The sequence below is a fragment of the Pararge aegeria genome, chromosome Z, assembly GCF_905163445.1.
Source record: "Pararge aegeria chromosome Z, ilParAegt1.1, whole genome shotgun sequence".
NCBI lineage: Eukaryota > Metazoa > Arthropoda > Insecta > Lepidoptera > Nymphalidae > Pararge > Pararge aegeria.
The window spans coordinates 2,793,186-2,915,081 of NC_053208.1; the positions used below are offsets into that span (position 1 = coordinate 2,793,186).

Consider the following 121,896-nt stretch of genomic DNA (forward strand, 5'->3'; position numbering starts at 1 on the left):
ATGAATGAAAGATGGTGATGAAAGTAACAAATAGCTTTTTTTTCAAGATTACATTTTGTTTATGTTACTAACATATTGCATATTTATTTTCAAATCCTTAAGTAAAATTGTTTATTGCAAATATTAGGGGTGACCTTAGAGCAATCAACTTACTATTACGGGGTTCTTAGTTACATGTGATAGCTAAAAACATACAACCATGTAATGGTGAGGCGTATAACAATGTCTACTTGTAAGAGTCGGACTTTGATGTAACATTATTCTTTTATTAACAAGCTTTAGCTTGCGGCTACGTTATTTAATACAAAAATACGTACGTTCTTTAATTCTGTAAAAAGGTATTAATTACACTTTTGTTTAATGCGATGAAACTTTAAAAAAAAAACTTTTTAAAAGAAAAATTATTACACTAGTAATAACGTTTCTAGCTGTGCTAATATGACATTTTAGTTCTCTATTAACTCATATAACGCAGCGTTGCGCGCTGGTGGGATATGGAACGACCATCCCCGAATCAGTAAACTAGCGAATGACTGCGTTTACTTTTGTGGAGAGGCCAAATTTTACTGGCACTAAGACGATAAAGTTTGATAACCCTGTTGCTGTCTACGACATGCCTAATAAAGTGCCTTTCAAAAACGGATATGACGTGTCATTACTTTGTTTAGTGCACACAGTAAAATTTACCAAATCACATACAGTGCAGGAAACTTTAGTAACTTTTATTTTTACTTATGAACAATAACGCTTTTTACTAATAATAAATATTAGGAATTTTATCTGTTTGCACGCGGAGTTGAAAAACTTTCTTTGATTTTTTGTAAGGCTATTTCAGACTACGACATTTGGTAGTTGACTAAAAAGACAATAAAAACTATCAGAGGGAAAGCTAAGTGAAAACGTATTGGTACTTGCATGCAGACGAAGTCGTGGGGAATCGATGTGTTTGATTGTATCACACCGCGTCATCGCCTCTTATCAACGAGTGGGATAAAAATAGTTTCGAGTTCAACACACTTTGATATTTATGGATATTAACTTAAGTTTTATTGTACCCTGATTTTCAATGTCGTTCAAATCATTAAACACTCGTTAATGCAATTTTGCACCACTGACGTGAAATGCATTTATCGCGTGGTACTATTTCTATGTCATAGATAATAAATAATTAATCAGTGCCCTCCATTATTTTTAGTATGTTTTGGGTGATTTATTGTAGTCTTGATGTCTCGTTAAACGTTGATCCGTTTATATAGGAATTTGATTAGCAAATTGCTTGAGATAATTCTTTTTCAAAAGGTAATTACTTATTTAAACGTCGATGTAGAATGAACAAGGATAAATATCTTTACGGATTTCTTACACAAATTGACTATAGTTCTATCGCTTTTCTATTTCATAGTGCTTTTAAAATTAACAACAGATTACATATAATTTGTGTTGATTAAAGAAAATATGGTTGAATGATTCTACTATTTCATACTAACTCCATTGCTATACAATTATCGCATGTAAATAAAGCATTATTTTAATAATCCGGTTTCATTTGACATGATAACTAAATCGCGTATACACTAGCAACTAATGCCTTTTATTTCCAGACGAGACTATTAACCGCGGTTGAAATCTTTGCAGCGACAGAAGAACTCTTTGCGGCGACAGAAGTTGCTCGTGTGCAACCTATTTCAAACGTGCCTTATAACTTATCCAACCCACGTGACTTATCCAACATCGAAATATATTCACAATATTAACCGATACGCACGTAAACTGATTCTGCGTTCGTTTTTAATATTTATAAAATAATATAATATAATAATATTCAGAATAAGTTTATTTACAGTATACTTCTAATAATACTTTTTAAACAATATATTTATAATCGACGCGTTCCATGGTTGGAAAAGTAATATTTTTCATTAATTAGTATTTAATTACTTTGTACACTCGATGTGAAACTAAATAATAGAAAATCTACAAATCTCCGCCTATTTACAATGACAACAACAATAACTGATGGAAGAGTACTATTTAGATAGCTTTACCGAATACTTTATCGAATAAAAATATTTATATGATAAAGGCTGAACAAATAAAACGTTGGGGCCAAGACGGGTCACGTGCCAGGGACGCGGGCGAGACCTTAGCACTCCAGTCTTCCGCTACGGATATTTCCCACCTTGCATTGCGATTTTTACTATTGTCCGTGGATGGATGGTTTGCTGAACTCGTGGCGTCCAGTGTTCGATACAAATAAGACAGTAAGGTATCATAGTTGAAATAACATCAAGGTGAATAAGTCTCAGCAAGTGAAAATTCAACATTTCGACCCTTTACCGCCGAATTAACGTAACCAACGAATCGAAAAATTTAAATGTAAAAGTTTATTTAATATGCTTTTAAAACTCCTTTCTGAAAATTATCGATTTGTCGGTTACGCCAATTCGGCGGTAAAAGATTGATTTAACCACCCTCTCCAATTGACGTCCCCTTTAGGTATTAAATACACGATCGGTAATTAAGAAGATATATCGAACAAATACGCACTCTAACAATGATTCGAAGTGTTTTAACATCGTGATAACCTCTTGAGAATGACGGTGCAAAAATGACATAACTGAATAGAAATTTGCTATCAACGATGAATGAGATGAGAAATCTATAATTGCGTAAAAAACTTAATACTGTTACTGCACATTGCGGACTCCTATAAATGATATATATTTATATAAATCTCGTACTTGTAGGTACATATTTCATCGAATGATAAGATCTTTTTTTTATCGAAAGTATCATTTATGTTATTACACTTCGATTTTGCTTGGAAGAACAAAGTGCACCTCAGTAGATTAATTATTATAATAAAAAAAAATCCGTTTATTATTATATAAATTAGATTAACAATAAATTCACTACAACCGATGGCTAGTTTAATTGTTTAATTTAACACATAATTAATTATTTTTTATTTGCGTTTCGGTCGTAATAATTAAATAATATGGGTAATTAATTATTTACCCAATATTCTTATTAGCTATAAAAATACTGAGCAACTTTTTCCATACATGATTTAAGTACTAGGACAACATCATTGTCTATAAATCACATGATACTAATTTCTTTAAGTACAAATTAACGAATCACCTTGTTTCATTATATTACAAATTTTAGTCTGTGCATTTAAATTTAGGAATTTTAAATTATTCTAAATAACCAAAAAGTTTACGAAGGTAATGTTTTACACACTATATTATAACAATAGTGGGCAGTGGTGGAACACGAAGGCACTCATTCTTTTTGACATTTAAATCGCTTTTTGGAACATGTCCATACCACAACTGTTGAACTCTACGTCACGATATAATACGATTTCAATGTCAAAAAAACCAGGGCCAAGGCTCTAAGATCGTTGCAACGTGCGTTACTAAAGTTGAAACAGTGAAACAGTGGTTGCGCAGTTTCCGTCCGTCCATAGCGTAACGGAAAGAACAACCCTGCGCCGCTGTGGTCTCTCAGTGAAGTCTCTAGGAGTGTCTAGTCGAAGGTGCCGCGACCCAGGTGCCACATGCTTTACCTGCAACAATTAAATATTATTGAGTATAAATGGTTTTTTACGCTAATTTAAATTTGACAGGTTTCGTCACGTTGAAATCGACATGGCGATATTTATTTAAATGTAAAAATATGACGCGGAAATTGACAGTATTTCTTCGCATTGAAGTGTGACTTTATTCTCTGAAGTTTCATGTACATTTTTCAATTCAAAAATATGTACTGAAATTTAAGAACGGATAATCAAAAGCCAATAAAAATTTTAATAACGCTTCTGAACGATGCCACATATTAAACAGAGTAGGGTCCCTTAAAAAGAATAGCGGTATTTAAATTACCGAAAAAACAAGGTCCGTCCCGATTCGATTCTATCGCAGTGTCGCCCGCCGCGCGCCCCTCTCCGTGCCCCGCGCCCCTCGCCGTCCGCCGCGCCGCGTTCACACACAACGGCCCAAAAAGGTACAAAACACAAACCAATCGAGACGAGGTGACGAAACGTTCAGTCTCATTATCTGAGAATTTATTAACGAATCGCCCGGACCGGAAAACCGAAATGTGAAAGAAATAAAAATTTGACCTCGCCCGCGGTCATCTAAACTTTGTACACGGCGTCAATGAAAAAAGAAGTCCAACTGGTTCGCCGACTGAATGAAACGGAGAAGGACCCGAGGACCGCGAGATAAGAGGAAAGATTAGGGCGCTGGGAAATAAAAAGAGTATTAAAGCGGCTTTAATGTGGAGGCAGTGTAATATTGTGAATGAAGAGGGCCCATTGAGCCAGCGCCTACGCACGCCAGCGAGTTATCTCGGGCGACTGCCGTGCGCCAGCGCGACGCGACGCCAACAATACTATTGTACATTCATAAATTAACGTTTTTTGTCATAAGAACAATTCCCGCTTTGTATTATTCAAATGAACCCGTGAATGGTATTAGAGCTAGGTGTGCCCGGATTACGACCTAATCGAAGGTCCACAATGCGCCGATCGCTCATGAATAAGGCTTTGTAATAATACCAGCTGACAGTGTGGCATCAGACTGCGCCGTAACGATACTGGTGCACTTCGCTTTTGTCAGCCGTATCGACCGTGACAGCTCATGACACAATCTATTTAATGTAAAATCTGTAACGTTTGATACGAACATACTATTGTAGTCCGTCCATTTTACTGCGCTATTTTAAATTTGACAGATTTTAGTGCAGATTAGTTATCTATTAATATAAATCGCTTGTCTACTATGTTTAAAACATAATAAAGGCAAAGATCACAGATTTGTGTCCGTTTGAATGAGTGAATATATCCGTTTGTGACCAGCATGAACAGTTATTTTATTAGGAATATTATATTTCGGTATTTATAAAAAGTTGACAACGACCATTCTTAGAAAATTGATTTATCTCATTCTTAATTTACCAATATGATAATACAATAAAGTCGTAGTGGTTTCATGGATTCCTCCTACTTTTCTGAGAGACTTATCAATCGATCAATGTGGTTTTGTTTGTGTATTCTTCTTTTTGTGTGATAACATATCTATGCAGATCTATTGTTGCTGCGATCTGACTATAGTGTTACCTATTTTTAATATCTATCAATAAAGGTTTTTAACGTGAAAAGTGTTAAGCTAATTTTAAGATTAATGTTATAACCCCCTCTTTTTCAGCTACGAATAATAATTGTTCACTAGACATTGATAATTTATCTACCTAGAATACTTATATAAGGATATTCACGGGTGGATTTGATTTGGTAGCAATATTACTCGGTTTAATAAAAACCGATACGGGTAAGGTATTTAAGTCAAAAACGAGGAGTGCCCATCTCGGGCTATTCTTTTTGGGGCTCCTTTAAAAGAATGCCGCGATAAGCGAGTTATTTTCGCATCAAGGAATTCGTGGCAAAAAGGCGTGAAAACGAAAATAATACAAAAGGTTTGGTGGATGTGAATTTGTGAGCGTTCGGCTAAAACAGAATTCTTCGCGGGGCCTCCGTGTGCGGCGACGTCGCGGGCCGGATTTATTGTAACGAGAGTGGATGCCGCTGGTGGCGTTCGCAGAAATCCTTCCACGGCTCTTGGAAGAATGCGCGACACGTCGCCGGCGTGATGGCAGCTCGGTAGTATTCCTAGTCACACTTTTTTAAACCAATCTAGGATGACAACGGTCCCGTCAGCCTATTAACGAACCACGGTGGTCTCAGCCCTCATACAGAAAAGGTTTAAGTGCATAACCCTACCACGCTACTCTAATACGGATTGGTGGGATTAAACGATTATCATTACATTTTGATGTCTTAACTTCTATATTAGAAGATACATCACTGTATTTTAAAATATTTGTAAAAATAATCGTAAAACACTATTAAACCTTTAAAACATAACACGTCTTTTAATCTATTCCACGATCTATTTTGTCACTATGCGTAAAAATTGGGGACGCTAAATTGAAATATTCATATTAACCTGTTTTAGTGAATATAACTTAAGTGGCATAAAGTAATAAAACTAGATTAACTAAAGTACTAACTATACTGTAAGCCTTATAATACATAACCGATAGTTTAATAAGAATAGACACACGCACCTATCAAATATTGAGATTGGTGATGTGAGTAGGCAGCTACCAATGTTATTAGTAAATTTCTTTAGCAATATAGGTACGAGTGGTAAACGTATTGTGGCTTACGATAAATTTACACAGTTATATTATTAAATACGTTGTAAATTTAAGTAAATAAATATTCAATGACTTATCAATTAATAAACGTTTTAAAGCTGTTGATTAGTTAATCTGTCATCAGCTATTTGACGCTCGAAAGAAAGAGATCACAACATTGGGTAACCATGTATCTGCTTAACAACGTTTACTGCTAAAGGCGTAAATATATAAAATTGCATGAATCGCAAATTACAGCTACAGATATCATACGTTGTAAATGTCACACGGGCTCAGTTAAAAAAGAGACCTACCGCTTAAACGTCCATGAAATTTAAGCACTGTGTAATTTGACTTATTGATGAATGATGACTGATGTCAGAGCTGATCTCGGTCCAGACAGTAACCCATAATAGCGATCCGTAACTGTACTATTTGGCATGGCAATCGTAACAGTCGTGTAGGTAGTATGATTATTAAATATACGGATTTGGACGGAAAATAATGATTTTTGTGTCTCTCCACAGTGTCAGGTTGTTTTTTAGTGTCATCAGGAGTCTTGAGGTAAATTAACCTTGTCAAATACCTAAAGCACTTTTTGATTAACTCGCTTGTGGAGATGCAATCTTAGCTTAGCCACGAGTAATAATATTACTTACTACCTTCGCATTAACTATTTCCGCATCGATGTTTAAGCTCATTGTTCAGAACTAAGTTCTAGATATCATTACCCTATGTAGACATTTTGCTATCTGGACATATTGGTGATTACACTATCTACGTAGACGTTTAGCTTCTAAAACTATCTGATCGGGTGGCGAAATTACAAATAATAAAAGTGTTTTAATATTAATTAATTAATGCTTCTTTTTTAACGACACCGTAAGTACTATAAACTAGTAATGGTATTACTTGTTTCTATTAGATATAAACGTAGAGTCTACTGATACTACAGATATAGTATCTAAATATATGGTTGCATGATTAATAAAAGGTTCGGAAGGGGATTTTATCACAATTTTTGGAGGCGAAAGCAATTCCAGCGGTATGATCGATCTACGCGAGATTTCCAATTTGGGCAGGTCATCGTGTAGGTGCGTTGCTGACTCTGGCTGACACTGACTAATGACACGAGATTGCAATCTCTCTCCCCCCTTACCCGCTCCCTACCCCCACCTCTTCGACACTCGACGTTCCATTGTTTTCAATTACCAACATGACACCCAAGCCCTCGCTTCTAAAATTGGTCGCACATTGCCGCAAGGTCATCCGCATTTCTTAGACCAACTCCGATATTATAACTCCTGTAGGGCTTATATTCGCACTACGACATGGATATGTCTACCCATTTTCTCGTCTAATATCAGACAAATAGATCGAGAAACTGGTAGACCAAATTATCTCATTTTCGTCCCACTGGTTTGTAGTTTCAATAGCGAAAAGTTTGTTGGAGCATAATTTATGTGCAATGAACTTAAAACTAGAACATATCTCTATTGAAGCTGTTGAAATAAAGCTTATCATTACCTTGGTCAAATACCTAAGTTACCGACTCTAACTTTTGGGTTACGATTATTATAATGTATTAGTGATGGTGTTCTTAATAAGCTTGGCACGAAGGAAACGTAAAAACAAAGTTCAGAACTCTAAAGATTATTAGGTTTATTCAACGCCTGTGACTGATCTGTGTGCTAAAAAAAGGCCACTATTGACATATTGCTAAAGAGTTTGCAAGAGTTTCATACTTGTTCTGCAACTGCAATGGGAGCTACCTACGTGTATAACTCATTTTTATACACGTCTTTCCGTTACCGGTTTCCGAAAAAACTATTATATGCAATTAGAGCTTCTTCTGGAGATGCAGGAAAACCTTGAAACTCTATGTTGACAAAATATCAAAAATCACACACCCAATGCCACAAAGGCGCCTCGAGCTAATTGATTCCGTACGCGTACGGCGCGGACAAATGTGCTACGAGCCTTACCCGCGGGTCTGTTTATGGTCCTATCGATATCTTTACTACGATCGTCCATTTACGATTTCCCCTCATTTGCATATGTTTCATGTTTCATCTCTCGCTCGGATTACGGGGGTAAGAGGGATCCTCGTTATTGTTTTAGCCGGCTGCGTGTTGGTATGGCGAACACGGGGCGTTACCATTACCTATACCGTACCGAATATATTAAGCCTAATATGTATTCCTAAACATACTCTATATAACGTGTAAATGAAAACCGAAATAATTCGTCAGAGGCTTTAGAGGTACATTATTTACTGTCTCTGAGAACTATCTGTGGAACCGAAACGCTAATAGTTTTTGAGTAAACCATTGCCATAGTTTTTACTAAAATAAATCAGAATCAGCCTTAACATTTATTTATTTATTTATTAAATTTAGCTTGAACATGGTAAGAAACAAATAGATGTTATGCATAATTCATGATCTTCATATTCAGCCAAAATTGGCGTGCAAAATCATTAACATTATTTTAAAACTAATAATAACTATAACATTACGATGATAACGCAATTATACAATTTGGTTCCCAAAGTTATTACTAAATTTAATAGTATCATGTCCTCAAATGTCAGCAAATACCAAAATGTTTAGTCAAGTTGATTCCTCTTCTTAATGTTATATAATTTTTAAAATTAACCTAAATATTCATTCACATCATAATAACATTGATTCAGAAGATGCTCTTTCAATTTATTTTTAAATATATTAAAATTATTTGTCTTAATGAGATTTAACGGTAGTTTATTGTATAGCTTAGGTAACATAATGTATGAGCTCATGCCTTATTTAACTGTTTTCGATGGAGGCATAAGAAGCATCACATGCAAAATTAAAATTAAGTGTGTAGGTACTTTATAAGATACGCGTCGTACGTAGCGTAGGTATTATGCATGTGACGGTCTTTTATCTTCAATAGGGTCGTCATAAGTAAACATTTCGAATGTTTTGAATTAGTTTGTATGGAAAAATAAATATGCTTTCTTTGATTTAATATGTGATGATGAGTACTTATGTACCTTTCAACAGTATTTCGTATACCGTTACACGTTGTATATAGGTATATACAAAATTTCGGATAGTGATAGTATAATCCACAATCGGGTACGACTTTGGAGTTTCACAACTGTGAACTGTTTATCTATATATATAGATAACACATTGGCACTTTGACTTTACTTTCGGGGGGCTGAGTTGAAATCACAGCACGCACTAACTTGTCTAAGTTATTTGCGTTTTAAGGAATTCAAATCGGGTCTCCTCACAGAAAAAGGGCTTAAAGCCGTCGTCCACCAGGCTGGCCCAGTGCGGATTGGTGGACTCCACACACCTTTGAGAATATTATAAAGACTCACTTAGATTGCAGCTTTACTCACGATGTTTTCCTTCACCGTTGAAGCAAGTGGCGTGCATACAGGGTATGCACAAGGTATGCAGATGATATAAAATTAAGAAAATCTCCTGTACGAGTTATAAAAAACCTGCCCTTAAGTTTTTATAACTCGTACTGGAGATTTTCTTCATTTTATACCACCTGCATACCCTGTGCATACCCTCTATGCACACCACTGAGTGATACCTATATTAATTGCTTAAAACGTACATAACTTAGAAAAGTTAGAGGAACGTGCTGGGAACGTGTTTGCCAGTGTCTGGGTGTTTATATGTATGTTCTAATTATTTATGTATACCTATTATTCATAAAGATATTCCACAGTCATCTTAGTACCCATAACACAAGCTACGCTTACTTTGGGGCTAGGTGGCGATGTGTGTATTGTCGTAGTATTTTTATTTATTTATATTTATTAGGAAGTGAAGTCGAAGTCCTACCCACTTGACTACCACCGCTTCACCACTATCAATACGTCTTCGCTAATAAGAAAAGTTGGAATATAAAAGTTACCTTAAGAGATAAAAAGGAATGTATAGATATTCACCTTTTGTAGAATGGTTTAAAGGCAGCTGAGCCCTCATTGTGATGCGGATTGGGCTGATGGTTGTTCGCATGGTGAGGGTTGTGGTAAGGGTCGCGCTGGGGAGACTGCTGGTGCCGCGGAAAGCAGTAGCCAGATCCTCCTCCGCTGCCCAGCGGGTTGGCCACACTTGGCACTTTCATGTTAGGCGGTGTTTGAGGCGGGGTGTCGGTTTGCACGTCGGGAAACGCTGCCGGATGCACGCACGGATGCTGATTCCCATATTGTCCGGGGAAACCACCGTATCTTCCATACGACCCACTTGCGGGACTTGCTGCAGCCGTCGCGGGCAAGGCGAAGCCATTCGAACTGCCATCGGCCACAGAACGCTCCGGTCCTGGCCCGTACCCGTGCTGGGGCCACGGCTGCGCGGCGGGCGGGGGAGTTTTACACGCCGCGGTATCCGCGAGAGACCAAATTTTCGGTTTTGACGCTGGTATGGGCACGCCGCAGTCCGAAGTCCCTCGCTTGGATTCTTCCTTTATTCCGTACCCGAGCAACTGGCTGTGCATGCCCTGGAGAAGCTCGTCCCCCTTTCTTTCCTCATCTGTAAAGATAATCGTATTCCAGGTCACAATCCAAGTTTCAAATAACACGCGGAGTCATAAAATCACAGTGTAGATAAGTTGTGGGAAATTTTGAGGACACAAAGTACCTCCTTAGGCTAATTGGCTATGGCTGAGAAGTTGCAGGCGTTGCGAAAGTTGCTTAAGTCAGTAAATATTTTAGAACAAGTATTAACTCAAAATTGGGTAACTTCTCTTTAAACATATTAGGCAGTAAACGTAAAATAAGGTTAAATTGGTATTATTAGAGGTTGGTTTTCTTTGGTTGAAATATAATATATGTAACTTAATTTTAAACAAATTATTTATAAAAAAGACCAAAATGTTTCCAACAGCGCTTTCCACAAAAAAGCTATTAAAACTTCATTTTCCATTAACTGCCAAAGTTTCAATCAATCAAATTTACTAAACTTTACTTATCAAAACGGTTCACAGCACATTTTATGTATTTTACTTCAACCAAAGCGATTTGGAAAACGCTTCAGGTAAAGCAAACCTCAGATACCTATCGTAGCACCTCAGCTAATTACGTGTTAGGTCTCTGGTTTACACTCAGGGCCCTGATTTTTAATTAAGCTGTAATTCGTAATTTTCTAAACTGTTTGGCAATGCGTCATTATTCAGAATAGCCGGTACGATTTAATTATAATTGGAAATAAGGGCCCAATCAAAATGTCTACAAACTTTCAGCTTATGTGGTGTTGGCACCTCAAGATTTCCCAGCAGGATAAGAAGTAATACTTATAATAACAAGATGACACTCGCACAGCTGTAACGCCAATAAAAAGAAGCTTAAAACGGGCTTACTCCTCAACACCGAAACGCAATACCACACGAGCCCTGACCGTTACACAGTGGCCGTAAGTTTTCGCTCGTAAGATGCGGTATCTGCGCTACCCTTCGGGAAAGTCGTGTGAAAATACGTTCGACGCGCATTGACCCATTCGTTAAGTGGTTATCCGATTAGCGAAGTGAAAATACCACTTTGGGGCGCCTCCCCCGCCGCGGGCGTCGAGATCCCTCTCGTAGGTACGAGTATTTAAGCCGGGCATTTATTTCGCATTTCCCGACTCCCCCGTGGCTCCGCCGCGCTCTTCTCGCCGGAATGCGAGACCCACGCAATTAATGGTCAACCTCGCTCGACTCCTTTCTATTTGCCATGTTTTACTCCGTAGTTGAGTAACGATATAGCTTACTTGACTAAGGATTTTTTTCCGCGTCTTGACGGTAGATCAGAATACTCTTACCGCGGGTGACGGAGCGGTCTCCGTTATATTCGATCAACAAATGACCGCCCAGCGTGGCGATTATGGACAAAACCTCCCAATGGTAGAGGACTGTAATAGGCTATTCATGATACCTTACTCTGTATGTAGGTTCATTTATGTCAGAAAGATGCGTGTCTGTAGACACGTGATATAGTCTACTATATCACGTGTTTTTGGTTGATTGTAACCTTCCTTGTGTCATATTATGAAGTCATATCGGATATAACAGTTAAAACGCCTGTCAAATGTGCACACCTTCCTACCAAAATGTATGGCGTCTATCGGTCCTTTCACAATTCAGCACGACACTAATAAGACGAAGTTCAGTTTTATAATGTTACTGGTACACCTGACAGCTATCCAATAAACAAACTGTAGTATAAGTCACATGCATTTTGCGTTATTACAACCTCAACGAACCAGCGTTTCGAAAAATATAAACCGTTGAATGATGGTGGTATAATTTTACGTAATTTTATAACTGTGATTAAATTAAACCGACCGCAGATCCTCGATTTGAGAAAAAAAAATGGGTGTTATTGTGCAATTTCACAGAAAATGTTTATTCAGCAAAATTTTATAAGGCTCTAAGTATTATCATAATACCATTTTCCGTTGTAAAGTGGCTTTCGGGCTCGGAGGGTTCGCGTAATGAGATTCAGAGGCGCTCGCGGGAGGCGCGACCGCTCCACTTCATTCCGTTTAATGCTGACTGCTCCTAGCTTTTATTATCCGATTCACGGCTGTCGGGCACTGTGAGTTTATCCACGACTCGGTTACATTACGATCGACTCTTGATCAGTTTGCCTAGAGTGAGATTTTTATCTACGTCTACCTAAACGACCGCGTAAATGATAATTATGATTTGTATGGAGACTGTAGAGCAACCACACCATCTTGTGACAATACTTTTCAATCCATACCAATCGGTAAAGAGAAACACATAAGATAAAAATAATAATAAACTAGTTTGCAAAGGCAGTCTCATCGCTAAAGCAATCTCTCCCAGCCACACTCTCGCGTTAAAGATGCGTCTGCGATGTGTCTAAATTAGCGTGAGCAAGAGTTTCTTCATTGGTTGTACGCAGGACGCAAATGGGCGATTATTTGGCCGTAGCAGTAGGTACTAACCGAAAGATGTGAAACATTAATTTATTTTTGTATTCTCGTATGCTTTATTGTGTGACCAGCTAGCGCGCGAAAAAAATTTTCTGTCTCTAAATCGAGAATTTAATAAAGTGTCTATCCAGCCACCATTGATAAAAGGAATTTCATGCCCCTATTCTTAAGCTGAGAAACTACTGTACTATTCTTCCGCAGGCTGTAGTCTTTAAAGTTTTTTGGAATGATTGGAGATAAAAACCTTAGTATAGTTGTTTCTCTGTTTTGACGTTCTGCAAAAATCAATATTGTAGCTTTTTTTTTGGATACCACTAGTGCCAGGATATTCTTTTTTTATCTACAGCCATCACTGGCTGGCTATAGACACTAAGGGTCTTGTAATTTATTGCTTTGAAATTACATATATAAGAAATATGCTGCAAACTCAATATATGTAGTTACTTACTCATTTCACTATATCAGCTGAAGCAGCGATAAGACCATTCATGCGTCCTAGCCAATGGATGAGTGGAGTCGATTCGGGAGCATTGGACTTAGCCCAATACGTTTATCGGAAGATAACGTGATAGAAGTATCACGTGATCTGTCAATAAACTGATCGTCTTGAGGTCTAGAGGAAGTGAGGCGACCTCTTCGAGTAGTTACTGTTCCAATACAAATAATCCTGTGAGATCCATCGATGATTCGTTATCTTCTTTGAACAGTGCGTATTGCCAGTGATGAACTATGGCTCCGAAACATGGTCGCTAACTATGGGCCTCATAAGAAGGTTCAGAGTCAATCAGCGGGCGATGGAGAGAGCAATGCTCGGAGTATCTCTACGGGATCAAATCAGAAATTTGGAGATCCGTAGAAGAACAAGAGCTACCGACGTAGCTCAACGAGTCGCGAAGCTAAAGTGGCAATGGGCGGGGCACAAAGTTCGGAGAAGGGATGGACGTTGGGGTCTCGAGGTGCTGGAATGGCAGCCCCGCACTGGTAAACGCAGCGTTGGTCGACCCCCGACGATGCGGACGGACTAAATGCCGCTGGATTAAAGTTGCACAAAACCGTGGAATTTGAAACTCCCTACAAACTGGAGCTATGTCCAGCAGTTGACGTCTATCGGTTGATATATTGATGATCCGCTTTTACACAGATTGAGTTCCACAGTCTCTATAGTGTCACATCTTAGGTGTTACTTCTCTAAGTAGTGTACGCCACAGTACCCCTCAGTCGTGAAGCGACGTTTAAGAGGGGTTATCCGCCTGCCCTTCGGTATGGATGAATAGGGACGCCACTGATACTCGGCGCGAAGATATTTATCCGGCAAATTGTTTTAATTTTCATTGTATTAATCTAATAAAGGCCCGTAACGGGAGATAAGCGGGTATTGGATGATTACGTAATGTATTTATACTGCGCAATACATTCAACGTGTTCATTACTTTAATTCCCGTACAAATTGTTGCGGGCAGTTTGTTAGCTTGATAACAATTTGGCACAATTCCTACAAATGTTAGTTGTTGAATGTTGATGTAGTTTTTCAAATTTACATGGAACGTTAGGTAAAAAGTAACATCCAATCAAATAAACTGACGAACTTGAGGAAAAAGTAAAGGCTGGAGATGCCATCAAACATTCCCTCGTTTCGAAATGAATAAATAAAGACTATAAAAATACAGTTATTGTTATTTAAATATAACCTAAAATAAACTATGTAAAACTAAATAAAATCTAACACGTCTTCGCAACCACCGCAGCGAGGCACAGTTCGTAAGAAGCTGGCAGCATTATTATTGTTATTGTGATGAAGAGTGAGGTGAGTCAGTTTATGTTTATATATACATACATGCATAAATATAAATAAATTCCACTGTGTCCTTTGTAGAATACGAAAATTATAATAAATATATTCATTTCTCATGTGTTTGTTACAAGCACTTGATAAATAAAAATATACCTCATAATCGTCTATTATTACGTAATAATAATGGTTTTAACAAATATGGTTTACATTGTGAGGTTAGTGTGTGTAGTTAGCTGTTTACCGTGCTATTATTATATATTGCAAAAAGATTGTAAACATTAAAAATTAAAGTGGACAGGCCATTATTTACAAAATTTTACAGACTATTTGAGGTCCTACAATTCGAACTTAGAACCTCGTGATCCGTAGTTTAACACGCTAGCTCCTGGCTAGCTACTCTGAAAAATATAAATGCTACTAAAATGTCTGCTACGTATTAATAAAATTGTGCTCGATAAGTACGCAAGAAGGAAGTTGTTAGTTACCCACTTTTTGCAAACTCTATGCCCCGGGGAGGCCGCACTTAAAAGCTTTTGAATTTGGATCTGGGATACATTGCACCCGGGCAGTTGGCGCCAATCAAATGCGTATCAACTCACCGTCCCCTGATATGCAAAAGAGCATCCCGCGGCTGGCGTGGAAATCGCAAGCTCGGCATCGAGTGGTTTTCCCCTTTAGTCACTGATGGGGGCGGCGAGGGGCATAAATAAAAAAAATCATAATGCAAACTACGCTGCTGAGGGTTCCGCACACTTTTATGTAAACCGCGTTAAGGTGTTGAGCGTTGCTAGATAAGATTGAAGGATTTTTTAATAATCTATGTGTAGCGAAAAAAATATATTCTTGACAATATTTCTCACTTAATTGTTGTCAGCTTAACACGATTCAGTTAACTTTAACGAAACTGTTTGCTATTTATTCGAGAAAAACGACTGACCACCTGAGCTTTTATATTTTTATTGAGTGTCTACTAAATTAGGTGTCCAAATATCAAATGTTTAGCAAAGTTGAACTAAAGAATATTGCCTCGACAAAAAAAAAAAAAAAATCTAAAAGAATAATATAATATAAGAATAATAAAAAGAATAATATAAGAATAATATTCTATGCCAAAGTCGCAGATGTAGTTCGATCAAGTATTAAAAACTATATAAAGAGACAATCAAATGCAATGTTGAATTTTGTGCAAAAAATTAAAGTCAAGTCAATCCATTATCTGCTTTCGAATTTCACATTCACTAATATACGAAAACTAAATCTGTGTTAGTCCGGATTATATATTACACCCTTGGGTGTAATATATAATGAGAAATGATATTTTGCATTATCCATGCAGTTAAATATTGACGTCATCTCATACAAAAGTTTACGTTTAGTTTGGTTTACATTTTGTGGTTTTATGTTACGATTATAATTTAAACGTAATTTAGAGTGGTGATTGTACTAATTTTTTGGACTATTAATTAAATAAAATAGTGAAGGAACTTTATGTAGAACATAATAAACATGAGTAATATATTTATATTTACCAGAGGTAGCAATTTCTTAACAATTATTCATTGTTAAGTGTTGACTTCAACGGTTGTGGAGAGAAACGTGCGTAGAGAGTACATTGCTGAAGATCTGTTTGGTGTGGAGCATAAATATTGAAGAAAAGATAAACAAATTTTAATGCTTTTTGCGGAGTATAGCAAATTAAGCTTCATTTTCATAATCTACCTAATCTTTTAAACTTTCGTGTAAAAGCTTATTCTGTAGTAGAGAATCAGGGCCGTGATACTAATATTCGGATTTCTTGTATTTAACTTCTAGACTTTATTAGTATGATACAGTAAGCACTGATACAAAAAGTAGAGTGACAAGCGAGTCATTTTTTAATCATTAATATTTACCTAGGATACAAATCTCAATAATATGAAGAAAAAGTTTTATGGTATGTCCAAAAGTGAAGCGACAAAATTTTAAGTAATTGATCGCCAATAAAAGCCTGATTACTTTGATATTTTTTTGTCTAGTTCATTAAATATAATAATATGTTACTTTAGGCACAAGAGTTCAAAATTGATGGAATACGGCGACAACTCAATGCATCAGCTATAAGAAAAAACCGTTGTTACCAGGGCCACATGTATCCTGGTCAGACTCTGCGTTTTGTTTTTGAGGACTTCCGTTCATAAAATTGTGTACCAACAATTCATTTTCAAGCTTTAGGATGAAATTAATGTTATCAATACGCTTGCGTTTAATGAAAACATAGAACTGAGAGTTTAATTCATTGGAGTCGATATCAAAATTGGGACCCTAAAAGTCGTGTCAGCGGAGGACTTATCCCTCGCTGCGCACTCAACTGCACTACAGGCGACGTTGCAATTTATTGCTCCTCGAGCAGCGGCCAAGCGACACTCCGTCGCCAGTTTGTCTGTACGCACTCGATTTCCATTAAGGCCGCCCGGATTAATATTTTTGTTTGCGGAGTGCGTGCGCGCGACAAAAATTAACATTTATTGGATGGGGACGTAGCTAGGGTGGCCACAGAGGCGTTCGATTCGCGATCACACAAGAATAAAAAAGGAGTTTTTATTGCAAGCGTGCAATTAATTACCACAACACCCCCTAATGGAACATTCGTTCAAAAGCACTTGCGATGAAAAATACAAATAAATGTTATTATCAGATCTGCACGCTAGTGATTGCTCACGTGAAATTATGGCTTTTACTCAGTCTCACCATAAGCATGTTATATACGTGTGGCATTTAAGTTTTATTTCAATCGGTTGTATTGGTGTACACCACCTCGTGGTTTTACCTTCAAATATTTGAAAAAACGATTTTTTTGTTGTTTCATCGACTCAATTCTGGTTAATTTCATGAGACTTATTTTTTTAATCAAGCTAAAGATAAAATTACATTTCAAAATTAAACGACGTACGGATGTTACCTACCTATAAGTATAGAAATCGCCAAATGTTTCTCTACTCTTTAGATTCAAATCGAACTTGCTATTATATGTCTAAAAGGCTTTTTTTTAATAGCAAATAATTTACAAAAAAATAATATTTGCGCTCTTTGTGGCTTTTGCGAAAAATTAAACAAAACAAGCAATGTGGATGGGTAATAGAAGTCCTGCCCTGTACACTGATGACTGCGACACTGTTTATTGGTGGGGTCGTACGCTTTTATTCATGAGTGGCTTAGAGCGGAGCGGAGCCACAGTTTGTTTGTTTACAAACGCCGCGCGAGGTTGCGCGTGTGAAAGCTTTTATTCTCTCCGTATTTGCGAGTTGGGACTTAAAATGAAATATTACGTGTCGGTAACATTGACGTTTTTGTTAAGAGCCCCCGCAAACTACCCGACTAGCGCGCACATATGAGTCAAGTTAGCTTAAAATTCTCTTTATTTTAATCAGCCTGTAAAAGTCACTTCGATGAGAAATGGCTACTTAAATCTTTACATGAATGATATCAACTTTGTAAAACCATTGTTAGTTTATGTAGGTACATGTAATAAAGTTTAAACTAAACCACAATACAACAACCGCAAGATATTAAGAGAGGTCTTTTAAGAAGAGTCGCCCGATCCATCCGTCTTCTTCAAATCTAAAATATAAATATTTACCTATCTTGACATATAAACAATAAATATTAATATTCAATAAAAATTGACAAACATATTCGTATATTACTATATTAATTATACTTATCTACAATATTTTATAAATCATTAAATCTTAACGAATTCTAAGATTAATATGAATCTGAGTTCTGGCAGCTTGGTTTGGGCAAATTGAATTCTTGGCTGTCCAAAGAGGTTATGCTGCCAGCACTTTGGGCACGATGCCTAGCTCTGCTGGCGTAAGATTCTATTTAGTAAAACAATTTAGTACTTTCTTATTTATACCGATTAACTTGTACATTTTTGACTTATATGCCAATTCGTTATGGCTTTTAATACTTTTGCACTGAGTTTGACTTATAACTCAACCCTGGTGACCTAAACTTAACACTCACTACTGATAAGTTCAACTTAACAAGAAAGTAATGTCACTAAACTTCCCGAATTAAAGCCTTTAAAATGTTTACCACCGGATCTGATAAATTATTTGCCGATCAAGTGCACGGTGTACGGGGACCCTTATTTGCGACTTAGAATGATATATGAGTTGTCGCGGACATTGATAGTTAAAAGAATTGTTACGGTCTTGTTTGGTTAGGCGTTAACTCAGTTAAGTCGGTGGGAACCTCGGTAATGTTGCAGGATTAAGATTAGCTTGTGTTGTGTGCTCCGGAGTTATGAGCATGCGATAAGTTTAATGATATTTATTTATTAGCATATTGTGGGGGGTTTTCTTATTGTGTCTGTTTGTGTTTATTTGGTGGGGCTCTATTGATTTGACCCGGCTCAGTTGTTTGTAGACTTCTTAGACTAATGAGATAATTATGTTTATCATTTTCGTATCCTAATATGATGAGATAATTGAAGAGTAGTTATCTCGTGGCGAGCATCTTAGTCCTTAGTAATTCGTAAGAAATACAGGCTTCGTTGTTAACACGAGACAAAGCTATTCCATAGTCCAATCTAGTACCTATTCACCTATGTAAAACACAAGCTCAAGCACTTATCAATAATCATATCCATCAGCTTAAAAGCTCCGGGTTAATTTTAATGTTTTGATTGTGTAATTACCTACAGCTATATAAACTACGGTGTAGCAGTGTAGCGGTGATAGCCCAGTGGGTAGGAGCTCAACTTTACTTTCGTGGGGCCGTGTTCGAACCCCAGCACTCACCTCTAACTTTTCTAAGTTATGTGCATTTTAGGTAATTAAAATATCACTTGCTTCAACGGTAAAGGAAAACATCGTGAGGAAACCTGTATGCCTGAGATTTCCATAATGTTCTAAGTGGTGTGTTGAGTCCACCAACTGGGTCAGCTTGGTGGACTGCAGCCTTAAACCCTTCTCATTGCCCGTGCCCTGTAGTGGGCCGGTAAGGGTTTTTTTTTAGTAAATATAAATATAGTAAATATACTACGAAAATACACACATCGCCGTAGCTGGTGTGATGGGTGCAAAGATGACTGATGAATATTATTTTTTTATGAATAAACGTTGCAGGAAAACATCGTAAGGATACCTACATGGCTAAGAGTTCTCCATAACGTCTTTAAAGGCACCTAAAGTATACCAGTCTGCATTTTTAAAAAGGTTGTAGGTATTATAGTTGGTATAAGGTTTTAAATAACGGCCTCAATACCAATGTTTACATTGATTTATTATGTTACGATTATTTATCTCTTTATTTGTACACCACAATGAAGTTAGGATAATAAAAAAACAACAGAAATACAAAGACAGAAGTAGAATACAAAAGGCGGCCTTATCGCTTAGTAGCGATCTCTGCCAGGCAACCTTTGTATTAGGACAAGATGAGAGAGAGCGGACAGGTGGTGTAAAATTATTATAAACGTACATTCAAATAGCTGAATACAAATACATAAACATATACATAAATAAATATAAAATAATAAACTAATATATACTCAATCATACATAAATACTTATGAACATATAGATAATAAAAATAAACATAATCAAGGTATAATAAAGTCGTCATTATTGTGCAAGATAATATGCTTTCACCGCGTTTTTAAATGTTACGATGTATTTGTAAGCTCACTGAATGTTAATTGCAATTTATTCCCTCTGGGACGACGTTGTCACTTATTTTATGACATTATGTTGTTTCGTAAACTAGTTGTGTCCAAGTTTCAATCAATTTATAGTTATGAATTTAATGTATTTGCTGTTAGAGAATGAATAAGTGAAACAAGTTTATGTACATGGCCCTTTTATTAGAAACTCCTTAACCGTATGTTAAGCAGTCCCAACCGACCATGTCTTACGCGCTTTATTGCTGCAGTCTTTGCTTAATTACGACCAAGATTCATAAATGCATTAATTGAATATTAATACTCAGCGGGACACATATTGTTCATTTTTTATTGCTCCTTGTCTACGCTAGATCTGATAACCTTGTTTAAATAAATCTTGTATTATAAAGTATAAGACACGTATGCATTAAGTGTAGGTTGTATAGGTTGTTTATATGTAAGAATTAAGGCGAGATACGTTTATATGATCGCCATATATACAATGGTATTCAGTTGGTGTGCAATTTTTTTATCATTTTCATGTTCGAGTAGTGGATTTAACATGATCTACGTAATTAAAAGTGTTCTACAAAAAGGTTCACAAGTGCTTTTGTTTTTTTTTTAATGCTGATTTCAAACGCACTTTATGTGTGGAATATGCGTATGAATAATATGTGTGTAAATTCTTGTTTTCATATAGTCTAGATCGGATTTTTTTTTATCAGCTGCTATAGTTATCCCATTTTATTACAATACAGTATTAGTGCTATGGTTGTCACTGCGTATTTTTTGCAAGAAACTACGCTAAGATATTTCTCTAAAAATATTCTCAAAAAAGTTTTAGGATAAAATTTTTTAATTATTTAAATTCTTGTAATACCTTTTCTAAATAGTTGAACATGTATCAACTCATTTCCAGCCCACAGAAGGGCAAAGGTCTACTCTCAGGCCGAGAAGAGTTTACGCCGTAGTTGACGTGCCTTTCAATAGACTTTACGTGCCTTTGTGAACTTTAGATATGCAGGTTACCTAACTTTGCACATAACTCCGAAAACTTAAAGCTACGTGCGATTGAACGAAAACCGAAAGGATCAGAGGTTTTAACCACTAGACTATCACCGGTTAATATTATAACTGGCTGTTTTGACTATATTGCACGTCTAGTAAGGATTGCGGCTTCTCCCTCAAAATCGACACTCGCGTTTTAATGGACGTTTCATAACCCCAGGGCGGGTGTGAGGGCCCTTCCGCGCAACAACAGTGGCCTTCATTACCCGGCGCATGGCGGCTTTTGACCGTGACGCCCCTGGCGTCCAGCCTCCCGATGCAAACACTCGCTAACAAATAACAATGCCTCCTTGCATGCCCTCGACAACCGAATCTGAATCCGGGCCCCCACATCTGCATTTTAGTGCTCCAGCATCTACTAATGAAGCATCGGCGTGCGGCGTGCGGCACGCGCCAGTTTACGCATAACGATTTAACCTCTGATCCGCCAAGTTAAATTATTAGAATCTGCTTTCCGATCCGGTGGTAGAGTCCCTACAAACATACATACTTTACGTTTCAAAAGTGTTTATAAAGTAGGTCTACTTTAAATAATTGAATTTCGAATTTTGAATTTTATTTGTCCTTTACGACGTTTCTCACGTAAAGTCGAATCTCGAGTGAGCGGAACGAATGGTTTTTCAACGTCATCTTCCCGCTATTAGGTTAATCTATTGCACATTTTCGCTGTTACTTGGGTACGCTAACTAGATCATTATACCAACCCATTACCGGTCTGCTACAGAGCATGGGTCTCCTCCCATAATGACAAGGGGTTAAGGCCGTAGTTCACCACGCGGGCGGTCGGTGGAGTCCACCGACCGCCCGCGTGGTGAACTACACCTTTGAGAAAATTATGGAGAACTCTCAGGCATGCAGGTTTCCTCACGATGTTTTCCTTCACCGTTGAAGCAAGAGATATTTTCATTGTTTAAAATGCACATAACTTAGAAAAGTTAGCGGTGCGTGCTGGGATTTGAATTCGACGCATCGAAAGTGAAACCGAAGTCCTACCCCCTGGGCTATGACCGCTTCGCTAACCTCAAACCGCTAATTATTAGCAAGTCATTAATTAACTGTGAGATGGTGATATCAAAAACGAATCCCGGCTAAGTTTGTTGTAGGCTCTTCTTAGAACAGGGTGCCTTACAGTTATGGAAACATAATATGTATGAACGCTTCATAAGTGTTTGTTATAGGCTTAGATAAAGAAAAAGCTTTTGAATTTTAATTTATTGTCTTCGTTTCACTTACGCCCTAATATAAATAATTTTAATCCAAAATCACCAAATCGCATATCGAATTTATTAGTTTTATCCTTATCTACTGGGAAGCGAGTAGGCCTTCTTTCTATATTACTTACCTTTATTACTATACTTCAAAATTAGATTTGCTATTTCCTGAGGTCTAGTCCTTCCTTTTTGCAATTTCTTAAAATAATTTTTGTTTTAAAACATCTCACTCGACAGATTGCACCAATGGTAGGTGTAAAGTAAATACTTATGGTTCCGTCAATTTAATTATCCTAAAACTAAAAAGAAAAAAAAAACAAGAATCTGAATTTTCCAAATTCAAAACTTACAAACATTCAAAACTATCCATAAAGGATGAATACAAAACAGTTCTTAAAGGTATTCTAAGAAGTTAGAAGTAGAGGTTTTTTTTTATTATTTAACTGAATTAATGTCTGAAAGCCTACATGAAAAAATTGTAGATAAACACTAAGTGCTGAGCCAGAGCGTCTCGCCACCTACCTGTGGGTGCTCGTACGTGTCAAACCGAGCGCTACATCCAATCGTTACACATTATATAAACTCTTAAGCCGTTACTTACGCTCCGGATCCTCGTAAAAGGCGCCCGACAAATCCTTTGGCAAGAACATGGAATGGGGCAGGTCGTCACACTCGTTAAGGGGGCATCTACACAGAAACGTGGTGAGAAAGGCACGTAATCGGGCCGTGATCTGAGCGTCCAAGAAGCAACGCAGAAAAGTGACTACACAATAGTTCACATGTATAGCTGCGTTTATCGATCTAACAAAAAAACAAAGGAATTACATACCCTCAGCGGGACCTGTGTGAAAGAATAGAGCTGAATGCAATTTTAAAAACAAATTGACTAAGGATATGCGACAGACGTAATATGTACGCATTTCCAGTGCTTTATGTGACAAATCCGTTGATTTCAGCTCATCAAAGTACGATCAGTTGAAAGTTCCTTTCGCCGTTGGTCCAGATTAAACGATACTTTGTGGGCCCAACGAGGCTGTGCCTACGGAAGATGCGCTATATGAAATGTGAGCGAGCGCCGCCCACTTTACTACAAATAGGAAATCCGGGAGCGAGGAGCGGTTACGCACAGTTAAACGCCTGAGACCACCCCCCCGTTCCCGCCGCCGTCACACGCCTTCTGCCCCCCCCCCGCAGCCCGCGCCCTCCCCTGCGGCCTCTCAGAACCCGCACTCCCTCCGGCCCTCAACCGGGTTATGCCAATTCACATGACGATTTATGCACCGACAAAATTAAACCCATTTCCAAGCGTTCAGCTAGCTCTGTCTCTACGAACAGAATACAACTACAGGCGTTACAATGTTATGAGTCAGTAGCACATCGGAATTCGCAGTGGCATCATCGGAACCAATGTGATAATACATACAAGTTCGCATAGCCATATAAGGGTTACATTATAGAGGTGCGCGCAAAGTGGAAGCATCAAAACAGTATCAACATCCGGCAGTCAATCCGCCGGTACCCCTCGAATGGTCGGTCGGTGCATTAGCATAACCGCTCGGTGAAATTGACTATCGGATGTTGGGTAAGATGGAACTCAACGAACCTTTGTTTGGTTTTATTTTATCCTCTTCCTTCTCCTCGTCGGAGAGCATGGTGTCGTCGTCGTCATCCGTCTTGTTCTTGGGCTCCCAAGTCATCTTGTTCTCCTTTTTGAGACGCCGACGTGCGTTCGCAAACCACGTGGACACCTGCGTAAGCGTCATCTTGGTGATGATGGCCAGCATTATCTTCTCCCCTTTAGTGGGGTAAGGGTTCTTCTTGTGTTCGTTGAGCCAGGCCTTCAGCGTCGCGGTGGACTCCCGCGTCGCATTTTTCCGCCTTGCGGCTAGATCGTACCCCGCTCCGTATCTGTTGACAAACAGAACTTTATCCATATACCTACTGGATATCTCGCTTCTGGCCTCCAAAACATTCGCATACGCAAACGATAGCTCGCACACAAATAGCTATATGAATCGAGCCGCATCTTTCGAATCGATATTGATGTAGATACATGGGTAGCTTTCGAGTCAACATTGATGATACCGTCAAATTTTTGCACCGTGAAAAGCGATCAAATAAAAATACCGAAGCCAGCAAACAAACCCTTTCTAAATTTAGCAAACATTTAGCTTCGGCGAAAAATACGAGCGTTCCAATTCAATAAAACGCCCCGATTGGAAACAGGCGTTTTATTCGAGGCAATAGATAACCGGTGGTGGAGAGTAAACGCGCATCGGGAGCCGTTTCGAAGGCGCACGGCCCCATTTGCATCCGCATTCTAAGCGTAATTGTGGCGAAACCGCTCCCCTAGGCAGAGCTTACCTGAGTTCGATTTTCTCGGCGACATGACAAAGGCGCGGCCTGAAGGGCCCAATAAATAGGTTCCGCGTGAAAATAGTTAAAAAATGGTCCCCGGTTGAGTTGTACCGTGTACACACGCAATTTGATACCGTGTGGAGCGGTTACAGGGTTTACTATCGGGTGACGAAGACACGGCGTCAGGACGTGATGCGAATGAAATTTGCGACGGTGAAACCATTTGTTGGCGCGGTGTTGTGACGCTTTGATTTAGTATTAGTAATACAATAAAGATGTATAAGGTATTCTGCACTTACAAAAACCTCCTTGAAATATAAGAAACAATATCCTTTAGTCATAAAGTGTTTCTACTTAGATACCTGAGTGTAAGTTTTTAAATAATTATGATCAAATAAATAAATATACTACGACAATACACAGATCGCCATCTAGCCCCAAAGTAAGCGCAGCTTGTGTTATTGGTACTAAGATGACTGATGAATATTTTAGCGTAGCTTGTGTTATGGGTATTAAGATGACTGATTAATATTTTCTATAAATAATACACATAAATACTTTTAATACACACCCAGACACAACCCAAAAAACGTTGACGATCATCACACAATCGGCCGTACATATTGAAATAAATAAGGTTAGCTTTTCTAAGATTTTAATTTGAATTTTAATGGTAAAAATAAACACCCATAAAGCATATTTTTTAAATGCATTGTCGGTGGCAAATAAGATTTATGTCTGGATGGTTGACAATAAGGATCTGAAATAACCAGAGATTCCATTTTAGAATAACCGCGACCTATGACTAAACGGGGAATGGAAACAAACCACTGTCGATGCAAAACTGCAACGTAGGGTACATCCTACTAGATATTATACACTTGAAAGTGTGGATGTTTGTTACTCAATCACACAAAAACGGCTGAATGGATTTGTATGAAATTTAACATGCATGTAGCCTTTGACATGGAAAAGAACATGGGCTACCCTTTTATCCCGATTCGTTGAGACGTTTTCGAGGGAAAATTGAAAAATCTTTACGAGCTAAGCCGCAAGCAGTCAGCTTTGAAATTTGGTATGCATGTCACCTATGTTACGGAAAAGGACATGCACTTTCTATACTGATCTCTCAAATAGGCTCCGTGGAAATATTGAAAGTTGTTAACGAAGCTTTACTGAAGTCTAATTCTGAAGTCCATGCAGACGATAGTTAATTCATAAATGTATGTTTAATTCTACAGGTCGGTAGTATCTGCGGTGTTTCAGTGTTGGTATCAACGTATAAACCCGTAAGTGGATTGCGCTTGTTAGTTCGCTGTTGTTTCACCAGAGGGCGTACCCCGCAGCGAGCCATGCACGGGCGTTGCAGCGCGTGGGCGAAGGGGCGTAAGTGCCCGCCGCGCGCAATCGATCGCGACGCCATTTTGCCGGTGCACGGACACGGTGACGCGGCGAATCGAACGATCGAATTTCAAAAAAAAATTACGATATTAAACATGGCGACCTAAATTGCCCGTTAATTCCACAGATTAACGATTAATTCATTGGAGATGTATCCTGATTAATAACGTGATTGTCTATTTCAAAAACATTTTTATCGACGATTTAAATTTAAATATATTCTCTTTTTAGATCGCTTGATTTATACTAGAAACCTGAAACTTTACTTTCATTGTTTACGTATTAGTGTGAAATGAATATTCATTTTAAAAAATGTTATTCCACATTTTTTTATTTTTATTAAATTAAATTCTATGCAGAATTATGGTCTAAAATAATATAACATATTGTTATATTATTTTAGACCATAATTCTGACTAAATCCGGTTATAAATATATAAAAGTTAGTTAGTTAAAAGATTAAGGTTATCCGCTCGTTAAAAATAAAAAGAGAAATTACCTTTATATAAAATGTTCAATAAGGCTTAGTCATTTTTTATTAAAATTTTGGAATAAAATACTAAATGATCCGGTTTTTGGTTATTTTTTATTTTATCTTGGAAACTAAAAAGGTGGAAATAGAAAAGTTCACGAAGCACTTGAGGTCGAATTTTAATTTACAACGTTCAGAAATCGGATCCGGTCATGTGACGCTCTTAAGTTAATGTAAAAGCTTATAAACACGAATATGGCATTAGATAATGGCGTGCCCACACACAAAGAGCCGCTGAAAACCGACCGCATTAGTTTTACACGAATAAGCTCTTCAGAAGTCTACGCGGCGGAGACCGTGGTTGAAGCGTAAATTGTAGCGCTTAACGCTGAACCCGCTCCATTCTCTAAATTTGCTCACCAGCAATTCAACCGCTTTAGGGGTTTATTAAAGCTGTTTAATTAATTTGAAACAGTCCACTCTCTTACTATGACAGAAGAGTAATGGTATTTCTAACATTCAAAATAAAGGAAAAATGAACGACCGGATTTTACACGTCGTCTTTATTCGCTAAAAACTTAATAAGGGTAAATAAAAAACATTCTACTGCAACTTTCTGTCTGTAAAAGTACCGATTAAAATTTGGTCTATTATATACGCAAATTGAGAACACACAGAAACCGTGTACACGACTAATATTGTAGCATAAAATACCACTCCAGTTTAGTAGTCTTTCACGATAAGGTGGTTAGTCACTTACGTCGTTATTATTTTGTCTCTAATGTTCTAAAAGTTTACCATAAAATATGAAAAAGTTTGTGAGGTAGCAACATTCCGCGGGTGTGAAGTGAGACTGTTTTGGACATAATGCACTGCAATAATGGCTAATTAAAGGTTCTGTATTTTATTGAAGGCCCAAAGAACCCCTTAATGCTTTTTATAGCGGTTGCATATGTACGCAATGTTTTGTGTACTTCTTTCAAATATTAAATTACTAATACTTTTTAAAATAACAGATAGAGGAAAAAATAATTTTCAGCTAATAATCACATGTACAACTTTCATTAGAAAGTTGTGAATCAAAAGAGCTTTCAAATTAAATATTTTTTATTGCTTCACGAACTTTGTACATAGGTATATTGACTTTGTGAATTTGCATTAAAAATTACGTTGGTTTAGTATTAAGATATAGCCGTGATAAGTAATCAGATAATACTATAAATCCGTACTACTATAAATCTTTTACGATATAATTTTAGCACCAGACTATGCCTTGTACGCTTTATAAAATGGGTCATGGTGAGAGTCATTAAGGAATAAATTGAAAGAAAATAATGACGGTGCATGGCCAGTACATATTTGAAAATTTAATTTAAGTCCAAGAAAATAGAACAAAATTTAAAAAGAAAATGGACTAACAATATAAATATTGGACGCAAAAATTAACTCGTTGTGCATTTTACTAGTCTACATAAAATTGCTATTTCATTCAAGGACAATTGTATATTATTTTATTACAAATTACCAAATGAAATCTCTGAGATGCCTCTCTATAAGTTCAAAGTTTATATAAAATGTAAGCTTACAGAAAAAACCTATTATAATGTTAAGGATTACTTAAACGAAAAAAAAATCTTGGGTGTGAATTGCTCTAACTTCATAGCTTAATATTAATTTACTGTGAGATGGTGATAACAAAAAAAATGTACACGGCTAAGTTTGGAACCCTCTTCGCCTTTGGAACCCTAGTAGCTTTAGGTTTAAGTTGGAGAACGACGTTATTACCATCCCCTTACAATTATGTAAACAAATATGTATGAACGCTTCATAATTGCCTGTGATAGGCCTACATAAATAAAGAAATTTAGAAATTTTGGATTTTGAATTTTGTTAATTTAGACGGAAGTTGGAAGCGCACGTCTAACTTACAAAACTTGTGAAAAGGGGGGCAGTAAACTGATGTGATGTAACTATATTTGTTGTTAATAAAATAATTTACCTCCACAATGTATTCCTGAAATCAATACTTTCGGAGACTTCGATAGGTTGTTATAAAATCTACGCAGTGACAACCACAAAATTTACCTTAAGTTTATTTGGCAACAGCAAATAGGTTACCCTTCTTTGTTGTTTTTTACAAGGCTAGGTCTTAGATAATATTAAAAAAAGCGAGCTGGGCGCTTCTTTTTATGTGCTATATGCCCGTTTTCACTAACGCAATGCCTAAATAACTAACGAATTGAATTTTGTTTTTTTTTAATTGATATTGAATTGCCGAAAACTAAGGAGATTTATAGTATACAATAACCGTTTACCAATAGTTAGTCGCCTAAGAGTTGGTGAAACGTTATTTTCCTTTAGATAACGCCTAAATTAGTGGATGTTCGATATAGGCTAGGTTTATTGAAAACGGGCATTAGGAATTACTTTTTTTAATTGGTAGAAAAATAAATTTCCCTACTTCAAATTTATTTCAAGGTTTATAGTAGTTATTGGATAAAAACACAGACACACAGACGCCCTGAATGTGTTCTAAGTGGGAATATAATTTATAACAACGATAATCTTTTGATAAATAATGTATTTTTCACTTTGACTGAACTGTCAAATTGATAGAGCTAATAAGATTTTTTATTTGGATTACTACAAAGGATTTACCTACTTTTCGTGACATTGGTACGAAAAGATTAAGGAAATGCGATTTTCATTGAAATAAAACTACCGTACCTGCTATCTATGTTCTATCTACTTATCTTATATTCAATGTATGAATAGCAAGTTAATTAAAAATTAAATGAAAACCCCAAAGAAATCTTTCAATACAGCGTACATTATTCTACTAGTCAAGCCTTTTCATTCGATGTCCATATTGAGGAAGTGAAGCGTTGATAGCGCATTGGGTAGGAGCTCGACCGTCGGGGAACCGAGTTCGAATCCCAGCACGCAACTCTAACTTTTCTAAGTTATGTGCGTTTTACGTACTTAAAATATCACTTGCTTCAACGGTGAAGGAAAACATCGTGAGGAAACCTCCATGCCTGAGAGTTCTAAATAATGTGATCAAAGGTGTGTGGATTCCACCAATCCGCACTGGCCCAGCGTGGTTGACCACGGCCTTAAACCCTTCTCATTGTGGGGGGAGAGCCGTGCTCTGTAGTGGGCCGGTAATAGGTTTCCACCTGTCCGTTTTCCATATTTACCTTATCCTAAGCATGCATGGCAGAGATCTCTACTCAGCGATAAGGTCGCCTTTAGTTGTCTGCTTCTGTCTGTGTTTTTAGCTATTCCTCCTTATTACTTACACTTGTAGAGCGAATACAGAGTTAAAACAAATAAAGCCATTACTTATATTCACCCGAACTTTATTTTGGGTAACCGCAAGCGAATGTAGCAAACACAAAACGGTATGCATTAAATGCTAATGACATAGCGTACCGTTTCATCATGCCGTTTGTAGATACGATTGGGAGTAATCGATGTAAAGTGTTCGGATGTGTACCTAATTCTAATCTGCGGCGAGCCTCCCCCAGAGGGAGGTATAGCGGAGGCAGCACGGGCTATTATGTACGCACTCGTACATAGTTGCGCCGGGGGGGTTGCCCGCAATTCCCCTAGATCGGAAAGCCTCGATACCGCGTTCGAATGTGCACCTCACGAACAGCCATGTTACAGATGTGTACCGCAACAGAGCACAATACAATTGATCTATTCACGATTATACGAGTTCTTCATTATTCCGCCGCATCTAATCTGGATTTATTTTAATTAATTTAACGTTTCATTATTTATTCATATTGAGCTTTAATTAATTTAACGTTTCATTTATTAACATGAGCGACCGTTAACTAACTTGCCGTTCTAAACACATTCAAAATCAATGTACGATATATCTATGTGAATAAGTTATTAATATATTATTTAGATAAGTTAATAAAAATAATAATAAAGACTCTTTAGTAAAATCTCATTAATACAACAATTTATTATTAAAAGAAAAATAAAAAAATAACATTAAGTGTAAAGCTTTAAGTTGAAGTTCTTTAATAATATATTGTAGGAAGTGCTGAGATTTTTTTCTTTATTTAAGCTTTCTTGGTACTTGGTAACTTAACCTATTAGATCCTACGTATTAGATGGATTTAATGATTTATTTATCCCATCTTAACCTTTTTTAGGTACACCCACTGGTGGGAATGTGCCTGTCTACAAACCTGAGAGCATAGTATTAATAACGTACAGAATCCTCATTCAGTCATTATTTATCAGCTGTGCATTGTGCCCAGAAACAGTGAAACGTCACGCGCACGTGTCTCACTTTGCACCCTCAGAATGTTGCTAACTTACAAACTTTTTACCATTTCCTCGTTTTACGGAAAACGCTTAGAACATTAACGGTAAAAACTACTAAAGTGGTTTGGTTTTTGATCCTTCAAAATTAGTCGTGTACACGGTTTCTGTATTTTCTTATTTCTGAGCCTGAGTTACGAGAGAGGAGGCCTGTGGCGAGGAGCTGTTTGATGTTGACAGGCTGACGCTGATGATGACGATGAAATAAATATTTTTATTATTAAAACGGGTCTCCTAATATAATGCAAATGATACTCCTCATTATGCTGTAATCCTGGTAGCAGTTTGCTGACAGCCCAACCTCGGAATACCTTACATGTTTCGCGTAGTCCAGTTACATTGTAATCTTATCGTTATATACCAAAGATAAGATTTCTATCAGGTAGACTATTATTAATTAGTCTATACTAAAGTTTGTCTCGACTGATGATGATAAACATTGATTCGGCCTTTATACACGTGGTACTAGGGTACCAGAGGGCGTACTTTTTAGGGGTTAATTATCTAAAACTTATAATTGGAGTTCGACATAGCGTGGTACATAGTTTGACAAAAAAACGCTCCCTTTTCCCGAGCTCATGTAAAAGCACTCCGAAATCGCGTCATTTACGCGGCGTCTCGTTAACTGCCCTATTTGGTTTATTTAAAAAGTAACAACCCGAATCCTTGGCTCACAAATAATTCCCTCTGCGAGCCGCGAGCGGTGTAATTTCCTGCGTATTTTGATCTCAATGGTGCGGCACAAGTGCCTCCTCTTTTCTCTAATTTTTGTACGTTTTACTGTGCTGTTTCATTGATATGCAGCGCAAAGATACACATTTTCTTAGTGATAAATGTTGCATCAAGTTATTAGTATTCTTTCTTCAAGTTTCTTAACTTGGACAAAACTTTGACGAAACTGTTATATGATTTTTAACGCTATGAATTTTATATGTTTAAAGGTGATACAATAAAGAAAAAGAGTTTTTCAATTTCAACACCATACGAATCGTAAGCTTCCGTACAAATCCTGATGAACCAAGTGTTTGACAAGTAGATTTACTAAAAAATTTAAAGTTTAACTACAAAGTACCTTAATTTTTACTATACTTATGTTTACTTTGATTTGGAGTCTTTGAAGTTTTTCGTTTTGTACCTTCGTCTCGTTCTCCAGCATCAAGAATCTTTAACAAATATTCATCTTATTAAAGCAACTGAAAAGATTTCTTGAAATAAGGAATAATATTGTCCATGTTCATCTTATTTTCATTGCTTGTTTAGTTGTAACGTAATAGTTTTTAGAAAAATCAACGGCAGGGTGATCACATAGCTCGCGACAGGCGTAAACCTTGCTTGTTAGATTGATTGTTAATTTCAGGCGTATGTTCGAAGTAGTATCTTTCAGATGTGTATATCAGTGTCGCTTGTTAAAAATAGCGGGATAATTTTTCATTTCGGCGCTTGGGCGTGGCAGAGCGGCCTGTAGCCTCTACGATACGACCACTCTACTCCGCTGAAACTCGGCTCGCCTCGTGTTGCTCGTGCACGCTGTTCATACTCCTACACGCTTCTTTGTTCCGTTTATACGGCGGCTAACTTGCGTTCCACGTATTTTACGGTTACGTTAAACCCTCATGAAGTTTTCCATTGAAATGAATATACAACAATTTTATTTGATTACATTTGCATATGAAAGCCGCGTGCAATTTGTTTGTGTTACGATGCTTGCGTTGCTGTTCGCATTTTATTCATTTCCATAGCGTATTCATTCGAACAGTTTATTGCCTAGCATGTTTGACGGATTGTGGGAACGTGTTCGAGCGGTTTTCCGCCGTTCCATCTTTCAATTAGTGGAGTTATTGCTATTTTTATGAATGTTATTTACATGAGTGGTGTCAATGCATTTTGCGACTTTGGCATGTTTTAATTTAAACTTTTTTTCTAATTTGTTTTTTTCCACTACTAGCCCTTGACTGAAATCTCACCTGGTGGTAAGTGATAATGCAGTCTAAGATCGTAGCGGGCTAACCTGTAAGGGCGTATTGTAGTCATACCCCTAATCGTTTTCTACGCGACATCGCACCGGAACACCAGATCGCTTAGAGGCACTTCTTTGTCGGTACGAGTTACTAGCCAGGGCCAAAGCCTCCAACCAGAACAGGGAGAATTTAGACATTATAAATTCCCACATTGGGACAATTTTCGAATTGAAAATGCTAGGAATCGAACTCGGGACCGCATAATTAAATTCACAGCGCTCACCGTTGCGCCAAGGAGCTCGTCAATTTAAACGTAACTGCATTTTTTTATTACATTTTAATATTATACTCTGCTTAATAATGTACTTAGCAATTTGATGCACCAGTATGAATAGGAATAACTAGTAACAAGTAAGGTTCAGTAACAGCCGTTTCAGTAACAGCCGATTTGGTCAGTGGGCAGCGACCCTTCCTGAGTACAAGGCGGTGGGTTCGATTCCCACTACTGGAAAATGTTTGTGTGATGAAAAAAAATGTTTTTCAGTATCTGGGTGTTTATCTGTATATTATAAGTATATATGTATATTATTTATAAAAATATTCAACAGTCAACTTAGTACCCCTAACACAAGCTACGATTACTTTGGGGCTAGATGGAGGTGTGTGTAATATCGTAGAAAAAAAGAAAAAGAAAAGAAAATGGCAGTGTTTTGTGCGTCGGAAAACTTCAAGTTTTCTGTTCTGATTATTGTCACTAACATGTGATAACCGTAGACAACATTGTAGCGTGGTGGGTCAAAGCTTTAAAATCTCACTCCCTGACAGGCCCGTTCCCAGCAGCCGAACGTTAATAGGCTGGAGATGATAATGTTGTTTAAAGTAGCAGCTATTAGCCGAGTATTGGTGGTACTTTCCTAATACTGTCTCAATAATACAAAATCTCACTTAAAAGTGAACGTAAACTAAAAGGAACTAAGTGGTTAAGACACACTTCCTTTCAGATTCTGTATGAAAGAACATGCCGTTATAATACGTCTTCTCGTAAACTTCTAACAAACGTAAAATTCAACTCAATAATCCAAAACATTGTCTTTTTAATATCAACATAAATTTGAAAAAATAGTTTCTTCACTAAGATTTATTTTATGAAATCCAGATAATATTATCATCCTGAACGCGGGAATGTCACAAACAATTGTAAGCGGCTCATAGCAATATATCACAGTATATTTCCGTCCCCTCTCGGAGATACACGTCTTTTTTACGCATAAAAACTAACGCGCCTAATTATTTTTAGATTACGAGACGAAAAGATGTAAAAGAAAAGGTTTTTTGACATCATTCTCTTTCTCTTTTTACGTTGATTTATATTTTTCATATTTGTTATTATTAGATAGTAGGAAGAATTAGATCCGATATCAACATGGCATTATAATATCTTTCTAATTACTTTGAAATCTACGATATTATGTATGTATAAAATTACCAATTTGTTATACAAACTAGACATAAATGGCCTACAGGATACTACTACCTACACCTTCGTCGGTTGATGTGGTGATATTAAATTAAAATACCTCAATTACATTTCTTAGACCTACATCTTCCATGCCTATGATTGTGTGATGACAATAAAGAGTTCTTATATTGTTTTATGAAATTAAGAACCGTACAAATATAAATTAGTAATTACCGGTAGACGTCAGTTTAGGCATCGCGTAAATGTTAAACATTCATTAGTCGATGTTTATAGGAAAAAAACGTTTCACCAACTCTTATGTGATACCTATTGATGAAAAGGTGATAACTATTGGTAAAAGTTAGGATGGAATTTCCTTTGATTATTTGGGCATTGGTTCACCGTTAGTGAAAATGGGCTAAAGAATTATAAAAAGGCTTGGTAAGGTTATCAAAACTTTTAACTGTCACGTGGCGATATAGCTTCTTTTATCTTTTATACCTAGAAATAAGTACCTATTTGACAATTAGTACCCTGACTAACTAACTGGCAGACGTTATAAACTAAATAAATTATTAATACCCCGAAAAATACCTACCTAAGGGCGAGAATCATGAAATAAGGTTAAATTGATTTAACAGGAAAAGAAACACTAAGAAACTGCACATAAATAAATGTTGATTAATTTGAGAGCTAGAAGAAGATTTAGTTTAGTTGTGAGCGGGAGAACCTCTCTTATTGTGGACGAAGTCGCGAGAATCAGTTAGTAACTGTATATTTCTGTCACGTCTTTTTTACACATAAAAACGAACGCGGCTAATTATTTTTAGATTACAACGGACCGCCCGCTATATATTAAGTCGAGCGGAGCCGGATTGTCAGCATAACTTCGCTTTGATGTGCCATGATTTGTTTTTATTTGAAGCCACTTCCACGGTGATTCATTGGTGTATAAATTGCTTAGGCCGCCCCGGAGTCTGACCGAGTTGATGTATCTCTGGTGAAACTGCTGCAGTCTGAGACCCAAGTCTGTATATACATATACATATATATACATATATATATATATATATATATATATATATATATATATATATATATATATATATATATATATATATATGGATCCCATTGGGGTCTTAAGGTGCTGGAATGGCGACCCCGAACACAGCGTAGGTCGGCCCCCAAAAAGGTGGATAGATGACATCAGGCGAGTAGCTTGGAGCCGCTGGAGGCAAGCGGTCCAGGACTGTGTATTGTGGAACTCCCTACAAAAGACGTATGTACGTACGTGCTCGGCGTACGTTCAGCAGTGGACGCCGATTGGTTGAAAAGATGATATATCAGTGATATATCTGTGATATATCAGTATATCAGTGGCGTGCATAGAGGGTATACACAGGGTATGCAGATGATACATAAAATGAAGAAAATGCCCAGTAATATATTTAAATAAATTTAATTTTCTAAATCTGAGTTTCTTTTTTGTATAGAAAAATCTAACACCGATTATCTATTTATTTATTGTTAATTTTTCTAAAACTTGAGCTCATTAAAGATCGATACATATTCTAAACACTCCTGTTTAGCTTGTAGGTAAACAGAAGTACAGTTTATTTTATTTTATTTACGAGATGTATTTATCTTACGATAAAAAAATAATAAATACACACATGACCATCTAGCCCCAAAGTAAACGTAGCTTGTGTTATACTGGTTTGTGTGTCTGCTTTTTTTTATGGCTACTGAGATCACTGGTGGATATCAGTTATGAATAATATACTTATGAAATACAGATAAACACCCAGATACTGCTACATGAATGCTCATCACATAAACATTTTCCAGTTGCAGGAACCGAACCTACAGCCTTGGACACAAAGTAGGGTCGCTGCCCAATCGGCCGTCAAATAAAATAATAGCTAATTTATATATTAAACTGTTTTACTTAAGATAAATCCGGTATGAAAAGATTTACAATAATAACTTCTAACAACGTAAGAACTGGATAGGAAATATGTAACGTGTAGTAAGTACGCCTACTAAATCGAATGTATTAGAAACTTATATGGCCGCAAGCGTCAACAAAACAAACGCTTTTCGCAGAAAAAGCAATGCGATTCAATTAACTAGCTAAACGCGAAACCTATGTGGCAGCACCTGTCTTCCTCACACGCGCCAGTACAGGAGCGAGATGGAGAGAGTTGAGAAAACCGGGAGTGGTTAGTTGGTTACAGGGATTTGACCCGGGGCTGGCATGATACGGCGCGGCGGCGCAGACGGGTGTGTACCTACTCAGCATCCGTCCGAGATAGGGTTAAGATTTTAACGACCTCCCTAGTGCAACAGTGAACGCTGTGTTCTTAAGTTCAAGGTCCTGGGTATGATTTCCGTTTGGCAATTTGGGAATTTATAATGTCTCTCTGCGCTGGTCTGATGGGAGGCTTCGGCCGTGGCTAGTTACCACTCTATTTACAAAGACGTGACGCTAAGATATATAGCGTTCCGATAATATGTCGCCTGGAAACCGACTACCATTTTAGAAATGCCTCCCTAACACGTTAGCCCACTCTACTAAATAAGACTATCACCATCACATGCCATTAGAAATTGCAGTCAAGCGCTAACTTGTAAAAGAAAAAAAAAACTTCTATAGAGTTAAGCTGTTATAGAATTATCCTGGCCTTTAAAAGATCACTTTTAGTGATAAGGCCGCCTTTCCACCGTAGCACTAAGTACTATTACTGTTTACTTTGAGTGTTTCCTTTGTTGTTTTGTTGCAATACAGTTTGTTTATTCTATTATATTCTAACCCGAGCAAACTGGTGGGTATAAAGAACCATATCCCTTTTATGAAAAAGGCATGCACTGGAAACATGCGCCCTTGACTGAATTTGTGAATGAACTATGTTGGTCTGAATTAAAATATCGAAAATAAAAATAATGACAGTGTATAGTTACTACATATCTAAAATTTATGTTCATATAAACATTTCTAAATTTAAATAAAAATGCGACTGCAACAATTTAAACATTAGAAGTAAGAATAAACTTAGAGTGCAATATACTGGGTTACATAAAATTAAAAAAAAAACATCTGGTGTCTCAGGTTGCCTTAAAAAGATCACTTTTAGTGCAAGCCCGCTTTTGCACCCTAGCACTAAGTACTATTACTGTTTTCTTTGTATTTTTCCTATTGTGTTGTGTTGCAATAAAGTTTTTCTATTCTATTCTATTCTGGCTAAGTTTGTTGTTGGCCTATAGGAGGATAATGACACATAGGAGAATCTGTGTGGTGTAATTTATAATTTCTTCAATCCTTATACTCCACGCCAAACAGATCTTCGGCGATGTACCCTCTACGCACGTTTCGCTCCGAAACCGGAGCATCCTGAGGAGGATGTTGATTTTAAAATTTGATTCAAAAAATTTATGGTGGCAAACTTATCAGTTTAAACTTTACTTCTATCACGTTTCAGGAAGTTTTTGTAGATAAGATAAAAGATTTCTCCGTCTGACGATCAGGTATTGGCGTAATTAGAGTAACTTTTTTTCTTATTGCACCTGTTCGGTGTATTGCATAGAGTAAGAAGCCGTTAAAAACTACGAGTATAGAGGATACGAAGTTTGGTTTCATTACGCTTTATTTTAGAATGATTATACATTCTGGTAACACTATTCGTAAAGTAGGTCTTTCTAGTTTATGGTAGGGGAATCAAACCTAAACCTTAAAATCTTAAATCATCAAACTACATCAAAATGGTGGAATCAATAAAGGTACTATCAAACATTGGATGAACTTTCTTAACAATTATTCATTGTAAATATCATTTTTTGCCAAATTAAGTTAACATGACGCTTTGTCAATGGTACATTTGTAATTGACGTTCTTATTAGTGCATCTTACTGTGACTGTGCTTTATTTGAAAACGTGTAATATGTATCTATATCTTTAGAGCTTTAAATAAAAACTTACACTTTACATACATTAAGTTGATCTTCTAAACTGTATAATGAATCTGGATAGTTTTTTTTTCGTTAGATTGTTTTTTTTTTATTTGAAAGCGCGTCTCTGGGGTTCAACCTACAGTCGGATTTGATTCCCATCTTGAGGTAGGCAATAGGTTATTTAACATCACGCAACAATACTTAGGAGTAAACGAAGTAAAAGCGTGGGCGGGCGATGCGACTCGGTCGATCGGATGATATGTGGAATAGCATACGAAAGTTTTAAAGGGATAGCTTAACATATCAGGACTTTTACCTGGTGATATTACATTGGATATCTTAAATATACAATAAACTCCGCGTCACGTCTGGAGTGCTAACAAGTCCACCCAAAACGTCAACAGAATGGGGCGATCGCTGTTCGAAGAAAAACTGTGAATTAATCAGCGTTCAGCGCCAAATGCGGCCATCCATCTCTGTCACACTTTGACGAGGGAGTGAGATGAAACCAAGTGTACCTATCGGAGACTTTCCTAAACATTACGAGCTTATTTTCAACGCTGACGCAACGACAAAATCAACGCCACCAAAACAGACAGCACCAGAAATCACTGTTAGAATACTAATTTGAGGGCCTGAGAGCCGACTGGGCTATCACTGTCGGGGGAGCGAGTTCGAATCCCAGCACGCACCTCTAACTTTTTTACTCTCACATTACATTTAATTTTTGATTTTAGATTTTTAGGTTTTTCTTTTTTTTTTTCTTCTTTTTTTTTTTTAGTTTTTCATGTTTATTGATTTCATAATTTTTGATTTTGTTTATTATTTACCTCTTTGATGATTTTGTATTTCTCGATGTAAATAAGTTTCTTTTAATGAAAAATATCTTTTGTTTGTTTATATATTATATTCTATGTTATTGTTCTTTTTTATGATTATTTTGTTATTGTTTAGTTGCGAGGATTCAGTGACGACGAAGATAATGGGGCTGGCTGAAAACCAGTGCTGCGCGTTTTAGTTTGCAGCTATACTGAGCCAGCTCCTTTGTCACACATTTTTTTTTTAATTTTTATACTTTAACAATTATTTTATTTCACAAATGTAACATTTTACACAAATGTGTGACAATAAATACGATTTTTCTTTCTTTCTTTCTTTCTTTTCTTTGTTATGTGCATTTTAAGCAATTCAAATATCACCTGTAAAACGGTATCAACGGTAAAAGACAACATCGTGAGGCAACCTGAATACCTGAGAGCTCTCCATAATGTTCTCAAAGGTGTGTGGAGCCCACCAATTCGCACTGGGCCAGCGTTGTGGGCTACTGCTTTAACCCCCTCTCATTGTATACTGTGTCCTGTAGTAGGCTGGTAGGAGTTTGATATGATGGTGATGATACTAATTTATTAAACTAATAATGATTGTTTGTGTTATTTATGTTACTCAGAAAAAGTTGCGTGTAAATGTTGTAATTTATAAGAACTATTAATTTCGTGACGTCTTAACTTAAATACTAGTTTCCTACACTAGACTATGAACATTTTTTTTTATTTTTGACATAAAAGTTGTTTTGTATATATAACCTAAAATAAACTATTTAAAACTAAATAAAATCTAAAACGTCTTGGAAACCACCGCAGCGAGGTACAAGGTCCTAAGATGCTGGCAGCATTGCCCCTTTGAATGGCCAAACTAATTCGTTTGCCAAGCTAACTACCCGCTTTAGGATCACCGGTAGACTCGATAACCCTTTTCGATAGTTCTTTGAAAAGAGCTCGTGCCTCCGGACTCCACGGTCCCAAAGTCTCTACTCCAAAAGGCACAAAAATGAACCTGCTATCCAGATTTTCATATTTACGCCTCTTGGCCTGCTCGGCACTAGTAATGATTTATATTGCACTCAGAACTCTGTGCACGCCACAGTTTTGAACCTCAAAATAAATAATCCACTACGGTTTTTAATTTGTTGAAGATACAATAGTGCACTAAGTATAAAATCTCCCGGAAAATTGTTCATCACCTCAGCCCTAATCGGCCAGGGATAAAAGTAGCTGAAATTTGTGCACTTTGAAAATATATGGCAAACTGACTTTTTTTTATTCCACTACCAGTTAGCCCTTGACTGTAATCTCACCTTCTGCTAGTGATGGTGCTAAGACCGTAATGGGTTCACCTGTGAGGGGTATGGCATATCTATTAGAACCACTGCCCTAATCGGTTTTTACGCGACCTCATACGGGAGAGTTGATTAACTTAGCGGCTTGCATTGCTGGCAGGGTGGTACGACAAAAAAACAAAGCAACGGCCGAAGCCGAAAATACAGAAACTATAAATTCCCAAATTGCCCAATTAGACCCACTGCGCTCACCTCTAGCCAAGGAGGAGATCATTGAGTTTTTCGGAATCAAAGGTGACCAGTTTTAAAAGACTACAGAAGGTATTATAGAGATTTGACCTGAGGCAAACACGCACGGCAGCGAATGTGCGTGCGTTTCGCGCCCGTTTTACATTGGGTTCATTTGAAAAGGATTAAGAAGGCACATTATTACAAGTTTCGACTGGCTTCCCAAGGACGTAGAAGCTTCTTCAACAAACTTGAGACATTGGAGACGTAACCAGGCACGAAATCCCTTTTTGTGACGTCAGTTTTGACATTTCTTTCATATACTATCAAGTTTGTCGAAGTTACGATTAAAGTATTACCTAATGGTCGTTTTTTTTTTTAAATCATCACCAACCCATTACCGGCCCACAACAGAGCACGGGCCTCCTCTCAGAATAAAAAAAAATATATATATACTACGACAATACACACATCGCCATCTAGCCCCAAAGTAAGCGTAGCTTTGTTATGGGTACTAAGATGACTGATGAATATTTCTATAAATAATATACATAAATACTTATACAGATAAACACCCAGACACTGAAAAACATTCATGTTCATCACATAAATATTGTGGGAATCAAACCCACGGCCTTGGACTCAGAAAGCAGGATTGCTGCCCACTGCGCCAGTCGGCCGTCAAAAGAATGAGAAGGGTTCAGGCCGTAGTCTACCATGCCAAGTGCGGATTGGTAGACTCGACACGCCCTTGAGAACATTATGGAGAACTATCAGGCATGCTTTCCTCACCGTGTTCGTTCTTCACCGTTAAAAGCAAGTGATAAAATTGCTTAAATTAAAACGCTCATAACTCCGAAAAGTCAGTGCGTGCCGGGGCTCGAATTTGGTCTCCACGAAAAGAAAACCGAAGCCTTACCCACTAAGCTATTACCACTTTTTTTTAATACCAACGTTGAATTTAGATAAGGCAATGTCAGCGGTTACAAATCCCTGAGACATGGAAATAAGATAATTAATGGTTTGCAAAACCAAGTTCTTCGGTAACTCTTCCACTTTTAAGGCTGTTGTTCTTTGGAATAATTTGCCTGCTGACATCCGTAAAAGTCAATCCCTTCCCATATTTAAATGTCGTCTTAAAGACTACTATCTGTCTTTGAGTGAAGTAATTTGAACAAATATCGTAATTAATGTGTTTTTTTTTGTATTTTTCTTTTTTCATTATTTAATTATGTATGTATTTATATATATATTTATTATATATGTATTTATATATTTATTTATATTATATGTATGTCTATTTATTGCCGAATATATATGTATATTATATGTAGTATAATTGCACTATCCCGCTCTCTTGCAGCTTTTCCTTCTGTCAGAGGTTGCCTGTAAGAGATTGCTTGCAGCAATAAGGCCGCCTTTGCATGCCTACAATTCTTGTTGTTGTTTATTCTATATTTTATGTATACTCTGATGTTTGTGTGCAATAAAGTATTTCTTCTTCTTCTTCTTCTTAATTTTAAATAATGTAAATAGATGTTATTAACCTAATTTATTGCAAGAAAATAGACTTCATAATCCGCGTAGATAATATTTGGTTATTTTAAATTAAACTTAATATATAATAAGAACTGTATTTCTATTTATCTAGCATGTTTTAAATAAATAATGTTTTAATTCGTATTTATAAATTCTCTCAAGATACATAGAAATAAGGAAGATAATAAGACATATCTATATTTGAACAACTATATTATTGAAACTGTATTTCCCATATAAAATAATATTTCTTAATGTGCTCAATTAGCATTTTAAGTTTTAAGTTTTTTTCCCTTTTACATGTATTGGGATTTGCATTTATGTTTCAATAACATATACGAGTACATATGACTTATTTTAATAATCGACCTACTATATTTTGACTAGAAATATAATCTCATTTCTAATGGCAATAATGAAACCTATGTAATAATGTTGCTATGATCCAAAAGTTATCACCTTTAGATCGCAACGTGGCTCACTCGGCTGCTAGCTGTACAGTCTGTCTCTCCTAATCTAAAATAAACTGATCGCGCTAAAAGCAATGTCATTCTCCCATCAACGGGAAGTAGTGGGGAGAGTACGGCAATACTATTATACCTGTCAGTTTAGTTTTAGAATTGTGGACCAGGGCTTTGATTATTTATGTCATGAAACAATAAATAAATTTTGTGACGTAAATTTAAAGTCTAAGTCACAAACTTTGTGTAACCATATCAAAATAAAAGAGATTCAATTGTAGCGTAGTTTTGTATATATTTTTGTATGCTGAAGACATAGAGATAGGTACCCTATTTATTTGTTATTTATAACAAGGGTTTCTAGTCTTACAATTGTAACTGCAATTTGTGCATTACAAAATAAGGACGAGCCCTGAAAAGTTAAATTTGTCATTATAGTTTGCGCGTTTTTACAATATCTATGTCGTGAGTGATCTTATATATTTTGTCCATCAAATCTTATGATGCAAGGTATTGTAATTTGCAGCGTAAATAATTACAGTTCTTGTAAAAACTTAGTTAAAATAGGACATCACAACATTTATTCCGAGTAGAAGTACGAATTCAATGTCGTAGGCATCAAATCCCGCGGCTAAGTAGATGATTGTAAGTAGAATTTTAGTATAAATTTCTTTAAAATGTACTCGAAAGTTATGTATCATCAAAGCCCGGGGCGAAGTAAGTGATTGTAAGTAGAATTTTAGTATAAATATCTTTAAAATGTACTCGAAAGTTATGCATCAAAGCCCGGGGCCTAAGTAGATGATTGTAAGTGGAACTTTAGTATAAATATCTTTAAAATGTACTCGAAAGTTATGAAATTTGCGGCTCGATTTGCACACACCTATAAACAACATGTACACGCACACGCACACAAATGAATATTAATTACACCTAACACTAAAATGCGATTGCCAAAAGCCCTTCGCATAGCGTTGTACGATAATAGCTTAATACCGAGTTAATACGCAAGTATTCGCGGGGTTATTGTGCGGGGTCCAAGAGGCCCTTGGGACTTACCCGTAGGCCGCGAGCGTGGGGTCGTAGGGGTAGTAGCCACCGGAGGGTTGGAGGCCCGCTGAGGTCCACGCCGACATCTCGCCGCTTCCCTCTTTCAAAGCGTACGGGTTACTCTGGAAAGCAAAACATATTTTTTCACATTTTCAATAACTTAAACTATATATCCACCCAAGGTGTGTAATCTAGTCTTGATACCTATAAAAAAACAACGAGGTTTGTCTACTTGAAACGGTTAAGTATTTCTGTAAGTGGGTCAAAGCTTGGAGAATATCTGGTGAACAACGCGTCGCTGACATCTAAACGCAGTATGACAAAGAATAAAATGTAATATATGTATATTCAAAACTTACTAAAGGCGATCAAAACCCATATTGTAAGTTATCTACGTGATATCAGTGACATTATGTAGTAATACAATTTTGTAATTCGATAACTTCATACTAAAATAGAAAAATAACGTAACAATTTTGATAACTTAAAAATTATAATAGGTCTTTAGACTAGTGAATCCAAAATATTCTTAGAATACCAGCTTAACTCCTTCCAGCCTTCCTTATTAGGTAGCTTGTCAGTGGCTTACAGGTAGTTACTCCATGTGGTGTAAACAGTTAGTGAACAATCAACAGTGCACAACCGTTGCTGTCATATGTGAAACTGTTCAGCTGTAAGGTTGGCGCAAGTCGCAACGATAAGAATCTCTAAGCTGATTGCTTTTACAAAATGGGAATTTGTATTAAACATTGCACTAATGGCAATAGAATCCAATTAAAATGTCGAAAAGAGTAATCGCGGGCAAAACAGAACACACTCTTAAACGAGTGAACAGAGAACGCGTGTCACTCGCCTAAATAGATTGTAATACTCTCAGTCAATCGCGCCGACAAATACGCTGGCTCAAATTTAATTAAAGTTAACTCAATAAAGGAATAAACTCACGAACAACAATAAACGTCCCGAGTGTACGGCCTGACATATCACTAACGTATTTGCATAATGTATAGAGGGGTTAAACTATTAAGTTCTGCGCACCCTATACGTGATAGTTGTTTAACTGTGAGGGTAAAGCCTACCCTCTTACTAAGTTATTCGCATACATTAGGAGCAACTAAATTAAAAGTGTGAATGATTTGCCCTGGGATCCCTCGCCCCCTTTCTGCTCCTGATAATAAAATGAAAAGCATTAGGATACATATGGAACAGTGTTTGGGACGCGATAACGGTACACAGCTTATTTGTTCCCCTCTCGGTAAGAAAACGCGGCGGATACATTGTTAGCCGTCTCACCCCACTCTCCTCTCTTAATACTTTCTCGCCTATATCAATTCATGTCTACGGTTTGTTTGGAATGAGAATTCTGTGTTATGGAAGTCGTAGGGCGCATACACAACCGTGACGTGCCATGACATCACAGAGAGAACAATGTATTTTTATTCTTCGACTATCAGTAACATTAGTTTTGTTCTCAAAGGTAAGTGGAGTCCACCAATCCGCACTGGGCTAGTGTGGTGGACTACGGCGTTAATCCTTTTTCTTTGTGGGAGACCTGGGCGCTGTGGTCGGTCCTTAATAGGTTGATGTGATGATTAATAACACTAGCTGTTGCTTGCGGTTTCACCCGCACTAACTAAAAGTGGCCAAATTATATTTTACGCAGATTGAAGTGAAAGTTGACAGTTTTTAAAGTGAAACTTCTAATGTGACTTCCAACAAGGTTGCGTTAAACGTTTAACGCCACCACTCATGGCTATTTATATTAACTAACAGATTGGCATATTCTGATTGTGTAATTTAATTATGTCATAAAGAAGTTACACTTCTTACGTGTGTACACCTATACACACACATGTTTTTCTACAAATTAAATACGAATTAGTCGATTACTTCTTGAGTTTTGCGAACACTGGCACCGGTTTTTTTTTAATACGAAAGTTTTTAAATATCTAAGTAAAGTAAGTGCGAATAAATGTTGAACGGTTTTTAAAGAATTGCCACACATATATGGTTACATATATAAAGGTTATACCGCGACCGGATCTGGCACGCACGGGTGCAACGTAGATAACAATTTGGGGCAGTTGGAGTGATTAAAAATACAATTCAGTAGTACATTGGGTTAATCTAACTCGTAAGGTTTACCCAGCGTTTGGCCCTTGGGATGTAAGTGCACGAAATATGTTTGTTTTTATCTTCTATAATATGAATATTAACTAAATAAAAACCTTTCTCTTGGACCACTCTATCTATTGCTGAAAATTGAAAATACGTTTTTTCATTAAAATCCGTTGATTATTTAGAAAGGTCCAAACATAAAAACAGCGGCAACTATTTCGATACTATATAAAGAGATACAAATAAACAAACAAACCGGGAAAATGTTTAAGTCCCGCGTGAAAATGGAGAAACGAAAGACAAGTAATGCTTAACAAAATCTGAGAATAAATAGGTACACACACGTTATATCCCTGCAAGTAATATACGCAGGCATGACTGTAATTCAGAAAATTCAGAAAAAAACACTCCTTTTTAAAATCTTTACATGCAAAAAAGCGGATTCATACAAGATTCTCTGATTTCACGAGTTACATACACGCAAGCGTGATTACATTCCTTCTTAGCATGGAGCCCAGATAATAGCTTAATGGTCGTGCCGCGACTTCTGGCGGGTCTCGTTTGTAGCATTGAGACAAATTGCAACGACAATTAGCCGGACTTACAGATTGTGTTAAGGCCATCTCACATTTTTTTTATTCCACTACAAGTTAGCCCTTGACTGCAATCTCACCTGGTGTTAAGTGATGATGCAGCCTAAGATGGTAGCGGGCTAGCCTATTAGGGAAAATGGTTGTACCCCCCCTCGGTTTGTACGCGACATCGCACCGGAACACCAAATCGCATAGCGGCACGGCTTTGCCGGTAGGGTGATGACTAGCCAAGGACAAAGCAGAAATAATTCAGAAATTATAAATTCCCATATTTCCTCTTCCGGGGGTCGAACCCGGGACCTCCTGCTTAAATTCACAGCGCTCACCGTAACGCCAGGGAGGTCGTCAAAACGTAGAGACAAACAACTTATTGAGTTAAACACAGTAGACCGACGGAAGTTGTAGAGATGTGATATGAACCTGTATATCTTCTTTATCGTCACTTTCTTTATCAACCCGTTAACGGCGTACTACAGGCCTTGGTTCTCCTCCCAGAAAAATAAGGGTTTGGGTCTTTGTCCACCAGGCTGACCATGTACGGTTTGTGCACTTCACATGCCTTAGAGAACATTATGAGGACTTCGCTAGCTTGCAGGTTTAACGCAAGATTTTTCCTTCACCGTTAAAGGTAGTGATATTAAATTAATTAAATCATCACCATCGCCGTCATCATCACCTCAACAAATTGACGTCTACTGCTAAACATAGGTCTTTTGTAGGGAGTTCCACAATACACAGTCCTGGGCCGCTTGCCTCCAGCGGCTCCCACCTTCTCGCTTGATGTCATCTGTCCACCTCGTTGGGGGCCGACCTACGCTGCGTTTACCGGTGCGGGATCGCGATTCCAGCACCTCAACCCAACCCAACGTCCATCGGTTGTCCGAGCTGTGCCCCGCCTATTGCCATTTCAGCTTCGCGACTCGCTGAGCTATGTTGGTAACTCTAGTTCTTCGGACGGATCTCCTCATTTCTGATTTGATCACGTAGAGATACTATAGCTCTCTCCATCGCCCGCTGAGTGACTCTGAGCCTTCTTAAAGAAGAATAACATAACTTAAAAAGTTAAGAGTATAAAACACTGCCCGTCCAAAATGCTTCTATCATCACTATGACTATCTTATAAATATATAGAAAATAGTTTCACAAACCTACGATAATGACACGACCGTTTTGAATAATAAAGATTCCGCATCAAAAATGGGAAAAAAATTAAAACCTATCCAATAGTGGCACTACAAGAAAAATTAAAATTAAAATTAACCTTCTACTACTCTCTTAAAAGTGTATACAATTTGCATTAATTCTTATTAATTTGTACCTAAATGTAAACTCGAGCCACCAAACCATAGTCGTTCACACATCTAGTAACAAACCTGAGTCAACGTTCCAATTTAGCCTCTCGCAAAAATTAAATGCACTGCCAATAGTCAACCTAGGTGTTCTAAATTAAAGTAAATAAATATATGTAATATTAAAAAACCCCGAATTTCAATACAGTGTTCATTATTCTACTATTCAAGGTATTAAATAAAAGAGCTTGAAAATGGTTTTTAGTTGTAAAAAAAAATAAGGAATTCGTCATTTTGTGGTAGCCATCTTGGATATGAAATTTATTACAGCGCAATCCACTATTTCGTAGCCGCGGCTTTCTGGGACTAATTATCATCAAACAAGCTGAGATTATCATCAAAACCTTTTAAACAAGATCAAAATCGAAGAATGAACCACTCGAACAACTGTCATGTGTTGTTGAACTCTAATAAATTCCAATAGGCCAATATCTTACAAACGTATTGGCACGGAACACCGTTAACACCGTTACAATACCTAAACTGCCATAGATATAATAAATTCACGTCTTGTTAAACCTATACCCAAGCTGTAACCGAATGTTCTAATAACAAACATTGACTACAAACATCGATTTCGTAATCAATTGCACGTAATGTCGATGTCTAATTCAATGATGCTCGCACTCCTTTATAGTCGTCAATATAAATTTGCTAAATATGGCAACGTGAGACAAGATTTGTACCAACCTATGCACACGTTCTTGCTTTTTTAAGGTACTAAATTGGACTACACCTCGCATTTCAAGGTTCACCACAGACGGACAATTTAAATTTCTTTTATCTACATTTTTTTTTTTGGAATCTTCATTTCAAATAAGATCTTTTCATATCAAACCAAAATTTACATTCTCTCGACACATACATTTTTCTTGAAAATATTGTTTTAATTTGTTTATTTTAGTCTGTCATGTTTGGCATATTGGATTTATCGTGACGTCACATAGCCGAAACTAGTAGATAATACTCGAAACACCAAGATGTATCATTTTTTAAGTCAGCCCAATAGGAAAACTAAACATCGATCTTAGAAATACCGCATTTCAAAGTTCACAAGAGACAAACGTTTGAAATAGGATCACATTAATTTTACATTTTTGAAATCTGAACGTTAAGATCTTTTATTTAATGCTAAATTCTAAATATTTCTCACACACGTTTTGAAGTTAAATTCTTTTGGCGTGTTAGGGAAAATGATGACAGTAAATTTTTGCGATGTCCGTCCTAAAAACCGACACCATGAAGTTTAAGATTAAGGACATCTACGTATGTTTGCGTAAAAACTGACAAGTGTGTTATAAATATATATATGTGATATTTAAATGTGATATTTATTTAACTATAATTCGTTATAATAAAACTTTCAATGTATTAAAAACCTTTTTTCTAATGTTAGTTCTTCTACAAACGTAGAATAAGGCGAAATATAAAAAAAAATTCAAAAGATTTTCATCTTGTTACGCCAAAGAAATATACATAAGTACAAACACGTTTTTTTTTTTGCGTTGTCTATACTAATCTGCCGACACTAGGCTAGCCATTAGATAACTAATAGTTTTCTAGCGACTCACTTAGCCACGAACATAGTTTAGTTATAGAGGACGATCATATTACTACGATTTGTCCGTCTTTCAAAAATTAGTTATCGATAACCAATAAGTAATGAATTTTGTTGTCGACGCCTCTTATACTTTTGAGGTGAACCAAACGATAGCGCGATTGAAAGTACAAGTGGTGACATCTAGTTAGACGTCCGACAAATGAATGCCGCGCTGTGAACCATATCTGGATTGAATCTCGATGAGCAAGAAATTTATATTTTCTATATATTTTAAAGTCGTTGACTAGAAAAATTTAAAAATAACTCAGTATAATACTATACTTGTTGGTATACGGTTCAATTTTATGTAATACCAAGAAATTTTCTACATTTTACATGGGACCGTCATAAAAATGTTTAGGAAATATTTATTTCTTGGTTTTTAATATACCGTAGTGGAATTTTTGGACAATAAAAAAATTTCATTTTAGTAGGTAGGTTTGCAAGTAGGTATCATAGTTATAATAGCCAATTGTCAATAACATTTTGCCTGCTGCTAACTGCTATTTTGTCATGCCCCTTGATGCCAAGTAATAAGTTACCAAAAGGTGAGATTGCAGTCTAGAGCTAATTTGTTAATACCAAATAAAATATAATCATCAAAATTGGCTTTTAATTGAGGGAGTAATAGCGTAACAAAAACACACACAGACACATACAGTTGAATTTAATCCCCTGGCTTTTTTTAAGTCGGTTGAGAAGCAAAAGCGCAGCTAAAGTTAAACCATCTTGTGAATGAAAATCCCATGAAAACTCCATTAAAAGTATGACCGATTGTGATGAAAGCGCAATCACTAAAGCGGTTTCGGCACGTGGCCCGCCGCCAGGGGCGTCCATATCTCATAGTTAGTAGCACGGGCTGTCAGTAGCACGGAAAGACAGTTTTTATCACGGCCCCACAAAAGAGTTACGAATTTGTCACTAGGCTTATTTGGGGAGTGTTCACTACAATGATGGATATTAATGATAGAGTTGCCGGAACCCGAGAGTTTGCCATTTCTCTTGATCTACGATCGGCGCTGGGCCCTCCCCTCCTTCGCTTCCCCGTGGTCGGTAATCTTGTGCTTTCGTTCAATGAAATATCATATGAATAAGTGTCCGTATATCTGCGGTGATAGCTCAGTGAGTAAGACTTCTGCATTCCTTCAAAGTGTACCGTGTTTTATCCCCGGGATTTCATACTTTTTGGAGTTAATAAATAAATTAGACAATACACACATCGCCTTCTAGCCCCAAAGTAAGCGTAACTTGTGTTATGGGTACTAAGATGACTGATGAATATTTGCTATAAATTACATACATAAATACTTAGAATATACATATGAACAAACACCGAGACTGAAAGACACTGTTAAACATTCATGCTCATCACACAAACATTTTCCAGTAGTGGGAATCGAACCCACCGCCCTGCGACTCAGAAAGCAGGGTCGCTGCAAACTGCGCTAATCGGCCGTCAGCCGCAGTTATGTGCGTTATGAGCAGTTGAATATGACTTGTTTTAACTGTTAGCGAGAACACCACCAAAAAAAATTTAGCCTTAGTTGGTACAAGATTTACTCACTCGCAATCGAGCACTCGTTTTGGAGTAACGAAATACTTGAACATCGGATTGGATCTTATTTGCATTGCGTTAAAGCTCAAATTAGTGTACAATTCTGTAGCTCGGCTTTCTGAGTGAGCAAAAATCAAGTACAAGACTGTAGGTGTCGAAGGGCTGTTGTACTAAGCCCACTGTATATCTGAACGGGTTTCATAATGTTCTCAAATGCGTATAGAGTCTACAAATCTGCATTTGGCAAGTGCTAACTTTAGTAGAATCATCATCATCATCGTATTTTCGGGTTTCACACATGACGGACAGGAATTTTTTTTGACCTATTTTGGTGTTTTTTTCCAATTCTATTGCAGTAAATCAATTTTTTAAAAGTATGGTATTAATCTCCATTAAATTATCTCGACAATAGTATGCAAAATATCTTGATTCCGTGAACTAACAAGGCTATAATAATAAAAATAGCCGCCGAAATGAGGCGAAAAAAAATTTTCGATCGTAAAGCACTCTCTGATGATGCGTCATGAGTCGTGCAATAGGTAATTATAAATAATTATATCTAGATAACCTTCTATGGAAGAAGGAAAGAAGAGGCTTTTGCCCAACTTTGGGCCATAAACTGAGGATGACGATGATGATTACGATACCGATAAAATATATGACACAGACTCCTCACGCCTTTTTCTGTGTCATCTGCTAGCTAGTTCATCACGTAAGTTAACGTTTTTCAGGATTTTGGTCGATGGTCGTGAGCGCTGGTAATGAAGTCTATGGTCAATTTAACATTATCTATAAGACTTTACCTCAATTTGACCTTCACACTACACAGGTTTTCTCATGATAGTTTCGCTCGCCGTTGAAGCAAGTGATATTTTAATTGCTTAAAACGTACATTACTGGGAAAATTTAAAGGTGCGTTCTGGGATTTAAACTCGGCCCGCAAGTTAAGTCGAATTCCTCTTCACCGGGCTATCACCAATTTAATCCCGCGAAGTGTGACTCTGTACCTTTCGCAGGCGATATGCAGATGTCACTAATTTGTGTCAATTACGAAATTATATCCTCATTTTTAAATATTATTTGCGTGTATCGGTTGTTGTTAACGCAAACACATTTCGTTTCTCGACATCAAGCGACCCCTGTGAGTATGAAATATTGCAACCGCCCCTGCGATCATAGGTCACGTGACTCCATTAATGTGCGCACTTTGACAATCCAAAATTGCATTATCACGGATTTAACGTTAACACTCTTACAAAAGCTTTTTATGCTTAGGTAACTTTTTGTACTTTTTGTTTTGTTTTTTTTTATTCCACTACGAGCTAGACTTGACGGCCCTTGTATTCAATTTTACCTGCTGATAAGAGATGTAAGTCTAAGATGTTTACGGGCTAAACTGTGAGCCGGTTTCTACGCGACATCGTACCGGAACGCTAAATCACTTAGCGGCACGTCTTTTTCAGTAGGGTGGTTACTAGCCACGACCACACATCAGACCAGTCGAGAGAAAATTTCGATGCCTTCCAGCACGAAGGACCGACGACATTAAGAGAGGGTTATGGCATAGGAAGGCCGGAGCCGGGTGAAGTGGTGCTATAATGAAATGTTTAGCAGTAGAAGTCCGCAGGTTTGTATGATGATGAATTAAATGGTAACACAGTGGCAATTATATATATATATATTTCTTGTGTGCGTGTGTATGTCACTGAACTCCTCCTATACGGCTGGACCGATTTGAATGAATTTTTTGGTATACGTTTGGTTGGCACCCTGGATGGTTTAGATTTACAAATTAGCCCGACAGATGGCGCTGGGGTCCGCTAGTTTTATATATATTTGTTTATATACCATCAGAAAAAAATAAGACAGTGTTATTCAGCGAAGATATAATTGACATGGCAAGACCTGGAGCTTCCGATTCGTGAAAGAATTTACTTTGTAAATGCTCAAATGAGTAATAAAATTATAAACAAAAATGCCAATAAAATAACAAACAGTTCGTGAGCTAACAAAAGCTAAACAGTGAATAAAACTGTTAACTTCTTAATACTTAAATCACGTGAGTATTAACACTTTAACTACTTTCTTTAATTAAAGACTTTATGGGCGTAGACGGAAATCGGAGTAGGTGCCTAACTGTCGTTCTGTGAAAAATTATTTCATAGGATTTTGTTGCAGGTTAATTAACCACCTAACTACTTATATTTAAATGCAATTTGAATATCTCATCGTGTAAGTTTTTTGATTTAATTATTCTGTTTTTTATTATAATGTTATATAACAGTGGGTCATAGTTACCAAATAAAGAATTATTATTATTACCAATATATAAAAAGTCCACCAATCCGCACTGGGCTAACGTGGTGGACCCGTGCCCTGTGTGTAGATGATAAAAATTTCGTTTACTTATCCCTCGGTGGTTTATTGATTGAGAATCTAGGTTCGATTCCTGGGTTTGGCCAAAAATTTTTGCGTGTTGAATTTAGTACTAGCCTAAATTTCAGTACAGGTTTGCTCTTGACTACAATTTTTTGGTGGTAAGTGATGATGCAAACTTAGATGGTAGAGGGCTAACCTGTTGGGTGTTAGGCATTTATATTGAACTCATACCCCTAATATCAGTTTCTACGCGGTGTCGTACCGGATAGCTAAAACACGAAGGCAGCACGAAGCCTCCCACAATACAAGACGAAAATTCATAAATTGCCTCTGTCAGGGATCAAACCTGATAGTTTTGCCACTGGGCTAGAAAGGTTGACAAAATTAAAAATAGACTACTGGCGAGATAACAGATTACATTGTACGAAATTTATTGCCCAAAGTCAGTTATAAAGTTATTTCATTACTCCATCGAAAAATATAAACACAAATTATGATTGTGGGTGTAGTTAACACTCATAATAATATCCAGGTAACGCCAGCTAACTCGATAACTCACAGTAAAATAATAACAAACAGCTTTTACACAAAACCGCGGAAGGCCCGTTTCGTTTTAGGAGCTATTAACGATCCCGTCGTCGTTATAAAAACCGTTATTCCTATTTAACAGTGCGATAAACCTCATTTATTAACCCTTGATGATGTTAAGTGGGAGTACGGCTACGTGTCGAGGGGTTCCGTAGCTGAATATGGACCAGAACAACATGAAAATGTCTGTGTGTTATTTATGGTGTTTTTTTTTAATGTACGCTTTGAATGTTGTTCCAGCTGTAATAAAAATGGCAGTGTAGGAGCTATTTTGATTACACAAAAGAGTACATAACTCACAAGCGTCAAGTCAAAGTCAAAGTCAAAAACATTTTATTCAAGTAGGTCCGGCCCATACATGGCACTTATGATGCGTGCATTACATGACAAATGTGGACATGGTAGCGAGGTGATGTAGATAACCGTATTCGTAGACTCAAAACTAAAGCTACGAGGGTTCCAAATACGCCCTGGACTAAGAAGAAGCCCACAACAAACTTAGCCGGGTGTTTTTTTTACCACCATCTAACACTGTCATTTAAATGTTATGTCATTGTTAGAAAATTGTCTATCTATATCTTCTATATACGAGTACATAACTGTTATCATTCCTTTGTATATATTAGTCCTTATGTGCTTCTTAAGACCCATGAACTGACTACATAGCACGAAATAAGGCCATAAATCTGTATAGTTATTTATAAGTTAGCACCTCTCACCTTATACGAGCAAGGCATTGCCTTTGCTCGAAAGATCAGTAGTAAACAGTTAGGTAAGCAGTAGTAAGGAAACGTATCTTTCCATCAAAGCTAGTCTAGAGAGGACATTAAACCCTGTTCCACTAAGCTAAGTCAACCAAATTAAACGACCCTAGAGGTGGGTGTCACTCACATACCTCGTTGAGTATTATCACGCTTTTGTGATACAGAATCGAATTCTTCTTACATTTGTTACTTCTTGCAGTATACAACGCTTACATAACGTAACATATTGAAAAAAGGTCAATCGGTATTTCCTAACTGTACTTGTTTAATTCTAATACAAGATATTCCTGGATTGCAGGATCAGATTGTAAATAATGATCCCGGTTAATCATTTAGAGGGATGGGAATTATATTAAAACCATACTTGATATAACCTACCAGACCAGAGCAGAGAAAATTCGGTAAACGTAAGTTCCCAAATTGTTTCTCCCACTCTAGTTGATAATAAAAATGAGAGTATAGATAAGCAACTAACGACTAAGTCAAGATTACTGATTAAAGAAATAATGTATAAGTTAAACTATCAGATATTTGAGTTAGAGAAGCACTGTGAGAAGTTAGAACAGAAGAAAACATTGGAATCACTTATCTTGATGAAGTCGTAACCGCAGGAGATAGTTTGTGTGCAGATTTGCAGAAAAAGCTCACTGTCAGTTATGACAGTGAGTTTTTTCAGGAAGTAGTTCAAGTAGCAGTAGCGCTTTTTGTGACAAGCAGCATTGTTGCTTGCGTTCCGGTCTGTGGAGCGTGGTATCTGGTGTAATTACGCCTAAGGGTGAATGACATATGGTGGAACTTTGCAGGATGTGTTCCTTGCGTGCCCCGCAAAGTGTTGCTCTGTGTGTATAGGCGATGGTGTTACACTTATAATCAGGTGGCCGATCGGCTTGGTCCATCAACTGTTACTGAAAAAAAAAATGCCAAGGACTTAAAAGCATAAAGATCTAAAGGCAAATGAAAGTATTACATGTGAATACAAAGTAGAATTAGAAACTCTTAAAATGAAACTTGATGAAGAAAAAGCTCTGTTGGGCCTCGGGATCTCCCACTTATAAAACCACAACGTATGTCTATATGAGTGTAAATAAAGCCATCAGTTTGCTCATTCCACTGCGGAATCCCACAAATCTTGGCCACCTCGGTGCTCCCCAATCTTCTGTAACACTGCACCTAACAACATTTTAATCAATTCTCCGCAGCGCTCTCGAGTCAGTGCGTCAGATAGGGCTCATTACGACCCCCAAATAAACATAAACAGTGGCAAGGGGGCGCGTTGGCCCCACTATTAACGCAAACTCTATTATTCACACGCGTCGCTACATCTATAAATAAAACTTAGATGCAAAAATGTGGGGCGTATTAGACCCCTACGGAGGAAAAATCTCTACTCCGCTATGGGTCTTCATTAATCTTGTGTACTTTTAAGTTATGATAAATTGTGGAAAAAATATCTAATCATAATAAAACGATAAAGTATATCTTTGCGTATTTATACGTAATCATGGTATTAAATCAAGATTTAAATAAGAATTTAAAAAGGGACTCTTTTCTTGTACTTGTGATTTATCATGTACCTACTTACTAATTCCAAAGCGTTCTATGTACTAGTAACTTATGGTTTAGAGTTTTTACTGTTGTGACAATTGTGGTTTGCCGAAATGTGGAATTCTTTATCTCCAAAGAACATCATATTTTGATCTTTTCCAAAAATAGCTTCATAACAAGCAGCTGAAGCGGTGAAGAGGTGCTTCGGGGAGGCGAGTTCGAATCGTAGCACATACTTCTAACTTTTTTAATTTGTGTGAATTCTAAGCAATTAAAATATCACTTGCTTTAACGGCGAAGGAAAACATCGTGAGGAAACTTGCATACGAGAGTTGTCCATAATGTTCTCAAAGGTGTGTGAAGTCCACAAATCCGCACTGGGCCAGCGTGGTGGACTACGGCCTTAACCCCTTCTCATTGTGGGAGGAGACCGTGCCCTGTAGTGGACCATGGGTTGATATGGTGATGATTATGATTAAGCAGCTACTAGACAATCAATACATATGTTTTTTTTTTTTGCATTCAATTGGAAATATTGAGTAACATCGCCTTATAACAGTCAGGTGAAGAAATGATAACGTCCCTTGTGAGTTCATTGAGATGATAGATTCAACTGTTTTACAAATAAATACCTACGCTAAGGCAAAGAACCTGATATAGCTAACACTGCCGGTAAGATGGCAGAGCAAAACCTGGCTTAAACAACCCACATATCAGATCACTAGGTACAAACGCCGAAGTGTAAATAATGCTTTATTCGATAACCTTTGAATAATTGAGCTTCTGACAATAACTATTTTCTTTGGGTACAATTGAAATAAATTCCCGGTGTGCCTATCCTTAAGAATTTGACCTGAGTTGCATAAAACTATTCAAAATCGAACCAGTTATATTCGGAAATTTAAAGTAATTACTCAGTAAAAGTTTTATATCATTGCTAAACATTTTTTCAGTTTTATACAAAAACAAGTTGTGGACCGATTCGAACGCAAAAACAGAATTTAAAACGGTACAGTGTTTGAGCCCTACCATGATATAGACGCACAAACAGACATACAGACAAACAAAACGGGTAAACTTAAGCCCCTCAATTAACAAATAAATCAAAAAGGCCATTGATTAACTCAGCGTTCCCAGCCAATCCTACCGCAAGTCGAAAGTCAAAAGCTTCCGGTTTCACAAACGCCGTTTATTAGATTGCACCAAAGTGATAAGTTATTTGCCGGTCCACAGGCCGCCACCCTCGCAGGCGCCGGGCGCCGCTTCGGCGCTGCTCTTGCCAAATCGGAGCCACTCCATCACTGAGCCTGGCTCCTGCGCCTGTTGTGATACCATTTTCTGCTTCATAAACTGAACATAATTGAGCCTTTGGAGTGCCAAATCTGTACCGAATTGGCCGTTGCTGTATAATGTGTTCCGTTGCCCATCGTGCCGCTGCTCTGTCATTGTAGTAACTTGGCGCCCGAGAAATATTGCCTAAGCCTGTTACTACCACGTGTGTACAAAGTACAGTGCTCAGCACCCTTAGTGTAAGTTTCATGCAAACTTACTTTATATTCGTGTAATTGTTTGTTTAAAATGACATACAACGATTATGAGAAATTTGTTAATTCAAGCCGAGAAAAATGTTCATAAAGTAAAAGCTGCTGCTGATATGCTGAAATTTGCTTTAGGTACAAATCACGAAATCAGCCAATTTATGCCAAAAGATTCGTTAAAAGTAGATTATCTAAGAAAAATAAATTAATAAACTGGCGTGCATAAAAATTAGGCCACCCTTAAAATTGGATCCTATGGAATGCATATTTAATTTTTATCATTTCTAGCAACAGCAAAGTAAAAATCACAGTATTGCAATCTCTTTCTAAGGTAGAAGGTAAGAAAAAAAACTCTTTATTACGATATTTTCAAGAACCGTCATAATTAACCTATCAAGTTAAAATTAACGCAGTGTATTAGCACTCGGCAACTTTTTTTTTTTTATTGCTGCAAGTACAGTATTACCAAAGTATCTTTAAAGCTAATTATGTCAATGAGTAAAAGGATTGTCTGCGCTATCAAAGCTAGAGGAGGCAATACTCCCCTACTGGTGGAGGTAAATTCGGTCTAAAACTAGCGAAAAATTGGCAAAAATCACTTGTTTACGAATTACATCAACTTTTCGAAAATTTCGTGTAAAGCTTGGAATAAAGATATTACTTACCTGAAATGCATTTCATTTTGTTTAAAACTAAGTAAATAATTAAAAAAAAAATAACTTAACTTTAATAACAAAAAAAATTAGGGCATTTTATTAAGTGGCCTAATTTTTATGCACGCCACCAAATTGTACTCTCTTGATTGTATTTATATCTTTGTAACTACTTTTTGTTTCTTTGGTGTACAATAAAAGTGTATTCATTCAAAGTGTATTCACGCCAGTTCATTAAATTGAACATTTCGGTTTGTCAAACACTAATTAACATTCTACGGTAAATAAATGACGATAGACGTTTTTAAAACTCGTTTAAAATTGCTTTATAACATTGACAACTATGTTAATTGATTGATTTGATCAGCCTTTTAGAGACTGGGGATAAGATGTAGCGACGGCGCGAACAATTTCTTTATTGACTTAGGTTCAATCGGAAAATTAATTAGTTCCGTTTAATTAATTCTCGACATCGTAATGATATCTGTTACGCGGAATAACCAAAAACAATTATAAACTTTAATCGCATCCGCTCGTAAATGTTCATAACAATAAAACACATCTTGTTAATATAAAACGGCTTCAAAAGGTATGCAATTAGATTTTTTTTTTAATTTCTTTTATCCATGTATGTACACCGATTTATACGAGTTCTCTGGAGCGATCTGTAAAGCTTCTTTGATGGAAAGGAATTTAATTAACTTGAGGTTAGATAATTTTTAACCAGCAACAATAATTTGTGAAAGCGCCTGCTTCGAATAGCAGAGCAATTTCTGCAATATGAACTAAAATAAAAAGCTAAATATAGTATATTATAGCTAATTTAATATATATAATATTAAATTATTATGAAACAGTATATTGAAAATGTATATTACAAAGTACAAACTATAATAATTAAAGATATATTTTATCGTGACGCTTAATATATCTATCGCTATAGTGGCGCTATGAATCTTTGGAGTTCAGGCCTACTAAGTTAAATGTATTTATGGTATTATGAAGAAAAAATTAGTATCAACATTTATGTAGGAACTTTTTGTGTTTTACTGAATAGGCTTAGTTACTTTTATGGTATGGTGGGCTGCGTCATAATAAATAAATCTCATTTTCTATTAAAAAATGCCAAGCAATATCAAAAAAGGTCAAGCATAATTGCACATTAAACTTTTTCTATAGTTGTTGCAAGACAAAACCCATGTTAAAGTAAGTGGGCATTAATGCAGAAGTGGGATAGGTCTAATAGCGAACTGCAATTTACAGAAAACAACTTTCAGCACAAACACATTATTTCCCCCGGAGAGAGGGTGAGTGCCCTTAAAAAAACTAAAAAAAAAAACTGCTGTATTATTCATGCTATAAAATAATAACGATACTCAGCACGACTAGCGAAATCTGAAAGTGAATTGTAGCGAGTGGGAAAAAAAATGACTCTAAGTGGATAAGGAGCGAATACAACCAAAAGAGTCATTTCGTGCCCCACTGTGGCGACGCACCGTCCCGGCTGCAGGACTTTGGACCTTATGTCTGGCGACTAAGGTACACTGCTGTCCGCCAGCTGACGACGTGGCTAAGCGCAGTAACGCTTTCCCCCAAAATAAGCTATAAAATGAGCGGCAGCGAGCGCCGGCTCCGACGGAGCTGTATTCCAATTATTTGTTTGTGGAAGGCACAAGAGTTTTATTTCGCGTTTTATTTAACATTTATTCCGATACGGCAATTTCACGGGCATCAAGGAATCGCTAGATTGGCTCGTGATTTAAACAGAATTGCTCATTTTCCACATGGACAATATGCGATTCGGTAAAATATTATTTTATTACTCGTGATATTGTGTTCAGTAATCGGTATAAGGTTTTTTTTAACGACTCCGTTTTATAGTACCGATATCGGAAATTAAGTTGTTACTCGTTAGAGTTTTTATTACCTCCCGCTAATCGATATTTCGAATTATCAATTAGATATGCGTCAACAAGTAGCTTGCGCATGCTTTAAATTAAGTTGCAATTGAAATACTTATGCAGGAGCTTTTACTTGAAAATTATGGAGATTTGAAAAATCTGCACTCTGTAAACAGCCTTTACATTCTCAATGTTATCGATATCTTGAAACCCTCGCATTTAATAAGATTTTAATATATAATTAAAATTCCTTTAAAAAGCCTTGAAAATTGACCGTTACTGGCCCACTACAGGGCGCGGGTCTCCATTTACATTGAAAGGGGGTTAAGGCCGTAAACCACCACGCTAGCCCAGTGCGGATTGGTGGACTCCACACAATTTGAGAACTTTATGGAGAATTCTCAGACATGTGTCTTTCCACACGATGTTTTTCACCCTTGAAGCAAGTGTTATTTTAATTGCTTAAAACGCACATAACGTAGAAAAGTTAGAGGTGCAAGCTGGGATTCGGACTCGGCCTCCAAAGAGTGAAGACCCACTGGGCCATCACCGCTTCTCGATATCGGAAACATAATTACACAACAGTACATTGGTAAAATATATTATCTAAATTCGGAACAGCAAAACGAAGTATCGATAGGAAACTAAATTTTCCCCAGAGTTGGGCAGGCATGAGAACGATAAAACTCACTATCAGCCCACTTTCTTTTTTTTTCTATTTTCCCTTCTGGCTTTACACAGATTAGCCAATGTCCTACTAACCTAGCCACTTTCTTATACCTATAGATATGTGTGTACCTAAACCAAAAATTGGTGTTATAAGTAAAATTTGGTATATATATTTTTGTATATAATATTTGGTGAAGATCTGTGATAGCTAAGTACGGCTTATTCAAGTAAAAAGTTATTTTCAATAGCTTAATTAAGATTGAAAATCTATAAATAAAACACGCTAACAAATAAAGGATGCGAAGTATTGATGTACAGATAAATAAATCGCATTAAGCAACCGCAGCATTTCTTGGAAGTCGGTAAACAAATACCGCCTTATCGAATCAATTGTTAATATTACTATAAACGCATGCGTGAACATAAATCAAGCAGTAACCACCGCACTCGATGATCGAACCCCCAATTTTCGGGACACACCTGAGCGAGCCGCGCCGCTCGGCCGCTTAGCAAATAAACAATAAAGCGGAATTAAACAAGTCAATCGCAGACAGAATGTGCGGTCACGGTTACGGCCAAATCCGACGGCAAGCGACCGTAATTCAATGGTCGTAAATGCAATGATATCAATTAGAGGACCGGCGCGGCGGCGCGGCGGTGATTAGCGAGGACGAGCTTCAAGCGATCAATTATTGAGCCCCGATTGATTTCGTCGCGCCGCCTTCGCCTCGGCGCAAATCCGCCAAACCTCAGACCCGAGCGTCAAGCCTCCAAAGACCTTCCGCGGCCACAGATTACAAGCTTGCGTCGCTCACCGAGCCTGCCTTAACTATAATGTCTGTAATCAATCGAAAACCCAACCATCCGAATTAATAACCCGACCGAATAAAAAACTTTCCGGAACACACAAACGCGTCCGCTAATAGCTTTGGGGAGCGCAGCTGAACGTATACATTACCTATAAAATAAGGACATTAAAAACCATTTAGACCGATGACTATTATGAAGGCGAGAGATATAAATAAATTGTATAATTGTATAAATTAATATATTTCGGTGCGAGGCGAGGTGTCAGAGTTAATGGGGGCCGCGGGGCGGGGGGAGGGCCGCACAATGCGCCCCCGGGGCGCTTTGTTACCCGGATTCCCTGTCCGTGACATCTGTCCGAAAAGCTACAATAACTCGCAAAAAACGCAGTTCAAATTCACAAACTGTGGAAGTGGAGTGACGCGCATCTAGCTGTGAATGTTTAAAATATACGCGACTGGTATTGTGCTGAGACTAGAGTTGCAGGCGAGATGTCTTCCTCGACGCCATTGTTGCGCCTGACGGGGTATCAATTATCCTATTGCCATGCTATTTCTGAATATATCGGTCGTGCTTCGGTGGTCCGTTTCAATTCAGGAACAGGTTTTGGCAATTATGCTGTCACAATATTGTAAGAGGCGATAAATGTTATCATTTCGAGGTAACCGTGAGTTGAGAGCTTTGCGATAGCGAGATATGAATTGTAGAGAACAGTTCTATTAGAGTGACATCTCATATTGAGAAGCTTTTGTCATTTTCACGTGCAAATATTTGCTTTTGACAACGAAATTCTATTTTTATACAATTTGTATTAAATGCTGTAATAATATAAAGATAAGTGGTCGACAGTTACCATTGAGCTCTCGGCTTTCTGTTTAAAGTTTAAACGGTGCATTTAGATACTGGATAGTAATTTATGTGCATTTGGAGGCTCATCAATAGTTAAAGGATGACGCTGGTTGGAGATAAATGAAACATTTATATGAAGATGAATGAAGCGTTAAGATATAATTAACTAAATGAAGTCTTTAGACAAATAGAGATAAGTATATAACATAATAAAGCACTTAAAGGTTATATAAAAAACAGCAACACAAATTTTCCTCAATAGCTCAATTGTAATCAAAATTCTGCTATTATAATAATAATAATAATATAAACTTGATTTAGGCCAAAAATAGTTTGTACGCAGAGTTCTAGATTAAGTATATAAAAAAACATTGTGTTTAAGATTTATAAATAAACCAAACTTCTTAAAAATGCTTCTTAAAAATGCCATTGGGGTAATAGTTTCATTTGTCCATATTTATTCAGTTAAAAGGTTATGTTAGGTTTTAAACACAAAAATAGACTTGCTAGTACTCATCAGCGACGATTGCATGTTTTATTCAATTAAATATTACTGGCTTTAAGGGTGGAGTTGCTAGGCAGGGTACTAGGTAGGCATGCGCTTACGAGTTCTCCATAATGCTTTATATCAAAGGCGTTTGGAGTTTACCAAGCCGTACTTTGTGAGAGTTATCTATAGGTACTTACACCGACTTAAATCCTTCACATTTGAGGAGACTCGTACCCTGTAGTGAGCCCGTAATGAGTTGATATATTGATGTGTTTAAAGACAAATAATAGTTCTAAAAAAAAAATTAAGCGGTGATGGCCCATAGGTATGACTTCGACTTAACTTTCGGGGAGCGAGTTCGAATCCCAGCACGCACCTCTAACTTTTTGAAGTTATGTGCGTTTCTCACTAGCTTCAACGGAGAATGTGTGAAAGTGAAGAAACTGCATACCTGAAAGTTCTCTATAATGTTCTGGTGTGTAAAGTCCACCAATCCGCACTGGGACAGTGTGGTGGACTACGGCCTTAACCACTTCTCATTGTAGGAGGAGACCCGTGTCCTCCGGTAACGGGTCGATATGATGATGGTGATGGAAAAAAATATGTTTCAAATAAGAAAATATAAACTTTCATGTCAACTATGATCCATCTACACTATAACATAACAGAATAATTAAAAACGAAACTAAATAATAAAAATAAAAAAAACTTACATTAAATACTAATATGCAATATACAAAAAGTTACAAATTAGAATTTCTGCGTCTAGGCAGCTTTACTTGGAGTTTAATATACAGCTTGTAAATCGGAGAGTCGTATCGATTTATTAACGTTTTCAGAATGCCGTTAAGTCGGGTAAGCAACCCACGTTTTTTAATAAGGGCATATTTTTTTTACAGTAATCAAGTTATGTAAACAAACATAGCGAAAGCTTCGTATAATTATGCTTTACGCGGTGAGAGATAATTGCACTTACTAACATCTTACATTTAGAAAGTTTAACTAAAACACAAAAGACTCGTTTTGAATAAGCACAATCATATAATTAATTTTATTACCATTATGTACTACTAACTCCATGATACCTAGTAATTAAGTCGGATTACGAATGAAGAAGTTGGTTTAAACCAACTATAATATAGTAATTACATATAACCAGAACAGTTTTCATGCTAATTTTAATTTGAGTGTAGAAATGTTTATTGTATTTTGTAATGGTGTTAATAAGAACGAGGTGTTTTAACTAGAGGTGGTTTTAGAGTTCCTCACGTCAAAAAAATCTTTACTGCAATCCCAAACACCATTTCTATGATGGTAGCGGGCTAGCCTGGCACCATTGAGGTACGGCATTTTATTGAATCCAATGAGATATTTTTTACGGAACATCTTTGTTAGTAGAGTATAATTAATTTAAAAAAAAATCAATTTGTTTTTCCAGCTACTTATATCCATTTCTTTTGAAGCGGTGATAGCCCAGTGGGTTGCAGCTCGACTTCACTTTCTGGGGGCCGAGTTCGAATCTTAGCACGCACCTCTAACTTAACTACGTTAACGTTTTAATTGAAATATCACTAGCTTCAACGGTGAAGCAAAATATCGTGAGGAAACCTGCATGCCTGACAGTTCTCCATAACGTTCTCAAAGGCGTGTGAAGTCCACCAATCCGCACTGGTCCAGTGTGGTGGACTACGGCCTTAACCCTCAGTGTGGGAGGAGACCCGTGCCCTGTAGTCGTGCTTTCTACAGGAAGGAGAGCAGACAACGCCAATTTCTAAACTAGCGAGCGAATACTGAGAATTTGTTAACTTAAAGACCCACTACCTAAAAACATTTCTAGCTGACCCTGGAATCGAACCGAGGGTTTTTTGGTATGGTGATTGCTCACACTTGCTTTAGCGGCTAAGAAAAACATCCGAGAGGTTCCAAGAGAGTTCTCCAAAATGGGTGAAGTCTACCAATGCCCACTTTGCGAGCGTGCTGGACTACATCCTAAGCCCTTTTTAATTTAATACGAGCCCGTGGGTCGGTAATGCGTTGATAATATGACAAAAATTAAAACAAAAAGACAGTTCCAAATAAACGAATATAACAAAATAAAATCAATTAGAATTACAAACACAGCTTGCCGCTAACTAAGGTCGAGCGAGCCACGTGCGTCATTAATTCAATATCAAATTAAAATAAAACAAAATAGTCTGTTATTTATATTAGTGACCGGTCTCAGCTAACAAGGCAAAGGTGCTCAAAACGTTGAATTCCGACCGTTATCTCGGCCGGAAGTGGACTAACCCTGATCCGGCGTAATTTCGTCCGCGACCCGAGCATTATTAGGTGGATAAAAAATACCGTTAAGTAGGAGTTTGACTTGCATACGGCGGGTTCTGTTTTTATAAAAATTAAGCTTAATTTGCTATACCTAGGAGAATCTGTATGGTGTAATTTATAATTTCTTCAATCCTTATACTCCACGCCAAACAGATCTCCTAGATTAAACTATACAGATCCTCCTGCTTTCCGCGTAGTAAAGCAAATTAAGCTTAATTTTTATAATATAACATGGAATTCCGCAAAGTAACGCATGCTTCTATCCATTATTTAAAAACGGGGTTCTTTTTTTTTCAACTTGCAATTAGCCTAGATTTTTTTATCATAATAATCATCATATGAACCCAATACCGACCCACACAGGGCACGGATCTCTTCCCACTATGAGAAAGGGTTAAGGCCGTAATCACCACGCAGGTCCAATACGGATTGAGGGACTCAGCACACCTTTGAGGACATTATGGAGAACTCTCATGCAGGTTTCCTCACTATTTTTTCCTTTACCGTTCAAGCAAGTGATATTTAAATTTAAAAGCGTAAAACGTAATTTTGTAAGGTTAGATGCGTGCTGGCATTCTGGCATTCGAACTCGGCTCTCCGAAAGTTTAAGTCCCATCCACTGGGCTTTCACCGCTTCAAGCTTTTTTTGTTATATGGGTTTATTATAAGGGTGGTGACAACTGTATTCGAATCTGCCATCGCCACACCGCTAAACGGTTATATTATAACATTTTTTTTTGTTATTAATTGTTAAGCCCGCAATAGATCTACATATTATATGAAAATTTCCATTCGTTTCTATTATAGAGCAGGAGATAGAGCTGACAGAAGAACAGACGGACAGCGCAATCAATAATTTTGATACAACGGAACCCTAGAAATGTGTCGGTCGATTGACCGCCAGATAGTAAGCGATGTCCACGTTATTATTTCATTTAAGTTTGTTTTAAGGATTCCTTTGTGCACTATGAATAATACATTATCCATAAATTACGTCAAAAACCTCCCTTCAACAGTGGGTTATAAATTCAAATTAATGTTATGCCTGTAAGTGACCCTACCCTAGGCAATGAAGCGCTGTACAACTAATAAATAATACAGAATTACATTCGTAATTTTATACTTTCATGCGCCCACGTCTCTTATGATCGCAAATGAGTTATTGCTACCGTCACACAATCTAATGGCAACATTCGGCAAACTTCTTTATATTTTTTAACATTGGAAACCAGAGTCTTTCTGCGGCGTAATTTTATCCAAGATCCGAGCTTTATTAGATGAACAAAAAAAAACGGATAACTGCTATTTGGACTTCTATACGAAGGGTTCTTTACAATTTTTGATTCTACAACAAATAAGCCAATTCTACTTCATTATCGTAGGTGTAAAGGCTTATGTAACGGACTTACTGGTGCATTCATAAGCGCTGTGGTCTTATGAGCAGAAGTCCCTCAATCCCTGGCAGGGTAAATTTTGGATATAATAATTTCTGAGTTATCTCTGACCTGCTCTAATCAGAGGTTTCGGGCAAAGCTCGTTACCACCATTGCGTTACGTTATGTTCCGTAGAAACCTGAATGGAATTTTACTCGAATTCGGCATTGATCATTAATTTTTTTTTAATGGAAACGCGTTTTTATATGTAGTTATTTATTTTTCAGTTTTTCAACATTTTATTCAATACTTAAGTTTTTTTTCTATTTTTGTATTAATGTTTAAATATATTTAACTACAACTAATGTAAAGAAATGCGCAACGGGGCGGTGAGGGTGAATAACAAAAATGGCGGAGCAAACTGAAAATCAGCGCTGGGCATTGTGGGCAATGCACAGCATTAGGCTGAGTTTGCGGCCATTTGCTATATGTTAGATATTATAACTGGTTTTCTTATGCATACTACTTTGTTTCTAACAATGATAAATGCAATAAAGAGATTTTATTATAATTGTTATTAATATAGATGGTAACTATAACTCGTTCTTTAGGTGTTGAAGATAGATAGGCTTACGTAACCAATCATAATTTAATCGAATTCAGATTGGTAAAATTGCAAAAGCGTTGTAATGCTTTTTAAGTTGTCATATGTTTCAATTAGGCGGCGCTTCCTCGCGGAGAGCAATCCATCGCGTTAAAAGCGGGTGTCGCCGCGCGGAACGCCAGCAATATCCAGCAATATCCTCTGTTCCGGAGGGTCGTTACGAGCTTCCTGCGAACCGCCGCGTCCGCAAATCTACGGCGTGCGGTCAGCGATTCTGAGTGCCAAGTGTGGCTGAAACTACAAGCTACACGACGCCTGTTTGCCAGCCGCTCTGCGCAATGCTCTCCTCTGCAAAACGACTGGCCCATTGGGTCGCGAAAAGTAATTATACCTGCCCAAAGTTATATTTTAAATAGTGTTGCATCTTAAAAAAATATGTTTCTTAGGTTATAACAATGGATAGCCACGCGTCAACTAATTGTCTTATTATCTATTTCTAAAATCATATTTGTTAGGTTAGGCTACATTTGTGCTGTCTAACTTTTGTAAGACATAATAAGATGCATTTCAGACTAGCGCAGAACGATTTACGGAGAATGTAGCAGTCAGTTTTATAGGCTTTAATCAGATTTTAAGATAATATTGAGCAAGTAAAGAACTACTTTTAATCACCAACCAAGGCACGTCTGGTATCCAAAATCCACAGTGTCTGCGAGGCGTGTCGCTCAATGCATGCGGTCAACAATTCGGTGCGAAGTGTGTCCAAACAATAGTAAATGCATTTAGCTTCCATTGTTTGATAAATGATGGAGCCGCGTCGGTAATTTATAAGAGCGGAGGCCGCACGCCGCCGCGGGACGCCGGGAAATCGGGAAAAGAGGGGAAAATCGGGGAATTCGGGAAGATTTATTAGCGGCCGAGACTCGGCTGACCGCGGCTGTTTGCCCACTCATTAAAGTCGGCAAGTAAACGTTTAGAGACGATGAGTATATTTGCGGTGCAATTAACGCCGTTGAGGTGAGACGGGTATACACCGGCCATTACGTTGTTCACTATTTGACAGATTGGTTTAGTAAGCGACACGTCTGAAACCCGTCACTCCGACTCATCTCATACCGCACCTTGACATGCGTTTAATATGGAAATTATTTACTTATGTGAACAAAGAAACAGATGGCAATAATTCAAGCGTCGAAACTAGTTTGAAACCATACTATATATAGTTATAATATGTAGTTTCTTAAAGTTTACTAAAGTTCCGTAAGAGGGTGGAAAAGAAGTGAGAAGATTTCATGAATCCCGTACCTCCCGATTTATTTTTTTGCTCTCTAATTTTGAATACATTTTCATCAATAGCGGAGTAGACGGTAGTAGTAGCACAGAGAACGCTGCTTACCGTTCTAAGTTACATATTATATATTTTTTTTTTTTATAAAAAGCTTTACCATTTCCTATGCCATCCTTTGTGGTAGATTGTAGACACTAATGTCTGACATGCGAAAATGGTGAACTACCTCGGTAACTAGGTATACTAAATACGTGACAGATTTAATGGATAGGTCATAGCAGTGAATGGCCGGGGTAGGTGTAGCGGACTATGGGGGGCGGGAGCTGTTTGGGGCCGCCGAGCTTATACGAGGCGTTGCGAGCTGACAGATTTTGTTTGTGGAGCCGTACTCGAGGCGAGGATATCGCCGTGCGGCAGATAACGCCACAGAAGTGCTGCGACTATCAGTGCGCAAACACGCGGGGTGTCAATCAGAGCAAGGCGGCGCCTCAGCGTTGTTATCGGTTGTCATATAATCTAACGCATTTATGTCAAATCGTCGATTTATCTGCGATAAGCCCACCCACGTTTGGAACGTTGCATCACGCCGGGTGATGGCGGCTGTTTTTTTTTTTTAGAAATAATCGACGTAAGTGGAAACCTCTCGCCTATAAACAGAGCAATACTTCGCAGTGTATGCGAGGGACATGTCAAATTGTAAAAAGAGCAACTGCCTTCAGAACCGGTGGTAGAGTCGCTACAAACAGAAAGACTCAAAGTATTAAAAACCTACTTAAAAATTTAATTTTGTTATTTTATTTTTTGTTAGTTTTTGTTTGATTGTTCATGTAATAAAAAAATATTCCCGGATCACCTACGCATATTTCCAGTTGGCTCGAAGCAAATAGTAAATCTCATAATTCGGTTTAATTTTTTATACTTTATCAGGTCACAAACAGACATATACAATAAAAGGGTGTTAAGGTATGTCCGCGACTTCATTTGTCTGCGTTGAATTCCTATTTTCCCGTGAGCTTGAGAAGTTTCCCCGAAACTCTTCCCAGAAAGAAAGCAAATGTCAAATTAATTTGAGATAAATTCATTATTTTAGACGTTAGATGAGTACAAACAGGCAGAAAAACACAGGTGTTTTTATATTAAATATATATAAATAAATTGCCGGTAATAAATAAGCGAAGAATAAACAACTGTTTTATCCAGTATAGAGGGTTTCATAATAAGAAAAATATTTAATAACAAAGCTATTCATTGTCTAAGATTGAAAAAAGCAACAGATTCATTTAACAATCTAACCACCTTCTTACTCCTATTTGGGTGGATTGGATTTCTACGCTTTAAGAGAAACCTGTTAACTAAATTGGAGGTTATAAGTTGAAAAATTTCAGCATAAACCCCTATTTTACCACCCTTAAACCATTTTTATCCTTTGGTTAAATTTGTATTTATGTAAACAAATAATAATTTTCGTAAATAGTTCAAACGTAAATATGAAAGTTGTTGCACTCTGATACTAGATGGCGTCACTTGTCTTTAAGTTCGCGCTATCGAAGTGTTCAGAGAATTTCATAAGTATCCCCCGGTTACAAGCATAAGGTTTGACGACTTTTTTTTGGCTTTTAGTCATTATTAATCCATCCATCCGTCAATATTGCGTACGTACCTTTTTACAATGTGAGATGGTGATAACAAAAAGAAGCTAAGATTGTTGTGGGCTTATAAGTCAACGAATGTACGTTTCACCACCATATTTATGAATTTCAGTAGAATTTTAATTAATTTTTAGCTATTTTTTACTTCAAATCTTACTTTCATTTATTTTCAACGATCGATTTCCTTCGTGCCGGCTCCATCTACACGACATTGGCCAAGAACCTTCAAGCTTTGGCACACAGAAAGACAAGAGATAAACTTGAGTTGAATGAAACCGTAAACGTAGATTTGGTAGACCCCTGACGAGGTGGACAGATGACATAAAACGAACTTCCGAACAGGTGGTAGAGTCACTACAAACAGACTGACTTAACGTTTCAAAAGTGCTTATTAAATAGGCGTACTTGAAATAAATGAATTTTGAATTTGAATTTGAAAATTTACATTAATTTTTATCATGATGATGAACTAACAAAAGTAAGTATATTAGTAACCTAGCTTCAGTAGAATTGCCATGGGAGTGAGTCGTTTAAAAATTGTTGCTATACGTTGACATTTACGTGAATGGGGTCGCACGGAACCCAACGCCGGCGAACCCATTTCGCCCATAAAAGGGACCATAATAAAAACCATAATATTGATGGCTTGCGCACAAAATTATTGAAGCATGTAATATGAAAATTAAATAATGCATGCACGCTTCAAAAGGGTTCGCTGGCGGAATTCTAAACGAAGGGCAGGTGTTCGATTTTGCGTTGAAACTGTTTGCTATGATAGAGTACGATGTAATTACGTATTATCGTCGCTGTTGATCATCACTTGTCTTTGACTTGATGAGTCAATCTTGCCAGACACTTAAACCTCTGCGCAGTGGTACTACCCTGGTACTCAAGATCGCTTGGTGAAATTTGATTCAGTAAGTGGATTCGGCCACGCCTAGCTAAGTAGCCCCTTCCACCTTCGACGGCTGGCCATTATGAATAATATACATAAATAAATACTTATAATATACACATAAACACCCCGGCACTGAAGAATCGAACCCAAAGATGAAGCCACCAGTGGCGTGTATATAACAGTGTATGCACTAAGCGGGCAGATAAAACTTAAGTATAGGCGTTGTACGTATTATAGCAAGTAATCATTTTGACGTGACAACGTCTTATAAATTGGTTTGCCGGGTGACACTTCATGAAACTGCGTTACGCTCCGCTCACGTTATGCGCTCACAATGAGAGCGAGTGAGAGGCACGCGTCCCTTCCAAACGGGCATGGTTAGCCCGCCTAAGAGCGAGAGAGACAGACATAAAAAGTGAAAGGCACGCGTCCCTTTGTAGTAAACGCTGTTTCATTGTACGCAAATGTATTGCAAGTTATTGTATGTATATTTGTATATAAATACGTATGTATGTGTAAAGGTAAAAATAAAATTTTGTTAATATGAAATTCAGTGCGAGATTCTTTGTATAAATTAATGTTTTAAATATAATTCTTTGTATAAATAAATGTTTTAAATTGTTACTATTATTTCATCCTTCTTCCTACTATACGAATGAATATTCACATTAAAATTATTTTACCACTCAAAGTCGTTGTCACGTAAAACTTTCGCCCGTATACCGACTTTACAGGCAACCAATTTTTTATAACTAGTCAGTACCTACTGGTGATTTTTTCGATACAATTTGCGTATGCACGGAACTAACCACAAATCTTTCGGCCACTGATGCCACTAACATCATCCGGGCCAGTCGAGTGGCGTCGTAAACATTTCGATAGCGTAGGTACAAATATTTATTTTCGGAAATCTTCCCCGTCGCGGCTAATTGGTGAGGGAACAGAACAAGCCCTCGGACCCACCAAGCCAAGGTTGGTAGGCTAATTAATTGGCGACCGAGAAACTGATAGATGCTTCTGCAAGATATAATACGTACCTACTCTTATTATTATTTATTAGTACATTGTTGTATGTTATGTAAAGAAAATCTTTGTAGAGTCTCTACAAACGGACATAATTGACTTTTCAAAGGTGCTTATAAGTGAATTTTTAAATTTATTTAAAGGTTTTTTTGTTACTTCACTAATTATTTATTTTTATTTTTGGAATTGCAGATATATATCAGCAACTTCTAGCATATATAGCATATTATTGTTTTAACCTACACTTAGAGGATAATTGTGGAAGTATCGATTATATAATTTTAAAGCGCATATAAAATTTTCGAGATCGACAGGATTGGAACTTGCGACTCTCTTGGCAATCGCAGCCTAAGCGTTTTGAGCACTAAGGCTCTCCGTCCTGTTTTTTATGACTCACATTTTTAACACAAATTGCTTTGGTTGCTTAGTTAAGGAGTAGATTAAAAACCAACAAACAATTAACAAAACTAGATTTAAAATTAATTTCTTTCAAGTAGGCTTGCTCTAAAAGCAGTTTGGAAACGTCAAGTCTGTCTGTTTGTAGTGACTCTTCAGTGACGCGAACTCGCGACTCGAAAGTGCGAGTATATTTGACAATATTCATAACATATCGTCATCATCATTTGAACCCATTAGTGTGAGAAAGTTCTAAGCCATAGTCCAGAAAGCTGGCGAAGTGTGGATTGATAGACTTCACACCCCTTTGAGAACATTGTGAAGAACTCTCAGGCATGCAGGATTCCTCACATTGTTTTCCATCCCCGTTAAAGCAAGTGATATTTAGTTTTATACATTAAAAACGCACATAACTCTGAGAAGTTCGGAACTAGGTTCCCCCGCAAGGGAAGCCGAAGTTCTAAGCGCTATGCTATCAACGCTTCAACATAAAGTGTGGGCAGCGATATGTAACAAGCTGAATGCTTCCACGCATCTTTATCATTAAAGTACTAAACACACAAAGCCACGGGGCGGGGGCCGGGCGGTCCGGGGCGGGTTATTTGCTCAGTTAGATTTCGTATGAAGCATGTCACACAGAATACCGCCCCGGTGCCCGTGTGTTTCCTCGACAAGTCATCAATTGTATGCAAAACTATGAGCCAACGAATCCGGTCAGGTTAAACGGATTAACGAACCGACCGACCACCCACAAGCAGAAGACGGCTTAATAAGGACTCATTAACACCTTAATAGCCGCTCTCGATTCGCCTTAACTCGATCCACTTTTATTTATTCCCACTATCTCTTTCCCGCCGCTGGTCTCCTGGTAGCCGGTGTTGCTGCATCTCTGTCGCACGCCCCTCTAATTGAATTTCTTTTCCAAACTTATCCTCTTTAGACTAAAGTCAAGATTAGTGATGTTGGAGGCGTTTTGTACGTTTACAGTCGGGGACGAATCTTTCTTATCCGACTGTTTAATTTGAACGATAATGAAGTGTACTTTCCTTGGGACTTTTCAATGGGGTTTTAAAATGGTCGTGATGGGACAAACGCGGTGAGAAAAAGTAGTAATAGCCCAGTGGGTAGAAGCTCGAATTCACTTTCGTGGGGTCTGAGTTCGAATCCCAGCCTCCAACTTTTCTGCGTTATGTGCGTTCTAAGTAATTAAAATATCACTCGCTACAACGGTGAACGGAAACATCGTGAGGAAACCGGCTTACGTGAAAGTTCTCCATAATGTTCTCAAAACCACTCTGCCATCGTGACAGCTTTAACCCCTTCTTATTGTGGGAGGAGACACAAGCCCTACAGTGGGTTAATATGATGATGACGATGATACCAAGGCTATGTTTAATTCGATGAAGAATCAGCGATCTTTTTGGAGTCATGCCACTCTCATGACTGCAATTTGTGACGTTAAAGTAAACCGACCAGGTATACCTAACCTAAAGTCAGGTACATGATAAACACTTTATAAAGCGTAAATTTCGCAGAAAATAAAACTTTTAAACTTATCTAACCACACATATATAACTGGGTACAAAGTTTTGTGTGACAGTACCAAACTGGGACTATCTGGGAACTCCTATATAAACGGAAATCAGCTAAAACCTAACATATAACTAATAGTTAAATATGTATATAACAAATGTAAAAAAGTATATCTGATCGTTATGAATAGGTTTGATTGATAGATTATTTTCTAGAAAATATTTTATTTAGTACTAGGTATTATAGTGATTTTATAAATATTAAATGACCGATGTAACAATTTTATTACATAAAGTGCATTCAACTCACGCCCCGAGTGGGTTCCGTACTCACCGAATACCTAAATACGAACAACTAATAAAAATGTGATTTAATTCATTTTGAAGTGAAACTTCTATAGAATCGTTGTGATTTCAAACTCGATGAAACGAAAAAATAAGTCCATTGAGACACCGAAACTTAAAAAAAGAGGACAGAGTGAGATAGAAAACATTACATTTTTTTACCTATTCTAGTTACCATAGAAACTAAATAATAAACCCTACATTTATCCTAATAGTTCTGATACTGTACCTCCACCTCAATCTCTCGTGGGCTACTTTTCAGAAGTTACACTTCTGCCGTGTGTGAATAAATTGCACAGGGTTTTTTCTTATTCCACTACCCATGATTACCCCTTGCCGTGTTAGCCCTTGACCTTGATGATGCAGTCTAGTTAATCGTGTGACAGTTAATTCAATCCATACACCTATGGTTTCTATATGACATCATATATGTCGGTAGAGTAGTAACGAGCCACAGCGGATGCCTTACACCATATCAAATTGATGTTGATGATGTACCGAACCAAAAAAAAAAAACTGTATTGAAGGTTTAAATTGTGTTAAGGTGCCAGCGTACATCCATATTCCATATAGGTAACTACACGTTATATATGAATTTATTATAATATGATAAACAACTTTAGTTAGTAGTTATTTATTTTTTTGCTAACCCTTAATAAATAATTAATTAGATAGCATTGTGTAATTTGTTTGCTTGTACCGAGGCGAGAATTACGGTGTTTTAATATTTTTAATGTGTTTTTTACTGAACGTACAAAAAATGGGAACATTTGCAGACACGGTTGTGTTTTGTTCATTTATACGTTATTTATTGATGCATCTAGACTGCGTAATTGCTTTGAAACTATTAAAACGATAAAAACCTGAGACTTGCCGACGAAAACTAATATGTTGCTTTGTTTCTAATTAGGTAGTAAAAACTGTCTCTTTGGTCTAGTGGTAAGCGTGTTCAACTAAGGATAACGTTGTGGGTTCGACTCGAGAGTCGGTTCAAAAATTTGCAATGGAGTTTTCTTTGCAATTAACTATTATTACCGATGTAGAGGTAGGGAATTTGCGGTCACCACACACTTGCTTCAGAGAGCACGTTAAGTCATCAGTCCCTGTTACTTTTATGTTATAATAATATAATGTTATATAATAATATTGAGGTTCGCATTGGGATAATGTGATAATGTTGTGGGTATTTGCTCTATAACCCTCTCTCCCACGAGAAAGGACAGAGGAGGTATGTGCCCCGCAAGTTAGCACCCATATGTACCTCTTCGATCCACAAGGATTCTGTTTCCGTTTTTCAACGATTTCCACAAGCTACGGAACCCTAAATATACACCCAGCAGGCAATAAAGAGTTCTATTATACCCACATAAACTCTATAGGAAACTGTGCACGCTTATTTCTCACCTAATTCTTAACACCCGTTGAATCGCAAAAAAGCGACACCGTTTTATTGATTATCAAAAGCGGACAATAGACAGAAGATGTCGCTGAGTATTGTAGCCGGCTCACGCCGACAGACGGCGCCACCGGGAACGCTCGTGTACTAAAATGGCAGTTGAATATTTTTGCCAACAATGGCTCCACAAGCCTGTCAACGGAAAGTGCACCGTAGATCGCTCACATGTAAGCACTATTCGGATCGGAGCACGGTGGAGACTTATGAAGCCAACCTCGGTATATTTGCGGCGAAGCATCGTCATTGTTCGCTAAATTGTCGCCAGCACGGAACCGGCCGGGCTTGTCGTGAGTTAGGTACCTCCGAGCGCCGCACACTGCGCTATAGGTACTCGTACATACATTTAAACACCTGTTATTAAATGAGCAGGGTCACAGCGCGTCCGTCGGTGCCTCCCGCTTCGGGCTTGTTACACACAATGACAGATAGAGATCTCTCTCGCCGCACCGTCCGCCCGCTGGTGATTTGGGAAGCTTCCACAATTACCGGCCTCCAGTTATCGCATGATATTATAATTACCGAGTTGAACAAACTCGTCATTTTCACATTCCCTTATCTCAACGCGATCCGAAGTGTATCGCCGCTAAACAACACAACGACTCGTCATAAAGGCAAACTCGAAAAATTCCTCGGCGCGGAGATTACGCCGACTTCCTCTTAACACTTGACAAAAAGCGGATCATCTTTTCGTTCGATGGGCTTTTCTGGGCTTAGCGGATTTCATATGTGCCCGTGTCGCGGGAATCACATAAAATCGAATCGCTCCACAATAGACTGGCAATTCCGGATTCTTTCTGTTCAATAAAAATAAAGTCGGGTGTCGCTCGCGGACTCTCGGTCGTACCCTCGCGGGGATTAAGTTCCGCGACCGCTCGTCCGTCCCTTTCCAGCCGAGGCGTTAAACTTTGGGTTAAATTTTCTGACATAAAGCGACGCTTCCGAAAAAATTGCGAGTGGGGCCTCATTTCGAAAAACGTTGCCGCCCGAAGCCGGTCAGGGCGAACGTAATCGGTATAATAATGGTCGCTTTTGGAATTTATTTTCGAGTTTAAATATTAATGTTTCGTGACAGGGCGGCGCGGCGGCGAGCGCGAGGTGTCGGCGGTTTTCTGGCCCAGCGCGCCCGGACCGGTCCGTGTCCGCCGACCACGCCGCTCGAACGGGTCCGCCGGAGAGCGATAAACCTTGCCGAGGCGCCCACTGCGGCCAAACGGCAGCCACCTATTCGTACCAATTTGCAACCCCTGTTTGTTCCACTTTTGGCACCAGGACGCCTGGCTTTCGTTGTAGAAGTCAACCAGAATGTATGGCCACAATCGTCTATTGGACCGTTTACCCGTGTCGGTTAAACATCCAATTCGGATAACATAATAGGATTACCGTGTAGTTTTACGCCCGGAAATAATAATCATTCTAAACCGAATTATGCAAATGCATTATATTGATTTTAATATTGGTATAATTGTCGCGCTCTTTCCTGTTGATACGAATGCCTATAATAACACTATTATTTGATTGAAGATTTTGGATGAAATTAATTAAATTGGACGAGGAAATCAGTAGTACGCTAGGCTAGTAAAGGTTATATTGTGCTATTCTCTTATAAAACTATTGTTGTTGGAACACTGCACTGATTTTGACGAAATTTGGCGCAGATATACAACAAGGAGACAAATATAAGATTACTGTTGCCCAATAATTATGTAATAAAAACTTGACAAGAAATCATATCCTATGATACACTTGGATATCAGGCTCGCGTACGTTTAATTTATAGGATATATTTTGAGTTCTCTTCGCCTTCTGCTTGGGTAACAAAATAACTAGACTAAGAGTATTCGAAATAAAAATTAAACCGTGCTAGCCTGAGCTGCCTATCTTCCTTTCAGAGGAAACCAAATTCGATTCCTATTACTTAACACTTTGTAATTATGTGGTTTATAAGTAATTAAATATAGCTTGCTTGCTTGCTTTAACGGAGAAAAAAAATATCGTGAGTAAACCGGCATGCCATGTCTCAAAGGCGTGTAAAGTCTACTTTGTCAGAAAGGTGGACTAAGGCCTAAATTCTTCTTATTCTGACAAGAGGCTCGTGCTTTGTGGTGGGCTGGAATGATATTAATGACCAAAGGCGATTAGAATGCGGACTTGTTGAATATCACTTCTCTAAGGGTGAAGGAAAACGTAGTGAGGAAGCCCGCATGCCTTATGTTTCTTCCAATCCCAGCCTACGGCCTAAACTTTTTCGGTTCTGAGAGGAGGCTCATGTTTTGTGTTAGGCCGGCAATGGGTTGATGCTAAAGACTTACCAAGGGCGAGTAGAACGCGGTGCTGTGGTATAAGTACAACTTGCTTTAACTGTGAAGGAAGCCCGCATGCCTTATAGTTCATCCGATCCGAACCTATGGCCTAAACCATTCGTAATCTGAGATGAGGCCTGTGTTTTGTGGTGGGCTGGAAATAGGTTAAAGACTTACCAAGGGCGAGTAGAACGCGGAGCTGTCGACGCCGATACTGGGGTAGGGGTTCTGGTCGGTGGACGGGTAGGGTGCGCCGTACACGCCCACCGCGGCGCTGGACAGACGCGGGTACGAGGACAGCGCCAGGCGCGCGTCGTACTGGCACGAGCAGACCGTCTGGCCCGACACCGGGTCGGTGAGCACGGGCCTCGGCGTGTCGCAGCACGGCGCAGCGGGCGTGCTGGCATGCGAGCCCGCGCCCGGCGACAGCGCGCCGCCGGCCACCGCCGACCCGCCCGGCGACAGCGGCGGCGCGGAGCTGGAACCGCCGTCGGGCGACGTGGCCGCGCCGCCCGCGCCGGAGCTGCCCACCAGCAACTGCGGAACAGAACTGCTGTCAGCACAACCGAGCACTAACCCTGTCGTGGGCTTCTTCATAATCAATCATGCGATAGACCGATCCGATCAAATGATCGTGAGGCAAGTAACAACTACCACAAACAGGGTCCCACCGTGATGACCACGATCACACTGGCAAGCGTGTTACGACACAGAAGAAGAAGAAGAAGTCCCTCTGGAGATTTCCAGAGGGATTTTTTGTAATGAATAATATATGTATCTGGCCCGACCTGGGCATCTGCAGTCGAATACGATCAACACTATACAAAAGAGGCACTCTTTTCCAACTTTGCATTTCTGTCTGTCGGTGACCTAATAACGTTAAATCTATGAAACCGAGATTTACGCTGGGGATCAGCGTAATCGTGTCATTGCGGAACAAGTCACCGGAATTTTATACTTAAATAAAATTTTCCTTACCTATACTAGGTAAGCATATATCGTGAGTGCCAATTCAAGTTATGTTCATTCTTCGCTGGTTTACTTAATTATATATCAAAAAAATACAATAATTGTGCTGTACATAAACTAAACTACATTGACAGGTACGTATCCAAAATACATTGACAGTTACGTATTTAAATAGTTCTATCCTTTTCTGCGGAAAATGTTGTGAAAAAGATAGCACTACTATATTGATCAGTCAATTTAGTTACGATATCGGTTTACAACAGAATTGGTACGATTGAATGTGGAACCGTCTCAGAGCGCCTGCGAATAATAGATTTACGGAACTGATGCTCTTTTAAAATTTATGTAAAACACTTTTATATAAAGTATCAAAGAAGAGGCACGTCTAGACGTTAATATAATAAACATAAACGTCATCATTCCGGCCGTATTATTATCATAATATTTGTCAACGGACATCTTTTGATGGCCACTAGGAAGAAATTTAAAAAGAAACAAGAAGCTGACAAGAACTTCCCATTTGTGTAGGGCTGCCATTATATTTAAGGAAAAAAATATTGGTTTTTGAGGAAGCTGGGACAAAGTAACACCACGCACTTATCCACAGTTTATTGAAATTATCCCTAGCTGATTAAACGTTTAAATCCCGGTTATTTTTTAATTGTAATGTCAACATAATAATATTTGTAACAGCTATAAGCGTTTAATACATTTTAAGGGAACTTTAATTTATCTTTTGGTCTTTTTACCAAAACAGGATTTATTTGCATATTTTTTATTTGAACTCAGCTACTGTGATTCGGGTGGCAACCCTAGCAACAATATTTATAGTTTGCTTTGAGAAAGCATTAAACACTTTATAAAAGTAAATAATCGGCCGTAAACACCGGTATTCATTTCATCGACTTCATTGGGTGTATCAAGAAATCATAAATCTATAATAACGCAACTTAACAAATATACAGTTCATGAAGAATCACATTACACAAAATCACTTATATCTTCTATTAAGCAGTGCTACTCCATTACTACGGCCCATAAGGTTGATTATGACTAAGTTCATCATGTGTGCCACTTGGTGTGGAGTCCAAGATACCGCATGGTTTGATGTATTGCACTGAAGGCGAAGAGGCTAGGCGGCTCAGTGTCGCGAGTATCTGTTTTTGCTGTAGCAAGTGCGGTCGAAATTTTCGCTCACAAATTGGTATGTACAGTCACAGGAGAAAATGCCTCCGAGACAATGTTTGAATCGTCTAACGTAGATGACGAAGCCTGAATGACTTCATGGTTGCTGTAAAACGAAATGGGCAAGCACGCTACACCTTATCATTGATTCCCAGATAGATAGATATTTATTTGCATAATACACACGTTTACATAGATGCCATTTAAATATCAATTACGAAGTCACGGTGTATTGCCTTTAGCTGGCGTGCAATTACAAAGTAATGATTGCAATTAACACATAGCATAACTTAAAAACATGCAATTTTAAATACAATGGCGTTAATAATAATTAGAGTGACAAAATATAAAAAAAAAAAACTGAAATATTAAATTGAAAATTTGTTTTTTGTCACATTGAAAAAAGTCATCAAAGAAATTGAAATGTTTACCTTTCAACCATATCTTCAACTTTTATGATGGATGGAAGTTTATTATACATTTTTATGGTCATAGGGTAACAAGTTTTCCTAAATAGTTCGGTTTGATGCACTCTCGTAAAAACACTCGTCAGTTTATATTTGTTTCCCATCAGGCATAACTGTCACCCAGCCTAAGTTATCAAATAATAGTTTTAATGTTTTTAACACATCTATAGTTTAAAAGCACAAGTTGGCAATAATACGAAGGGGCTTCCTATTTTCTATAATATTATGTCTGTGTCTAACAGTGGGATGTTAATAGGCTGAGAATGAAGAAATTTAAGTAGAGATAGTGAGAATATAGTAGCTTAGGTAATATTTCGTATTCATGCATACAGACTCGAGCGTGTCTTGAATAGTTTAGTCGCCCGTGGTGTGCGATCGTTTCCCAACTGTAGGCTCGTTAAACTGTGGCAATAATAATAAAAGTTTGGAAGATGTTCGGAAGGCACGCGGCTTCGCGTCGAATTTATTTGACAAATTTATCACCGCCCGCGCCAGCTCCTCTCAAAGATCAAAGTTTAATTGGGCGGCCATTTTTATTTTACTATCGTTACAATGTTTGTGTAAGTATATTCTTATTGTATTTTTATTCACGTTTCTGAGCATTTGACATAGACGAAGAGCTGATCAACGATTATACCACCGGCAGTTTTCACTCTATTTTTTAAATTGTTAGACCCAACATAAACTTATTCCTGTAGTGTTTTGTTAGAATATAGTAAAAGCTTTATTTAAATATTTAGATAAGGCTGCCATTTTTAAAATATAAAAATGATCATAAAATAAAAAAAAACATAGCGGTTTTAACTAGGGTATAAAGCAAGAATATCGCATAAAATTGATAAATTCTCCTTCTGTACAAGTTGTTTGAAATTTTTAGGTTAGGGAGTGCATTTGTGCATATGTGAAGTGCACGCCACTGACCGTAATTATAAAACGGAATCCTCCAACATATGGAATCATCAAAACGAAAATCATCATTTTTGCACCACCATTAGAACATGTCAATATGAGATATATGGTTTGGAGTTATATAGGTAATTGTATCTACTTATGGTACGTGCGTGTTGAACAGTAAGCAAGTTTTTTATTTTGTGGAAATTACAGTCATACTTTCTGTCATTTTCAACTTATCTCGGTTTGCGCGTCATACCGACATAAATAATAACATAAAAAGCGTATAAACTACAAATAGGCAGTAAACCAAGTACACCCTTTGCGCCGTGCACTAATAAAATTCCCTCGAATATAATAATAAAAAAGTTGAAAAGTGAAAACACGGAATAGTAAAGTTGACTTTCCTTTATATAATCCGTCCACTGTTCTATGCAATACGATGCCTAGGTTCAAATAAAAGGCATCCCATAGATTCAAAAATTGGTAATTTCTATAATGATTTGACATATTTATATGATGTAGAATGTAGAATTGAAAAAAATGATTTAGGCACTCGAATATTGAAACCAAAATAAAAAAAACAACCTGTTAATTCACACATTATAGAAGTGTAACTTCTGTAAATTAGCCTAGCCAAGCGATTTATACTAGCCTACTAGGAGTATACTCCTGTTTACCAAACTAAACAATGATTTTATATTTTGTTGTAAAATATTGTATTATAGATAATTAAGTTTCCATGGGAACTAAACCAAAATGTGTAATATCTTCTTCTCAATTATATTATATCGATTAAATCCTATACATTTTTGTATTTGTTTCTATGTCGTGACGCATTTTCGTTTCATAGAGTTTCCAAAGAAGTTTAATTTCAATCATCATCATCATCAACCAATTACCCCCCAAAAGAGAAGGGGTTACAGCCGTAGTCCACCACGCTGGCCCAGTGCGGATTGGTTGACTCCACATACCTTTGAGAACATTATGTAGAACTCTCAGGCATGCAGGTTTCTTCAAGATGTCACTTAAAACGTATATAACTTAAAAAAGTTAGAGGTGCGTGCTGTGATTCGAACTCGGCCCTTCGAAAGTGAAATCGAGCTCCTACCCACTGAGCTATCACCGCTTCTCATTAATTTCAATAATTAAACCAAAATCCTGTTTTTATGATACTACGCTCGGAAATCCTCGATATTTTTTTTGTTGTTATGTGAGGTTTTAGTGTAGGTGGTGAAAATGTCTGAGACTCTCGTAGCCCTGGAAACGTTCCACGTTCAAACACATAGGTCCCACTGAGAACGTCCATGTCATCCAAATCACATTAAGCCATTCGATTCCATTATAGCAAGACATATGTACTGTAGTTTATAATCTGTTATAGAACATGATTAATCAATTTACTCTAGTCTATCTTAACTCAGCTCGAATGCTCGAGTAAACTTCCCGCGAATAATTAAACGACATCCTTATTGTTATTTAAATAGAGTTGTAAATTGAGTGTGTGGTACAACTTGTACACTCTTTCATCTCGTTTCTATAATTAAAACGGTTTGCAACTCTATTTCAATGAGATAAGGATGATATTAACGCAACTGGGTTTGTTGTTAAATTAATCTATTCGAATAAGGATCAAGAGTAAATAGGTTCGATTACGAGGTCGAGGAAAAGATTTGCATTTTCCAGATGGAGAAATTTACTAGCCCGGAATACCGTTATGGGTTGGGTTTATATTACCGTGAAAATAAAATAAATATTTAAAGTTACACTCAAGCTGTATTAAATCAACTAAGCTCTAAATCCGTCTTTTTTAAATGTGACATAACTTTGTTACAGACCAGTTTTTTTTCATGTTTTGACATTTGCAAGGCGCTATCGATTGAAGCGAATAAAAACACAGAATATTTATTTAAACTAAATGGCAATTTACACGTTTATTGATAAAGTTCTATGCGCTCTCGCAGCCTTAACCAGGCCTTTGCCCAGCAACGGGTCTAAGGCTAAAATTTTTGTAACAAGATTATGCTGCGAGTTTTGACTCAAAGTATGACATTGCTCCTTGAAAGTCAGTTAAGGTAGTAGGATGGTAGTTCATACGGAAATTGACAGGCGTGCAAACATCAAATGAATAAGGGAATGTGGATAATAAATTCATGGTAAGTATTAAAACAAGATAAAAGAAACGCCAATGCAGCGACTTGCTGGGTTTCGCGGGTCATGCAACACCTGTTAAGATATTTTAGTCTACACCTTTAGACTTAGTGCGACAGTGGAAATGGTACACGCAATTCACACTCACACCACTTATGTCAGAAAGCTTATTATACTTTGAATAGTTTTACCGCGTCGCCTTTTGTATCAGTATGACGTGTTACGTTATGTACGGTACATTTAGAAAAGTTTTATAAGATTGTAGTCTTTATTGCAGTCGGTATAAGGAACGCTTTTGTGGAGGTTCGTTGTGATGTGTTGTGCACTGTACGTAATAGGGCATTGTAGTTCCACGCAATGTATGGGTGCGTGTAATCCTATTAATCGAATGCACACTTTTTGTTACGTTATTGACGTAAGAGCTCGGTTTACTTCTAACCCTTCATTTTTAGCGTTCCAAAGTCAACCACCGACCCTTAGTATGCCATCAAATCAGCTGTCTGCATGTTTGTCATTCCGTCTGTGTATGATTGTATGTTATCATTTCACACAGAAATCGTAGGTAAATCAACTCTTAATACATATACGTTGTGGGTAAAACGTAATGTGACGTTTTACTTAACATACTAATATGCTATCTAAGAGTAGTGTTGCCATATGTTGACAGAGAAAGATTTGCCGAGGAATTTGCCAAAATCCATCCTACCACTCAGTGGCGTGAATAGAAGGTATGCACAGGGTATGCATCTGATTAAAAATGAAGAAAATCACCAGTAAGAGTTATAAGTACTCAATGGTAGGCTTTTATAACTCTTACAATGCGTATACTTAAGTTTCATTATAACTCTAACTGGACATTTTCTTCATTTTATATCATTTGCATACCCTGTGCATACACTCTATGCACGCCACTGCAACCACCAGATGGTAAAATGGAGCAAGGCTATATGAAAAACATGTAACGATACTCTAAAATTTCAAATATATACTATATTTATTGCGTTTCTATTGTAAGTGGGTAAGTAGGATAGGTATTTACGTTATAGGTAAGCGACTAATATTTAACTCGGATTTATTTGATTTCTGACTTTTTCAGTCAATAAGTTAATAAAATAAGTTAGTAATATAATATAAATAGAAATCGCTTGTAGTAAAATTATGTAACTTCAACCGGTTCAGCAAAGTTATTAATAAAGCACCGATGCGTAACGACCGTACGCTTGTTTTCACATTTTATTTTAAATAATTACGTTAAAACCCTATTGCCAATCAAATGATTAAATTTACATAAAAACAAACATGTACAAATCAAAAATTTACATACAACTACGGCATGGATTCGTACTTGTGGTACTAGAACAATCAGTGTAAGTATTCTTCAAATTTCACAAATTTCATTATTTTCATTTCTTAAAAGTCAGTCGTTAATGCTCTCTTAAAAATCTTGTACCTTCTTATGGTGTAAAAAATAAAATAAGAGAAGGAATGTAGTTACGGAATAATAAAAAAAAACACAAAATTTTCAATGAATTGTTTTTTTTTTATCATAAAGGTATGATACATAAACATATTTGTTTCATTCTCAATAAAACATTTTTTAAGACGGAAACATAAACAAGAAACGTTAATTGTTTAACGAATATTGCATGTAGACTTTTAAGTGGGTAAATAAATACAAAAAAGTTCAGTTACGGGACGCCTGGCAGATGTATGTGACCAAAGTGTTATCGGAGAATTTATTAGTAAAAGTTACATTGACTAAAAATAAAAGATAAAATATCCCTAGAGCTTCGTTAGTAAAACTAGTTATATATTTTTCTATTTAAATATAATGCCTACTATAGAGTAACTTATCAAGCCGTGCCTAGGCGAGTGGCATAAGAGAGCGTCATGCCATTTGCAGTGACGGCATACGGGCATACTGCCAATAGATTACAAAATTCGTCCAACTCAAACACCTGAATGATTCAGATTACATTTGATTTGAGTGTTTTCAAGAAAAAACAGTAGGGTATACCTACTTAGTTCTTAAACTAAAAAAAACTGTAAAAAATATTTTTGACTTCAAGCTGAGTGTGTAGATAAGTTCACCCGATATCTGTTAGTCCGCGCGTTAATTTAAAAAAGGTTACTAAAGTAAAAAAGTCGAGTCATGGACAACACCTTGTTAACCGCAGGTTGTTAAAAAATTAATTTGCCCTCGCTTGATCAACGTCGTGATTACTTTGACAGCTCTTTTATGTTATGAGGGTTAACACGGATTAACCTTAATCTTAGATTGGCTGCTAATATTTAAACATTTTTATTTGAACCTACGACCCTTTATTTTTTTTTGTCGATAACGGTCAATTTTTAAGTGTTCTTTCATAGAGTGAAATAATAGACTACAGGTGAGTTAAACACAACAAATCATTTAAAGTAAGCGGTGTAGCCACGTAAACACAGTAGGTTTATTATAGGAAGCTAGTCAAAAAATCTTTTCTCATTGTTACGCGTTAAATTAATTAATTATTATTCGTCATCTATACTTGATATAGGCATATTATAACCATCAATAATCCACTCCGAAGGGCTGTCAAATCCTAATTGATAATACGGGTCTAAAACGATACCTAGAGACTCTATAATGTGAGAATCGCATGTTCCCGAAAAATTATACGAATTAGGCTAGTTTAGGAATCAATCATCCGTATTTTATGATAAAAAGCTCCGATTATTTCTGCGAAGTCGATTTCGAATCGATTTTGATCCAATTCTAAATACTAGTGAAGCTTAAAGGATGCTAATTTATTTATTTAATTCACCGTCTAGGTGTTAAGGCGTGTACACACAGACACATAAATGAAATGATAAGGTAGGTTTATCATTAAATAAAGACCACCCTGTTTTGGGATGACACCCGATATTGTCAAAGTCAAATATTTCTTTATTCAAATAGGCACATACTCGTAGATGGCACTTTTGATGCGTACATTACATATAAAATGTGACAAACAAGTGAGTTGATGGCGATAACTAAATTCGTTAACTAAAACTTAAGCTACGAGGGTTCTAAATTGATAATTCATAATCGTTAGTCTAAATAATGGCCGTCAATTGGGCATATGCTTCATCTCTCTCTTGAACTCGTACGTATCGATATTATCGTAGGGGTAGTGTGATAATGGTCGCAACTGCCTAGTTTTAGTATACTACGAAGTTTGGCAGTGCTCAGATCTCAAAAGGAAAATACACAATACACTAAAAAACATAAAAAAAGTATTGTAAGATATATTATAAGTGTTAGAAAATATTTTACACATTGCCGATTTGCGAGAGAGATCCGTCTCTATCTATGGTCGTTCCTTCATTACTGAAAATCGTGGTCTCGGTGAGATCTGAGCTTCAAGTGGGTAAATTGTCTCCATCGGCTTCTGTTGCGACCGAGTTCAAAGGGAGTTAAATAGCTGCGCGCGCGCATGTACCAATGCGCTGATGCTACATGATGATGCTAATGCTAGATGCAACAATTATAAAAATGGTCTTGGCATTCGCACTGAAATTTGTGAAGGATTATTATTTTTTCTAGTGGATTATATTTGATCTTTTCAAATAATATTCCGGCTTGTAAATGCAAACTATTAGAAGTGTTTAATCTGATTTCCAGAATCCATTATATCAAGCGAAGGTCCGCTCTAGCTTGCATCTTTAGCAACGACCAATTTTGCGTCCTACGTGCGACTAATGATTACAAGATTCTTACTCAAGAAGATCTGGGCTTGTTTATTTTGAGTACTTTCTTAGTGTGATGTCCTGCGGGTTCTTGTTATGGGGAAAAGTTGCTGATATTGAAACTATATCTATATTGCAGAAAAGAGCTGTACGAGCAATATATAACTAAACTTAGATCACGCGAATCCCTCCGAGAGAAATTAAAAGAAATAGGTATACTTAGTGTAGCCTCACAATATTTTTATAATAATATGTTATTTGTAAGACAACATATTAATCTTTATAAAAAAAAGACCCACATAAGTGCAGAAAACCTTCTTGGGGCTGAGAATGTGCTTCTCATTCGTAAGTTGCAGCGTCTCCTAGCCCTAAACTCGCTGCAAATCGCCCGTGTGATGACGCTCTAAATAACTTCACGGTTCAAAGTTCCTCGTTATGTAGATTAGGTCGAATTGAAATCCCGATTAAGATCAAAGAACGTCCAGCGTAAGCTTTACATTAGATTAAACTGCGATTAAATCTAAGTTGCCCGAGAAATGCATTCATTTTCATTTTGGAAATAATAAGTTCAGCGTTCACATTTTGTCGTGTTAACTGTCCGATTAAATGAAGTTTTAAAATAGGTTCATGTTACCGAGGTAATTAAAGTTTGTCCTTTATACGGTACAGCTATAAAGGACAAACTATAACTAGATAGTAACAGATAAAGTTAAAGTATAATTATTATAACAATATTTTTCACGTATTTACTGTTTATATAAGTAGTAGGTACTAGATGTGCCCTGCGACTTCGCCCGCGTAATATTGGGAGGCAGCGTACATAGTTTACACCTATAGTCATGAATGAGTTTTAGATTTTACACAAACATTTTTTATCTTACGTGTTTTTTTTTTCAATGAAAAGTATACTATATTATTTCTAACTCCTCCTAGAATATGTATAAAAAGTTTAATGAAAATCGTTTCAGTAGTTTTCGCCTGAAAACGTAGCAAACAAACATACATTGAAATTTATAATATTATAGTAGGGATTATACCTATAAGTTGTTTATAATAATATCTAATCACCATTATTCGCCATTCCGTCCTACAGTCCTCGGTATTGATAAGATTTAGAAGGTCGATTCATAATTTTGTAATCTGCGGGATTCTTTCATCAAATCGGGACTACCTACACTCCTTTTTTTCTTCGTTTGTACACTATTTTCATAACTTTTTATTGTAATGTTTCTTTTTATAATATTAGTACCCACATCATAAAGAAAATAATAAGAAGCGGTGGTAGCCAAGTGGGTAAGACTTCGACCTCTCTTTTGGAGGGCCATGTTCAACTCCCAGCACCTCTAACGTTTTTTAAATTATGTGCGTTTTAAGCTAATCAAATGTCACTTGCTTTAACGGCGTAGGAAAACATCGTAAGGAAACCTGCTTACCTGAGAGTTCTCCATAATGTTCTCAAATGTGTGTGAAGTCCACCAATCCGCACCTGGTCAGCGTGGTGGACTACGGCCTTAACCCCTTTCTTATTGTGGGGGGAAACTCGTGCCCTTTAGTGAGCACGGTATCGGTTTGATATGATGATGATGAAAATAAAGAAAATATAAATTTATTTTGTTATCTTCACCTGGTTTCAAAACAAATAAGTAACAGTATAAAAACAAAGCTAAGGTTATTAAGGCTTGCTGAAATCAAGTAAGTATACCTTCAAACATATACATTCAAACGTCCACTCGGTCCCGTCAGGATAGCCTTTTAGAGATAAACATGGTCAATATCCTCGAGTACCTTTTCGAAAAACAGTGTGAAGAAAGTGAAAACCAACGAGACAAGTAAAAAGACAAACAGAACCCCCCTCCATGGCCTTTTGACGCTCCACTCCACTCTTATTCAATATGGCAAACAAAAATATAATATTTATTCAAGATATACTTAAACTTTGGGCGGGAACATGAAAAGGAATGGAGTGGTCGTCAAAAGATTTGATCAAATATAGTGGGGTTGTCTTAGAAATAATAACATAAGTTAGTGTGCACACACGCGGCACCACTCGAGTCTCTAATGCTTCGGTTAAGGACGCCAACTTGTTTTGTTTAAACAGAGAACCGCTCGAGTTAAATGTTCATTCAAAGAAAACATCGGCACTATCTGTGCCATAGCTTGAGTTGGGTTTTGAGATAATCATTTATTTAGTACCTACAGAAAAACAAATAGATATATGATGAAAATAAAGAATGTTTATTTTATTTTTTGAAACCTACGCAGCTTTCATGAGTTTAGTTTTTATGTGATAATTTTATATGGCATACTTGGACGTTCAGAAATAAGATAACAGGTACAATACTAATACCCTGGAAACAAGAGCATTAAGACGATTAAAATCATACTTCTAGTAACACCTCTGATATTATATTAAAGGTGGTTAGGAAGAGTATATAGCCAACTAGCGTATACCACCTATTAATTTGACTTTTAGGATGTTTATGATGATAGTAACCACACACAGTGACCACACAATTAATATTCGAAAACAAATAAAACAGAAGATTTTTATTTGCTTGTTTTTTCGTATTTTGTTCACAAACACAAAAGTAAGTAAAAATAAAAAACTTACAAAGTAGCTTAGCGATAATCCTTATCTATTCATTAAACTTGTAATAAAACTGTAACTGGAACATTTCTGATGCTTTATAATCGATACTGAGTTCAAAACAGATTTTTATTGAAAACTACAGAACGGATTTAAATAAAATTCGGTATAGTTGTAGCTGATATTCCGGGTCAACATATAGGATACTTTTTATCCCGATGAACAATAAGTTTCCTCCGGGAAATGGGATGAAAGTTTTTAAAGATATTAAAACGTTGCATGGGTCAGCTAGTTTATTTATATAGTCAAACAAATCTCACAAATCCGTATGTGTTTGTGCGTACGCTTGTGTTTCTATATTTCACGCAGCAACGATACCCGTGATTTTTACATATTTAAATAAAAATGACATATACATAACTATAACCTAAAATAAACTGTTTAAAAACTAAATAAAATCTAAAACGTCCTCGAAACCACCGCAGCGAGGCATATACATATTTAAATAAAGATGAGAGTGACATGCTCCCGTTTTCTGTGTGATATATGGGAAAACAAAAATCCCACAAAGATGACGCTTGGGTCATGTTTGGAAACTGGTGTGCAATAAAAGATCCTATCCAACAATTATATTTGAGTAACGGTTCGAAAGTCAGCAAGTTGCTGGCTACACAATTGCAGATTAGAGTATCCCTCGCTCGCAGCTACGTTGACAAAGGCTGCCGCGATCCTACGCCATATTTGATCAGACGCTATCAGCAGCACAGATTACAAACATCAACATTATCAACTGGGTACATATAGACAGACGCACGTGCGTGCTCGGTATATACAAGGTTTGTAGATATGAGTTTTGCCCGAACTCTAGGCCGCTGTGATTGAAAGTTCGTAAGTAGGTACATGCGCTTCAAACATTCGTCAAAAAACTGCCCACCCTAAAATAAATAAATATACTACGACAATACACACATCGCCATCTAGCCCCAAATTAAGCGTAGCTTGTGTTATGGGTACTAAGATGACTGATGAATATTTTTATGAATAATATACATAAATACTTATAATAAACATATAACACTGGAACACATTCATATTCATCACACAAAAAATCTCCAGTTGTGGGAATCGAACCCACGGCTTTGGACTCAGAAGGCGGGGTCACTGCCCACTGCGCCAATCGGCCGACAAAATTTTTTGTACTCATAAAGGCGAAGGTCTTTTCCATTTTAAGCCATCTCCCCTATTTATGCGTACCCTGGTCAAAGACCCTGTGCACGCCAATGGTAAGCTGGCAGCTCAAACACTATGCTACTGTAGAGTTGCATAAGTTGTACAACTTGCCGAATATCCATTATTATATAATACAATCAATATAAAATGATGCAATAATTTATTTACAAAAAATATTTACGTAAATGTTACACACTAATAAACACAGATATATATATTTCCACGGAGTGTTACCCTGTTTTAAACGGACGCAAAAATGAGGATGAAGAAATATCTGTGTGTCTATGGCAACGAAGCTCCCAAACGAATGGGACAGCTTTTAATACTTTTAAATAAATAAATATATACTACGACAATACACACATTGCCATCTAGCCCCAAAGTAAGCGTAGCTTGTGTTATGGGTACTAAGATGACAAGTGAATATTTTTATAAATAATATATACATAAATACTTATAATATACAGATAAACACCCAGCTACTGAAAAATTTTCATGTTCATCACGTAGAAATCGAACCCACGGCCTTTGACTTAGAAAGCAGTGCCGATGCGCCAGTCGGCCGTCAAATAAAATAAAAGTTTATACTATATATATATATATATATATATATTTATATATATGCGTACTATACACGATATTCCATGTAATTTTGTAAACTATGTAAAACTTCTTAAATAAACTCAAATTAAGGTCGTTACACTTATGCATCTGAACTTAAATACATCTATATTAGACAAGCAATGTTTTTATCCAACTATCTTGTTAAATCTTTCTTCTCTTTTATGTAACTAAATGTACCTAAACATGTGCGTGATATCATCTTAAAAACTCGTACTAATAAATTATCGAATGGCTTCCTAAACTCACTTTAAAATTTCCGGGATAGAGGACTTTCATGTTTCGTGGCAGTCAGTTAAAACTGTACACACAATGAAGCTTCTATAATGTATACAATTGGCTGTGTGTACATTAGGTTTATGTGCTGTACAGTGATTCTATTGCGGTTGGACTGTGGCGTGTATTTCTGTAATTAGTAATATCAGCGACACGCCGCCATGTTATTACAGGTTCAAATATATATTTACGAGTATGTATTTAGGTGCTAGTGATGCCGCTGTCAATTGCCCCGATAAGCTACGATGGTGATGGTTGGACACGCGAATATCGAATTAACTGCCAATAAAATAAAGTTGACAATCGCCTAAATGCGAACAATCATACAAAGTGTAATGGGAGCGTTATTAAAAAGTGTTTAAATCGAAATTGAATTCTTTATTATTTCGATCCTGTTTCAGAACACAATATAAAAGAATGTAAGTAATGCGATATGATTTTTAAGAGTAGCTAATCAAAATGTATACTGTCTAAGATGCGTAATTCAATTTAAGGCTATACCTGAAAATCAGCGCTGCAGTTGTCAAATACTGCAGCGCGTAATTCTGTCATTTTATATGGAAACGTCCAAATTCGAGTTAAGTTTTTACTCCAATAAGTTAAGTTGGATCATTTGATAAGTTACAGTTACTATATGATCGCTTCCAACTTTACTTATAGTTCTTAATTAATTGTTTAAAATAAGTAAAAAAACACGCTTGGTATAAAAAACCAAACTTAACGAAGTTAAGTTTATTTATTAAAGCATTTGTTTATAATTTTTCATAAACTATTATTTTTATTAGAGCAAAATGAATTGGTAATCCATTAACCATCAAATTTTTTAATGTTAGATGAATCAGCTAAAGATAATGGTTGGAAATTAATATCAACATAATTCCTACCTTATCGACTTTAGATGGAAATCATATAATTTAACAAAAATCTTATTTAGAAAAAATTTAAGAGTCTTATCCATTTAGTGTATTCTAATAGGTCCCCGATATATCTACAAAGTTTGAACGAAATCAGACCGTTTGAAGAGAGTCAAAATCAAATCCAAGTTACAAACATACACAACAACAAAAATGCAGGTGAAGCTAATGAAAAGCGTGTAAGAACCTTACTCTAGACGATGAAAATCTAAACATTATACTTTGGTATTATAATAATTCCATCGTTTGCATTAAGAATAATAACATAATAATGCAGCAGCGAGTCCATAAACAGTACCTACCACTTATAGCTTGGGGATAGTTAAATAGGTACCTACTATGCGTTGGTATCCGAAGCCTTAACACTTATCACTGAACTTAATTATACACGAAGTATGTCTATTCCGCTAGTATAATTGATAGCGCTATTAAATATACCTAGGTATTCATTTGTTACTTAGATTGGGTCTAGCCCTCTAGGTAACTCCCTCATATCGTTAGCGGATCGATATGTAAAAACGATACGCAGGTTTATTAAGGCAACTATTTGAACCGACAATGTTTTATAGCATTCCTTTAACATGATAACACTTTAATCATTCTATTACGGCAGATTGTCGGAGTGGGCAGCACTTTGCTTTAAGTCCAAGGCCGTGGGTTCGATTCCCACAAGTGGATAATGTTTGTGTGATGAACATGAATGCTTTTCAGGGTCTGGGTGTTTATATGTTTATTACAAGGAGGTATTTTTTCATATTTTTCATAAAGATGTTTTTCAGACATCTTAGTGCAATATGAGCTACCTACGTTTACTTCAGGGCTCCATGGCGATGTGCGTAGTTTCGAGTATATTTATTTATTTATTTAATTTTATGAATTATTTTACACCATTTTAAAATTACCACTTTTATAGTTTATTGAAAACGTATGTCTTTAGTTTTAGATAACAGTAAGTCCTACCTGCCTTTTAAGTAACGAATTCCTATTGAACCGATTGTACATTACTGCCCGTTTTTAAATAAGCAACGCCTAATCTATAGAAATTCCTAGTCATGCATATACCGCTCCCCATTAGTTATTAAGTATTAACCTAAGAGTTGATGAAACGGTTTTATTATGAAATGCATCAGACATTCGATTTAGGCGATGCCTACGTTTAGTGAAAACGGGCATACGTCGTAAGTAGTACTTATAGCTAACATAGAAAACAAAAATTTCGTTTAATGGAATAACGACGAACGTAAGTCAGTTACATCTATTGGCTGCATTTATACACGCATGTGGTGGAGAGTGGCTAGTTTTTAGTAGTTTTTTTTGGTTGTTGTTCTTATGTTTATGTTAATTCATGATCTGTTTTGTGTGTTAAGTAAACCAAAAAAAAAATCATCGAAAATGAATGGTATCAAATAAGGTAGGCACATTTACAGCCATCGTCCCAAAGGCATAAGCTTGACCTCCTAGCAAGTTCTAATAAACTGTTACCAGAACAAAAGCAAATCAATCTTAGCTTTACATAACTTTATCGTTCCTTAATCAATTAATCTTTAGGGACCCTATAATTAGAACTATTATTACGACAATTACTTTCACAGTTAATCATTTATTATTACACAAGCTATTAATATTCTTATTCAAATAATAAGAAATGTAATTTTCAATGACGCCAGAACTCGATATAGAAATCAAATTAGTCGAGATGATTGAAAGTTAGCAAAGCAATGATACGGGAGGGTAGATCAAATCAAATAACGACGATGTTATTTCATACAATCCAAAGAACAAGCACGGTCGCTCGGCTGGCTCTGTCAACAGAAGTTCCAATAAAAACTACTCAGAAAGACCTCACGACAAAACAAACACTCTGCCTCCTTCAGCATCGTCTCTATTACCCCCTTAAATTAAATAAAAAAGCCGGAGTAATTTAGACCAATCTGTCAAATGAAAAGTGCTCGGTAAAGAGAGGGGCCCGGATTAATGCTTTATGTGGGCGTATATTAGATATGATGGGGTGAAAACAGTGAGCGCGGACAAGGGGTGGAAACGTGTGGTTATCTAAGCGTGAACTTTTATATTCTATTTGTGTTGCCGCTTTCCCAGTTAACTCTTTTATAAAATTGTGTTGCATTTGGATCGGGATCTGTCCGGATTTGTTTTGAAGTGTTGAATATTTTTCGCAGAGTGCATTTTTTAAATGAAAATGTTGTTTGCATACGACAAAACTGTGGACGGGTTTCGCTGTTCAAATAAAGGGGTTGACAATCTAAGTGGCTCTTAATACAAGTTATATGAAGTTGGTAATTTTAGTTAGGGTTACGAATTTAGAAATAACACATTTAGATTTTAAATAATTGTGAGCGTATATGTCGTAACATTTATCTGCTTTTTTATTTATACTTTTAAAATCTTATGAATTTGACAAACGAATAAAAGTGTATTAATTGTCCTTTAGCGAAAATTGGTTTTAAGAAGAGTTGTAAAGAGGTTCTTTTTTATTGAATACTTTATATGATTGCTAATCAACAATATTATTGAGAAAAATATAAAATTACAAATATTATAAACATTCAATTAAATTTCCCTCCATAAATAATTAAAAATTTGTAAATATAAATAGATAATAATACAAATATTATGCTATCGATGCACGATTACATGTTTGTTACTTTATACACTTAAAATGTGATTATTGTATAAGAAATAATGTACCTATTGATAATAATATGAAACTATTGATAAGATTTGACGAAATAAGATCTAAAATCGTAAAATCCGTCAGTGTAGTCGGCAAAACATTAGATTTGCTTAGTACCGATAACATCTACATTCGATTAGAATCTATTGTAAATGATATTTCATGTTTTCTGCTAATTAACGGGCGATCTGAAGGCGCCTTTAATTGCGGCACTGTTTGAAGCGCTTCATAAAAACCGACAGATAAGTTTAAGTATCTGATACGTTTGAATATTACCGTTTATACGAGTGTTTTTTTTTATCTTTGACAAGTTCGCTTGACTACGATCTGCTTCGATGGTTTGTGATGTGTGTGTGATGTAATGTATGTGTGAGTGATGATGACGAAACTAAAAAGGATGAAATACTTGGATTAAACTAAGGAATTGACACTGAAGGCTTTTAGTTAATACATATTAATAATAATCGCAGAATCGACTGGATTGTAGTCAGGGTCAGGATAATCTAGTCGATTTGTCCAGTCGGTTACTTGATAAAGGACGATTCCAGAATCCTTACTTTAGCGCCCAGGATGCCATAAGACAAATAATCAGCCTCATTCTACTGTCTCGAAAAGTTGTAGATTTGAATCATCCATACGAATGTATGGTTAGATCTTAATTATTAAGAAAAAAACATTTATAAAAAAGACAATGAATAATGGTTTTTGCTTAGTAGATTTTCCAACTAAAGGAATATTATAGTGAAGTACACGAGAGTCTGAAATGATTAACTTTAACCTATGTTAAAACGCGTGCAATTTTTTTTATCTGCGTTACATCTGCGCGTGTAATTTTTTTACCTAGTGTTACATCTGCATTTTTTACCCAGTAGGTACTACGTCTGCGCTAGTAATTTCTGAAATCTGCATTGGTAGGGTTATATAATGCGTTACCCACTTTTATGTTTCTTTTTTCATTACCAAAGCTTTACGAGTCGCGAAACTGTAGTAAACTGTGGCAATGAACGGGGAAAAATTGGGATTCACAAGTGCTGGAATGGCGCAGTTAAACGCAACGTTGTTAGACCACAGACGAGGTGGACTGATCAATGAGTCTTTGGACCCAAGCGGCAAAAATCGTGGTATTTGGAAATCCCTAACAGACCTATATCCAGCAGTGACGTCACTAGGTTGATATGATGATGATGATTTATTTACATTCCCCATAACTCAGCTCATCACAATCCAACCCACATATGAACCGTTTACTGGCCCAGTACAGGTCACAGGTCACCTTCCACACTGACAAGGGGTTAGGCCACCACGCTGGCCCAATGACGATTGGTGGACTCCATTCGTCGTTGAGTACATTATGGACTCTCACGCATGTATACTGTTGTTTAACTGTTAAAGCAAGTGATATTTTATTTCCTTAAAGCGCACACAACTTACAAAAAATATGTGCGCGTGATTCGATCTCGCCCCCACTAAAGTATCGCTGTAGACTGTATTAGTGTAGTCTGTAGTAGTTAGGAAACCACTCTAGGCGGCTGGCATACATTGCCAATAATAAATAAAATGACACTAATTATTAGAGTGTACAATAAATCTTAATTTATTACGAGATAAAATACTAATTGCGTACATGATTGATTAATTAGTGTACTTATTACAACAGGAAATTGAACTGGAATTAAAATCGAAAACGTGATGTCGTAACAACGTTAAAATAACCGGAATATCGCGATAATCTTATCTCTGATTTTATCTTAACTAGATGTGAAAATTGGTAAAACTGACATGGCTTTGGTAGCCCAGTGGATAGGAACTTGACTTCACCTTCGGAAGGCCGAGTTCGAATCCCAGCACATCTAACTTTTTTAAGTCATGTACGTGTTAAGTAATGAAAAATATAACTTGCTTCGGCAATGAAGGAAAACATCGCGGGAAATCCTGCATGCCTGAGAGTTCTCTATAATATTCTCAAAGGTGTGTGAGTTCCACCATTCCGCACTGGCCAGCGTGGTGGACGGCTAACCCTTCTCATTGTCGGAGGTTACCTGTGCCTTGTAAATGGGTTGATATGATGATGGTGATAGCAAGTTACCCTTAACGAATCGCGAGATTGCAGTTTAATACAAACAGCCAATGGTTTAGTTTAAATTCGCAAAAACCACAATAGCTCATCGGAATAGGGGAGCAGTGTAATTTGTTATTTAGCCCAGGCCAGTCTACGCGACATCGTACCGGAACGCTAAATCGCTTTGCGGTCTGTCTTTAACGGTAGGACGATAACAAGCCACGGATGAAGCCCCCAACCAGATCAGAGAAAATTCAAAAAATATGGTTTCCCAAAGGACCCTCGCTGGGAATTGTACCCGGGACCTCTCACTTAAAACACGTAAATGAGCTTGGGGTCTAATTTAAGGATAAAGTGGAAACATCACAACATAAAATAAAAACGCACCGCACCTACGCGAAGGAGAAGAAAATCTGTATCTATACTTATCAGCTCCTTAAGCGATATTAAACAACGTTATTGATATAATTGCCTTGACAAGCCAGCCAGTCAGCTGTTATACAATTTATAGCTCTTTCTCTCGAACTTAAATCTTTCATTCCTTTCTCCTATGTATTGACACTACCTAAATAAAAAAAACAAAATTACTAATACCCGCCTTAGAAGTTTGTTTCTCTTTAAAAATTACAACGTAATAAAACTTAAGTGATACCGCAACTTCAGTTCGTTTCTATTGAAAGTAAGTTCATTTTTGAAACGGAAATATTCGTTTTTGGTGCGATTCATAAACAAAAATGGTTTAAAAAAAAATCCTTGAAAGATAGATCTTTTGTGGCAAAGATAAACAGTATTATGTTATACTTCACCAGCTGTTGTTGGATCGATTAGCCTTTTCTCAATTGGGCAGTGAGTATTGGAAGCCTTTTCAACTAATTGCATTGACATATACATTTCAGGTGGATAGCGGAGGTATTGGATGTTAGTTTTTACTCAGGTCACCCCTCGTCTAAGCAAACCCTGCCTAAGGTAATTAAACTCGAAAATTGTCGCCGAGGTCGGGATAATTGAAGCTGGGCGTGGCCTTTTCAAATATGCGCCTATATCTCTGCCTACTAGCAATACGCAGGGTAGGTAATAACTACCTAATGTGGAGGCTTTCACGCCGTCAATATTTGATGAGATTCGGACGCCGGCCGCGAACCGTGGTTCGTACCTATACTGGCCAAACTCTCTAAAATATTGATGCGCCTTGTTTACCTACCTGTCACTTGGAGTATATACAATACCTAATACCGACCGTGGGATACATAGACTCTTGTCCTGTGGACCTTTGAATACTAAAGCCTTTACCTTTAGATTTCGATGGCACCTATGTATCTGTCTAAATAAATTAGCACGTAGTTTGCAAGTTCCGGGAGAAAAGCTTTTTATTACTTTTATTCCACTACAAGTGATCTGAAACGTGTTTAAAGACCAACTGGCGTAGTACGCAAGACCCTGCTTTCTGAGTCCGAGGCCGTGTGTTCGATTCCCACAACCGGAATATGTTTGTCAGTGTCTGGGTGTCTATTTGTATATTATAAGTATGTTATCCATAAAAATATTCGTCACTCGTCTTAGTACCCATAGTACAAGCTACACTTACTTTGAGGCTAGATGGCGATGTGTTTATTGTCGTAATATATTTATTTATTTATTTGTTTGCTTATTATGGGCCTCATAGGAAAAATAACTAGAGCTATCTTCCTACTACTGCCCTGAACAAAAACGCCTGTATGCACGCGACTGGGAGATACGTAGAAGAACTAGAGTTTTCGATATAGCTTAGCGAGTCGCGAAGCTGAAGTGGCAATGGTTGAGGCATCTAGCTCGGGTAACCGATGGATGTTGTGGTACCAAGGTGCTGGAATGGCGACCCCGCACCGGTAAACGCAGCGTTGGTCGGCCCCCATCGAGGTGGAAAGACGACATCAAGCGACCGTGGATTTTGGAACTCTCTACAAAAGACCTATGTCCAGCAGTGGACGTCAATCAGTTAAAGATGATGAATATATTATGCCTCACATTACAATTTCCAAAACTTCCAGGCAATTTTCACAATCACATGCGATTTAAGTAAATATTTTTTTATGAAATTGTACTAAAATGTCTAATATAAAAAACTAAGTTTCAAACAATTTACTAAACACTGGTGCCAGTATCTCAGTTAGTGAAGACCACGCGTAGTAATTTCGAAAATTATAAATTTTAAAATATTTCTCGCCCGGCATTGAACCTGGAACCTCCCAAATAAGACCACAGCGCATGTCACTGCGCTAGGGAGGACGTTATAGTCGCGAAAATAGGAACCGAAATATAGATGATACCTATTGCAAATATACCACCGCCTGCTACTCGACATATTATCACTGAAATCTTTATAATATATTATCTTTACCACATTCCCGTTTTTTGCACACGTTTACCAATGTCCGTTGGGTTTTTTTACTAAAAATATATGTAACATGTATTTTGACAGCTTTTATATTAGCACTGTCAAGATTGGTGACACAAATTGCCATCACGTTTATACAATTTAAATGTCATAGCGAATAAGGACTCCATTTTATTAGCGCCGTATACAGCGTGTTCTTCAACTAAATGGGTGCTCCCATTTAATTTTTTATTTAGCAGCAAAATGACGTTCCGCGAGAGCATTACAAGGTATCAGATGACTCTAATTGTATAACATTAGCTCCTGCACACAATAAAGTCCGTTTAGCTCGAGAGCGTCATAACCCGGCGGACATAATAATGTGTTTATTTTAAAAGCACAGTTAACTCGCCGCGGTCGCATAAGTCCATTAGGCCGCGTTCCCACTGGGAGTCGCGGCTCATAAGGCCATCAGGCCGGAACATAGGTCCACTGCTTAAAGCCCATGAGAGTTTTATACTCATAACTCAATGTAAGGCCCCCTTATTCCTTATTTCTGTCGTTCTACTACGCGCGAATTGTTTGATTTAAAACTGTCACTTCATGACATTGACATTGATAAATTTTACAATCACAAATTAGTTTTAGTATTGTATCGCGTAATTCACAATTGGCTTAACCAAAAAACGTTTCTCAAACGATTTTGGAGAATAATATTAATCAATAATATTCTAGTGAAATAATCCAATATTATAAAAATTCTTCGCTTATGATTGATTCGAATTTTATTTTTCATAAAATGTATTAGGGATAACAGTGGCGCGCACTTCATACGTGCGCAAAAGCACTGCTTACCCTAAAATTTATATATAACTCGTATAGGAGGAGGGTTTTTGCCATTTTCCTGCCTTATGCATACCCTGCTAAGAAACCCAGTGCACGCCACTGAGAGATAGGTACTTTCGGTTTTCGTAATACACGTTCTAATTTTTAAAATTTGTAGGTTCTATAATAGTTACAATAATTACAAAATTGTTTATATTCGATCGACAATAATTAGTAGATAATTACTCTACAGATGACATGAAATTAAATTGTAATTACATCAAGTGAATTGACAGAAGTATTTTACTTAAATGTCATATCTTTACTTAAATGTGTATGGGAAATTTTAATACTTATGTATTTATAATGTACTCGAATGTCCGTTGGTTGCCAATCTGGCTATGCTTGTGGGCTTTGTATACAGAACGGGATAGAAATTCAAGACGCGATTAATTAGGGGTTATTGAGTCTCAAGTTAGGACGCGGCTTTACATTAGATACATTATCACAAAAGCTCGCTCCAATTTCGGCCCAACGGGATATGTTAAAGAGGTCATTATAATAATTAGACCGTTGTCCTGATATTATACGAATTTACGTCAATTACGGAAATTACGTGACTGAGAGATGATCGCGATCAGGCCCGAGATAAGATGACGATTTCGTAACGGTCGGTAGGTAGACCATAGATTTTAAATTAAATTACTAAATATAATAAGTACCATGAGCTGTAGCCCGCGACTTGGTCCGCATACAATTTGTTTTCTCACGCGTGACTTCAATATTTTCTCATGGTTATGAGTATCCTCGAAATTTCCGGATTGGACCCAAGTTTTCGCCTTACTCACCCTTCAAGTAGATTTTCTATTATAAGTCGCATATGATGTAGCACTGAAATATGAGGAGTCTCTAAGTTTGAAGTGAGAACTCTCTAAGATTTTAGTACTATTCAGTTACACGTCGCAAACTGCAGTTTATGTTTTACTATTTCAATAAATCATTTCAGGTTAAATTTTAGGATCACATCTGTACTCTATGACTCTACGACATTGTAAAATGTAATTTCAGTCGGAATTGATTTGTGAAGTAACTCTTGTCACTTGTTTTATATAGTTTCAAATTTCTTGTTAAAAAAAATGTCACATGCAGTCATGACAAACAGTTATTTTTTCCCTATGACGTATAAAATTTTTGCGTTACTTTTTAGTGTGAAATATGTTTTAAAAAGTTTAAATAAAAAATACTTACGCATGAATAATTATACTTCATTAACTTTTATTTATTTCAACAAATTTTTAATACATATTTCAATACGCTATAGTTATGAAAAGATTGTTTACATAATTTGTTAAATAAATAAAATAATCGTACTCTATTTGCTTTTATTTGACGGCCGATTGGCGCAGTGGGCAGCGACCCTGCTTTCTGAGTCCAAGGCCGTGGGTTCGATTCCCACAACTGGAAAATGTTTGTGTGATGAACATGATTGTTTTTCAGTGTCTGGGTATTTATCTGTATATTATAAGTATTTATATGTATTATATTCATAAAGATATTCAACAGCTATCTTAGTACCCATAACACAAGCTACGCTTACTTTGGGGCTAGATGGTGATGTGTGTATTGTCGTAGTATATTTATTTATTATTATTATTATTTCTTTCTTTAAACATATTTTTATAAACATACTTTGACACGCTAATGTAAAAGGTTGTTAACACAACGAGACAAATTTTGGATTCAACAGACGTGCTCGTAGCAGCTGCGTTTGTACGTATTTGGGTACAAGCAAATCTAAGGATTGGCCAAATGTTTACAAATACGCTTTTTAAACTGCACTAGGTTGGTACTTATTTGTAAGGTGACATCGTAAACAAAGTAAATTATCATCGACTAAAAGAGTTAACCTCAAACATTTTGGATATCGATGCACAGACATAACACCCGGCCAGCGGTTAGAACAGCGTGCAACAAGGTTAGATAATTTATGTATAGAGAAGTATGGCCGCGGGCGCAACACTCTGGAAGTTAGTCCTTAAGAGGCACGCCATCCCAATCGATAACCGATTATTAAAATGATTGGGCCTTTTTTGGACTCTTGCGACTTGACGCACAGGAGTCCGTTTAAACCACAGAGTTAAACTCTAAAGTATAGGTTTCGCACCGAGAGGCGAGCTCTGTGGATAGCTACTCACGTACGAATGGTTTAGGCTCCACATGCCTACAGGGTGCTCCCAAATCACGTGTCACATTATAGCTCTTTTTTTTTATTCATCAACTCAACTCACTATTTGAATAATATTGCACGCCTGAAATGGCAAACTGAGACCCCTTTTTAGTTCATAAGACCATTATATGTTCACAGTTTATGCAATAAATGAATTATGATTATGATCAAAGTCAAAGACAAAAATATCTTTACTAAGTAGACACTTATGATGAGCATATTCTGACAATTAAGCTTAATTTGCTATACTCCGAGAAAAGCAGGAGAAGCAAGTGTAATTTATATTTCTTTCATCTTTATACTCCACACCAAACAGATCTTTGGCAATGTCTACACACGTTTTTAAACCGAAGCATCCTTAAGAGAATTTGACTTTACAATTAATAATTTTGTTATGAACAATTTATTTTGTTTAGGTCGAAATAAAAACATCCCGTAGTATTTATTACTGGATAAAACATGGAAACAATCCAAAATCAATCGCAAGGCCGTATTTTTACTGCTTTCGTCTTTTTCCTTCAGAGAAACAACACGAGCGAGCGAGACGAGTGAGTTTTTGAAATTCATACGCACAAACACACCGACACACCACGACATCTGGGAAATGACCTCAACTAACATTACAAGAATTTGTACGAGTTTAAACTTTAAACGAGAGTCAGGCGGGGCCCGTGCCAGAGGCGGCCATGCCACGTAACCAAATACAAAATTACCACTTTTGAAAATTACATATTTAGACGCGTTTTGGAAATTATTACGAGAAGTAAACGAAATCGCTTAGCTTAATTACGAGCTCTTTTAAATACCTACGTGGCGTGCACTGGGCTTTCGAGCGGAGTAAGGGGTAACACCAGTCAATCGGGCCGGCGGTACAAAAAGTTAACTTTTGCACTGAAATATTAGGAGGTTTTGTCTTATAATAGAATTGATATTATATATTTTCAGAGACTAAACAAAAGCCTTTTACAATATTAATAAAGTAAAATACGTTCAAAGTCTTTCTCAAATAAGCTTGAAAATGCTTTTATGAAGCAGAATAAGGTTTTTGACTAGGCAGTACTATGATGAAATAGGTTTTATTATAGAATTAATCCAGGTTTTGGCAGAAAGCAGAACATGCCTGGCACACGATATGTATCTTGCTGACCTCCTTCAACCTAAGGCGTAGGTGTGCCACCACCATGTGCATGTACATCGGCAACAAAAACCTTCAGACCGAAAAAAGGGATTGCAACAGTGCGGCTTTGCGGCAGAAACAAGCATGGCGGACTTCCCCGGACGAGCTCTGTCACACAAAGCTCTACTGCTACCACCCTGCTTTCTGCGTCCAAGGCTGTGGGTTCGAGTCCCACATCTGGAAAAATGTTTGTGTGATGAACATGAATGTTTTTCAGTGTCTGGGTGTTTATCTGTATATTATAAGTATTTATGTGTATTATATTCATAAATGTATCCATATATCTTAGCACCCATAACGCAAGCTACGCTTACTTTGGGGCTAGATGGCGATGTGTGTACTTTCATAGAATATTTATTATTTATTAATTTATTGTATTGTATTGTGTACTTTTTATGACGTCAAATTAGCGTAGCACCTGTTCATACAAGAATTCTTAGTATCACATCAAAAAAAAGGCTTTCCAAACGGATGAAGTTGCAAGTAAAAAGTATTCAAAGTCACGGACTATAAATGAACACTTAAAATGCAATTCAAATGTGGAGCTAGCAAACGGCGAGCGTAGTTCTCCGACGACCCACGCCCACTAAGGGTGGATGTGCCCGCCGAGAAGGCTACATGTTGCACCGAGGATAACTTATTGTCCTTTTATAGTGCGAAACAACTGGCATTGCAATGGATATTTACGTGTCGTAGTTGAAATAATCATTTTAAGATGATCAACATTGAGCGAACAGTATTATTTAATTAAAACCGTGAAGTTTATTAAAGAAAAGCAGAACACAAAAGGTCATAGCAAGTCAAACGAAATGTAAACGTAACAACGAGGCAGGGAAGTGCAGCTAGGAAAATCTCGCAGAAAATGTATAAACACTTTTAAAAAATTTTATGGCGGCTAAGAAAAAGATAGACAGCGGACAAATATGACAAAAAATACAATCATCAATTTACAGAATTTCGATCCGTTACTGTTTTATTATAAGTATAGGCCATCTATAAAGCCGAATCACGTGCGGTTTGTCCTACACCTAATGTTACACGTAGGTGGCTTCGAGCAGTGTGTATGTCAAAACAGCCGCAGTGGAGTTTAAACACGCTGAGAATTGATAAAACAAACTTGTTACGTGCTCACTATTGATTTCAGCAATCTATGTTTCTCTATACGATTACGTATATGAGACAGCTGTTCTTTCGTATTTTCTAAAGTAAAAATGTATCTCTAGTCTCAATCTGAAGCATTCGTTTTAGTTTTGCACTTTATTTGCTACACGTGGCATTGACAGAGATATGCATTCCTGATAACTGTCATGTGCTCCGCAATTTCCTGCCAATACTTACGGCATGTGCACGCGTGCGCAAACATCGATCTCGTTTTCAATATTTACTTTCTTTTGTGATTATAAGTTTTAGAGATGAGGGCATTAAGACGCGTTTTGGCTGAAGTCACAAAATCTCCATTATTAAAGTTCTGCAACGCGCCAGCCAATTCGAACTTTTGCATACACCAAGTTCATGAAGTCACATATCTGGCTTGAATACACAAAAAACTTGTCATGATGGGAAAAGTTACAGTAAGAGCGAAGCGCTGGACGCAGAAAAAGTCCTGGCTACGCAAAATCTACGGACCAGATGGAGAGATTCTGGACCAGAGTAGTAAGTGGAGCAGTATACAAAGGCTGACTCTTTACCATAGCTAGTCAGGGAAAGAAGAAGTTAAAGCGTTAGAAGGCACCTACATCGATGCTCCTTGCATTGACATGAATCGTCCTAATCGAAATACGCCCATTAAATTTTTTGTAATATTTGACATAGCTCGGGAAACCAATGGACGTTGAGATTCCAAGGTGCTTAAATAGCGACCCCGCACGGGTAAACGCAGTGTTGGTCGGCCCCAAACGAGGTGGACGGGCGACATTAAACGAGTCGCTGGGAGCCGCTGGAAACAAGCGGCCCAGGACCGTGGATTCTGGAACTCCCTACAATAGACGTCAATCAGTTGAAGTGATGACGATGATGATGAATAATTGGCGGACCAAGCATATGACCGACGTAATGTTAAGAGGAAAACCACCATCTTTAAACAGAGCAACACTCAGCTAGGCATGCAAGGAACATCCTGTAACGGGCGACCCTGTGAACATCATCATCTGTGTCCTGACCCATGGGTGTTAAGCCTTACACGGGCCGCATACCGGCTCCAATATTGCAACAATACTGCTTTGCGGCAGTAATACTCTCTCTGCTACTACGGAGGAGCCCGGCGTGTCATTTCGTCGATCGATCAACGAAACATCACGAGTGCATGGCCGCTACTACAATGAATGGTTATTGAACGCGATTCCATTCAATTATCAACAGGCGGATCGCGCGATAACTCCACCAGCCGAATCCCCGCTCGTTAATACGCGATATGTAACTCATTTACGGCTGGAAATACCACAACGAGTACGACGACGCGACGCTCACGACGCTCACAATCACCAGCTTTATTTAATGCAATCTAACTTTGGTTAAATATTCTTATAGACATTGCGTATGGGATTTGCTTGTGGAGTGCTAACTTTGAATATAATATAATTAAATTTATTTTTCCTAGTATAATACTAGTATTTGGCAATTTAAAATGCTGATATTTTGCTTGAACTTGTGCGGACTAGTTCTTAAATAGGCTTTTGTCAGCACGGTTCTCACATCAGAAATGGGTGGAGCTTTGACACAGAACCGTGAGAAGAAGATTTCACGCACAACCTTTTTTTAAGAGTACAGGATTGTATAAAGTTATCGCTATAATCACCACGAATATGAACGTTTTAGATAGATTACCTATCTAGTGTTGCAATACAATGCGATGCGCGGCCTTCGTTAATAATTCGCTCAAACCTGCGTAATGGAATGACACTTGCTAGCTCAGGCACTGGCGAGCCAATATACCCCACGTTTCCAGCGAAGCGGGGCGAGTGAAACGTATTCTTGCGGGAATAGACCGAGCAGATCATTGAGTGATGACGTGATCCGTCAATAAAATAATATGCCTTTTCCTGGCCGGCTGTTACCGCTCCGTGGAATGTCGGATATCTGTCAACTCCGTTCCAGTTTCACTATGGCTTCCAGATGAGTTCCGCGCGGGTCGCATTGATGCATTGCGACCAGTAGCGTGCACTGAGTTTCATACCAGGGTATTCATAAAATAGGAAAATTGCATAAATGACAAAAATCGTCCTCCTATACGAGTTATATATCAATTTTTGGGTAGGCAGTGCTTTTGTACATGTATGAAGTCGTAACAATATAATAGTCGTAGGTAGGATCGAACTGCGAGCGCGACATCGATCGTTAAAACTACTGTGGTGTCTTCCAAAGATGAGTAACGACCGAGTTTCCATGACAATCGCCGATTAATAGCGGGAACAGCTAGCGTCACAAGCTTTTGCCCGCGATCTTCGTCGGTTTTTTACGAATCCCATGGGAACCGATGTTTTCGTTGAATAACTAAGGCTATGCCAAAAATCAAGTAGATCTATAGCTTCGTGGTATGGAGGAATGACATGCAAAGACACTTTCGAGCTAATAATATTACTAACCGTTGCACGCGTTCTTAAGACGTCCGCATTTATTACAGTTTCATAATAGTAATAATAATAATGAAATTGTCTATGAAACTCCCCATAATTTGAACTAATTCTATGCCAAAATCAAGTAGATTTGTTGCTTCGTTATGGTGTGAAGGAATGACTAACCAACCAACAAACTTTCGCACAAGCGACTTCAGTTTTATAAAAGTCCCGCACGAACTGTTTTTGTCCCGTGCTCAAAAGTATCATATATCAGTCTCCAGGATGCAAGCCTAACCTTAGCCTATATAAAATGTATTGTTTGGTTAGCACGCCTTGAATAGGTACCTAAAGGTGTTTTATTCTGGTGTTTTACTTTTATTTATTTTTTATGTAAGTACCTACTCCGATTACGCTACATTTTCATAGCTTATTTGCGTGTTTTTACTCGTCAAGTAATTTCTCAAACTATATATGTACTATGTCTCAATAAAATATTAAGTTCCGTTATAAACAAAATGTTTTAATCTTAATTTGATCTATATCCATACTTATTATCTATGAATATTATTCATAAAAATATTCATCAGTCACCTTAGTACCCATAACACAAGCTACGCTTACTTTGGGGCTAGATGGCGATGTATGTATTGATTATTTATATTTATTATGTTTATTGGTTTAACTGTTTAAATGCATTAATGCTCCCTGGTTTGCACGCAACGACGAGATTCATCATTATCTCGAATTGCGAACGATATTTGAGGAGATACGCAGGTTCTGCAAAAAGCACGACGAACGCCTAATAGCCAAACTCCCCAAGTCTTGCTAGCTCATTATTAGTAGCTCCACGTACGCCTAAAACGAGCTGACGTTCTCGACAATTGACCATCGTTTGACATGATGGTCAATTGTCAAACTCGTGAATCGTGAACTCGTCCATTGGTTGACATCAGGATGATGAAGAATATGTAAATAAATAAATAAATATACTACGACAATACACACATCGCCATCTAGCCCCAAAGTAAGTGTAGCTTGTGTTATGGGTACTAAGATCACTGATGAATATTTCTATGAATAATATACGACAGACCGAGAAACATTTTCCAGTTGTGAGACGATTCTCACCCACGGCCTTGGACTCAGAAAGCAGGGTCCCTGCCCATTACGCCAATCAGCCGTCAATATTAATTGAGAAATCGTTTGGAAAACACTAAAAAAAACGTAAGAAGTGAATCTTCTTAGTGACCTTATTTTTCGAAAAATGATCTACTATATGCAACTTTACAAAAATTAAATAAAGTTAAACTATATAAAGTTTAACAAAAAGCTTTTATTATCATAGTCATGAATTCAAATAATACAATTATTTTATTTTACAAATTTTTTTTTGATTTGATTTACAGCATTTCATTAATTGTAATAAAATTATTACTATCATTATACATTTTTGTTATTAATGGCTTATGCAAACTGATATATGAAATATATTGTTTACATTCCACAAAATTTAGTAACCGAGAAAAAACTCCATCAATTGCCGGATCTTGTTGTTGACGCTTGAGGACAAGATGGCGCGCAACGGAAAAATGTGACGCGTAACCGTAAAATGTGACGGTTATTTTTTTTCCAGCGCCGATCAAGAAGTTTCACTTCAACAGTGAAACGTAATTAGAACCCCTCCTATTTTGAAGTCATATAAACGAGAAATATGTAATGGAACACTCACACGTATGTGCAGGCAAGCTTCGCGCTGCTCGTGCATAGTCGTCGAATGAAAGGAAAAGCGACGAATAATCGATTGAATCGAGAATCAATCGCTGCAAGTCAACCGGGCGAAACGCGCCAATTTGAAAACCGTGTACTATCTTAATTTATCGGCGTGTTTAATAACCTGGGAAGTGGATAGCGATAGCTTGCAAAGCTACGGTTTATTTGCAGAACATTAAAATCTTTTATTCGCAATCATTTCACATTAACGAAATACATGCAACGCCAACGCGAACTGAGCTCTCACATTTGGCATTACGTTCATTTATCATGAACAGCGTTGATGGAGCCAGTGGGTAGGACTTCGACTTCACTTTCGGCAGGCCCAGTTTGAACCCCAGCACGCACCTCTTACTTTTATAAGCTATATTCCTTTTAAGCAACAATCAGCATGCCTGAGAGTTTGCCACAATGTTCTCGAAAGTGTGCTGAGTCCACCAATCCGCACAGGGCCAGCGTGGTGGACGGCCTTTACGCCCTGTCTCCATCAACCTGAGGTATGCCTAGGTGTTAAGCGTTTTGTGCCAGTAATTACACCAGCAAACACGCCCTTCAGACCGGAACACAGTATTGCAACAATGCTGCTTAGCTGCAGAAATAAGCAGGTGGCTCTGCTACTAAACTCAAAATTCATTTATTAAAAGTAGGCCTACTCTATAAGCACTTTTAAATCGTTAAGTCTGTCTGTTTGTAGTGCCTCTACCACCAGTTCGAAAGGCATTTACTATGAGAAGAAGCCGGCAAGATACTACCAAGATAATATATACAAAATTAAAATTAAAAATATCCTAATTTGAAATAAGTTTGCTCTCTTCCGGATTGTAAAAGGGACCGTTACACGATATAAAGTAGCACAGGTATCACACACCCCAAATTAACATTATCCCATTCGGCGAGCCGCATAAGTGTTGCGCCTAATGTGTATATTATTTATCTCAAAATGGTGGGAGGTCATGGCGAAAGTCCACAATAAAATCCGGCCCCGGTGGCACAGTTTAATTGAGTCCTCCGACCTCATAATCCGGGCCCCGTCCCCTGCCCGCGGCCCCCGGTCCCCAATCCCGCCAGCCCCCGGTCCGGCTGAATGTTATTTATAAGCCGCACGCGACCTTTACTTCAGCTCCAGCAAACGCCGTACGACCGGGCCACACTCGTTGTTTGTTATTGTTTTTATAATCTCAGTAATGATTAATTAATCGCTTTGTAATTTTACGTGCTATAGATATTTCGAGTTGGTTAATATTGCAGTACACACTCCATTAACAAAGTTAATATTACCCTACAAGTTTATCACCTAGTTTAAATTTGAGCACGGGACCCCTTGTGTCCTTTTCGTTTGATAGCCATACTGAGGGTGTTGTGAAAAAATGTGCAATCCGCCATTTTGTGGCGGCGGCCATTTTGGACCGATTTTCATCAAACATAGCTAAGAACACTCCAGATTTATTCACCTTTGGATCAAAATAAAACATTATCGAAATCGGTCATCCGTTCGGGCGCTACGATGCCACAAACAGACACACGGACACGGGTTTAAAATAATGTGCGACAGAATGGTGCCTAAGTTCAAAAAGAGCTTTAGTCTATCTTTTAAGTTTGACTAATACGCGAAGGAATTCGTTGCGGAGCGCTGGTTTGCTAAGAAGATAAGTATTGAAATGTCCAAACATTAAAAAGCATTGCACAACTCTATTCACATGACGGATTGTGCAACTCCACCTTGTTAAAAGGCGGTTGAAAATTAATTTAACGTGCAGGACTCGAAATTAAAAGCAATACTCGTCAGGCCATTACGTTGTAGCTCGCTCAATCAATAAAGCGTCGATCACACCGCTCCGATGCCGGCGAGTGTAAACACTGCACGCATTTGTATGGTTGATCTCTCAACAATTTTCCGTCTAATTGAACGAATGCAATTGAGCATTCCGCCCAGTTAATGCTCAATAGCTCCAATATGCCTTGCTCGTAGTCCAAGAGCCGGCGCCGTACTTCTCGACCAGATCTCGACATTTCCATCTCGATTCTTATTTTATGGTAATACAAATATAAAAATACTACGACAATACACACATCGTCATCTAGCACCAAAGTTTTTGTTAAATATTTTTATGAATATAATACACATAAATTATAATATACAGATAAACACCCAGACACTGAAACGTATTCATGTTCATCGCACAATTTTTTTCCAGTTGTGGTAATCGAACCCACGGCCTGTGACTCAGAAAGCAGGGTCGCTGCCCACTGCGCCTATAGGCCGTCAGACTTGTATACCCATTTAAACCATTATGTCTATTATAATTTTAGACAAATGCACACGACCTAAGGCTCTATCGACATTTACAATGATGTGAGATTGCCATCAACCGTTAGTGAATAAACTAAAACATATGCTCGGTAAATAAATCCGAGACGGAAACTCATTTATCCTTCTGCCAACAAAAACACTTGGAAGTGAGGTAAACCTATATTTATAGGAGCCGTATAGTGGCTATCTTTTTCGAAATAGGTAGCTATAAAACTGAATTATTTATATGAAATTACTTACAAACATGGCCTTTATGAAAGATTCAAGATGTTTTTTTTTTGTGCCCGTCGCACTCGCAATATTTATTCATGCGATGCAATTTTAGTTCGCGATGTTGTTATTTATTTAAACAACGTGGTAACTAATTTTTACATGGTATTAGCTTTGAGGGCAAAATTTACTTTAAACTGTTATACACTTAAATTGGTATAGTCATCTGGTGAACTAAGTGCTCAAGCTTATATACCTAGTTTATGACTAAATCTAGCGATTCAAAGGGGTAATAGAGCCAGTGTTTTATGTACAATGTAGGTTATTTAGGTTTGTACATATTTTATTTATCTGTAATTATTATTATGCAAAAATTAAATAATTGATTGTATTTGCCTAAAATGTTTGCTTTGCTTAATGGACAGGTAGGTAGGGGAGATAAGGCAGACTTGGGCGAGTTACAACTTTTGTTTTAAACTTGTAAATTAAAAAAGAAAACGTGTGTACCTATGTTCACGCGATAAACGTTATACTTCTTTGGCGTAACAGGATAAACACCTTTGAAAAATTTAGCTTTCGCCTTATTCTGCGGTTGCAGAAATAACTACTCTAACAATAGAGAAAGGTATTTAATACATTGAAGATTTATTATAACGCACTATCTAGTTATCTCATGATCGGCAAACCAAGTTTCATAATTAAAATTTGAGATTTTATTTTGTACAATTGAATCAATTAAATCACCGGAATGAGCCCGCAGACTTTGACAATTCAAAGTGTACAGTGTCAAACCTTTTATTGAAAAACAAAATTGTTGACTATAACTAACTTCAGGGTGTCCTTTTTCGTGAAAAACACTGCAAGCAACAAAGATTGGTTAATTTCCACAGCTAAGAAAAGGCCTGCCTTATTGGTGTTAATAATTACCGAGGTGTTACGTGTTGTACGGGCCGCGGAGAAAAGGTGTCATTATTATTTAAAATTATAATTTACCAGAAAGATTTGTTAAATCATATTACTTCTTATACTATATTTTAGCATTTTATCTTTATAATTCATCATCATCATCAGACTATCTCAGTCCACTGCTGAAATGAAGAGGCCTTCTTCATTTTTACGCCATCTCAGTCTATTGCTGGTTAGCTGCATACAGGTCTTGCCTACTGCCTTACGATATCATCCCTCCATCGAGCTGGTGGTCGGCCGATGCTTCTGTGTCCACCCTTTTATAAGTAGGTCGTAGTATCTTTATAAGTAGGTAACTACCTACAGTCAGTCAGTTATATGAAACTTATTATTCCTTTTTTGAGAGAGCGGCTTAAACAAACAATCAATGTATTGTCGCTGTCGCAAACAGGCCACACCTCCCTCATGCAAATTCATCCAGCATTATAATACTACGGCGCCTATCCATACATTTGTATGGATCGATGCACACAATTACTATAAATTGTATGGATGCAGGATGAAAACCTCCTTTTTGATGTGAAACGTTTAATGTATCGAATCGGCTGTTGGCGTGGCGACGCACAGTGCTCCTAAAATCGAGCTTCCCTTGCATAGGAATCCATACTAATATTATAAATGTGTGTTTGTTTGTTTGTTTACTTCACGCCCTACCTTAGCAACTAATCGACATGATTTTTAACATGGAGTCAGTTGAAAGGACACGGAAGTGCATAAGCTACTTTTTATCCCAGAAAAACAAGCGGTTCCCACGGGACAGGAAAAAAACGTAATGAAACAGCTATTTGTTATAAAGAAAACTATATTTTGCTTTGGGTAACATTATATTTTATTTAATTGCCTTTTTTCTCCATTAATATTCCGATAACTCTTGTATATATCCTTACTATTTTTATATTTGATTAGTTATAAAATGTTGCGAAGGTGAAAATTGTCGGAGTCCTTCATAGTGCACGTTAGGCCGTTTGCTTTGGTGCCCACCAATCTGCGTTTGAGTAGAGTGGTGGGCTGCTTTAAAACCACGTCTCTAATGAGTAAGGAGGATATTAATAAACTCACGATGAAGCCTATTTGACATGTACGATGTTCGTATTTATTTTGTTAATAGGTTTTTATATGCTAAGCTGAAGTAAAACGTTCAACGTTTCATTTAACCAAATTAAACCGTTGATCCTATTTGGGGAATGAAGTAGATCTTTTAACATATAATTGTCGTTACTTAAATAAACTATACACGCTAAGGGCTTCCTTCTTTAAACGAGACATGCTTCAATGCGGGTTGGTGGGCTCTCACGCTTAATATCAAAACACATGACCGACAACAAAAACAATAACGGTTTCGAAAGGTATATATTATAAATACCTACCTAATAGTGGTAACTACCATACAATGCTATAAAGCAAATAAGATGTTTCTTATCATCACCATCAACAGCCTATTTACATCCCACTCCTGGGCATAAACCATCTCCACCGAGCCACTTGGAACAAACGCAAAAAAGGCCTTTGCGTTTGAAAATTGTTTTGTCCGTTTTGTCTGGGGCTTCGGCCTAGCCATGGCTAGTTACCACCAAACCGACAAATGCGCGCCGCTAAGTGATTTAGTGTTCCGGTACGATGTCGTGTAGCAACCGATTACAGGTTTAATATAACTTCTGATCACCCACGCGTTGGACAGACATAATTAAAGCTACAACACAACCCCCCATAGTCCAATGTTCCAGAAACGCTGAAGATCGTAACAAGTGGAGGCGCATCGCGGGGGCTGCTGTAGCCAAGGAAAATGTACCATCGTCAACCACGACCACTCTGTCAAGAGTGAACGACTAAGGAGGATAACTTCTGATGCTGGTTTATAGACTCCCCACTCCTTCAAGCCTTCAAGAACATTATAGAAAAATCTCCAAAGCAAGTTATATTCATCATCATGTCAACCAATCGACGTCCACAGCTGGACATAGGTCTTTTGTCGGGAGTTCCATTGTGGAACTCCCTACAAAAGACACGGTCCTGGGCCGCTTGCCTCCAGCAGCTCTCAGCTACTCGCATGATGTCATCAGTCCACCACGTTGGGGGCCGACCTACGCTGCGTTTACCGATGCGGGGTCGCCATTCCAGCACCTTAAGACCCCACGTCCATCGGTTCTCCGAGCTATGTGCCCTGCCCATTGCCACTTCAGCTTCGCGATTCGCTGAGCTATGTCGGTAATGTAAAGTTATATTAAATTTTTATATATTGCAAGTTATATTAAATTTTTCAAAACTCTTAATGTGCGAGTACTCCTAACTCTTAAGAGAACATCTTTAAAATTCGAGGATCGAACGCGGTCGCTCCGGAAGCGTGACCGATCACCTCACCACTAAGTTATTAGTCACCGCTGATTTTTTATTCCTATAAGCTTTACCTTACAGGTAACTGTAGCAAAAAAGGCTTTGCAATAACATTGATTAACATTCTAATTAATTGTAGGTCAGGAATGTCCAGCGCTATATAAAAGTGTAACTACAATTAATCATGTATAGTCAATTTAAATCAATTAATGATAAAATCTAGTGTTTTTTTATTATTGTGAGTTATAATAGTGGTATGTGAGTGGTAGAGTCACACAAACATGCATACTTGACGTTTCAAAAGTGCTTATAAAGTAGGCCTACTTGAAATAAATGAATTTGAATTTGAATTTGAATAAAAGTTCATAATATATAATAATAGTTATCTCAATCAACCTTTGAAGTAGATATACCTACTACAGGCATATCAATTCAATGGTAAAATAACCAAAGCAAAACGATTTTGCTATAAAAAATCCGAACTCGAGGACGTACCTAGAATGTTCCAGAGTCCACTAAGTATACTGTGAAAAATAGGTTCTGCTGAAAGCAGGTGTTTTTGAAGTTCGGCGAGCATAGGCATCGAAGTAAAACGTGTCTCCTAATTTAGAATAGGTATAGTAAAATGTCATATGTCCAACTCGTTGGGGGCCGACCTACGTTGTGTATACCAGTGCGCGGTCGCCATTCCAGCACCTTAAGACCCCAACGTCCATTGGTTCTCCGAGCTATGCGTACTTATGCTTCGCTACTCGCTGAGCTAAGTCGGTAACTCTAGTTTGTCTACAGTTCTCTCATTTCTGATTTGATCACATAGAGATACTCCTAGCATAGCTATCTCCATCAACCGCTTAGTGACTCTGAGCCTTCTAATGAGGCCCATAGTTAGCCAACGACGTGGACAGATGACATCAGGCGAGTAGCTGGGAGCCGCTGGAGACAAGCGCAGCAGGAGTATTGTGGAACTCTCTATAAAAGACCTATGTCGAGCAGTGGAAGTCGATTGGTTGGATGGAATGTTGATGTTGATAGTAAAATAGCTTCGAATATTAATTTTGTCAAGCAATTTGGTTGGTCTTTTCAACGAAGTTATTTTCCCTCCCTCGGTCAAAATACAATAAGTTATTTTAATCTTGAAGTCCTTTTCTGGCAATGTGCAAAATTTCATGATATCCCGTTGAGTACATGCGGCGTTCAAGCCTAAGGAACAATTCTTATTTACAATATTACTTAGGACACATAAGTACCTCCCCATAATAAGAAGTACCCTACCCGTACACATAAAAAGTTGTAAAGGTAGGTATTTCAAGTAGGTAATGTAGGCATACTTCTCAACGCTAATTAGCAACGACGCCATATACAAAAACTTAGCCGCGTCTTGGCGGTGCTTATGTCGCACTGATGAGGGCGACATCTCACTCATAAAGGAAACAGGTTTTATGCCTACTAATTTTTATGTATACCTACAGCTGTATAAGAACAATCAGCGGGCGATAGATAGAGATATAATGCACTCTTACGCTCGTATGTCGGTGTGATTAAATAAAAAATTACGTGATCCGTGGAAGAATCAGAGTTACCGACACTAAAGTGGCATAAGAGGGGCATAGCCACATCAACTTATACCAAGGTTCTGGAATGGCAGAGCGGGCGATAGAGAGAGATATAATGCACTCTTCCGCTCGTATGTAGGTGTGATTAAATAAAAAATTACGTGATCCGTGGAAAAATCAGAGTTACCGACACTAAAGTGGCATAAGATGGGCATAGCTCCATCAACTTATGCCAAGGTGCTGGAATGGCGAAGCGGGCGATGGATAGAGATATAATGCAGTCTTACGGTCGTATGTCGGTGTGATTAAAATAAAAACGACGTGTTCCGTAGAAGAATTAGAGTTAGCGACAATTTAGTGGTATAAAAGGCACATAGCTCCATCAACTTATACCAAGGTGCTGGAATGGCGACCCCGCACCGGTAAACGCTGCGTTGCTAGACCGACTAAAGTGACAGATGACATCAAACCAGTAGCAGAGAGCCACTAAACGCAAACAGCACAAGACCGTGTAATTTGGAACCTCCAGCAGTGGACGTCAATAAGTTGATATAATTATGAAAAACAATCACAAAGTGAACTTAAATTCATTTTTATTAATACTAACATGTGATAATACATAATTAAGCCCAGCAACCTGTATTAAATCAGAGAGTTATATGGGAGAAGATACCTATCCCGTAGGGCATTGTAATCTAATGTTTGTCAGTTCGACACTACCGCCGGCTCGGAATGCCAGAAAATGAATAGAATTATTCGACATATCGTAACAATTAAGTAATAAAGATTCACGTTAATTCCTAGAGTAGCGTCACCCACCCCCTACAAGACACGGGTCTCGTCTCAGAATGAGAAACCAACATCCTAGCCAAGAGCGGATTGGTAGACTTCACACGCCTTGGAGAACATAAATAAATTAGATCGGATATTTATACAACTCACTTAACTCCGACAAATTAGAGGTAGGTATAAGTATTCCATGTTAGAAATAATAACCGAACTAACTAGGTTTACCGCCTACATATCGCAAAATGACGCACCTTTGCCGACGGATATCGTTAGGTCTTGCAGAGGCCTAACACCTTTGAAACCCGTCCGTCCCGTTTCTTATTAACGGCTAACGCGTTTATTTTAAAATATCTTTAATCACTTTGTTACACACTATGAAATATCTGCTTTAACTTTGTAAAATTGTTTACAATTATAGCTAGAATATATTATATGCAAGATACTCTTTAAAGTTCTTAATGTAACTTTTTGCTCTTAAATGTATACTAGATAAGTATTACGGTCGCAAATTGAAAAGAAGAAGTAGTAGATAGATTAATTTAAAACTTTTACACAGCGATTTCGAGTGAGTATCACTTGTCTAGAGAAATAAATCACTAGGTAAACCCTAACTCCCAAGTTTCTGCGGCAACGGGAATTAATTTTCAGACTTCTATGGCTAGAAGAGTGAGGCGGGGTAGATTATAGAAAGTTTTCCCGGTAACCTACCCAGTTCTCTTAACGGATTTAATAAAAACGCTATAAATATATTAAGGTTCTAGACCATGAATGCCAACAACAAATTTGGCTTAGGCAGGTAGGTATTTAAGTAGTCAAAAAAATAAATTAATCAGCTTCAGGAAGGTACAATGATATCGACCCAATCGGTAATGAAAAATGTTTACATAATATATATTTGAATGTCTTTCTATTCCTAGATATCTAAAAAGCGTATCTAGTTGAAATTTCTATTAAATAGGCATGTATTCGACGGCCTAGGGGACATAGTAGCATTACGTATGCCCGTTTTCAGTAAACCTAGGCACCGCCTAAACCAAATGCCTAATGATTTATGTCTAAAGAAAAAAAAAACATTCTCTTAGGTTATAGGTAACTATTGAACGGTTGATGTTTCCATAGGAATCTCCTTAGATTACGCGTCACATACTTAGGCATAGCCTTGTTGTCTGTTAGTGAAAGCGGGCAGTAGTTTCGCATCTACGCATTTAAGGTAGGCCTTATTAAATGGCTCTACATTCACCGCGCTTTCTTAGTTTAAATCACTGTGAAATTTTTTAAACATCGTATTGGAAATTATAATGAGATAGATAGGTACATACTTAAATAGCCCGTTATAAAAGATTGAATCCTATTCGAGACCGCCGCTAGCATTTACATAGGTAAATGTAAATAAATTATCCTTATATTAAATAACGGATGTATTGATACGCGGATAGGCCTTGCTCTACAATAATAAAGATGTAGTGTATAATAGGTTCCTACAGCTGTAGATAGATATCTACTTACCTTATTAGGTATGTAGTTAAATACATTTATTTTTGATAGTTACTCTAGGCAGTGTTTTAAAACTTCATCGCTAGTCTTTTAAACGTCCCTCTTCCACGTCCAGGATTTCTCTATCAAAGGTCGGATATAGAATATAGAGTCGGTAATTGAACGTAGAACCACCACGCTATTTAAATGAGTGATGGTGGGTTTTAAATGTAAAACAATGTAGGTCTAGAATAAACAAGACCCGGCCCGGGATGAGGTGGGCAGGCTGTGTGGTACTGACCTGCGAGGCGGACGGGTAGGAGTAGCCGAACTGTGCATACGCTGCCATGGGGACGATCATAGGGCCGGCTTCACGATCACACTGTCTCTCAAAGTCTGCCGCGGACGTAACTACGCGTGTACTACTAGGCTATTAACTAATCAGTTGGGTTGTGTATCACAGTCAGTCGAGTGCGCGGCGGCGGAGCGCGCCCGCCCATCCTGCGCGTCAGAGATCTTCCCGAGTGAGCATGCTCGCACGACGTCCTCGCGCTTCGGACTCTCAGCACAGACTGGCGCGCGACACGACACCGACGCCCCACCGACGTAGGAGAGAGCAATTTTCGCCCCTCCCATCGGGCGGAGCGAGAAAATTTCGACCAATGGCAATCCAGCTTTTCAATTCTTCTCGAAAGCCTGTTTGAAAACACGCGACGCTATTGGGCGATGCGTCCCCGCTAGGATCGAACTCCGCCCCTTCAAAGGTAGCCGCCTTGACAGGTGGGGGAACGGGTCGAGTTCATGTTTATGGGATTCGGAGAGAGGCGCTCGTCTGTCGCGGCCCGGCGAGAAACAAATCTTTATAGGCAAAAACCACCGCGACAACTCGTTGAAGTCAGATTTACGTGCAGCAAACGCAGGCCGGCCTTTATCGCAGAGGCGGCTTTTTGCGGTACACGGACGCTCATGAATAGTGATCGCAGCAACACCTTCTGAATGACGCATGGGCGCTGACACGTCGCACGAATAGATGTAAGGTTGTCGAACTGTCAGTTGGGTAGGTACATACTTAGGTTTTGTCTACGCGCTGTTGTGGACATAATAATATAATGCGTTTTTTCAATTGGCAGACATTCAATTGTTTATATTTTACCATCCACCTAGTACGAAAAAATTTTCATACACCAACCTGGTACCGTATTGTTTTTTGAGTTTTTCTTCAGTCATTCAGTCATTTTTTACGCACAACATCAGTTAATATGTTGACTAGATGCTTCGGTATATAAACCTTTTCGATTTCTAAGCGTTAATTTTAAGGATATGAGAATTAGGTAGGTACCTACCTATTTCCGAAACTAGAAACAAAGTTGATAAGAAGTCTTAGATTTAACTTTATTGTCTCTAGAAAAATGAGTAGGTACCTAATTTAAATACCTACCCTACCTTAAGTATGTAAATACCTTCTAAAAAAATTTTTCAAGTCAACAAACTTAATTTAGACGTTTCACCATATATAACCATGCTTCTACCCGCGACTTCGTCTGGCTTGACTTCTGAATTGGGTCTAAAGCTTTGCTCGTTAACAATTTTAAATCTTACCACGGGAACTATTCGGTATAGAGAGATCGGTATAGAAAGTAAATTTCAACTTTCCCTCGGGAACTAGTTAAGGGATCGGGATAAATGGTAGCCTATATTCTTTTCCATCTCAAAGGCTACATGCATGCCAAATTTCATCCAAATCCGTACAGCCATCTTTGTGTGATAGAGCAACAAACATCCACACTTTCACATTTATGATATT

At 37.4% G+C, this 121,896-nt stretch overlaps 1 protein-coding gene across 1 annotated transcript; it reads right to left on the reverse strand.

Moving 5' to 3' along the window:
• Nucleotides 1–3,181: 3,181 nt before the first annotated feature.
• On the reverse strand, nt 3,182–120,640 carry LOC120636251 (homeobox protein araucan-like). The gene is made up of 6 exons (XM_039907638.1): nt 120,394–120,640; nt 78,978–79,337; nt 44,222–44,334; nt 24,479–24,783; nt 10,166–10,748; nt 3,182–3,574 (listed from the first exon to the last, which is right to left on the reverse strand). Exons 1-6 carry the CDS (start codon nt 120,451–120,453, stop codon nt 3,571–3,573), a joined length of 1,425 nt encoding a protein of 474 aa, XP_039763572.1. The 5' UTR covers nt 120,454–120,640; the 3' UTR covers nt 3,182–3,570.
• Nucleotides 120,641–121,896: the final 1,256 nt, after the last annotated feature.

Excerpts from the sequence above, each read along its gene's own strand:
- LOC120636251 (XM_039907638.1), bottom strand. The coding sequence starts at position 120,453 with ATGATCGTCCCCATGGCAGCGTATGCACAGTTCGGCTACTCCTACCCG. Across the intron at positions 79,338-120,393 it reads CCTACCCGTCCGCCTCGCAG|TTGCTGGTGGGCAGCTCCGG; the intron begins GTCAGTACCACA and ends TCTGTTCCGCAG. Across the intron at positions 10,749-24,478 it reads TAAAATAAAACCAAACAAAG|ATGAGGAAAGAAAGGGGGAC; the intron begins GTTCGTTGAGTT and ends TTATCTTTACAG.